We start from the raw sequence: 135623 nt of genomic DNA, 5'->3' as shown, positions 1-135623 counted from the left end.
GGGAGCCTAACCTCTTCTAGAGCCTAGGTGGTCGACCGTACCACGTATATCTAAATAGGTGATTGCACTCATAAAGTAACATAGTATCTGTAGCAACGGTACCGTGCTCTGTAGCTGCAAGTCCAACGGGGTCTGATATCGTATAATATATTTCTATATACATGTCTATCTGATTTATCATGATTCTAAAGTACTGAAATAACCATGATACTGTGTAACGTACTGAAATCTGAATAATCATAACATGGAACTGCATATTCGTAATACTGGAATTCGTATAATCATGGTACTGAGATTCATATAATCATGGTACTAAAATATCGTAAAATCATGATACTGAAGTTCATATAATCATAATACTGAAACTCGTAAAATCATGAAAATAAATTCATAAACATATCCCCGTACCATATACATAATCATAAGCCACACCATACTTAAATACGTAATTTTCGTAATTAAATACAATGTGTAACGTTTAGAAATTTCCTAACATAGCATATTTCCCTTACCTTATCTCTAAAAAGCCCCTAGAGAATACAAGCCTAACACCTGCAGGGCCTCCTACAAAACACCATGAAATCAATATTTGTCAGAACTAAATATCAGTATTTTCCTACATACATTATTTCTTATAACTGTCATGAAGCCAAAAAGTGGCTAAAAGGGCTTACCCTGAATTTGGGATGATTTTCAACTCTGATTTCTCGACGATCCGCTCTAGTAGATGCGTAGAGAACTCCACCAGGAGCGTCGTGGTAGCTTCGGATCGTCAATCTGGCGACTGGTGGGGCCGAAAATGAAGAGAGAAGGGAGAGAGAGTCGTAGGAGAGAGAGAGCGGCAAGAAAAATGAAATTATCCTGGTTTTTCCTCCTTATATACTGCCGGATTCGTCGACGAGACACGTCACCTCGTCGACAAGTCCTTCATAAAATTCGTCGACGAAGCCCTGTATTCGTCGACGAAATTCAGACTGCCCCAGACCCTCTCTTGGTATTTTCTCATCGACGAAGCCCTGTGTTCGTCGACGAAATTATGAAGACCTTCGTCGATGAACCCCTGTGTTTGTCAACGAAGCTTGGCAAATTTCTGAAATTTTATTTTTTAATATTATCTCCAAAATGCAATGTAGTCGACGAAAGCTCTACAAAGTTTACGGCCTCCTTCTGTTTTTGTATCTATTTTCTCTCCCTCTTATTATTAAAAAGCTATTATTCTTCAGGTCGCTACTCAATCTCAGTCATGTAGGGCCTCCATAAGAACTGCACTTAAACATAAGTAAAATGTCAGCGAACTATACGTATCTGGTAGAAAAATACTATTATGTGCTACACTTTAATCGGACTATACCTCATGCTCTCGGTGCATGTCCAACTTGAACCTATATCAAGGCAATGTGTGTTGCGCAACCGACCGCGCCCTCAAGTCGTCTGTAGTAACCCGGCCCAAGAAAAGTAAAGAAATAAATGAATGAATGAATGAATAAAATATAATTAATTAATTAATTAGGAGATGAATTAAATAAGATGATAAAATAAAGAATGTAATGTAATATAAAACAAAAAGATAAAGTAAGATATTTATAAAGCAATAATATAATAATAAAATAAAAATATTATTAATTAATTAATTAATTAATTAGTTAATTGATTAATTAACTAAATTAATAAATTAGATTAATTAATAATAATTAAATAAATAAAAGCATATGTGTGTGTGTGTATACGTGTGCGTGTGTGTGTGTGTGCGGAGGAAATTGAATTTTTCAATTTCAAGAACAACCCCCCCCCCCCCAAGCGCAATCCACTCTTTCTCTCACCATCTCTCTGTCTCTCTCTCTCCACGCTCTCTCTTTTTCTCTCTGTAACGACCTACTTAATGTACTACATAATCAACCATATTAAATACGCTAATACCCTTAACTAATTACATAACAAAGTCAACATGAACCCGTGGGTAGCGGGGACACACCTGTCATACACAACGGACACCTAAGCAACGGTAAATATAAATATCGTTCACCCAACCATAATGTACAATATGCCAGAGTTACTTACATCTCATCATATTACTATATAGATATACAATCCTCAAAACATCAAAAGATAAAAACTAGGATCTTACATCAAAAACCTATTGACCCTAGTTCAAAAAACTCACCCTCCTAGCAAGGTAGTAAGATGGCCTCAACGGTGGGCTTGGTTCACCTGTTTTCTGGGTTCCCTAAAATGGTTTAAGCTGGGGTGAGACACCTCTCGGTAAAGGAAATAAACTTAATACAGTTGTATGACAATATGAATATTTACGTGCTATAATAAATATTCAATATATAATGCATGCTTGAAAACACTGATAATATTGTAACTGAATAAACATACAATTTCATAATTATATTGAATCATATTGTATCTCACTATTCATAAAATCATTTGATATAACTAGTAGTTCTGAAATTTACTCGAGATGAATAGCTAGCTGATGTCATGTATTACCCCCCATGACGAGTTGTGCAGCCTAAAGGCGGGAACCGACAATAGCTGGTTGACGACTATCGAGTCAAAAATATTCATAAGTACAATGGGCCCTTCACACCCTGGTCCGAACTTTCAGGTGGACGCCTATAATTCTACACCGAAAGCTATATCGACTATCCATCTCCCACCCCCTCTGCTAATAGGGGTATTTAGCACAAGTCTGAACTGAACTAACCGTATAGCTACGGTACCGTGCTCCTTATAACTTATCTGAACTATCATCCGGGTTCTGATAACATATAGTACATGATAATATACTGTTTTAACATAAATAGATTGGTAGCATTTTCTAAATTTTGTCATAACATAAATAATTACGCCTTACGCCGGATACATACATAACTGTTGCCTTGCGCCGAATAACATACATAACTGCAGCCTTACGCTGGCTATCAATCACGGTCTTGCGCCAAACATTTCATAAATAATGAACTGAGCATATATATTGTTTATCATAGATTTTGAAATCATAATTTCTTGTTTTATCATATTATTCCTGAAAATAATTGTAAACATACTTTTTCTGTAAATTTGACTTAACATAATATAATATACGTGAAATAATATTCATACCACACAAACTGAATAAAATCATGAATTCTATTCTGAAATCACATTTTCTGACATTTTACACTAAAAGCATATTTATGTGTAACAAAAGTATTTTTCCCATATATATATATATATATATATATATTCCAAATATACTCATGCATAATACATGCTTTCTTAAAATTAATCTACTATTAATTAATAATAATTTTTCATGAAAAATTATTGTTTTAGTTTACTCTCTTACCTGACTACTGGACATGAAAAATTATTGTTTTAGTTTACTCTCTTACCTGACTACTGGAAAGCCCTTATAATGACTAGTCCTGCACTAGTAAGGTTCCCCGCTCAACACCCTGAAAACAACATTGTCCTAAACAAAATTTCAGTATTTTTTCGAGTACTACCTATTCTACAACTGTAGGAAAGTCAAATACTCAACATAAAACCTTACCCTAAACTTGGGATAGAGTCCAAGTTAGCCCCACCAACGATCTACTTGAGCATACTTGAAGAGAACTTTTCCAGGAGTAGTGTGGCGGCTTTGGATCATCGATTCGGAGAAGAATGAACCTAAAATCTTGGAGAGAAGGCAGAGGGGATGAATAGGAGAGAGAGAGTCTAGCTTGTTTAAAAAAAAATCTGCACTGAATCTGAGTTTAGGGCTAGTTATACACCTACCCTCATCGATAAGCCACGTCATTTCATCGATGAGGACATGAAGGGAATTCATCAACGAATGCTTATTCCTCGTCGCTTCAAAACTGAAAATAGTCTCTCAATAACTTCTCGTTGACGAGACGCGCGTCCCCATTGATGATCCTATCAAGCGTGTTCATCGACAAACATGCTGCGTTCGTCGACGAGACCTTGTTTGAATTCCAAATTACAATTCCTTTTCTCTCCTCCTCCTATTATTTAATTAATATAATTCACCGGGTCTCTACACACACTCTTTCTCTCTCTCCTTCTCATTTCATTTTCTCTCTCCTCACCGTTACTCTCTCTCTCTCTAGATTATTTATCCACCTGTAAGCCAAATCGAACAATGAACACCACCATGAGGTCCCGACTTTGATCCTGAGCAAATTGATCGAAGCAGATTTTTGGTTTGGATTTCCTAAGCACCAACCCAAGGCAAAGGTAAGGGGAATAAATTATATCTGTTCTTTTCTAAATTCTACCGGTTAAAAAGAAGTTTATACTTATATGTATATGTTTACAACTTTTGTTTCAAAATCCAACTGTTTAAAAAGGAGTATTTGAACTTAGGGTTAGGTTATGGGTTATTATCTTCAAAACTAGCCAGTTAAGCTTGAATATGAGACCATAGGATTAAAGTAGTGAGTTTTCTGAATGTGTTGAACGAGTTAGAATATTAGCTTGGATTATCTTATAAATTATGTAAATGATCAAAGTAAGTAGGGTTGACCAACTCAGTTTTGTAAAGTACAGTTTAAATCCTTAAATTGTGTGGCATGAGATTGATTTTTATTAATGAAATGGATATTGTGGCTGGGGTGTATTTGTCTGCTTGGTTGATGTGATATGCATATTACTAAGAAATAAGTGGTTGTGATTTGTAATTGTGGGACCCTGTTGTGATACATCTGTGGAACTCTATCATGATGTATCTACTGAGAATGATGGGGAGGGATGCTCAGTACGCTAGGCACCATGCAATGAAAAGTAACTTGGGCACCATGTGTTAAAAAGTAACTAGGAACCATGCATTGAGAAGGAATTTGGGCACCATGTGAAATGAAGTGTTTGTGCATTATCACATGTATGTGTATGCAGATACTGAGGTTTGCTATATGGTAAATATGTGCGTACCATTTGCTTGTATTTGTTCAGTTGTTATTGTTTATCATACGATTATATTTTGGATATATACATTAAAACTCATCTGACACACACTGTTATACTTTATTCACCCTTACTGAGAAGTGTCTCACCCCAGTGGTTGATTAACTTTTCAGGTCCTTCTGGTGATCGAGCTTAGCAACCTCCGGGATATGGTTTAGTTTTTATGGTTGTAAGTTAATGTAAGATATTGGAATATATAGGTTTATGTTTTAAATGCTGGTATGTAATATGGGCAAATGGAAGTATTTTTTTGGTTGTGTAATATGTGTTAGCCTTAGAGACTATGTAAGCTTAATTGTCTTATTTTGATGATAACAACCCATTAGTGGTTCTAAGTAAGATTATCTTTGCACAATAAGCCTTAGTAAGAACAAACACAAATGCAAAGATTAAGTAGATTCTTAATAGGTTAGACATAATCAAAAAGGGGGAGAATATTAGCCCTGTCAGCTACACTATCTTGGTTTATATGTTTTGATGATATTAACCTATTTGTTGTCTTTAGTATTTTCCATCCTTGCAGATCTTATCTAGTATAGGTACAAAGTGTCAGATACATAGAGATACCAAATAAAAAGCAAAGATCAGACCTAGTAGACATCAAATAGAAAAGATCGGAAGGCCACTGACTCAGAAGCACCAAAGCACATCCCAGAGTTTTTATTGTGTATAAATTAATTGTAATAAGGGTTGTGTCAGTGAGTTCGTATTATAACTCTTGTGGTGTGTGTCTTGCATGATTTTTGAGTAAGAGTTGAGCCATTGCATAAGCATACTAGGACACATGAGCATATAGGATCTGCACAAAAGTAACAAACTCACAATTTATAGTTTTCAAAGTAAAAACAAAGAGGTTGTCAAAATAATCCTATACTTAATTAAGTTTTCAAAATGGGACAAGTGTTAAGTAATATATGAGTTATAAACATTTTCAAAACCTGGTCCCGATTTTAAAAAACTAGCTCTACGTCCTAAAGTCCTAAAAGTCAAGCATATTTTTAATAAAGGACTAAGCATATATGATATCGAAACGAGTTTTCAAATATGTTTTCATAAAACAAGATATCTTATATTTATGGGGAAACTCACTTGGACAAGTTTTATCTTCATTAGACTCAATATATTTCATATACTTTTGTCCAAGAATGTTTTAAGTCATTAAAATGCTTTTTGACAAGGAAAAACAAAGCAATCATCACTATCGTAGTGCAGCCTTGAGTCCTGAATACCTTGCGGTATTTTGGGCATAACTTTTTCTAAAAAAATCCAAATGGGACGATCTTGGTGTCCCTGGAAATCTAAGACAAAATTACACAACTTTCAAATTTATGAATTTTTCTGATTCAGGGACCTCATCGACGAACAGAGGGGATTCGTCGACAAGTCCAACGAGCAGAGTGACGCTAACGGGCGGAAAACAGTTAGTTTGCCAAATAAAATATATTTTCTTCCCCCCAACGGCTAGTTAAGGGCTCCTAAGGCTTTTGGACTATAAATACAAGATATTAAACTTGTTTTAACATGGTTTTGAAGGCTTTTGATCATTCTTAGTGAAAAATATTTTTTTACACGAAAACCTAAACACCTAGCACTTTGTATTGTTGTTCTTCATTCACAAGTGCTCATTCTCTCTTACTCTTTAATTGTGTTTGATTCATTACTTGAGAGATAGTGTGAGGTTTTCTTTGTATTTAATATTTGCTCATTTGAGGAGCATCGTATTATATTTCTATCATCTTCTTGTAAAGTTCTTTGTGGACCATTTGGTGAAGGTTCTTTGTGAACCGAAGAGGCTCTTGGTGAGTGGGTAGGAATTTGTTCCCGAGTTGTAAGGCTTCTCCACCTGTGAAGCAAATCGTATAGTGGAATCCTTGAGTTGGTCTCAAGGTGTTAATGTAGGCTTGGTGCCGAACCACGTAAAAATACCGGTGTTGTTCTTTCTCTCCCTTACACTTTTTATTTTATATATTGTGCATGATTTATATTTATATTGCGATATAATTTCTTGTATCTCGCCAAGAATTTTTATTTTGTAGAAGAATACATATTTCACGAAAAGAGTCTATTCACCCCCCCTCTAGACTATATACTCCCGGGCTAAGACTTCTAACTATATGAATTATAGAATACTTCTTTTTGGGATGATATATAGTACTCTGACATTATTGTTGAGGATGTATTATTATTATTTCCGCTGTGTGTATGAATAATATTGTATCAAAGATGGATTTTTGGACACCTAACACTCTGAGCCCCACTTGGCGGGTTTGGGCGTTACAAGTGGTATCAGAGCTTTAGGTTGTTAGGTTCTGCAGACTCTAGGGTTGATTAATACCAGAGTATAGGTTTGAATTAGGATAAGGATAGGAACGGGTAGATTAGGATACTGATAGGAATTTTGAGTTTTGTTACGTAGCTTGGAGGCAAAAATCACTTGACAGTCATATGTGAGTTTCTAAAGCAGGCCAATTTCATAAAATCATGGCAAATCCATCGACGGTGATGTTTCCTAGCAAGGAGATTGGAACTTGAAATTAGAACTTGAGGGGTTTGGTTGATTTGTGATAAGCTGGTTGTTTGATGTTTAAATTGGGAATTTGAATATTAAAATGGTTTCGTTGCTTTATAACTGTACTAATTGTGTTATGATATGAAAATTTTAAACTCGCCTTTGTCTTGTCTTTAGAATGGATTCTAGGGGAAAGGACATCGTTTCTTGAGGGGATAATCATGTGGAGACTTCCAATGAGGATGATGTCGATGCCTTGGCAGTACTACGAAGTATAGCGCAACAAGTTAGGAAGGAAAACTGGAGGGACTCTAGAGAGTACAATCAGCCGCCAGTTGATCGGGGCTGCACTTTTTAGTAGTTTACCTAAACAAGCTCGTCGGTATTTAAGGGAGGAGCGAACACGATCGCAGCTGAAGATTGGGTTCAAGAGATAGAGGAACTGTTGGATATGCTGCAATGTATAGAGGAGTAGAAGGTGTGGTACACCACTTTTAAATTAGTAGGGGAAGCGAAGAGGTGGTGGAGATCGGCAAATCTGGTGGAGGGATAGCGGCCAGAACCGACGGTTATTACCTGGAGCCGTTTTAGGGAGGTTTTCTTCAGCAGGTACTTCCCTATTGCTACCCAAGAGGCTAAGGTGTAGGAGTTCCTCAATCCGACTCAGAGGCAGTTGACCATACAACAATACGCAGCCAAGTTCGTGGAGTTATCCTGCTTCGCTCGATACATGATTACGGAAGAGCCGAAGAAGGCCCGGAGGTTTTAGAGAGGTTTTAGGCAAGGAATACATGCACAAGTGGTGGCATTGTTGATTCAGAGTTTTACTGAGTTGGTGGACAAGACCATGACAGTTGAGGCTAGTATTCAAGAGGATGAAAGAGTGGCAAATTAGAAGAAGAGACCCATGTCTCCCAGTTTTCATACTGACGCCAAAAAGAGTGCATGGGGGAGAGATAGTGATACTGTGGGCCTAAGGTCGAATAGGAATGATCGGGGTTATAAGGGAAATTCATTCCACCCTCACTGTGCTAGATGTAACTAGAGGCATTAGGGAGAATGTCGAAGTGAGGGTATAGTGTAGTAACCCAAACAAAAAAAAATCTTAGAGAAGATATTTTTAGATATTTATATATAAATATCTTGGAGGAGATATTTTTAGATTACTTAAGGGCTAAGTTATGTTTATTATATAACTCTCTCTCTCTCTCTCTCTCTCTCTAAATCGCGAATTCACTCTCTCTCTCTAAGATATTGGGAGGCTCATTGCCTGAATTAACAATCTAATGTTACTACGTGGATCAACGGGTGAATCTTTACAAGTCCTACGGAGTATAATCTCGATTTGATAATTTTTGGGTTTTTACCCGGAAGTTGAGGTCACAGTCGAAAAGAGCCTAGTGACTTGTAAATCTGTACTAAATAGGATGATGTTGATGTATGGTTTTTTGGTTTTAGGATTTAGGAATCCGTGTGGTTGTTTCAAGCCATTTGGAGTCATGTTTCGGTATTCGGGAATAGGTAAGGGGATTTGTTTATATCAATTATTTTTAAAATCTGATCCTGTAGAACTATAGGTTATGTTTATACCAATGTTTTGGTTACTTGTTTGGAAAATTTCACCAAGTGAGATTGCCAATTTTTCTGGTGTACGATTTTTGGGAAAATTAGGGTTTTGGGTATCGTCTCCATTTCTTCTGGAAAGTTGTTTATTTGAATAAAACTAAAGTATAGAGATGACCGTGCCTTTATTTTATGTTAAACTGAATTTCAGATCATTTATCATATGATTGTTTAATTATCCAAATAGGTGTGGCGGGAGAGGATATTTTGTGATGATTGAGTTGTGATGTGTTTGAAATGGTATATAGGAACTGGTGTTGCAAACTGTTTTCAGGAATGGTGATTACTGACATGCCAATTTCATTACCGTGGGGTCAATAATGACATGTCGATTTGATTCCATGGGGTCGTAAGACATGTCAGGTTAATACTGATGGTCGTAAATTGCCGGTTTATGTCAAAGAGTGTGAAAACATTAGATTTGTGCCAATTCAATACCGTGGGTCAATAATGATACCCCGGTTTGCCGAATTATGGTTACTAAAACTATAACGACCCAAAATTTCTCCATTTTTTTTAAACATATATATATATATATATATATATAACCATTCCTACGCAGCAGATACATAAGTCATACAACCATTTATACCATACAATACCAAAACTCAATATATTCAGACCATAGTCATATAAAACAACTCCCTCGAGTATCACCTACCCCAAAAATACAAAACTTTGTCACAAACTCACCCTACAACCAGGGTAACCAAGTAACCTCTCTATCCGCGAGCCTGATTTGCTCACCTAGTTGGCTCACTTGAAAAATGGTAAAATAATGGGGTGAGACGACGCTCAGTAAGTGCAAATATGCTATTACTAGTGTATGGCGACCGAGTAGTATAACTATAGTAATAGTATTTAAAACTGCATGATCTGACAAACCTGTAAAGCATACTTATCACATGTATAGTAGCTTAAAATATTTGTATCATTTGAACTTTCGATCATTCATACTGCTTCCACATGTATATTATTAGTAGTAGCAAGTCTACCTTTTGCACTAAGCCAGAGAATAAAGGAGTGTTTAGGAGTGCAACCATTCATCCATACAACATTAAACCACGGAACCTTACTTCCTTTCCTTCTCCATAAATGATAAACTTTTGAACATGAGATTTTGTCACCAATCACCCATTTCCTTAACTGGTAATCAGCTTCTCGTTGGTCTCTACAATGCAGCAGCATGTTATTCTTAATTTCAATGATCATCTTAAATAAAGGAGAGTCATCATGTTTAGAAGAAGCCTCCCAGATGTTACAGCCTCTCAAATAATTCTGATTTATCCATTTCACCCATAAAGAATCTTTTTTATCATGAATATTCCAGATCTGCATAGAGTTGCTGGACTTCTGGTCTGAGAAGTGAGGGTTAGAATGTAAGATGAAGTGTTGGGGTCTAAGTGAGGTGCTGCCCTTGGATACTTGGTTGAAGGGACTTATTCTCTTCTGGATTGGATTCTGATCTATAGTTGATAGTTAGATCAGCTTTAAAAAAAAATTCCCGATTTCCCCTTTCTATCCTCCCATTTTCATTTCTTTCTTTTTCCTTCTAATCTCTCAATGGGTTTTCGGACTATTATGAGGTGGTTGGAGTTTCTTGAATTCTTGAAATATCCTACTGAAATTCTCTCTGATGGCTTATCCTGGCTTTTGATTGGTTTTCTTCTGGTACATCTACAAGAGATGGAATGATGTAGATTTTATGTTTAGATGGTTTCTCCATCAAGGCTTCATGTTATGATTCTCTTTAGAAGGTGGATTGATCATTTGTTATCGTTTGTGACTTTTTCTTAGAGGTGATCGAGTAGCTAATCTTCAGCTGGTCTTGGTCTTCCTTCTGATTGTGGATTGTGTACCCGGCCTAAGTTGAGGATTGTTGCTTAAGTTTGAGAGCTTTTACTCTCCTTTTTCCTGGAGGGTAGTGTGAAAAAAAATTATTCTCTTTATTTCCTTTTTTTTCCTTTAAGTGGGTATCCGGCCTTTTTTGAGGCAGGAGTCTCTTTGTTTTTGTCTCCTTCTTTTCTCTCAATGGTTTTCGAACTATTTTGTGCTTCAGAGATTCTTGGGTTCTTGAGATATCATCTTGGAGTTCTCTCTGGTGGCTTATCCAGACTTTTGATTGATTTCTTTTGGTGCGCCTTCTGGAGATGGAATGAGATACATTCTGATGCAGCTTTTGTGATGGGATGGTACTCTTCAGCAAGGTTTTGAGTTATTTCTCTATGGAAGGTGGTTAGAACCTATGTTAAGGTTTGTGTTGGTGTTGGTTCGAGTGTCTAGGTGGCAATTTGGTCTTCAAGTATCGGCATGGTTAACCTTATGGAGGTGGTTGTGTGCTATTCTTCAGCTTTGCCTTGGTCTTCTTTCTTGTGGATGGTGTTCCCAGGCTAAGTTGTTGATTATTTGGGAATCCTTCTGCTTTCATCGTATTACGGCTTGCTGTTGGAGGGTGCTACGCCTTGATTCATTCTGGAGTGGATATCCATCATCTCATGACATTCTTTCTGGTGATGACTTGAGTTCTAAGGTATCTTATTTCCTTTTTTATTGAATTATGGTATTTAGTTAATTTTTGGTTTTATTTGATGGTTTACTGCCCTTGGGAATGCCCAAGTTTGATGTAATAGTGACAAACTTTTGATGGAAGTCTAATTTGGCTTTCTTCCTCTCGGCTATGGCCAAAGTTTCTGTACATATTCATTTGATCAATATAATTTATCATTTACTGATAAAAAAAAAAATCATACTATATACAACAAAAGCTGTAAATCTATATACATATACATAACTGTGTTTTTTCTCTAGGACTCTATATATCATGATTTGACCCCTCATGACAGGGTTGTGCGGCCCGTAGGCAGGACTTAACCTGGTCGGCCCTCCAGGTAAGTCACTATACTCTACACTACCTCAGCCCGGCCAAACCGCATCCACTCCTAAGCTCGGGACTGGCTGCTACCTTATCAAACTGGCCCCCTCAACCCAGTGAACTGGGGAGTTGCATCCTCTCCGACCATAGTTTAACGGTACCCACACACTGTCAGAGATATGTGGTTGCGCTCTATTCTGTATATAGCAACAGTACCGTACTTTGTAAACTGTATCTATCTATAATCTTTCCCCAAGGATCTGATACTATATACATATATATACTATACTATTTTACTGTTTTCATTATGTTTCCAAAATAACCATAACATTATTAATCTGTATTGTAAATATTGTAATATCTGTAGCATCTTGATGCTATAACTGTATAATCGGTCTATATACTCAAAGTGTTGTGGCATTTAGGAAAACATAACATTCTGTAAATACTATGTATATTGATCTGAATAAACATTTGTGTATATATATATATATATATATATCCGTCTGTGAAACTATCTGAATAAAACTGTATATGTACATGCATTTGTCTGTATAATATCTATAAATATTTGGCTATATCTATATGTTCTGTATAACATCATATATTGGAAAAACTGTATAAAATTCTACATTAAATAATATCTACTCAGGCCACACATACTTTATAATCTCATAGTCTGTAAGAACTATATAATAATTGGTATACATGCAATTGTAAAATTTCTATTAACATAATCAAATCTCCTAGCATAGCATATTTCCCTTACTTTGTTTCTGAAAAGCTCTCACTGAACTTTGGCCCTACGCTCGTAGGGTTCTCCACTTAACACCCTGAAAACGACATCCCCTAGAACAAAATGTCGGTATTTTCGTGCATATAACATTTCCCATAACTGCAGGGAAAGCATATTCTAAATAAAACATCTTACCTTGAATTTGGGATAAATTTCAAACCAACTCCACCAACGATCAGCTCAAACAGACTTGTAGAGAACTTTGTCAGGAGCGTCGTGGTGGCCTCAGATCTTCAATTCGGCAAGAAACGAACCCGGAATCAAAGAGAGAAGGAGTGGTAGACTTTTTAGAGAGAGAGAGAGAGAGAGTGTGTTTGTTGCGCCAGTTTCTGCAAATTAATTCAGGTTTTTACTATTTATAGAGTTAGATTTGTCACGACCTGCTCATTTTTCCACATATTTTTTTTTTATATATATATTATCAATATCACATATCCCATATTCCAGTTCAGCAAGTCACAATCTACCTGGACCCATGGGCACTAGGGATATATTAGAACATAAAGCAGAAGCCCTAACAGTAGAAAATATACAAACATGTACATCTCAATACCATATACCACAATATACCAGAGTTACTACAATCACTGTATTTTTCAGTATATACATCCCAAAAATAAATCTAGGGACAATTCCCACAAAAATCTAACTGTCCCTACCAAGCAAGACTCGCCCTTCCAACAAGGGTAGATAACTGCTCTATATCAGTGAGGCCTTTCCCGCTCTCCTATCTAGAGCTCCTAAAAAGTTAATGAATTTTAGGGGTGAGACACCTCTCAGTAAGGGAAATAAACTAATACTAGTGTGTGGCAACATGAGTATTCTGTGTTCTACATATACCATACATAACATATTCAATACTGTTTATCAAATTTGGGAAAACATAAGTACATCAAAACATGGCAGAACATACAGCATTTCATAAACATATCTCATCTCATATCATAGTAATAATATCATAAAACAATCCTAATAAGTTAGCTGGCTGTTGTCATGTATTACCCCCACATGACTGGGTTGTGTGGCCCAAAGGCGGGACTTGAGAATGGTTGGCCGACCACTGCCAAGTCAATAGTCAAGTCTGTAGGTCCGATGGGTCTACCCAGACTAGTTCGTACACCAGTGGCGAGAACAGCACACTTCTTGAAAATAACCACATCGACCATCCAATCTCACACCACTCCGTACAGCGGCGTTAACACAGATATCATGATCACGAGGACCACAGACACATAGCAATGGTACTATGCAAGTGCTAACCTAAACCAAGCCAACTAGGTTCTGATATCATATACATATACTAAAACTGTGATACATAAATATCTCATATCATTTATTTTCACATCAATCATATCATTTCACATATATACGTGTATCATGAAAATCATCGCCCCGTATGCCGGTATTACACATTTTAACCTAGCACGGCCCGTACGCCGACAAATCAAATAGCACAGCCCGTACGTTGGCAAATCACATAGCACGGCCCGTACGCTGGCAAATCATATAACACCGCCCATACGCCGGCAAATCACATCCACACATATATATATATATATATAACATCTCGGCTTGTACGCCGGTTTTCCATCATAAAAATCCATATCATTCACATTCCCAAAAAACAACATTTCACAACATTTTTACTCATGCCACACAGTAGATTTTCCACATATTCAACATACGATCATTTTCACAGTATTTTGCAAATATAAAATATATATATTTATAAACATATACATTTTCCATAAATCAAATGATAACTATATATATATATATATATATATATATATATATAAGCATTTTCCAAAACAGTACTAGCTTAATTTATCCCCTTACCTGGTTCCTGAACAGCCCCTAAGAAAATCTTCCCCGCCCCCACAAGGTTCCTAACTCAACGCCCTAAAAATGAAAACTCACAGAATTAAACTTTAGTAGTTCAACGTATATAACATTTCTTTTAACTATCATTAAGTCAAATTCGGCTTAAGAATCTTACCTCAACTCAAGGATGATTTCCTATGTTCCCAATCAACACCCTTGGAAACGAAAACCCCTAACATTAAACTTTAATATTTTAAAGCATAAAACACTTTTCTCAACTGTCACAAATCCAAATATTGAGTAAAAAGCCTTACCATGAATTTGGGATGGTTTCCACCTTACTTTCACCGATGATTTGCTCCAGCAGATTCGGAGAGAACTTCGCCGGGAGCATCGTGGTGACTTCGAATTGTCAATCCGGTGAAGATCTGGCCCGAAATCGACGAAAGAAGGAGAGAGGACCGAAGGGGAGAGAGAGGGAAAAAAAAGTTAGCTTCTTAGAGAAGCTTTTAACTTCTGGATTTTCATGTTTATAGGATAGCGAAATTCATTGACGAGCCCGACCTTCGTCGACGAGTCCTTCATAAATTTCATCGACGAGACCCTGTATTCGTCGACTCTCGTCGACGAAATTTAGGCTGCCTCAGAACCCCTCTCGGTATTTTCTCATCGACGAAGCCCTGTGTTTGTCGATGAATTCTCTTAAGCCTTCATCGACGAAACCCTGTGTTCGTCGACGAAGCTTGGCAGCTTCCCTTCTTTCCCAACTTCCATTTCCCTTTTCTTTTATTATTTAACTACCATTTTATTCGAGTCGTTACATCCTCCCCTCCTTATAAAAATTTCGTCCTCGAAATTTACCGTTCACATAACTCGTCATCCCTTATTAAGGCAAAATGGTCTATTTATTTTATTACCTACCCTCACTTATGATGGAGGAATACCGTGGTTACACTCCAAGTCCTACAAGATTACATATACAAAAGAAAACTTCTCCTAGAACCAAAATACCACGCTGATTAACCATTACATGTACCTGAAAAAGAAAATACTACTTCACTACTTACACTTACCGAATCAAACTTCTAGGAATAGATGCGGATACTTCTGCCTCATCTGCTCCTCGGACTCCCAAGAAGCTTCTTCTACCATATGATTCCTCCACAAAACCTTCACCTAAGGAATTGTTCTATTACGTAGCTCTTACACTTTCCTATCCAGAATCTGAACTGGTACCTCCTCATACCCTAGTGAATCACTAAGCTCCAACTCATCATAACTGATGATATGAGAAAGATCTGGAACGTACTTCCTTAACATAGTAACATGGAATACGTCGTGGATTCTGGACAACACAGGTGGTAAAGCTAGCCTGTAGGCTACTGGCTCCACTTTATCTAAAATCTCAAATTGACCGATAAATCTAGGACTAAGTTTACTCTTCTTCCCAAATCGCATAACCCCTTTCATCGGAGCTATCTTCAAAAACACATGGTCCCCCACGTCAAACTCTAATTTCCTACGGCGATGGTCGGCATAACTCTTTTGTCGGTTCTGAGCTGCACTGATCTTGTCCCTGATGAGCCGAACCTTATCACACGCTTGCTGTACAAGCTCTGACTCCACTAACTCAACGCCCTAAAAATGAAAACTCACAGAATTAAACTTTAGTAGTTCAACGTATATAACATTTCTTTTAACTATCATTAAGTCAAATTCGGCTTAAGAATCTTACCTCAACTCAAGGATGATTTCCTATGTTCCCAATCAACACCCTTGGAAACGAAAACCCCTAACTTAAACTTTTAATATTTTAAAGCATAAACACTTTCTCTCAACTGTCACAAATCCCAAATAATTGAGTAAAAGCCTTACCATGAATTTGGGATGGTTTCCACCTTACTTTCACCGATGATTTGCTCCAGCAGATTCGGAGAGAACTTCGCCGGGAGCATCGTGGTGACTTCGAATTGTCAATCCGGTGAAGATCTGGCCCGAAATCGACGAAAGAAGGAGAGAGGACCGAAGGGGAGAGAGAGGGAAAAAAAAGTTAGCTTCTTAGAGAAGCTTTTAACTTCTGGATTTTCATGTTTATAGGATAGCGAAATTCATTGACGAGCCCGACCTTCGTCAACGAGTCCTTCATAAATTTCATCGACGAGACCCTGTATTCGTCGACTCTCGTCGACGAAATTTAGGCTGCCTCAGAACCCCTCTCGGTATTTTCTCATCGACGAAGCCCTGTGTTTGTCGATGAATTCTCTTAAGCCTTCATCGACGAAACCCTGTGTTCGTCGACGAAGCTTGGCAGCTTCCCTTCTTTCCCAACTTCCATTTCCCTTTTCTTTTATTATTTAACTACCATTTTATTCGAGTCGTTACATCCTCCCCTCCTTATAAAAATTTCGTCCTCGAAATTTACCGTTCACATAACTCGTCATCCCTTATTAAGGCAAAATGGTCTATTTATTTTATTACCTACCCTCACTTATGACGGAGGAATACCGTGGTTACACTCCAAGTCCTACAAGATTACATGTACAAAAGAAAACTTCTCCTAGAACCAAAATACCACGCTAATTAACCATTACATGTACCTGAAAAAGAAAATACTACTTCACTACTTACACTTACCGAATCAAACTTCTAGGAATAGATGCGGATACTTCTGCCTCATCTGCTCCTCGGACTCCCAAGAAGCTTCTTCTACCATATGATTCCTCCACAAAACCTTCACCTAAGGAATTGTTCTATTACGTAGCTCTTACACTTTCCTATCCAGAATCTGAACTGGTACCTCCTCATACCCTAGTGAATCACTAAGCTCCAACTCATCATAACTGATGATATGAGAAGGATCTGGAACGTACTTCCTTAACATAGTAACATGGAATACGTCGTGGATTCTGGACAACACAGGTGGTAAAGCTAGCCTGTAGGCTACTGGCTCCACTTTATCTAAAATCTCAAATTGACCGATAAATCTAGGACTAAGTTTACTCTTCTTCCCAAATCGCATAACCCCTTTCATCGGAGCTATCTTCAAAAACACATGGTCCCCCACGTCAAACTCTAATTTCCTACGGCGATGGTCGGCATAACTCTTTTGTCGGTTCTGAGCTGCACTGATCTTGTCCCTGATGAGCCGAACCTTATCACACGCTTGCTGTACAAGCTCTGACTCCACTACTCGCCGCTCACCCACTTCATCCCAAAACAAAGGAGATCGACATCTCCTACCGTATAGAGCCTCGAACGGTGCCATGCTAATGCTAGACTGATAACTGTTATTATACGCAAACTCTACTAGTGGCATGAATTGAGTCCAACTACCTCCAAAGTCCAATACACGCGCACGGAGCATGTCTTCAAGTATCTATATCGTCCTCTCAGTCTGCCCATCTAACTGAGGATGGAATGTCGTGCTAAACGATAATTGAGACCCCAGAGCCTCCTGCAAGCTCCTCCAAAATCGCGACGTAAATCGTTGGTCTTGATCTGACATAATCGATACTGGAACTTCATGAGAACGAACTATTTCTTGAATATAAATCTCTGCTAAACGGCTAAGGGAATAGCTGATCTTGATAGGAATAAAGTGGGCGATCTTCGTCAATCGATCAACAATCACCCATATGGCATTCTGGCTATGCAACGCCGTTGGCAGTCCTGACACGAAGTCCATGGATATATGATCCCACTTCCACTCTGGGATAAATAACGGCTGCAACTGCCCTACCGACCTCTGGTGCTCAGCCTTTACCTACTGGCACGTCAAACACTGGGCTACATACTCAGCGATCTCTCTCTTCATACCACTCCACCAGTACGACTCTCGCAGATCTCTATATATCTTCGTACTACCAGGATGAATTGTATACAAAGATCTGTGAGCTTCCTCTAGAATGGTCTTCCTGATCTCAGTATTAGTAGGATCACATAATCTGGTACGAAACCGCAAAGCTCCGTCATCTGCAATACTAAATTCCTCCCCCTGACCACTCTGCACTCTGTCTATCACCTCTACCAATTCTGGATCCTTCTTCTAGGCAGCTTTAATTCTTCCCTGCAAAGTAGGCTGTACCACTAGGCTGACAATACAAACCGGGAGATCACTCTCTACCAACTCTATGCCGAGTCTCTCCAGATCCATCATGATTAAATGTTGGATCCCCATAGCCGCCAACACTGGCTCCCTGGATTTCCTGCTCAACGCATCGGCTGCCACGTTTGCTTTCCCTGGGTGATAGCTGATGGTACAGTCAAAATCTTTAATCAGCTCCAACCACCTTCTCTGTCTCATATTTAGTTCCTTCTGCATAAAGAAATACTTTAAACTCTTGTGGTCGGAGAAGATCTCACACTGCTCGCCGTACAGGTAATGCCTACAGATTTTCAATGCGTGTACTATTGCAACCAACTCAAGATCATGGGTAAGGTAGTTCTTTTCATATTCCTTCAACTACCTGGACGCATATGTCACTACCCTACCATGCTGCATCAGTACACAGCCAAGTCCTTTCAAGGACACATCACTGTAAATAACATACCCCTCGTCCCCTGATGGGATAATCAATACTGGTGCTGTGACTAATCTCTGCTTCAACTCCTGAAAACTCCGCTCACAGCTATCGTCCCACTCAAATCTGACATTCTTCCTCGTCAGTCGTATCAAGGGTCCTGACAAAGCTGAGAATCCCTCAATGAAACGACGGTAATAGCCTGCTAGACCCAAGAAACTCCTAATCTCTTGGACATTCCTCAGTCTAGCCCAATTGGCTACCACCTCAATCTTACTAGGATCCACCAAAATACCGTCTCTAGATATAACATGTCACAAGAACACGACCTTCTCCAGCCAAAATTCACATTTACTGAACTTGACGAACAACTTCTTTTCACGAAGTGTTTGCAAAGCTTGCCTAAGGTGCGTCTCATGCTCCTCATAGCTCCTCGAATAGACCAGTACATCATCAATAAAAACAACAACAAACCGGTCTAGGTATTAGTGGAAGACTCTGTTCATCAAGTCCATAAATACCGCAGGAGCATTCATCAATCCAAACAGCATAACAAGAAACTTGTAATGCTCGTACCTAGTCTTGAAGGCTGTCTTCGAGACGTCTTCTGCTTTCATCTTCACCTAATGGTAGCTAGATCTAAGGTCAATCTTCGAATACACCCGTGTACCCTGGAGCTGGTCAAACAAATCATCAATACGGGATAGAGGATATTTGTTCTTGATGGTCACTTTATTAATCTCCCTATAGTCTATATATGTAACGACCTGCTTATTAAATTGATTTTTTTTTAATAGCAAATAACATACTCTGATACCATGATATTAACATGAGCAGCAGGAAGCAGAATCATATAAACATCACCATAACTATTATATACAATATAGAACCAATATCACTCAATACCAGAGTACTACTGTGTTTCCCAAAATATACACATATAACTTTTTTTCAAAAATTCCCTCAACTGTACTGGGATATACAAAAACGCTCCCAAAAATGATACTCACTCTCTGATAGGGCACTGCAGACGCCCCTCTATTTTCGAGCCTGATCTGCTCGCCTACCTGGATCACCTGCAAAATATTTCAACACTGGGATAAGCCAACGGTCAGTAAGAAGAAATATGCTATTACTAGTGTGTGGCAAATGAGCTACTATATATCATGAAATCTGTTTCATATAAACATAAATAACTAAGTACAAAAGTACATCACAAATAATAAAGTACACCACCCCTTTTTCCCTATTGCTTGACATATCAGTTGTAACAACCTCAAAATTCTTATCATTTTTTTTTTATACACAATAAACATTCCTACGCAGCGGAAACATAAAGCATATCACTGTTACAACATAACTGTACAATACCAGAATCCAATGTATACAGATCATATCCATACAAAGTAAACCCCTCTATCCTCATCTTTCCTAAAAATAAAAACTCGTCAAAAACTCACCCAAAACCCAGGGTGATCTAAATACCCTCTATCTGCGAGCCTGATCTGCTCGCCCAGCTGTCCCACTTGAAAAATAGTAATTTAATGGGGTGAGTCGACGCTCAGTTTGTGGAAATATGCTATCACTAGTGTGTGGCAACTAAGTTAAGTATGCTTTTAAAATAATAACTGATCTGTAATGCAATAAACAATCTATAAATCATATCTTTCAAACATATCTTTCTTTCTCAATTTAAAGTACACTGTATCGTCTATATTTTCTACTTTTCATACTAATAATATATCATACTATTCTCATCATATACTATAAAACTGTAAGTATATATATATAAATGTGCTTTTCTCTCTGGGACTCTGTACGTCATGATTTGACCCCTCATGACAGGGTTGTGCGGCCTGTAGACGGGACTCTTTCTGGTCGGCCCTCCAGATAAGTCATCATACTCTACACTACCTCAGTCCGGCCAAACTGCATCCTCTCCTAAGCTCAGGACTGGCTACTACCTCGTCAAATCGGCTCCCTCAACCCAGTATACTGGGAAGCTGCATACTCTCCGAGCACGGCTGACGGTACCCACAAACTATTTGAGATATGTGGTTGCACTCTATCTGTATCTAGCAACGGTACCGTGCTTTGTAATCTGTATCTGTCTGTGTACCTTTCCTCAGGGATCTGTTACTATATACATATATATATATATATATATATATATACATATATACTTTTTTACTATTTTCATCATGTTTCCAAAATTACTGTAACGCTGTCTTTCTGTACTATATATATATACTGTAAAACTGTATACTGCATCTGTTGCATCTTGATGCTACCTCTATATTTCTGTCTGTATATAACGGTAATAGGAAACATGGCATAACAAATTTTGTATAAAGTTGTGGTATAAATACTGATCTGAATAATACTGTATACATGTATATGTATATATGTATATATATATATATATATATATATATATATATCTATTTCCTGAACTATTCATATAAAAACTGTATATGCATGTACATTTCTCTGCGAATATAAATCTATCTCTGTATAATCTCATATGCTGGAAAACCATATCAAATGTATATACTATCTATATCTTTGTATTTAGTATAGTATGATGTTTCATAACAACTGTATAAATTCATTCTTCACATGAAAGTCTACTTAGGCCACACAAACATTTATGCTCATTTTCTATAAAAATTGTATAATAGACTGACATAAAAATATGCTTATAAAATCTCTATGAACTCTATTAAAACTCCTAGCATAGCATATTTCCCTTACCTCAACCCTGAAAAGCCCTTATAAAAATCTGGCTCTATACCCGCAGGATTCCTAGATCAACCTCCTGAAAACACAATATCCCAGAACAAAATATTATTATTTTTTCGCCTACGTCATTTCTTATAACTACCATAAAGCCAAAAACTCAATAAAAGACCTTACCCAGAATTTGGGATGAAATCCAATTTCGTTTTCTCGACGATCCGCTTCGGTAAACTTGTAGGGAATTCCACCAGGAGTGTCGTGGTAGCCTTGGATCATCGATCCGACAACTGGTGGGGCCAAAAACGAAGAGAGAAGGGAGAGAAAGTCGTAGAGAGAGAGAGGAGAGAGAGAGATTTCTTAAAAATGAATTTATTCCCGAATTCTCGTATATATATAACAAGAGATTTCGTCGACGAGACCCTGTATTCATCGACGAGTCCTTCACATATTTCGTCGACGAGACCCTGTATTCGTCGACGAAATTCAGGCTGCCTCAGAACCCCTCTCGGTATTTTCTCGTTGACGAAGTCCTGTGTTCGTCGACAAAATGCTTAAAGCCTTTGTCGACGAAACCCTGTGTTCGTCGACGAAACTTGGCAGCTTCCTTTCTATTTTTGCTTTCATTTCTCTCTCTCTTAATATTTAAATATTATTATTTTTCTGAGTCATTACATCAGTATTATGGTTATAATTCAAAATATTTATAGTGTATATAGTAGGATCCCCATTTCTGATAAATCAATATGTAAGTAATAGTAACTGAAAATGTTTCCTGTGGCTATCTGTGTCATAACATGCCCCTTATGACAAGGTTGTGTGGCCCGTAGGCTGGATTTACCCTGACTGGTCAATTAGGAATAAATCACTGAACTCCGTCAGTCGACCTGCCCACCTCAACCCATATCTGGATGGGGAGCCTAACCTCTTCAAGGGTCTAGGTGGTCGACCGTACCACGTATTATCTGAATAGGTGGTTGCACTCATAAAGTAACATAGTATCTGTAGCAATGGTACCGTGCTCTGTAGCTGCAAGTCCAACAGGGTCTGATATCGTATAATATATTTTTATATACATGTCTATCTGATTTACCATGATTCTGAAGTACTGAAATAACCATGATACTGCATAACGTACTAAAATCTAAATAATCATAACATGGAACTCCATATTTGTAATACTGGAATTCATATAGTCATGGTACTGAGATTCGTATAATCATGGTACTAAAATCCATAAAATCATGGAACTGAAGTTCACATAATCATAGCACGTAAATCCGTAAAATCATGGTACTGAAATTCATAAAAATTATAAGACTAGCATTCGTAAAACATATATCCGTACTACATACATATTCACAAACCACACCATACTTAATACATAATTTTCGTAAATAAATACACTGTATAATATTTAGAAATTTCCTAGCAAAGCATATTTCCCTTACCTGACTAGTGGGAAACCCTTAGGGAATACAAGCCTAATACCCACAGGGCCTCCTACAAAACACTCTGAAACCAATATTTGCCAGAACTAAACATCATTATTTTTCTGTCTATATCATTTCCTATAACTGCCAGGAAGTCAAAAACTGGATAAAAGTCCTTACCCTGAAATTGGGATGAAATCCAACTCTGTTTTCCTAACGATCCGCTCCGGTAGATGCGTAGAGAACTCCGTTAGGAGCGTCGTGGTAGCCTCGGATCATCGATTCGGCGACTGGTGGGCCTGAAATGAAGAGAGAAGGGAGAGAGAGAGCGGCGAGAGAAATGACCAAAAATCCCGGTTTTTCCATTTTTATACTGCTAGATTCGTTGACGAGACACGTCACCTCATTGACGAGTCCTTCAAAAAATTCGTTGACGAAGCCTGTATTCGTCGATGAAATTCAGACCGCCCCAGACCCTCTCTCGGTATCTTCTCGTTGACGAAGCCTTGTGTTCATCGACGAAATTCTGAATATCTTCGTCGATGAAACCCTGTGTTCGTCGACGAAATTCTGAAGATCTTCGTCGACGAAACCCTGTGTTCGTCGAAGAAGCTTGGCAGTTTTCTGAAATTTTTGATTATTTAATATTATTTCCAAAATGCAATGTCGTCGACGAACAACATTAAATATTGGAAAAACTGTATAAAATTCTACATTAAATAATATCTACTCAGGCCACACATACTTTATAATCTCATATTCTGTAAGAACTATATAATAATTGGTATACATGCAACTGTAAAATTTCTATTAACATAATCAAATCTCCTAACATAGCATATTTCCTTTACTTAGTTTTTAAAAAGCTCTCACTGAACTTTGGCCCTACACCCGCAGGGTTCTCCACTTAACACCCTGAAAATGACATCCCCTAGAACAAAATATCGGTATTTTCGTGCATACAACATTTCCCATAATTGCAGGGAAAGCATATTCTAAATAAAACATCTTACCTTGAATTTAGGATAAATTTCAAACCAACTCCACCAACGATCAGCTCAAACAGACTTGCAGAGAATTTCGTCAGGAGCATCGTGGTGGCCTCAGATATTCAATCCAGTGAGAAACGAACCCGGAATCAAAGAGAGGAGTGGGAGATGTTTTAGAGAGAGAGAGTGTGCGTTTGCTGCGCCAGTTTCTGCAAATTAATTCGAGTTTTTACTATTTATAGAGCTGGATTTGTCATGACCTGCTCATTTTTCCATATTTTTTTTTATATGTATTATCAATATCACATATCCCATATTCCGACTCAGCAGGTCACAATCTACCTGAGCCCATGGGCACCAGGGATATATTAGAACATAAAGCAGAAGCCCTAGTAGCAGAAAATACACAAACATGTACATCTCAATACCATATACCACAATATACCAGAGTTACTACAATCACTGTATTTTTCAGTATACACATCCCAAAAATAAATCTAGGGACAATTCCCACAAAAATCTAACTGTCCCTACCAAGACTCATCCTTCCAACAAGGGTAGATAACTGCTCTATATCAGCGGGGCCTTTCCCGCTCTCCTATTTGGGGCTCTTGAAAAGTTAATGAAATTTAGGGGTGAGACACCTCTCAGTAAGGGAAATAAACTCATACTAGTGTGTGGCAACATAAGTATTCTATGTTCTACATATACCATACATAACATATTCAATACTGTTTATCAAATTTGGGAAAACATAAGTACATCAAAACATGGCAGAACATACTGTATTTCATAAACATATCTCATCTCATATCATAGTAATAATATCATAAAACAATCCTAGTAGGTTAGCTGACTGTTGTCATGTATTACCCACATATGACTGAGTTGTGTGGTCCGAAGGTGAGACCTGAGAATGGTTGGCCGACCACTGCCAAGTCAATAGTCTAGTCTGTAGGTCCGATGGGTCTACCCAGACTGGTCCGTACACTAGGGGTGATAACGGCACACTTCTTGAAAATAACCACATCGACCATCCAATCTCACACCACTCCGTACAGTGGTGTTAACACAAATATCATGATCACGAGGACCATGGACACATAGCAACGGTACCCTGTAAGTGCTAGCCTAAACCAAACCAACCAGGTTCTGATATCATATACATATACTAAAACCGTGATACATACATATCTCATATCATTTATTTTCACATCAATCATATCATTTCACATATATACGTGTATCATGAAAATCATCGGCTCGTACTCCAGTATTACACATTTTAACCTAGCACGACCCATACGCCAGCAAATCATATAGCACAGCCCGTATGCTAGCAAATCATATAGCACGACCCGTACGCCAGCAAATCATATAGCATGGCCCGTACGCCGGCAAATCACATCCACACATATATATATATATATATATATATATATGAAAAACATCTCGGCTCGTATATAACATTTCTTTTAACTGTCATTAAGTCAAATTTAGCTTAAGAGCCTGACCTCAACTCAGGGATGATTTCCTACGTTCCCAATCAACACCCTTGGAAATGAAAACCTCCAGTATTAAACTTTAATATTTTAACCCATAAAACACTTTTCTTAACTGTCACAAATCCAAATATTGAGTAAAAAGCCTTACCTTGGATATGGGATGGTTTCCACCTTACTTTCACCGATGATCCGCTCCAGCAGATTCAGAAAGAACTCCGCCAGGAGCGTCGTGGTGACTTCGGATTGTCGATCCGACGAAGATCTGGCCTGAAATTGATGAAAGAAGGAGAGAGGACCGAAGGGGAGAGAGAGGGAAAAAAATTTAGCTTTTTAAAGAAGCCTTAAACTTCTGGATTTCCATATTTATAGGATAACAGAATTCGTCGACAAGCCCAACCTTCGTCGATGAGTCCTTAACAAATTTTGTCGACGAGACCCTATATTCATCTACGAAATTTAGGCTACCTCAGAACCCCTCTCGATATTTTCTCATCGATGAAACCCTATGTTCGTCGACGAATTCTCTTAAACCTTCGTAGATGAAACTCTGTGTTCGTCGACGAAGCTTGGCAGCTTCCCGTCTTTCCCAATTTCCATTTCCCTTTTCTTTTATTATTTAACTACCATTTATTCGGATCGTTACAGAATTCGTCGACGAGACACGTCACCTCGTCAACGAGTCCTGAAGAAGTTTCATCGACGAACCTTCTCTCCTCGTCGACGAATTTCAGACAGTCATATACTCCCTCTCGGTATCTTCTCGTTGACGAAACTTGTCCTCATCGACGAGATCCCCTAGTATCCTCGTTGACGAATCCCCTAAGTTTGTCGAGGAGAACCTTATTAATTTCTTGGGTTGTTATATTCTCCCCTCCTTATAAAATTTGGTCGTAGAAATTTACTATCTGTATTACCTTCTATCATCCCATAAAGGCAAATGGTCTACTTTGTTTTATTACTTACCCTCACTTATGGCGGGGGAATATCATGGTTACAATCTAAGTTCTGGGAGATTACACATATAAAACTAAAAGACCACCTACTAACTAATTCAATACATGTACCTGCAAAGAAACTTTATCTAATTACTTATACTTTACCTGCCATGACTAACCTCTTCGAACAACTACGGATATTTATGTCTGATCTGCTCCTCGAGTTCCCAAGAAGCTTCCTCTATAGCATAATTTTTTCACAAAACCTTTACTAACAAAATTTCTTTTGTGCGCAGTGTCTGTGTCTTTCTATCCAAAATATGTGCCGGTACTTCTTCATAAGCCAACGAATCCTTAAGTTCTATCCCTACATAGCTGATGATGTGAGACGGGTCTGAGACGTATTTCCTCAACATAGTAATATAAAACACGTCATGAATTATAGCCAGAGCTGGCAGCAAAGCTAGCCTATAGGCAATTGGCCCTACTTTCTCCAGTATCTCAAAAGGGTCAATGTACCTAGGGTTCAACTTGCCCTTCTTCCCAAATCTCATAACTCCTTTTAGGGGAGCCACTTTCAAAAATACCCAGTCCCCTACTTTAAATTCCAATTCCCAGCGATGTGTGTCTGCATAACTTTTCTGCCGACTCTGTGCAGTATTAATTCTTTCTCTAATCAGTCAGACTTTATCATAAGTCTGCTACACTATCTCTGGACTCAAAACTTGTCTCTCGCCTACCTCATCCCAGAAAAGAGGAGAACGACATCTCCTACCATATAGTGCCTCGTAAGGTGTCATGCCGATGTTAGCTTGATAGCTTTTATTGTAAGCGAACTCGACTAACGGCATAAAATGAGTCCAGCTCCCCCAAAAGTCAAGCACACAAGCATGAAGCATATCTTCTAGTTTCTGGATCGTCCTTTCAGTTTGACCATCTGTCTAAGGGTGGAAAGCAGTGCTAAATGCTAATTGTGTACCCATAGCCTTTTGAAAACTTTTCCAAAACCGCAAAGTAAACCGAGGGTCTCGGTCAGAGACTATGGATACCACTACCCCATGGATACAAACTGGATATGGGCAATCCGATATATACCATAGAATCCTGCATCGCGTATCCATCAAACGATGTGGTCCTCTGCCTCCAACCAGCACTTAGCAAATTGTGTGCCCCCTCGGCAGAACAAGGGGTCGGCGTGCCCATCAGCCCATGCTCGGCTGGATTGGTGATCATCACCCATCGTCAACACGCTCTGATTAGACGGCCCTAGATCGATCCTGCAAAATGCACAAGCGCAACACAATGAATATAGACCTCTTCTAATAATTTTATTGTAATAATTAATGGGAAAATAATGCCATTTATATTTTTTCTTTGTCCATATCTCAACTTTTGAAAATTAAAATTTAATGTTTAAAAGATACAACATTCATGGTGATTTATTATATAAAAAAATTGGCATGATTCTACGAATCATCTTCATTAATAAAATATTAGAACATGTTAAAAAGAAATGAAAAAAATAAAACAATTAATCTATGGGATATGATAGGATCATCATGTCATTTTACTTCGCGATTAAAATCATATTTTATTAATTGGAGAATTATTATGAAATGGAAAGAAACGAGAATAAAATGTAATTAAAATTAAATGAAAAGCATTTAAAAATTTAAACCCACTTACATAATTACAAATTTAATTACTTTTATTTCTAATTTTTCTTATAGCACGTTAGTTTAGTTTGCTAAAATATATTATATAGATACAATAATCATTTAAAGTTGACAATTATAAAGTAATAATTTTGAAATTTAACTCCTGCATATCACCATATGATTTCGACATCAATAACATAGCAAACAAAAGATTACACATAACACATGAAATGAAATAAAATATTATCAAAAAAAAAAAAAAAAACCTAACCTCAAATTTAGGCGTTTAGAAATTATGCCTTCAATCAGCCCAACTAATTTATCAGTCACACTAACAATCTTATTAATCAAACAATTTCTTCAATCAAAAATATAAATTTGAATTCAAGAACATATGAGAAGTTTTAAAATGAAGTTACCCCATCAGCTCCTTTTATATGTTTCTCCTCAACATTCATGAGCAACGTTTGGCTAGCCAACGTTCACCTGCACTCATCCGGCCACTGCCCTCTCTGCTCTGCAAGTCTCCTTTGTCTCTCTGTTTTGTGCGCAAAAAATTGAAGGAGAAAGGGCGTTTGAAAGGCCGAAGCAAATCTCACAGGCCCAAGTTGCGAGATTTGTCATGTGTCAGCTCACGGTTGATTTTTGCTACAAATCTCGCAACTTCATCCCGCGAGATTAATTAACTATCTTGCCACACGTTAGATACCGGTTCATTTACCCCTACAAATCTCGCAGCTAGGTCCTGCGAGATTTGCTTCCCATCATGTCACGTGTCACAATGAGAAAGCCTAACCTTTTAAATCTCGCAGCACCTAGTTGCGAGATTACGTAAGAATTAAACTAGGAAAATTTTTCTCAAACAAAGTATTATTTAATATTTTATTATAAAATAATAACAAAATGGGAAAAAACTCCCTTCTTCTTAGTTTGGCTGATTTTGTAATTCTTTTAATGTAGATTTGAGAGTATAAAATTTGAATTTTGAATTTAGAATTATTTAAATATGAATAAAATATTTTTAAAAAAATTATATTAAAATTATAATAATACTTAAATTCCATTCAAATTATTCAAGAATTCATAGAATAAAATCCAACAACACCCCATTTATTTTTAAAAACTATCAAAAAAATTTAATGTTTTAATTTTATTAACAAAATGAACTTTCAATTAATTAATGGTTACTCAACCGTAATGTAAACGTTAACAAAATTAATTTTAACTATAATAAAATGATATTTTAAAATGACATTTTAAAATGACACCTATTTAATAAATTAAATTAAAAATATTAATCAACATAATGTCTTAAAAACTAACTAAGCAATTCAAATACCTAATTGATTCTTAAATTAACTAATCTATTTGGTCCAATCACTAGGTTAACCAATTGACATCACTATAACAAAAAAATCTATTAATATTTTAAAATTTTTAAATATATAAGAAAAAATTTATTAATAAATCATAAAAAATATCTAGTAATTATAATACTACAAATTATTTATTAAATGTAATTTTCATCGAAATTTAATGACTAAATACATCATAGAACAAACTAAACATAATTTAATATTTTAAAATTCAAGTAACTTATCAAACATAGTGTTACAAAAAGATAATTTTCAAAATTCAAATTTTTATAAACTAAAATTACAAAATTAAATTTTAATATTTTTTATCTGTAAATATAAATCCAAAAGGAATAAATAAAATTAAAATTTATATTAATTGGTTGATCATTATTTGAGGCAATTTACTAACTTTTTCCTGATTTCTTAATTTTATTAGAGACAAAATTTAATTTTTTCAATAAATTTCATGGTTGACTAATGACTAACTAACAAAAGGTTCATTTTGTCAAAAAAATAAATAAATTTCAGAGAATTTTGCGATAGTTTTTGAAAATTGGGGCAGTGGACTGTTGTATTCTGAAAAGTAAAGAGGTGTTGTTGGATTTTACCCAAATTCATATTACCCAAATTCTGATTTCTTAATTTTTCAAGAATTAAAAATAATTTGATATTTTTGTAATTATAATAAATTTGGAAAGAAAATATAAACTATTATTTTTGAAGCCTGAAGATAATTTTTAAAAAGTAGTTGGTAAAAATTTATTACTTTTAGAATGTCAATTTTTAAAACCTGAAGATAATTTTAAAAATGATAATAATGTAGTTAGAGAATTAAATTATCTTCTAAATAAAACCCGAAGGCTCCAAAAAATTTACCAACTACATTTTGGATCTAATTCGACATTCATCCAGATTCCCAATTTTTAAAACACGATGAAAATATTTCACAAACAGAATGAATTCTCATAAACCCCAAATATCAGCATTGCGTAGCCTAAGCATCAAAGATTATCAAATCACATCGTCAAGAATCTTCAAAAATTACCGTGGCCAAGCCAAAGACTAGCAAAGGGTTCGAGAGCGCCTCACCTCTGACCTCACCATAATCAATCTCACCCTTAATATTTACAAAATTGAAATACAAAACACCACAAAACTTGCATTTAATTGAAAAAAATCACAGGAATTCAAGAGAATCAGAAGCAATGAACATGGTTGTATCACAATTCACAACCTAAAAATATTCCACAATTGTATTGATTCTATTTGAGCAAAGACATCATGTAAAAAATGAAAATATCAATTACTGGAAGTTTTTGTTTCCTTCAAATCATTTTCTTCTTTAAACATTGACGACGAATTTTAGCACAACATGTGAAAAATTTGGAGCAAGCCCTAAAGCAGGAAATGCCATTAGCATGAACTGTCCATGAAATTGACCAATAATTCCTGAACCATAACTCTATCAGGCATCCTCCCTGCAGCGCCATATATCGGAGCAAGCCCTCCATTTATTGGCCCTGGGTTTTTGATAACCTGTAAGGTAAAATATAGTATCGAGTCAACATAAACGAGCTCAGAGTCAGAGCACCGTTTTCCGTGTCCATTACTAACTAACTCATTAGGCACATTAATTCCAGCAATTACAGCAGGGGTAGAAGCGTAGAACCAAACAAATTGTGAGGAGAGTTCAATGCATTTTTTATTTTTTATTATTACCCAAAAAGATAGAGAGGTAAACTAAAAAACTTACGGTTTGCACAGATTCCCTCAAATCCCTGAGGAAGTCCTCAACAACTGGAACATGTTGAAGAGTTATGCAGATATGAATGCTGATTCAAGAACAAAACATTAACAGGATCAGTTTTGTTGAATAAAATCATACTCCATCACTCAAAAGATTTATTTAATATAAAAAAACAAAGAAATTGTAACTTTAAAGGCCAGATCAGTTCAATGCTCATGTCAGTGAGTCAATGGCACTAGTTGCCATTAAAGGAGGCATATAATATCTACCTTGCAGCACACTACCCCTACAATTTAAGTTCATATTTGAAAAAACCAACCTGTTGGGTCTCTGTAATGCATTCAAATGCCAGCCTTTAGAGGACAGTAAGTCGTTCACTTCAAATATGTCTACCACATTAGATCCAAATGCCACAACTGTCATATCAGGCCTTCCAATGATAAATAACTCAGAAATCTCCTTTATTCTGCAAAATAAGATAACAGTAGTCATCAATGTTCTAAAATTTCAGATGAAAAGTGCATGAGGGTGCTGCCAGAGCAACATGTAACCATAACCCCACACGCACCCTCTCTGTATTTTCTTTGATACTTCCATTATCTCTTTCGTGTTCTCCAAGTACCCTATACAATATAATGGAAAAAAGTAAGCACTCCATAGCCCAAAAATTAGTTTACAGCAAGATTTGAGTAACTCATGTAATTTGTCACCTTCTAGTCCTAGAGACATCAATGCTGCCCAAGCTCCAGCAATTAACCCCCCAGGCCTGCTTCCAGCAATGGTTGGGGACACATAAAGCCCACCAGACCACTCAGTAACTGCAGCACATGTATACCAAGTACAAAGAAATCAAAACCAATTCAGCACAATGACAAGAAACTTCATTTCAATGTTTGTCGCAATCACTCATCAGTTGAAATATTCTAACAAAAATAAAAGCTATATTAAGGAAGCTAACATACCAGCAACAAATTGGTGCTGTTGATGACAGGAAGCACAAGCCATATGCCATAGATCACAGAAAATTAGTAATTTCATCATGATCAGAAATAAACACAAGAAAATCTTCAGAGAGAAGCATAACTAATCAATACATAGGATCTACATTTCAAGCAACATATTTGGCATTGATATGATAACAATACTATCATTCTATAACTCCATAAACTCTATCATGCACTGGTAGAATTAAAAGAAGAGGCTTCCTCAATGACAGTCTCCATGCATAATTACCCAAAACAAGCAATGACTTAACTGACTTCAACCCTTTTCTCCAAAAAAACAAAAAGCAAAAACAAAACTGACAAACACTGGAGACTGAAAACGTTCAGCTACCTCCAATCCCCAAAAGGAAACAATGCTTACTCAAGTTGAGCGAAAGTAGTAGATTACCTTTCTAATGTCATGATTTCTGTATAAAACTACACTCGTTCCCTTGGGAGCCAAACCATATTTATGTACATCCACTGATATGGATGTCACTCCTTGGACAGAAAAGTCAAAGGGTGGAACAGGGTACCTGAAAAGAAAATTTTAGATTTTCAGATCTGAAAAGACATAATTGGTTCATGATGAAACTCGAAAAACACAAGACAAGCATTCCTAGGAATTTTTAGGATAGTCAAGTTTGTCATTCAGACAGCCAATAATAAAAAAAATCAAAAAGATGTTCATCATTGAAAAGAATTCCAGTCATAATATCAAATTCGAACTTGTTCTAGAACCAAAAAAAAACAAAAAAAAAAAAAACAAAAAAACAAAAAAAAAACAAAAGAATTGTTTGTCTTTGTGTGTATATGTCTGTTTCTTTCTTTGTGTGTGGACACTTGTATTGATGTCAAAGATAAAAAGGCAAGACATGAAACTGCCCCAGGGAGACTGTCCAAGCAGTTAATGAAGGAACTAATTGCCAGGAAAGCTTTTATTACTGATAGACATATTTTGCTGGGATGTCAAATACTCCATCAAATTAGTTACTATCTGTTAGCAACAGAGGAACAGGCTGCATCATAAAAAATAAAAAATAAAAATCCACAAAATAGGATTTCAACCTTCTGATTTGAATTCCCGTTATCACCAACACAAGAATGTGCCCTGTCAGAATCTACAACTACAGGGTTTAACCTCTCAAAATCACTAATTTTCAAATCCACAGAAAAACTTTATCCTGCCAACCACACGAAGTGTAATATAGGTATAGGCTAATTTCATAGCTTACATCTTAAGTCATGACAAAAATAAGCACTGCAACCATTTGAGAACTGATCCATCAACTCCAAAACGAAGTACATTCACTTGAATCTCACCCTTTGGCCCATTGTTTGACAGAATACAGGACTGCCCATGACAAGATGAATAGCTAAGTAAGTTGTGTGCCCAATTCTAAACAATCAGCAGATTTGATTTGAAAATATAACTCTCAAGGAATGCCCAATTATACACATTTGAAATGTACTTGTAAAGAAACACACGGCAGCCCCAAATGAACAGTGAAATAAGTTGTGTACCCGATTCCAAATAATCAGTTTAAGTTCGAAGACTTGATTTGAAAATATAATTCTCAACGAACATGCAATTATACACATTTCAATGTAACTCTAAAGAGAACACAATGAGAGCGGGCCTTAGATCAGCAGTAAGGTTGCTCCTTTGTAACCAGCTGGTCATGGGTTTGAGTCCAAGGAAACAGCCTCTTAGTATAAAAAGCAGGGGTAAGGCTGCATGCACTGTGATGACCCTCAATCCTCAAAAAGCGGAAGCCTTGTGGCTCAAAGACACCCTTTCTAAAGAGAATACAACCTTGCTGGATGGACCAAAATACTCAAATAGGTAGCTTAGCATATCACATATGATCTGGAATAAAGCTTTCCACAGTTGTGTCCAGAAAGAACAGTCAAGTTCTCAAGAGTATGAAACAAAAAACCTGAAATCATTATGGATGCACGATTTGTGGAAACATTTAAGATAAACTGGCAAAAGAGAAGTATGTGTCTTATAGAAAGGAAAAAGTACTCAAAATTTCAGGCTAATCTTAGAAGCATTAAAATAAGCACAATGACAGGCAATGAATTTGTAAGACACAGGTTTATCAGTTAGTCAGCCATACCCAAGCTTACGAGCAAAAGGCAATACAAAACCACCAAGACAAAGATCAACATGGAGGCAGATTCCGAAACTAAAAGCCAATTCTCCAAGCTCCTACAAGAGAAATCAACAAATTTCTTCATAAGAAGCTGATAATAAATGTTAGATTACCACTTTACTTAAAAGCTTAAGCTATTAGGTTGTAGACCAAAAATGTAAACCAAGCTTTAACACTCCCCCACACGTGCAGCCTGACAGCACGTGGAGAGAAACACACAATAGATAACACCCATTACAGGGAATACAATAATTTTTTAAACACCATACAATAAATGCAAGCAACAAGACTAGAACCTAGGACCTCCTGGGAACCAACTTTGATACCATGTTAGATTACCACTTTCGCTAAAAACTTAAACTGTTACGCTGTGGCCCGACAATGTATATCAAGCTTTAACAAGAACTTAATAGCATCCAATTAAAAAGTCAGGATCTATACCTCAATGGGGTCAATGATGCCATGAGGGAACCCAGGTGCAGATCCAACAATCTGAAGAATCGTGAACTCAGTTAGTTAAATCAGCATAAATCCTAAGTAAGAAAAGGACACCTTAATCTCACAGCAACCAATCAACTGTGGGGGAAAAAAAAAAGTTACAAAGATAGTTCACTCGCACTGAATTGCTTCCTCAGAGTTTCTATGAGAAAAACACATCAACTGCAAAATAAGCTTTGAAAGTATAGTCCATACCAAGATGGTGTTTTTGTTAATATATCGCCTAATTGCCCTCACATCTGCTTGGAATTCTTTATTCACAGGGACACGCCATAGCTTGATGTTGAAGTATTGTGCAGCCTTGTCATATGCTGAGTGTGCGGATTCAGGTATTATCCTGTGCTTGGGAAGCAAATAATTTCATGAATTATTCTAAGATCAATAACAGAATGGAACAAAATTTAAGTAAATAAAGTCAAGCAACATACATTTCTGGTTTTGTGATTCCCTTCTTCGCTTTCATGTACTCACGTGATGACTTCACAGCTAATAAAATACTTTCAGTTCCTCCTGATGTCATATTTCCACAAACTTGTCCTCCCGAAGCTTTTTCTTTACTACCAAGCAGTGCAGCTGTCATTGCAACTACTTCTCCCTCAAATCTTACTACACTCTGGAATACATCAAGATGCAGTGGGTTTGTATGTGCAAACCTGAACGATGATTCAAAGTTTCAAACAACAATGCCATAAGCAAGTAAAATTTTGAAAAAAGAACTGAATTAATGAGATTCAACGGAGTGAAACATAAAACGGCCTCCAACTTCATAGGAAAAGCATTATAAACACACTTCCATTCGGTAACATGTAATCATGATGAAATTGTTATCAATTACCATAAGGTCGAAATTTAAATATTCCATAATGTTCCAATATTTCCCAAGCAAAAAAAAAAAAAATCTCTCCTCTCCAAGTCTGAGCCAATTTGAACTCCTGAAGTTTATCAAAATTCAAGACTCCTGTGTAGGATGTTCTGGGATTCACATGTCTGGCAGTAAAGCAAACACCTGCTATGCCCTTGTGGAAACCAATAACAGTTCCACACAAGCATATGTCCATCAAAGATGTATTTAAGATGCTTTTAAATACCTGGAATAAGCGGGGTTTACACAGAGAAAAAAATACAAAGGGCTTGTACAAAGAGAAAAGTATAAATTACGAAAGTTAGATAATTGCATCTTTTTTCTTTTATTCAAAGAATCAAGTCTGGGTATGAAATCATTGAAATTTTACAGGCTACAAGGTTTCCTCTGTAGCACCTTAATCACAGATACGTCCTACTACAGCAAAATGGCAGACAAAGAGATTCAGAATTCTAAGACAAACTTAATTTAACTAACCCACAGTTCTCTCATTGAAATGTTACAGGCTATAATGTTTCTTCTGTACTAACTTAATCACAGATATGTTCTACTACAACTAAATGGTTGACGAAGAGAATTGAAATGTTACAGGCTGTAAGGTTTCTTCTGTACTACCTTAATTACAGATATGTTCTACTACAGCTAAATGACTGATGAAGAGATTCAAAGTTCTAAGACAATACTTAAATTAATTAAGTCATAGAATAAAAACTGTAGATGTTTCATATCTTACTAACATTGAATATGCGTCATTTATCAATGAAAAATGCGCTCCAGACTCACTCCCTCCAATATAGCTGCACAAAAATCAAAAACATATTGTGACAACAACTTAGATATTTAAAAAATAAAATAAAAATCAGTAACTTCTTATTTACATGAACATTTATGGAATTTCTTATCTAATAATTTCAGAACGTACACTGTACCAGAGCATTTGCCTTGCCAAGCGGCATCATTTGTTTTCTCATCTTTCATTTTCTCTATGACTGCTGCTCCAAAGCCTGCACTCGGGAGCTCAGTCCTCCAACCATCTCGTTTTGATTTACTACCTGACTGCATCTTATCCACAACCTGCACATTCATGAAAACAATAAATCTATAAAAGCAATGCAGCTGCCACTTGCAGCAATTAAAAAAAAATAGTAGAAGGAAATTTGTGAGCAAGTCCTGCAGAAAGGGAGACAACAGAGACTAAGCACCAGTTGTAGTTCTGATCAACCAACATAATTCTTTGAAATACATAGATTAATTTACTACTACGAGGTTTATATATTGTACATTTTCTTGAAGATTAAACATCCAAGAGCCTAAGCAGATCATAACACAAACAAACTTATAAACTAATGTCAGCACTACTAAAGTACTATATGGATCATTATAGAACAGTGATTTTAAGATCACCCATTGCTCACAATTACAAAATGGATAGGCCTTCCTCATTAAGGGTACTAGAAAACCAAATTGGCCCTTCAGCGAATAGGTACAAACTGGAAGGATGAACTTTTAATAAACAAAATTTTTTTTTAAAAAAAAAGGACCTTAAGCAACAAGGCTCCTGGATTTGTGAGGATAAGGGGAGGATGATCACAATGTACGCAGCCTTACCCCTGCTTTTATGTAGAGAGGCTGTTTCCTTCTACCCCAACCCGGAGACCAACTGGTCACAAAATTAGTTTACAGATTTTAGCATGATAACACATTGAAAAGGTGTCTACTGAACAAATAGCAAGCTATCTCACAAAACAAATTATGAGAGTGCAGACAATCCAAGACACAGCCATCAAGTAAAGACGTTTACTGCCAAAAAAACTGGTAAATTGAGGGGCCATTGGGAGTTCATTGGATTTTTTAGAACACTTCTTTAAATATCATTTAGACATCAAACTTGCTTTGATCGCATTTAGATGCCTCCAATTTTTTCTCTTGAACATTGTGGAAAGCTAACACAATTTGGGTATAAAAAAATGACCTCACTGAGAAATGGTGTTGGTATCTTGGTGATATATCCATGTTACATTGTACATTGTCCATTTGCATCCTAAAACTGAATATAAAAACATTAGAAAAAAAATCACTTGAAGTAGGAAGCCATGGTGCCCCTTACTTCTTTCTTCTATTCCAAATAAAAGATATTGACAATCCGCAATTCCAATGACTAATTTCAAAAACTGCATTTGCTTAGTGTCAGGATCCCACACCATGAGTGCATAAGGGAAATATTAATCATATTAAGAGGGACTAGGTCTCAACCTTCTGAAGCACCTTTTTTAAGCCAAATTAAAAGGCCCCAAGTCGGGCCAAGACCATTTTACACCCAAGACCTAGCACAAAAGTACAAAACACTATTATATGGGGAAAAAAAGAAAAAAGAAAATAAAAACAGAGGCAGACAGATACAGGAGCATTTAAAGCACAAAACCCCATTATATGCCCTATTTGATGGTCCAAACTTGTCAAGGCCAAATCAAGTCCAAGGGCAATATATTGAACAGCAAAACTTTCACATAGTAGAGTTCAAGATTTCATCAATTAGATGAGGCCGTTGAAATGAAACTCATCTGCACACTTCTACATAAATTTGTGAAGTCCCACCAATACTGGCGAGATGGTGCCCTAATGTTCACCATGTTGAAGTGTCACGGGGCAAATATTTCACACCTTTGTGAATGGACCGTGTGGCGCTAGCTAAAGCCATCTTGTTTAACTAACTAACCCAACGTTTACCACAATTCACCAATGGAACACTTTCATTGTCATTCAAGCAAATATATGCAAAAGCAATAAGCAACTTATGAAGGCAATGACACTTAGCAGTAAACATTGAAGCAACATAATTCATTATCAACACCTCCGTTAATAATGTGTGTTTAGCGAGGGATGCAAGTAGGCTAAACACGTTTACAATAGCTAGTGAGTTTTTCAATTTGATGAACACACACCCTCCCCTAAAGAGCTTTCTATGCTATTCTCACTTTGGCACTAGGAAACATCAATGACTGAGGAGTCATACTCCCCTTTTTAGCCTTGGGAAAAACTATCTCTGAAAAATAACCCTATTCTAGTATTTACATGATAGAAACTCATCCCAAACACACAAGACAAACGGTCACAGGCAAGCATAATGCCCTGAACAAGCTTGGCTTGTGACGCTCCCCCGCTTAGGCGGTCGACTTCCTCGTAGACTTTGACGCTAGGTACACTTCAACTTTGTCCACAAACTGTTGCATATCTTCTACAAAAACCCAACTGATTTCTTCATCGCCAAGGCCTTTCCACTTCACTGAGAACTCCTACCACTTCTTCCTTGAGGATGTGAACTCTCTGTCTGCAAGGATGTCTTCAACTTCTCGTCTATCGGGTTGCACTATCTTCACTTTTACTTTGGTTGACTGACTTCTGCTTAGATCTTCGGTGTTGGCGTTGAACGGTTTGAGGCAGTTGACGTGAAACATAGGATGCACTTGAATCCAAGCCAAAGGGTCAATTATGTAAGAGGCCTTCAAAACTTTGGCCAATATGGGGACTGGTCCTTCATATTTACAAAGTAGGCTCCTCTCTCGTTCCCGTAGTGACCTGATCTGTTCAGGATTGAGCTTAACAAGAACCAAGTCACAAGCTCAAAAGAACTCTTGTTGGTTGTTGAGCTCTTTTGGGAATTGAAACAAAACTGAGCCACATCAATTAGTTGCACCCAATTCTTTGGCGTTGACAAAATGGCCAAGTACTCTTTCTAGTAACCCGTTAAATCTCTCCGTCCATCTGTGGATGATAGCTTGAAGAGATGTTAAGCTATAAACCGAGGATTCTGAGAAGTTTTGTCCAAAAGATGCCGGTGAATCTTGAGTTTCGGTCACTGACAATATCTTGGAGAACACCCCAATACTTCACAATATTCTTAAAGAATAGTTGTGTCATCTCCTCTGCCGAATAGTAATTTGGTGCGGATATAAACGTACCATACTTCGAAAACCTATCTATAACCACAAATATGGACCCTATATCTCCCATTCTAGGCAAGTTGGTGATGAAGTCCAGTGAGATACATTTTCACGGTCTGGATGGTACTGGTAGGGACTCCAGCAGCCTTGCAATCTTCTTCAGCTCCACCTTCTCTTGTTAGGGGGTGAAACAAGTACAGGTATAATCAACCACATCATCACGCATGTGCGGCCAATAAAACCTCTGCTACAATAATGCCAAAGTGCGCTGCTACCCTAGATGTCCAGCCCACATGGTATCATGATGCTTTCTCAACAGTGTCATCCTCAGATCTCCAGCTTATGGAACAAAGAGCCTACTACCATGGGTCATCAACAATCTGTCTTCCATCTAGAACTAACGTGATGTCCCCTCTTCGGTCAACTTTATGAGGTTCTACGCAATAGGATCTTTGGCTAAATTCTCCTTGATGCGCTCCCGCATCGTTGTCGTAACAGTACTCACTGTCAAGTGTGTTACCACCTGTAAAACCGCCAGCTCAGCCTTTCTGCTTCGTGCATCAGTAACTTGGTTCACCTGCCCCACCTTGTGCTCAAATGAGAAATCAAATTCCACCAAGAATTCTTGCCACCGGCCTTGCTTAGGTGTCAAATTCGGCTGTGTGAAGAAGTGGCTAACACCTGAGTTATCTATTTTCACCACAAACCTTGACCCAAGCAAGTAATGCCGCCACACGCGGAGATAATGTATCACCGCTAGCATCTCTTTCTCTTGAGTTGTGTACTTCCATTCCACTTCACTAAGCTTACGGCTCTCGTACGCAATAGGATTTCCCTCTTGTAACAAGACTCCTCCAAGAGCATAGTCCGATGCATCTGTTTGTACTTAAAGGGTTTCATGACATCTGGAAGAGCAAGTACCAAATCTCTCATTACGGCATCCTTCAAGTCATCAAAAGCTCCCTGGCACTTCTCTCTCCAATTCCACCCTTGACCCTTCTTTAGTAGTTCTATCAAAGGAGCAGTTTTCCTTGAGTACCCCTCTACGAACTTTCGGTAATAGTTGGCAAGATCAAGAAAGGAACGCAACTCCTTCACTATCGTTAGGATCTTCCACTCTTGAATAGCTCTCACCTTCTCCATATCCATCCTCATATGACCTTGCTCAATCACATGATCAAGGAATTTGATGCTACACTAAGCGAAAGAGCACTTCTCTTTCTACCCAGTCAACATAACTTGGATAGTAGTAGGCACCAGCTCTTGGCCTACTTCTTCCTCTACCACCACCGTGGAGAGACATCTGTTCACCCCTTCTCAATCCCTTCTTGAGTTGCATGGCTGAAAGGAACTTCTCATTGTATACTTACCTTGCAACAGCTTGTACCATGCAAAGGTGATTTCTCATTAGACATAAAGAAACCAGTAAAAGGCATCAGCACTGCCTTATCTCCCTCAAGAAGTCCATTCCCTTTTTTCACATGGTTAACCTACCAAAGCGTGCAGCGTTCACCCTGCCTATCCTTTGGTGCTTGGCGTGACACCCTGCCTACCACTCCTGGGCGCTTGGGGTGGCACCCTGCATACCCTCTTGGGCACTTGGCGTAAACATACCCTTTCTCCTCAAGATTAACTTACCAAAGCGTGCAACGTTCACCCTAACTACCCTTTAGCGTTTGGCGTGACACCCTGCCTACCCCTCCTAGGTGCTTAATGTCACAGACTGAATATTTCACACCTTTGTGAATGGACCGTGCGGCGCTAGATAAAGCCCTCTTGTTTAACTAGCCAGCCTAGTGTTTGCCACAATTCACCAACAAAACACTTTCATTGTCATTCAAGAAGATATAAGCGGAAGCAATAAGCAGCTTATGAAAGGAATGACACTTAAGCAATAAACATTGAAGCAACATAATTCATTATCAACACCTCCGTTAATAATATGTGTCTAGCGAGGGAGGCAAGTAGGCTAAACAAATTGACAATAGCTAGTGAGTTTTACAAGTTGATGAATACTCACCCTCCCCTAAAGAGCTTTCCATGCTATTATCACTCTGGCACTAGGAAACATCAATATGATCGAGGAGTCCTACTTCCTTTTTTAGCCTAGGGAAAAACTATCTCTGAAAAATGACCTACACTAGTATTTACATGATGGAAACCCATCCAAAACGCATAAGACAAGCAGTCACAGGCAAGCATAATGCCCTGAACAAGCTCGACTCGTGACGCTCCCCCACTTATGCGGTTGACGTCCTTGTAAACTATGACGCTAGGTACACTTCAACTTTATCCACGAATGGTTGCATATCTTCCACAGAAACTCAGTTGATTTCTTCGTCACCAAAGCCTTTCCACTTCACTAAGAACTCCTGCCGCTTCTTCCTTGAGAATGTGAACTCTCTGTCTGCAAGGATGTATTCAACTTCTCATCTGTCGGGTTGCACTGTCTTCAATGCTGCTCTAGTTGGCTGACTTCTGCTTAGATCTTTGGTGTCTATGTTAAACGGCTTGAGGCAGTTGACATGAAACACAGGATGCACCTTCATCCAAGTCGAGTGGTTAATTCTGTAAGAAGCCTTCTTGACTTTTGCCAAGATGGGGACTGGTCCTTCATATTTACGAAATAGTCTTCTATCTTGTCCCTGTAGTGACTTGACCTGTTCAGGATTAAGCTTAAGAAGCATCAAGACACCTACGTTGAAGTGTTGCGGTCTTCTCCCCTAATCTGCCCACTTCTTCATCCGCTTAGAAGCTTTCTCCAAGTAGGCTTGGGCAATCTTTGCATTCATTCTCCATTCTTTGGTGAAGATGTACGCTCTGGGGCTCTTTCCTCTATACGGGCTCGTCCACTGTGTGAGGTAACAACGGTTGTTAGGCTGTAACAAGCTGAAAAGGGCTCTTGTTAGTTGTTGAGCTCTTTAGGGCATTGAAACAGAACTGAGCCATATCAAATAGTTGCCCTCAATTTTTCTGGTTGGCATTGACGAAATGACGCAAGTACCTTCTAGTAGCTCGTTGAGTCTGTCTGTCTGTCTGTCTGTGGGATGGTAGCTCGAAGAGATGTCAAGTTATGAACAGAGGATTTTGAAAAGTTTTGTCTAAAAGTTGCCGGTGAATCTTGAGTCACGATCATTGATAATATCTTAGGGAACACTCCAATACTGCACAATATTCTTGAAGAATAGTTGTGTTGTCTCCTCTGCTGAACAATACTTTGGTGCAGGTATAAACGTACCATGCTTTTAAAACCTGTCCATAACCACAAGTATAGACCCTGCATCACCCACTCTGGGCAGGTTGGTGATGAAGTTCAGTGAGACATTTTCCCACAGTCTGGATGGTATTGGTAGGGGCTCCAACAGCCTTGCAATATTCTTCTGCTCCACCTTGTCTTGTTGGCAAGTAAGACAAGTTCGGGTATAATCAACCACATCATCACGCATGTGCGGTCAATAATACCTCTGCTTCAGTAATGCCAAAGTGCGCTGACATCCTGGATGTTCGGCCCACATGGTATCATGACACTCTCTTAACAGTGTCTTCCTCACATCTCCAGCTCGTGGTACAAAGAGCCGGCTACCATAGGTAATCAGCAATCCATCTTCCATCCAGAACTAACGTTCTTTCCCCCTCTTTGGTCAGCTTCATGAGGTTCTGTGCAACTGCATCTTTGGCTAAATTCTCTTTGATGCGCTCCTGCATCGTCATGGTAACGGTACTCATTGTCAAGTGTGTTACCATCTACAAGGTCGCCATCTTGGCCTTCCGACTCAGTGCATCAGCAAATTGGTTTAGGCGCCCCACCTTGCGCTCAAATGAGAAATCAAATTCCAACAAGAATTCGTGCCACCGGCCTTGCATGGGTGTCAACTTCAGCTATGTGAAAAAGTGTCTAACACCCGAGTTATCCATTTTCACGACAAAACTTGACCCAAGTAAGTAATGTCTAACACCCGAGTTATCTATTTTCGTGACAAACCTTGACCCAAGTAAGTAATGTCACTACACACAGAGACAATGTATCACCGCTAGCATCTCCTTCTCCTAAGTTGTGTACTTCTGTTCCACTTCACTAAGCTTACGGCTCTCGTACGCAACAGGATGTCCCTCTTGTAACAAGACTTCTCCAAAGACATAGTCCGATGCAGCTGTTTGTACCCTGAAAGATTTCATGATGTCTGGAAAAGCAACTACCAAATCTCTCATCATGGCATCCTTCAAATCAAGGCTCCCTGGCACTTCTCTGTCCAATTCCACCCTTGACCCTTCTTCAGTAGTTCTGTCAAAGGAGTAATTCTCCTTGAGTACCCCTCTACGAACTTCCTGTAATAGTTGGCAAGACCAAGAAAGGAACGCAGCTCCTTCACTGTCGTTGGGATCTTCCATTCTTGAATCGCTCTCACCTTCTCCATTTCCATCTTAATATCACCTTGCTCAATCGCATAACCAAGGAATTTGATGCTCCGCTGAGTGAAAGAGCACTTCTTTTTCTTCATATACAAAGTATTCTCCTTTAGCTTATTGAACACCTTTCGTAGATGCTCTTTATGTTCCTATAGAGTGGAACTGTAGACAACAACATCATCCAGGTACACCACGACAAACTTGTCAAGGTACTCACAAAATACTAGGTTCATCAAGGTACAGAATGTCGCAGGCGCATTCGTTAACCCAAATGGCATCAACAAGAATTCATATGCCCCATATTGCGTCACACAGTTATCTTCGGCTCATTCCCATCAGCAGTTCTCACCTGATAGTAGCCCAACCTCAAGTCGAGTTTAGTGAAGTACTTAGCATGACTCAGCTGATCAAACAGATCGGCAATCAACAAAATAGGATACTTGTTGCACACTGTCACCTTGTTGAGCGCGCGGTAGTCTACACACATCTGCATGCTCCCATCATGTTTCCTCTAAAACAACATCAGTGCTTTGGAAGGGCAAATATATCCTGCTTCCAACAGATCATCAAATTGTTTTCTTAACTTTGCTAGCTTTGGAGGTATTATCCGATATGGCCCTTTAGCAAGTGGTTTCACTCCTGGCAATAACTCGATCTCAAGTTCCACACCCCGTCATTGAGGCAAGTTGTGAGGTAGCTTATCCGGCATCACCTCCTTGCACTCATCCAACACAGCTGGATGGTCATAGGCACTAGCTCTTGGCCTACTTCTTCCTCTACCATCACCGTGGCGAGATATGTTTGTTCACCCCTTCTTAAGTTGCTTGGCTGAAAGGAACTTCTCATCATCTCATTTCTTTACAACAACTTACACCATGCAAGGGTAATATCCCATTAGACACAGGGAACCAACAAAAGGCATGGGCACTGCTTTATTCACCCGCAAGGATTCCATTCCCAAAATGGCTTGGAAGTCATCCAACGGCACCGCTGTTACATTCGCATGACCTGCCCACTGCCCAAGCTTCAAAGTCACTTGCTTGGCTACTCCCAGAGTAGGTTGGGCTGCAGAATTCACCGCTTTCAAGCATCTTGAATCCTTCTCCAAGGATAAGTTGAGTCTCCCTGCTTCCGTATGTGAAAAAAAAATTAAGGGTAGCCTCGGTATCCACCATAGCATGGGTACTCTTCCCATTGATCCTCAAGTCCACAAACATCAATCCTTTTGCTTGTGTAACTTTTAGTGCTTTCGCTTGCTTTTCCAATGCGTTCACCAGCCGCATTGCACCCATCCTCGGGATATCTTCCTCTTCCTCATCACTTTCCAATGCCTACTCCACGGTGCAAGCTTGTAAGGCATTGAGTGATGCCTTATGAGAGCACTCGGCAACTCTATGAAAGCCTAGACATAAGTAGCATGAAATTCTACCCTTCCCGTGGGTGCGTTGAACCCTCAAGACAATGAAGCTTCTTTTGAAGTTGATGTCTTATAGTCGGCTCCCCCACTTTTGGGTTTACCCTTCTAGAAAGACTTTCCGTTGTTTCCACCTACGGCCTCTTTGGACAAAGCGGTATTATCACTAGCGTAGTCAGTTAAGCGTTCCGTGGCAGCTAGTCTTGAACTCTTTGCCTGTGAAGTTTTGTCCTTGCCCACAGTTTTAACCCCTCAAGAAAATAGAACATCTTGTCCTTTTCTGACATGTCCCCGATATCCAATATCAAAGCAGAAAATTGTTTCACGTATTCCCTGATTGACCCAGTATACTTGAGGTCTCTCGAGTTTTTCCTAGCATTGTACTCAACATTCTCAGAAAAGAATTGGGCCTTGAACTCTCTCTTCAAGTCTGCCCAACAATCCACTACACAGCGTCCATTCTCAATTTTATTGTACTTAGTACGCCACCACAGTTTGGCGTCACCAAGTACATAATCGCAATATCCACTTTCACCTGTTCTAAGTCCATCCTCAAAGCAGCGAAAGCACTGCTCTATATCAAACAAGAAGTTCTCCACTCCTTGGCATCACGGACACCCCCATACGTCCTAGGTTCTAGTACCTTGGTCTTGCCAAACCCCAAAGTGTTAAGAGTTTTCCATAGCAAGAACCATCATATTCATCTTTGCAGTCAAATCAGCTATCTGAGCTTGCAAGGTCTCCACAGTGTGGTGAAAGTCCTTTGATATTTCCACCATCGAACTTTATTAATGCTTTTGTGATTCCTCCAATTCATCAACACGTTCCATCAATCAGGCCATCTCTATGGCCACATTGTTGGCTGCCATCTCAACCTATGCTTCCAGCATGTTAATTCTCTCGACATTGGTCAGTATTGTCATTTACCAAAGCTCTACCAATCCCACAACGAAGGCAACTGAATTCACATAGCAACTAACCAAGCTTTGATACCAGGTGTCACAGGGCGAATGTTTCACAACTTTGTAAAATGGACCGTGCGGTGCTAATTAAAGCACTCTTGTTTAACTAGTCAGCCTAATGTTTACCATAATTTACCAACAAAACACTTTCATTGTCATTCAAGAAGATATGAGCGGAAGTAATAAGCAACCTATGAAAGTAATGACACTTAAGTAGTAAACATTGAAGCAACGTAATTCATTATCAACACCTCCGTTAACATTATGTTTCTACTTTCTAGCGAGGAAGACAAGTAGGCTAAACATGCTGACAATAGCTAGTGAGTTTTACAAGTTGATGAACACTTACTCTCCCTTAAAGAGATTTCTATGATATTCTTACTTTGACACTAGGAAACATCAATATAACTGAGGAATCATACTCCCTTTTTTAGCCTAGGAAAAAACTATCTCTGAAAAATAACCCTACACTAGTATTTACATGATGGAAACCCATCCCAAACGCACGAGACAAGCGGTCACAGGCAAACATAATGCCCTAAATAAGCTCAGCTCGTGACAAGCATGACACCCTACACACCCTCTTGGGCGCTTGGTGTAAACAATCACCTTTCACCTTAAGATTAACTTACCAGAACGTGCAGCCTTCACCCTACCTACCCTTTGGCGCTTGGCATGACACCCTGCCTACCCCTCTTGGACGCTTAGCATGACACCATGCATACTCCCCTAGGCGCTTGGCGTAAACCATTAGGTCCATTACCCCTTCTCCTCAATGTTAATTTACCAAAGTGTGCAGCGTTCATCCTGCTTACCTTTTGGCGCTTGGCATGAACCATTACCCTTTCTCTGTAGTGTGGTTGAAGTCCTCCGACAACTCCACCATCGAACTTTGTTGATCTCTTTGGGATCCCTCCAATTAATCAACGCATTCCCTCAGTTGAGCCCTTACTTCAACCACTTTGTTAGCTGACGACTCAGCCTATGTTTCTAGCACATTAATTTTTGGGGCATTGGTCGGCATGGTCACTTACCAAAGCTTTACTAGTCCCACAACGAAGGCAAATGAATTCACATAGCAACTAACCGAGCTCAGATTCCAGGTGTTACGAGTTGAATGTTTTACACCTTTGTAAATGGACTGTACGGCGCTAGCTAAAGCCCTCTTGACCGATAGGTAATGCTCTCCTTTTTAGCCTAGGAAAAAACTAACTCTGAAAAATAATCCCATACTAGTATTTATATGATGAAAACCTATCTCAAACTCACAAGACACGCGGTCACCAAATAAGCATAATGCCTTGAACAAACTCCACTCATGACAAGCTATGGGTATTTAATGTTCATTTTCCATAACACACTTTAAACGAAAATCTCATGCTGAAGAAAGCATTAAGTTCTCCCTCGCTCACTCATTCTAAACTGAAAAAATGCCGAAACCAACTAATTCGTTACGAACACCGACACGAACGGAAACGAGAATAGACGTTTAATTCACGAATCTATTGTTTCAAAAAACAAAACGCAAAATCAAAAAGATGCCTGACCTTCTGCTTCTCATCATCGATGTACTTCCTCACGGAGGGCACCAACCTGCTTTTCCAAAATTAAGATCACGATACGAGAATCAGAAGCTGGTGGAAATAATTAAATAAATGATCAAATGACATCGATGATAATTTCAATACTTGATGGAGTTCATGAAGAACCCAAGGAGGGTGGCTTTGAGTCCTCTGTCATGGACGGTGTTGAGGAACAACTGGAGCGCGCGAGCGAGGAACATGGCGAGGAGAGGAGCGAAGAGCAGAGCCAGAGGCTCGTACTGAGACAAGAACGAATTGGCAGCAGCTCTAAAACGAACCACGAACGACGTCGCAGAAGAGCCCATTGGAGATGGATACAACCGCCGAGACGTTGAGCGATTGAATCCGAGAGAGAGAGAGAGAGAGTGACAGAGAGAGAGATGGGAGCATTGGTTATCGCGTAGGGGATACGTCTGTTGCTTTGGCGGGTCTGCGCTCGCGTCGCTTTAGCTTCTTCGGCTGGTACTGGGGTCTATTGAGTTTAGTTTATCAGTTTACTATTTACTAGCAAATATTTTTAAGATTCTTGTTCATGAAAATTTGTATTCTATTGGAATTATATATTACAAATATTGACATGAGATGAATACTCCGATTAAAATTATGTGCTATTTGAATTTTAATATTTGTACAACATTATAAACAAAAAATAAATAAATACTTATACACATTGTGTTTTTATTTTATAAAAAATCTAAATATATGATTTTTTAATGAAAATATTAATAAATTTATTAAAATTTTAGTTGGTATTTACTAACCAAAAATTTCATAATAATTTTAGATGAGCTTATATTATTATTTATTTAAATAATATTATACCTTTCATAATTATTTTAGAAGGTCTATGAGAGTTTTATTTTTTATGTTCAAACACCGATTATTAAGTATTCTAACAATGTAATTTTATATTCTTTTTTTTTTTTTGAATTTACATTCTACATATAACATAAAAATAGGCTTATTTTAAAAATACTATATCATAATTTTAAAATATAAAGATATTTTAATTATAACTATAAATTGCTATAGAAAACAAACAAGTCTAAACTGTCATTTATGGGGTCAATTATATGAACAATATATTCTTTTACAAATGTTATGTTGGTTGCAAGTCATTTAATGAAACCAATTCTTTGCTCAAACTTACAATGACGGTAAGATATTAAAAGACATTTATTTCGTACATTTTTTTTTACACGAGGATGTGATGTCTTTCTTAAGAACAGAGCATCGTGTGTTCAAGTCTTGGTGACGCCCTCAGTGCAAACAGAGCCAACAGTTGATCAGGTTTAACTGGGTCATGTAACCTATAACCTGACATGGGTCCTAGGCTTGGATTTGACGAACGTCCAATCGGTGCCCGAAAATTGTGATCGCATCTAGATTAACATAAGAGGTGCATCAGGGGGGAAGGTCGCTGCCCCGTGGGTTTGGTGCCGCACCGGAGGGTCCGTAAGGCCCGTCGATGGTAGGAGTTCCCCCGAGAATAATTATAATAATAATAAAGATACTTTTATGCAAGCAAATCTCGGCAATAATTGTTATATATAAATGCAAAATCATAATTTTTTTATCTAGCCTACAAAAACTCGATTTGCATTTATGGTAATTTTAAATTAAAAAATAATAAATTAATGTCCATCATTACGTTTTTTTGTTTAAGTCATGTGAGATATGGTTAGTTCAATTTACATTAATTTAAATTTAAACATCAAAATTCATACGGTATAAATTCTAGTGATTTTATTGCAGTTGTTTGAATAAGAAATATATTGTATTAAAATTTGTCTAAGTCTTCATAAATTTAAACTCAAGTCCTAAATTAAAGATTACTCGTACTAGAGAATTTTACGAGACTGCATATAAATATGATTTTTCTTAATTTAAAATCATAAAAAACAAATTAATGTTTAATATAGAAAAAATATAACAAAATAAATCCGTGTTTTACACGGATTAAAACCTAAAGTTGTGTTTAGAGTACGAGTTTCAATAAGTTTCAAATTTGTATTCATACAAATGTAAATGAAACTAAGCATAATTTTGTTTTGCATCATTTGTATTTCATCTAGGCTTACACAAATCCAAATTAAGATCTGAATTCTAAATTTTCAAATATGGCATGAGATCTAAATTCCAAACTCCCAAACATAGCGATGGGAATTTTTTCTTTTACAATTAAAACTTAAAAATAACTATAATCAACCACTTAGTCCTTTTTTTCTTAATTATCATTGGCTATTTATTTAACTTGTTAAATTAAAACATTAATTTCACATAAACTAACTGGTAAAATCAAGTGATAGAGATTGATCTACAAATCAAAACATGAGTTTGACAGACAATTACACTAAGAAAGAGATACTAAAAATTAAGTTTCACAAAAATAATTTTATGCACTACGATATCCAAATAGATTATGGAGGGAGCATATTTGTAATAATCCAACTCAAGTGGTAAGGGTGATTTGTGACTTTTGTAACCTCAATGTCATGGGTTTGATTCCCTCTTGAAGTATTACGCAGGTGAATTACTAGTGGTGTGTTAATAGACGGACGGCTTTCACCCTTCTAGATTTGGTGTCCAGCATAGTGTTTAAAGTGGTGCGATGGTGGCTAAAATCTCCAGTCATAAAAAAAAAAAAAAAGTAAAATAAAATTTTATATATATATATATATATATATATATACACACACACACCAAAGTACCATACTACGTGCATGTCGGCAAATTTACGTGTCTTGATAGGACCACTCAAATAAATTGCAACTGAAAAGTTTTGGAGTTTGATTTCTGTTGTTTTTCTCTTTTAATTAATATTAAAATATTTGGGACAAAGCATGGCAAGCTTCTATTATTCCCTATTCCTAAAAAGGTCCAAAGACGTTTTGCCTATAGAATTAAAGTGTATTTGGGATACTTAAGAATTAATAATCAAACTAAATATATATATTTTATTTGCAAATCATAAAGTAGCTTACACTTGCTAAAGGCAAAATTAAAAAAAAAATAAATAGAAAGACACGTACATACGTAACGTGCATAAGATGATTATAATCAAAGTAGTATGTGGAATTAGCTATCGTCTAGAATGGTAAAATGTACGTATGCTCAAGTAAAAAATAAAACAACCTAAATATATATATGCACTCTTAAATTATTCAGGGCATTTTATAAAGATTATAAAATAAAATAAAAACATTTTCATTGTTATTTTTAGACATACTTGTATAGAAGTCCTTCATTTAATTTTATTAATGTTGCTATTTTAATGCGAAGGCATAAATGTATTTTAATAAGGACATCTTTTTAATTATTTAGCATCATTATATATATAGTAATAGAATATTTACGTCACTATAAGTCTCTATATATAACACGAAAAATAATTATAATCACGAATATATAGTTATCTCATTAACTTAATTAATTCATGTTAAAGCTCATGCAACAAATTCGGCAAACTTGAATTAGGCAAGAAAATATAAAAATTAAAGGCTTCGTTTGTAACTTGGAAATTAGAAAATATGAGGAAAAGGGCAGGATATTACGAAATTTGTGAGCATCCTCAATGCAAATCCCAAATTGAATGAAATCCTCAAATTATTGCAACACCAAATCCCAAATTGAATGAGATTCTAAAATTAGTGCAACAAGAAAATCTCAAATTGGATAGAATTCTCAAATTATTGCAACAATAAAATTGTCTATAATTATTCACAAACTCCTATAAATAGAAATTGAAAAATTTTGGAGATTTTGATTGTAGATGTAAACATCTCATGCAGAAATTGTATATCTACCTGTATTTTCTTAATGAAATGCGTGCAATTTTCTTTCCCATAAGAAAATAAAAACTTTTTGTTATATTTTTTTCATGGTATTAGAGCCCACCAAATTAATCATGAGTGGAAAACCACCTTATTATCATTTGAGCAATTCAGATAGACCAGGTGACTTGTTGGTATCTCATTCACTGAAGGGGACCAACTATTCAACATGGAGGAGAGCTATCGGCTATCGTCAATGCTCTGTGATCAAAACACAAACTGATATTTGTGAATGGAAAATTACCAAAACCAAAAGAAGGATATTCGGAAAAGGACAACCGGCTAACTTGCAATGCTATGATGGTCGCATAGTTGCTAAACTCACTCAACGAGGAGTTATATAACAGTGTTGCATACCATGACACTGCTAATCATGACATTTGGAGAGATCTAGAAGAAAGATTTTCACAAGAAAGTGGGCCTCGTATTCAATAATTAAAAAGATAAATCGCTAACACTAAACAAAAGAGTTGACGATCTCAACTTACTATACAAAAATGAAGGGACTTTGGGATTAATTTGATAGTTTTTCCAAGTCTTGTAGATAAGGATGTGCAAGTTGTACGTGTGGAATCTTAGTTAGAGAAAAAGAAGAAAAGGAATTGCACCAGCTTCTAATGGGGTTGAGTGATTCTTATGATGTGATAAGATCAAACATTCTTTGTAAAGATCCATTACCACCATCCTTAACAATTGCTTATTCTTTATTAAGTTCAGAAAATATGACGATGATAAGGCCAATTATGGAGGCAACAACTTTCAAAGTTTATGATGGGGAAAAGAATCGAGATCCAAACAAAAGATCAAAGTGTTAACACTGTAAGAATACACATATCACACAAAAAAGAATTGTTTTGAGATTGTCGGGTATCCTCCAAATTAGCAATGGGAGAAAAAGAACTTTCAAGAAAAGACATCCATTAATGTAGTAGTGACAGAAACTAAGGGGAAGGAGGTAGATCCTCAACAATAAGCAAGCCAACAATAGATTATTCTTAACCCATTTGGGTTATCACAAACTCAATTTGGTCAGTTGATAGTCATACTCAGCTTAGAGAAACAATGAAAACTTACCATAAACTTTGTTGGTAAAATTTATTGTTCTCAAAATTGGATTTTGGATAGCGGAGCATCTAATTATGTTGTTTCATATTCAAAGCTATTAAAATTAAAAAATCCAATAAAATCCATTTCACAAGTTACGCTACTTGATGGAAGAAAGTCACAAGTTGATTGTGCTGGAAATATCCAACTAAATCAAAATATTGTGATGAAGGATGCTCTATTCTTACCAAAGTTCACCTGCAATTTAGCATCAATTAGTAGAATTACACAAGATTTAAAGTGTTTTGTAACATTTTTTTTCCAAATGGATGTATTTTGCAGGACCTTACCACTAAGAGGGTGATTGGAGTGGGTAGAATGGAAAGGGGGCTCTACTATTTTGAAGAGGAAAATTATATCTATCTAAATGTCGTGAGATTGAAGAATCAACCAGAATTGTTACACAATAGGTTAGGACATATCCCATTTTCTAGATTAAAAAGTTTATTTGATGTTTTAGTCAAAAATAAAAACATTTCCCCATGCGATGCATGTGATCACAAGGTTAGACAAACTCAATTGTCATTTCCTATTAGTAGAAATAAATCAAGAAACTTATTAGAATTAATCCATGTTGATACTTGGGGTTATGAAACTAGCACACATTTGGGAGCTCACTATTTTTTTACTTTTGTTGATGATTGTTCGGGAGGTACTTGGGTTCACTTAATGAAAAATAAAAGCGAAGCCTCATTTCTATTTGAACAATTTTTGAAAATGGTGGAAACTCAATTAAACGTACAGATGAAATCAGTTCAGTCAGATAATGCCCAAGAGATTGTGTATAGGAATTTCAAGAAACTCATTTTAAACAAATGAATCATACACCAAACTAGCTTTCCACACACACCCCAACAAAATGGAGATGTGGAAAAAAAACACAGGTACCTATTGGAGGTTGCAAAAGCACTCTGATTTCAGGCTAATCTACCCTTAAGATATTGAGGAGAATGTGTAATGATAGTAGCGCATTTAATAAATCTTCTTCTGTAGAGGCCTGGAAAATATAATAATTAAAATAAATAAGGTAAAGAAGGAAATTTGGTTTGGGAAGCCCAAACCATCGACAGTTTGGAGAGGGGCGTAGAAAACCATTGACGGTTTCCTTTTTACCGTGGCAAGGTAATTGTAGTGACCCGGGGAAATTATGGTATTTAAATAATGAAATAAGGGGGAAAATGAAATTATAATTTTAATATTTAAACAGGGTCTCATCGACGAACACAGGGGATTCGTCGATGAGAACACATGAGGGGCTCATCGACGGGGTTGTGTCTCGTCGATGAGGAGATACCGAGAGGATTATCACAGTTCTGAATTTCGTCGACAAGGGTAAGTATTCATCGATGAATTTACTTCTTGACCTCGTCAACGAAGTGACGTGGCTCATCGACGAAAGTCGGTGTATAAATAAGCCAAAACTTCATTTTCGCACAACTTTCTTTTTCTCTCTCCTCTTCGGTTTCCCATCCTTCTCTCTAACTTTCTGGGTCCTTTCTTTGCCGGATTAATGATCTGAAGCCGCCACGATACTCCTGGGGAAATTCTCTACAAGTCTACTGGAGTGAATCGTCAGTGGAGCTAGTTTGGTTTCCATCCCAAGTTTAGGGTAAGGGTTTTTATTCAGTATTTGACTTTCCTGCAATTGTAGAAAATGTAGTAGTCGAAAAAATACTGAATTTTTGTTGTGAGAAATGTTGATTTTAGGGTGTTGAACGGGGAACCCTGCGGGTGCAGGACTGGTATTTTTAGGGGCTCTTCAGGAATCAGGTAAGAGGATAAACTAAGTTAGTTGTTTTCATAAAAATGTATGTATAATTTTACAGCATCTAATTATGGAAAAGTAAATATTTATTAGTGTTAGCCTTAGTGGCTACACCATCATTATTTAATGTGTTTTGATAATATTAACCTATATGTTGTTCCCAGTATTTTCTTATCTTTGCAGATCTTATTTAGTACAGGTACAAAGTGTCGGATACATGGAAGTACTAAATCAGAAGCAAATATCGGACTGAGTAGACGTCAAATAGGATAGATCGAAAGGACGCTGACTCAGAAGCACCAAAGCATATCCTAAAGTTTTCATTGTGTATAAATTAATTGTAAAAAGGGTTGTGTGAGTGAGTGCGTATTGTAATTCTTGCAGTGTGTGTCTTGCGTGATTTTTGAGTAAGAGTTGAGCCATTGCATAAGCATACTAGGACACATGAGCATATAGGATCTGCACAAAAGTAACAAACTCACAATTCATAGTTTTCTAAGTTAAAACAAGAGTTTGTCAAATGAATCCTAAAACTCAAATATGTTTTTAAATGGACAAGTTTTTAACATCCTAGTTTTAAGAACATTTTTATACTTAGTCCCGATTGTGTTAAAACAAGTTTTATGTCCTAAAGGTTCAAAGAAAGTCAAGTATATTTATAAAAGGATATACTAAGCATATAAGATATCAAAATGAGTTTTCAAACATGTTTTATTAATTAAGATATCTTATATTCAAAAGAAAACTCATTTGGACAAGTTTTAATCTTCATTAGACTTAATATATTTTGTATACTTTTGTCCAAAAATGTTTTGAGTCATTAAAACACTTTTTGACAAGGAAAAACAAAACAATCGTCACTACCGTAGTGCAGCCTTGAGTCCTGAACACCTTTTGGTATTTTGGGCATAACTTTTTCTAGAAAAGACCAAATGGGACGATCTTGGTGTCCCTGGAAAGCTAAGACAAAATTCCACAACTTTTATTTCGATCACTTTTTATGATTCAAGGACCTCATCAACAAACACAGGGGATTCGTCGACGAGTGCAGTGTATGGTTAGTCGACGAGTGCAGGGCCTAGTCGACGAATTCAATGGGCAAAACCGCTCCAACGGGTAGAAAACGGCTATTTTACCAAATAAAATAGTTTTTCTTCCCCCTAACAGCTAGTTAATGGCTCCTTTGGCTCTTGGGCTATAAATACAAGCTATTAGACTTGTATTAACATGGTTTTGAACATTATTAATCATATTTGTGAAAAATATCATTTTTCCAAAACCTAAGCACTTGGCACTTTGCATTTTAGTTATTGTTCACAAGTGCTCAATCCTCTCTTGCTCACATATCTTGTAAGATTCATTCCTTGAGAGAATAGAGTGAGGATTTGGTTGTGTTTCATATTGGCTCATTTAAGGAGCATTAAATTGTATTTCCAATCTCTTGTAAGGTTCTTTGTGAACCATTGTTGTAAGGTTCTTTGTGAACCGAAGCGAAGGCTCTTGGTGAGCGTGGTAGGGGTTTGTTCCCAAGTGTAGAGATTTGTTCTCTAGTTGTAAGGCTTCTCTACTGGTGAAGGAGTATCTTTAGTGGATTGTGGAATCCTTGGCTTGGTGCTAAGGCATGGATGTAGGCTTGGTGTCGAACCACGTAAAAATACCGGTGTTGTTTTTTCTCTCCCATACACTCTTTATATTATATCTTGTGCATGATTTATATTTATATTGCGATATAATTTCTTGTATCTTGCCAAGAGTTTTTATTTTGTAGAAAAATACGTATTCCGCAAAAAGAGTCTATTCACCCCCCCCCCCCCCACCTCTAGACTATATACTCCTTGCTGGGACTTCCAACAATTAGTATTATGTTTGAAAAAATACTGCTATAAATGGGAATATGTTTTGAATATGTGTAACACCCATTTTGTGTGGCATAAGTAGAATTTATTATGATTTACTGATTTCTGGGAATATGATAAATGATACAAAGTTTATTATGATATACTAGCATACGGGCTGAGAGTTTTGATATGATATATCAACGTACGAGCCGAGGGTTTATATGATATGCCAGCGTACGGGCCGAGCTTTAAATATGATATGTCGGTGTACGGGCCGATCTTTAAATATGATATGACGGCGTACAGGCTGAGAGTTTTATCTAATCTATAATACGGCGTATAGGCTGTGTATGGTAAATTATGAAATGCCGGCGTACAGGCCGATGACTTTCACGTTATATATGAAAAATGATATGATGATGATGATGATTTGACTATTATTATTATGGAATAGCAATGTATCTGTAACGTCCCTCAATTTCTTAACATAAAATATCACATAATAAATAAAATGGTCAACCCGAACCCGTGGGTAACGGGGACACCTGTCAAACACAGCCGAAAACCTAGCAGCAGTAAACATAAAATCTCAAACATCCAATCATAAAACATAATACCAGAGCTTTCTATAACATCAAAATACTGTTATTATATACAACCTCCAAAAGTCAAAATAACACTAGGATTAAAAACAAAAACTCCCGATCCTAGTTCAATGCTTACCCTTCTAGTAGGGAAGCTCCAATCACTCAATGGCGGCTCTAGCCCGCCAGTCTCGCTGGATTTCCTAAAAATCATTTAATGTTCGGGGGTGAGACACTTCTCAGTAAGGGAAAATAAACTAAATACAGCTGTGTGGCAACGTGAATATTTAATGCATTTATACGTATATAGTACATTTCATAAATCTATAAACATCATCATATCGTACTGGGTAAACATATATTTTCACATCTATTAATAAATCACAACATATATAAAATCAACTATTATAACTGTAGTACTGAAAACAAACACAGGATGAATAGCTAGCTGGTGTCATGTATTACCCCCCATGACGGGTTGTGCAGCCCGAAGGCGGGACTCGACAATGGCTAGCCGACCACTGCCGAATCAAGTATGTCTGTAAGTACGATGAGCCTGCCACACCTTGGTCCGGACTGCCAGGTGGACGTCCACACTCTACTGAAAGCCACATCGACTATCCATCTCTCATCCCCTCGTGGGACGGTAGCACTAATAAGGCCTCGTGCCAAAATTAACCCATAGCTACGGTACCGAGCTCCTGGTCTGAACTAAACTAACATCCTGGTTATGAAAACATATAATACATGATCATACATAACATTATTACGGCTCGTTCCGAAAACATAGATACGGCCTCGCGCCGAAATCATACATATGGCCTCGCGCCAAAATCATAGTAAATATGACCTCGCGCCAATAATATAAATACGACCTCGTGTCGATAGCATAAATTCAGCCTCGTGCCGATAACATAAATACATAGCCTCGTGCCAAAATTGTTTCAGGTATATATATACTGAAAATACATCATTTATCACATAATCGTCAAAACCATCACAACATAACTCATATTTTCATAATACCTGAAATCATGCTTTGTTCGTAAAATCTTTCACATCATAATACATTTCACATAAAATAATATTCATGCCACACATATGCTGTTAAAAGTCATACTTCATATTCTAAAATCGTGAATTTCTTACATCTCATACATACATATACATTTTAATCATCATAGCAGTATTTTCTCAATCGTACATTTCATTCGTAATACACAATATAACATATGCTTTTCTGAAAATAAATTTACTCATAATCAATAATAATTTGTATGAAAAATTACTGCTTTAGTTTATTCCCTTACCTGACTATTAAGAAATTCCTTAGGACCCAAAATTTCACGCCCTTGGCGCCCGAAATCTAATTCCTGCAATTTACATTTTCCCCAGATTAATTAATCTATTTCTCCAAAATAATACTCATCTAGTCTTCCTTAGGCTCCATATACCTCAAATTAATATTTAAACTATTATTTAATATCCATACTTAATTTTCCAAATTTTGCCTGCGGGTCCCAAAATTACACCTGCGGCACTCACCTGAGCCCTAAATTTTAGAAATCCTACTTCAATCCTAGATGCTTAATATTTTAGCATTTCTAAATTAATGCTAATTAATTAAAAATAAGCCCTTTAATAATCGCCGCACCCCAAATTTGGGGTTTTGGCTCGACACCCCCATGAGAATTCCGTCCCACTAGACTTGTAGAGAATCATCCCTAGATTCTCGTGGTGGTGTCAGTTCGTCAATTGGGCTTATATTTTGCAAGAAATTAAAGAAAAATGGGGAAATGACTTACCCCAGGGAATATGCTTACGCCGCTCCTACCACCGATCCGCTTCGGTAAAAATGACGGCAGCAGCGAATGGAGTCCAGTGGTATCTTCGGATTTTCGATCGGGCGAAAATCCGTCACAAAATCGAGGAGAGAGGGAGAGAGAATGAGGAGAGAGAATGAGAGTTCACGTTGCAGGAGAAATAAAAAAAAAAAGAAAAGAAAAGACAAGAAAGAAGAAGAAGAAAGATGGGGGTCCTGACGTAGATGCTGCACAAAGGAAAGAAAGAAAAGTTTCTTTCCTTCCTTCAGGAATGATTCTGAAGGGAGGATATAATAATAATAATAATAACATATATATTTAATTAATATTAATAATAATATATTTTATTAATAAAATAAAAATAAATTTTAATTAATTAATTTCTTTTTCTTTTTCTTTTAAATCCGATAATTAATTAGTTAATTAATTAAAATTTTAATTAATTATTTATTTATTTATTTTTTAATTTTTTTAATTTTTTTAATTTTTTTAATTTTTTTAATTTTTTTAATTTTTTTAATTTTTTTAATTTTTTTAATTTTTTTAATTTTTTTTTTGAAATTAATCCACTAATTTTTTTATATCTCTGTTTTTTTTTTGGAGTTTTTAAATTATCACAATTTGAAATATGTTATATGTTATATGTTATGTGTTATCAGAACCTGGTTGGCTTGGTTTAGGCTTACACGAGCTCGGTACCGTGGCTATGTGATCATGATCATTATGATATTAGTGTTATCGCTGTCGTACGAGGCAGCGTGAGGATGGATAGTTGATGTGGTTTATTGAAGTGTTGGCGCCCCTTGTCACGCCCCGAACTCGGAAATGGGACCTAGGGGTGAATTTAAGTAACCTAACCTGTCTCTGTATCAATTAAAACATACCTGATACAACATACAAAGAGGGTCCGACCCCGTGGGGTGAACGGATGCCCTATATACATACATACATACGTTTATACTCATCAAAATACGTAGCGGAATACTGTCCTTCTATACATAAAACTGTACCATACCAGAGTCTATACCATACAAGGTTATTCATCCCTACAAATACCATACATACTACGGGCGTCTACAAAATCCATCACGATCGCCCAATTACAAAACTCGTACCTATCAGGTACTAGTAGTAGCTAAACCACACCCCGCTTTCGGATGCTAGGATGCTAGTTTTGGCTACCCGAAGGACCTGAAAAACATTTGTATATAGTCGAGGTGAGACACCTCTCAATAAGGGAGAAAGCAGGTTATATCAGTATATGGCATACCAGTGTTATTTTACATACGTCATAACACTATACATACGATACAGTTTGAAACAATTCGTATAGTTTCAATACATTTCCATACAGTTCCAGTATTTTCACAAAAACCATTCCAGTTCATACGATACCCAACATACATACGTACATACATACATACGGTCAGTGTCGTCACACTAGTTCGCAACTACACCAGGTCACCTCGTCTCGCAGCGATTACATTGCTACATACGCAACTACGCTGCGACGATCAAGGCCCAATGGTGAATCCATTGCATCATACGCAACTACACAAGGTCACCTAGTCTCACAGCGGTTACGTTCCAACACATGTAACTACGAAGATCTACGACTCAGGCCCAATAGTGAATCCATTGCTACATACGCAACTACACAAGGTCACCTAGTCTAACCCCGATTACATTACCATGTGACAACTACGCTGCGACGACCTAGGCTCACTGTGAATCCATTGCTACAAACGGTATAGATCACACCTTCGGTGACCAGCCGAACCATACTGGTGATATTTCACACCATGGATATAGAGCAGCCACTCTCGGCGTACTGTAATTAGCCGCCACTAGCCGATTTCACAAAACCTGGAATCATTTTGGGAACTCACGTCCCTATACATTTCAGCATACAGTAATAAACCGCCACATAGTTGTTTCACAAATATCTGGAACAACATACATACATTCATACGTACCACACTTATTTGGTTTACGGCAAATCATATCGTTTACAATTCCAAATATACAGTTTATGTAAATATGGATTATGGTCACTTCAATAATACAGTTTAAACAAGACAAACGGTTTTCCAAATAAAATAAAGATGATACCCGAAATCCCCAATTTTCTCGAAAAACTGTAACCCGAAAAATCCCGCCGCATTTTTACCCGATAGATTTCCCCAAATAAGTAGTCAAAACATACATACGATCGTAGCCTACAAGCTTACTGATCCTGATTTCAAAAATGGACTAATATAAACAGATTCCCCTTACCTTAACTCGAAATCCAACTACGAACTCTACGGTCCTCAAACTACAAACCGAGACTTCGAAACCTACAAACCACAGTACTAAACATACTTACAATCCGTACTACTATACATATACCGAATCAGAATTGAAAATCGAGCCTTACCTCGATTTTGGGCTGAAACCCGTAAACGCTCGAAACGAGATTCCGATCCAGTAGAAACGTAGAGAATCCTTCGCTAATCCTCGCTGTCACTTTGGATTTGTGAATCCAGTGATAAACGGTGAAGGAATCGAAGAGAGAGAGTGGAGGGAGAGTTCTAGAGAGAGAGAGAGAGAGAGAGCTTTTCCAAAACTTAACTATGAAGCAAACTGAAAATATCCCTTTTATAGACCTTTGACCCGAGCGATTTCATCAACGAAAAGGTGTCTTCGTCGATGAAAAATCCAGCTTTTCGTCGAGCAGGTCGGTAGCCTCGTCGACGAAGTCTGATATTTCCTATTTTACCGCCTCTCAGCTTTTTTCTCGTCGACGAGGCTCTGAATTTCGTCAATGAGAAATCCACTACCTTCGTCGACGAATTATTGCCTCGTCAACGAAGTCTGCAAAATTCCCTTTTTCAACACTCTTCACATACTTAACCCGTACAATACAAATTCGGGTTCTTACACCCCTGGTGTACGGACTAGGTCTGGCAGATCCATCGTACTTACAGACTTTGCTTTTGACTTAACAGTGGTCGGCCAACCATTATCAGGTCTCGCCTTCGGGTCACACAACCCAGTCATGTGGGGGTAAGACATGACACCAGCCAGATAACCTTCTAGGGTTGTTTTTGTATTACTACCATATGATATGAATGATGTTTATGGAAATCCAGTATGTTCTATCTTGTTATGATTATATATGTTTTCCCAGATATGATACAGACAGTTTTACCAAATATGTTGATGTATGGTTTTATGTATAACACGAAAAAACTCATGTTGTCACACACTGATATTAGTTTATTTTCCCTTACTAAGAGATGTCTCTCCCCGAATTATATGAACATTTTAGGAGCTCCAGATAGGAGAGCGGATGTTCTACCCTTTCTAAAAGGTAAGTGTTTTGATAGGGTCGGATGGATTTTTGTGGGAGGTGACCGTAGGACTCTTTTGGGTTGTATATATATTTTACAGTGGATGTAGTAACTCTGGTATTGTATTGAATGGTAATATGAGATGTATATGATTTTATGTTTACTACTACTTAGGCTTCTGTGTTGTATTTCTGATGCATCCCTAGTACCCACGAGTCTAGATTGATTCTGATCTGCTGGGTTATTATATCAGTTTTATTATCATTAAAAAAAATATGCTAAAGTAAGCAGGTCGTTACAATTTGGTATTAGAGCCTAGGTTGCTAAGTTCTGTAGACTTTAGAGTGTAGCGTAAACAATACCAGAGTATAGGTAAAGGATTTAAGGTGTTGTTCTGTAATCTAGAGGCAGGAATTCCGTGGTGGTTTCTGTGTTTTTCCTATGGTGACGATTTCAGGAAAACTATAGTAAACTATCGTCGGGTTGTGTTCCTAAAATGTGGGACTGGGATTAGAAATAATTTGAGAATGTTGAGATAAGAGGTTAGGTTAGGCAGGTAAATTATAAGGATAGGATTTCTGAGTTACGTTTATTATGTTTCAAGATGGATCCAGGAGGAGATAGTGCCCATGCGAGTGGCAGTGATGGAGCAAGGCCCTCGAGTGCAGGCGGGACTGATTATGACGCAGTACTACATAGCGTGGTTCAGTAGGTTATGACTAAGATCGTTAGGAGCTCTAAGGAGCAGGGTGGTCCGTCTGCAGGCCATGGGTGCACGATAGAGAAGTTTATGAAAATGAATCCTCCAGCGTTTTCGGTGGAGTAGATCCTGCAACCGCCGAGAACTGGATACAAGAGATAAAGAAAATCATGGTTGTATTGTAGTGTACGGAGGAACAGAGGGTCCTCTTCGCCACCTATAAACTGACAAGGGGGGCCGAGAGGTGGTGGAATGCTATGAGACTTTTGGAGAAATAGTGGGCGGGGCCGATAGTCATTACATGGGACCAGTTTAGAAATCATGTTATTCTGAAAATGCTATAAATCTTACTTTCTACTAATATACTTGTATAGCTGGAGATCTGTAAAATTTCATAATCAACATATTAAACTATAATAAACTCAGGCCACACAACTATGTAATTAAAATCTCATGCTTCGTATTTATAATTTCATTAAAATAATAATACTCATGATATTCTGGAAAAAAATAAACTGATCAACATGCTTGTAAATATACATACATAATCTTCTGTTATACATTCTAAAAAAACTCCCTAGCATAGCATATTTCCTTTACCTAATTTCTGAAAAATCCTTACTGTATTCTGGCCTTACACCTGCAGGGTTCCCCGCTCAATACCCTGAAAACAACATCTCTCATAACAAAATATCAATATTTCTTCGTATACTACATTTCTTATAACTGTGAAAAAGACAAATATTAAAGAAAATGTCTTACCCTGAGATTGGGATGAATTTCAAACCAGCCCCACCAACGATCCGCTCTAGAAGACTTGAAGAGAAATTTCCTAGGAGCGTCATAGTGGCCTCGGATAGTCGAACCGGTGAGAATTCGGCCCGAAAACTTATAGAGAAGGGGAAGAAGACGAAAGAGAAAGTCTTTTTTGAGCACAAATCCTAATTTCTCCAAACATATAGTATTGCAAATCTTTGTTGGAGAAAATTTTTATGGCACTTAGATCTTCAAGGGTCTTATTGTATAGTTCACCTCACATCAAAGATCATTTTTGCAAAACCCACTAGAAAAGCAAAAACCCTAGGTTTTCCTACTTTGTATTGAAAATATTTTTGGAGAAGTATTTTATTTGGGTTCAAATCTTTGAAACATATTATCATATTTATTATATTCAAAGATTGCAAAAATTGTTTTTGGGAAAACATCCTTACTCTACTGAGCTTATATTTCATATCATTAGAGAGTGCATTAGAGTTATAATGTTGTACGTCTTTACTTGTATTTAGAAGCATTTTTTATGTACAAAAATGTTTTAATGTATCAGTTGGGTTCAGCCCATGAATTAAACTGGAGAGTCTCTGCTCCGTAAGGGAGACCATTTTAGTTTAGCCTGGTAAATTGAACTAGGGTGTCTCCATCCCGTTAGGGAGACCTATGATACCCCATAGATGAAAGCACGCTTAACTATGAAGTTCTTATGGGAAGGCTCCCAAAAAGAAAGGTGCACCTTGTTGATATGGGTAGTAACATCTAATCTTTTTAAGTCTTTCATTTATAAGTTACCACAAAACCAGTTTGGCTCAGCCTAGTAATTGAGTTGGGGTACTTCTCGCCCCATAAGGAGAGGTGTGTAAGTTGGGGTCAGCATGCATTATAAAAAAATTATTCAGCATGCATTATAAAAAAATTCATAAAGTTCAACCCAATGATCATCTAACATGCAAAGACTTATAATTACCAATGAATCTTCATGCAAATAATCTTTTTTATCATGCATCATTTATAAATATTCATTAATGACAATGTACATGAACTAGTCTGAGTGACCACTTAAGGTTAAAACATTAAGTTCAACTTGGTTACCATACTAATACTGCATAAGACTTTCAAAAGTATTTAGAATTTAAAAAATAAGTCTTATGAAGTCATAATTTCAGTTGACTAACTAATATGTATGTCTAAAATAGATCAATAAATTCAACATGCTAGACCCTAGTCAACTATCAGCATGCAATGCACAAATCTGCATCGACCAAGTAGATTATGTTCAAATTAAGCATGCAGTTGAATATATTCAAACAATATAAACTATTAAATAATGTAATATTTAGAAAGTAATGGATAGTAAGCGTTCAGTTCACATGAAGCATCCAAATATATATATATCCAAAATAAGCACAATACACTAAAGTATTTATTGGATGAACTTTAAATTTGTTACTTCCCTTCAATTATACAACCCAAGAACAAAAATTTTATAATCTTTTTGAATATATTAATCATTTAAGCTTCAAGATGAGTTTAGGGTTATATGTGCAAAGTCTATAATTAATTCGCAAAAGCTCAATTTTGTATGATGGACAAAATATACTATATTTTAAGATATTCATACAAAAACATATATATATATATATATATATATATATAGCATTTAAAAAATTATTTAACTAGTTAAGATCCTTTGTCCATTTAGGGAGTTTACTTAAGTATGTAATAACCAATACTATCATATAATAACCAATCATAATGATATATATATATTAAGCGAAATAGATTGGATGTTTCACTAAAGTTCTCATATTGGCTTGATTTTCCTAAGGTTCTTAGTATAATAATATATACTAAAATTTAAAATTTTACGCACAAAACACTATTTAAGTTTTTAAAGCATTATTACCCTTTCTAACCTAACAAGAATCTTATGAGTAAAAAAAAAATTTCTTTTAAGATATTACGCAAATATAACCCATGATTTGTTAATGAATTTAACACAAGATGTAAATCATGAATCATGACATGAGATAAAGTAAAATGAGGAAAATATACATTTTAATTAACTTGGTTTTATTTGACAATGCTCTTAGAAAATATGAGACATGTTCTCCTAATTTGCCACTAATGGGAAGGTATTCCTCAAACATATGATATCACAAATAAATGCTTCATTTTAGAATGTCACTTGTTGTTATGATTATTTTTACTCAATTCATGAATGCTATGTTTAGATATTCTACTATGTATTCAAACAAGAGCATATATATCATCAAAACGGATTTGTGACTAAGAAATACATCTCTTTTCCATAAGAGATGGATTTACCTATCATAGCATGCCTTTGAGCTTAAATTCAAAACCTTAGTAACTTATATGAGAAAACACAAGGTATTTCCATTTAATAAGCTTGGAGCACATGCTATTTATCTCATAAACAATAGCCAACATTTTCAAAAAGAAACCAATTGATAATGACATATACAATTAAAGCATCACACTGGTTTTATAATTTGAACTCATCAATATTGACATGATGGACAAAAGTTCCCAACGATGTAATTTAAACAATTCAAAATTTGGGATTTTTCACTTTGAGCTCATTAAATACTTTTACCTAGGTGGGGTTTAAATCTACCTAAACCTAATTTCTAATCCTAGGTCCTAAGGAAACAATTCAAAGAGCTCATGTGTTTCCTTTTGGTACCCATTTCTCCTTGGGTCCCAATGGATTTTTCTTCACAACCCATTTCATTTTTCTTTCTTTGCCTCTAACTCCTCTAAATGGACAAAAATATCTAACATGACCATTTCTTTCACAATATAGACAAATCTTATTTTCATGTGAGGGTCTTGACTTATTTGTATTATTTTTACTTGTTGAGGCATGACCATGTGGTGTAAAATTATTTTTGTAAAAATTATTTTTCTTAACTCTCAAAAATGCTTTGGAGTTTTCTTTTCCTTTAATGGTTTTGCTATGATCTTCCTTTAACTTTTTCAAGAGAGTCTTTTCTTTCATAATATTTTCAATTTGATTTTTCAAATTTTCAACTTGCTCTTGAAAAATTTTATGGTCTTTTTGTACTTTTTCATTAAGCTCCTCATTTTCTTTTTTAAGGGAAGCATTTTCATCTTTCAAGGAGGAACAAAGACAAGATTCTTTTCCTTTGTATTTTGACAATTGTTCCTCCAAGTTTTCTATCTTTACTTGCTACTTTTGAGAATTTAAAACAATCTCCTCATTCTTCTTTTTAAAAAAATTATTTTCTTCTATCAATGAGGATTCCCTATGTTTTGACAAAGCAAGTTTTCTTTCCATATTTTTGTTCATTCTTTTTACTAAAACTAATTCATCATATAATTTAGCACAATTTTCTATTACTTCATCATAAGAAGGTGCATAATCCTCCTCATCCGAACTTACTTCATCTTCTTGTTCGTTAGTCATTAAGCATGGATGCGCTTTTTCCTCATTTTTGCTTATTTCTTCTTTCCTAAAGTGTTGTATTTCTTCAAGGAATTTTCTAAAGTCTTTTATGAGTGATTCCACATCATCCTTACTATCCTCATCATTTTCTAACATTTCTTTGAATTTTGGACTAGATGATTTAAGAGCAACACATTTATCCTTCCTAGGCTTTTGAGGATCCAAAGTCGTATTTTTCTTAAGTTCATAAGTCATAAGTGATCCAATAAGCTCATCAAGTGTGACTTTGGTTAAATCCTTTGCCTCCTCAATGGCGGTGGATTTAGCATGCCATGACTCGGGTAAAGATCGTAAAACTTTTTGAACATTATTCTCCATAGAATAAGTTCTACCAAATGCTTTTAATTCATTTATGATGTGTGTGAACCGAGTGAACATGGATGTGATAGATTCTCCCTCATCCATTTTAAACATTTCATATTCATTTACGAACATGTAAATTTTGGACTTCTTAACTTGTGAAGTACCTTCATATGTGACATCAAGTTTTTCCCATATTTCTTTACCGATATCACAACCACAAACACGATTGTATTCATTATCACTTAAAGTACAATAAAAAAAAATTTTGGTTTGAAAGTTAAGCTCAACTAACCTTATTTCAGTGTCCGACATCTCCTCTAGTTTTTTTGGTTCACCCTCAGTATTTTTGAATTCGTAATTTCCCTCTAAGATGACACGCCACATTTTGAGATTGTGTGCTTGGATGAAGATGGTCATTCGGTTTTTCCAAGGCGGGTAGTTTGAACTGTTGAACAATGGTGGTCTTGCCACGGACTATCCTTGGGAGGAGGTACTCGCTAAATACTCCATTTGATTTTGACGCTTTGGATTTTACACCGTCAAATGCAAGCGTCTGGCTCTGATATCACTTGTTGGGAGTCCTAGCTCGGAGTATATAGTCTAGAGGGGGGGTGAATAGACTCTTTTTGCAGAAACGTATTTTTCTACAAAATAAAAACTCTTGGCAAAATACAAGAAATTATATCGCAATATAAATATAAATCATGCACAAGATATAAAATAAAGAGTCTAAGGGAGAGAAAGAACTATACCGGTATTTTTACATGGTTCGGCACAAAGCCTACATCCAAGCCTTAGCACCAAGCCAAGGATTTCACAATCCACTAAAGATACTCCTTCACAGGCTGAGAAGCCTTACAACTTGAGAACAAATCCCTACACTTGGGAACAAACCCCTACCGTGCTCACCAAGAGCCTTCGCTTCGATTCACAAAGAACCTTACAACAATGGTTCATAAAGAACCTTACAAGAGATTGGAAATACAATCTAATGCTCCTTAAATGAGCCAATATGAAACAAAACCAAATCCTCACTCTATTCTCTCAAGGAATGAATCTTACAAGATAAGTGAGCAAGAGAGGATTGATGTGAAGAATAACTAAAATGCAAAGTGCAAAGTGCTTAGGTTTTGGATAAAATGATATTTTTCACAAATATGATCAACAATGCTCAAAACCATGTTAATACAAGTCTAAAAGCTTGTATTAATAGACCAAGAACCTTAGGAGCCGTTAACTAGCCATTGGAGGGAAGAAAAAATACTTTATTTGGCAAACTAGCCGTTTTCTGCCCGTTGGGGCGCTTCTGCCCAGAATTTGTCGACAAAATTCAGATTTTGTCGACAAGGTCCCTGAATCTGAAAAAGTCACCAAAATGAAAGTTGTGTAATTTTGTCTTATATTTCCAAGGACACCAAGATCGTCTCATTTGAACTTTTCTAGAAAAATTTATGCCCAAAATACTATAAGATGTTCAGGACTCAAGACTGCATTACAGCAGTGACGATTACTTTGTTTTTCCTTGTCAAAAAGTGTTTTAATGACTCAAATCATTCTTGGACAAAATTATATGAAATATATTAAGTCTAATGAAGATTAAAACTTGTCCAAATGAGTTTCCTTTTGAATATAAGATATTTTAATTAATAGAACACGTTTGAAAATCCATTTTGATATCTTATATGCTTAGTATGTCCTTGTAAATATACTCGACTTTCTTTGAACCTTTAGGATGTTAAACTTGTTTTAACACAATCGGGACTAAGTATAAAAATGTTCTTAAAATTAGGATGTTAAAAACTTGTCCCTTTGAAAACATATTTGAGTTTTAGGATTCATTTGACAAACTCTTGTTTTAACTTAGAAAGCTATGAAAGGTGAGTTTGTGTTTATGTCTTTAGTGCAATCCTATAAACTCATGTGTCCTAGTATGCTTATGCAATGGCTTAACTCTTACTCAAAAATCATGCAAGATACACATCGCAAGAGTTATAATACGCACTCACTCACACAACCCTTATTACAATTAATTTATACACTTAAGCTTTCTTTGGTTGTGCTTGGGTCATTCCGAGTACGTGTCCATTTGATCTTTCCTTCTTGACATCTACTTGGTCTGATCTTTGCCTTCGATCCAATAATTCATGTAAGAGTACCTGTACTAAACATGATTTGCAAAGATAGGAAAACACTATGAACAACATGTAGGTTAATATCATCAAAACACATTAAACAATGATGGTGTAGCCACTAAGGCTAGCATCTTCAATTCGGAGTAGTCTACTGTGTTTCCTGTCCATACCTCTTCTGCCACTTTACCCTCTAGTGATGCCCTTGGTGATCGGTTTATTAGAAAACAAGTCATACTAACTGTGTCGGCCCATAAGTTCTTCGGTAACCCTACATTAAGCTTGAAACACCGAACTCTTTCAGTTAGAGTTTGATTCGTCTTTTCAGCCACACCATTTTGTTAAGGTGTCCGGCGTACAGTAAAGTGTCTTTTAATGCCCTGTTTCTCACAAAAATCCATGAACCTCAAATCAACGTACTCAGTCCCATTGCCTGACCTTGGACATTTGATTCTCCTCCCCGTATGGTTTTCCACTTCAGCTTTCCACAACTTAAAACTGACAAACGTATCAGACTTGTGCCGCACGAAGTATACCCAGACTTTCCGTGAGTAGGCCAACAAAACTCACATAGTAAACATGTCTACCTCTTGATGCTACTCTAACTGGACCTTAAACATCGGAATGTATATAATCAAAAATGTTTTTCGTTTTGTGAACAACTGGTTTTAATTTTGCCCTATTTTTTTTTTACCAAGAACACAAATCTTACAAAAATTCAGCTTACATGTTTTCATACCTTTCAAGATTTTCCTCTTGTGAGGTTCCTTCATACCAGCCACAAGACCATTTCATCAGATTCAGCATCTACAACTGTAGCTCTACCTACAACAGTAGTTTCCTGCAATGTATAAATATTCCCATCTATCTTTTGCCTTTTCATAACCTTTAGATTACCTTTCCATATTTTCATAACCCCACCTTCGGACTTGTAATTGAAACCATTACAATCTAAGGTGTCAAGTGAAATCAGACTCTTCCTTAACTCCGGTATGTGTCTTACATTACTAAAGGTTCTCACAACACCATTAAACATTTTTATTTTAACATTTCCTATGCCAATTATCTTACAAGAAACATCATTACCCATAAGAACTGAACCTGAATTTACCAACTTGTAGGTGCTGAACCATTCCTTGGTTGGAGTCATATGGTAAAAACATGCCGAATCAAGTATCCACAAGTCTGTAAGGTGTTCCAACCCTGACGAAACTGAAAGAATATCACCATCACTGCAAACTGAATTTCCTTCTTGAACCACATTCACTGATTTTGAAGTCTCTTCATACTTTATAGCATTTCCTTTCTTCCAATCCAGACACTCCAGTTTCACATGCCCCTTTTTACCACATTTATAATACTAGATATCCTTTTTCTTCTTGGATTGTGTGCGGGATTTTTGACTTAGTCCACTTTTGAACTTTCCTTTGCCACGCTCATTGTTACCTTTCACCACAAGTCCTTCTCTTTCATCACATATATTCAACCTTTGATGAAAATTCAGCAAGACACTTGTCACCTCTTCTAAATTAAGCGTTTTTTTTTTCCTCCATGTAAAGGTGGTAACTAATTTTCATAAGTATGAGTTGCTGGCAAATAGTTTAGTAACATCCGAGTCTTATCATCTTCATCAAACTTAACATCAACCCGCATCAAATCATTTATGATTTGATTAAAGGCATTGATATGTTGATTTAAGTTCAAACCATCAACCATATTAAGCCAATAAATACGCTGCTTAAGAAATAGTTTATTAGAAAGTGATTTGGACAAGTACCAACTTTCTAACTTTCGCCACACAACCGCTGGAGAATCCTCTTCCATCACATGATAGAGAACTCCATCAACCAAACACAAGCGTATTGTAGAAACGACATTTACCTCCAATTCTCTCAAATTCGCCTCATCCATTTCATTTGGTTGAATACCATGTAGAGCCTTCACCATCCCTTGTTGCACAAGTATATCCTTAACTCTCCTCTACCACAAACTGAAATTTTCGGTTCCATCGAATTTGACGACATCAAATCTTGCAGAAGAAGATCCCAACACCATGGCAACAATGCTCTGATACCAATTTGTTGTAAAATCGAGTATGGGTAGCACAGCGAAAAATATGTCAATTGCAACAAAAGATGAAGCACCAAGACATAATTTATGCACAACCAGTATATATGAAAGAAAATAACACGAAAATATACATGATTCGACAAAACCTACATCCACAGGAGCAATTGGCACAAGAATTTCACTATGAAAATGAAAGTACACAGTACACTTGATACAATGATCTCTCTACTGTCAAAATATGTTCAGAAGAACATATATGACAATCTCTCAGAGACTTCCCTCCAAATACCCAACCGTCCCAACGTTCCAATTCAAAATTTTGAATTCTTTCTTGTAGCCCAGAGCGCACTCGTCAACGAGTGAGAGAAGTCCACTTGTTGACTATAGTAGGGCACTCGTCAACGAGTCTTTAAATTTTTTATTTTCCTACTTTCGATATCTCAAAACTTCTGCATTTTTCTGACTCTCAGAATCTACTCGTCAATGAGTAAGGCACACCAGTCGACGAGTCCCTGTTGCACAACACCAATGAATTCATCCATATGTTTTTCTTCCTTTGTTCATGAGCCCCACCAACCATAAGAACCACACATAAATACAACATCCTGTAAATAGAATTTGAAAATTTTATAGGGATTTTGATTGTAGATGTAAACATCACATGATGTGGAAATTGTACATATACGTGTATTTCTTAATGAAAAGTGCGTAGTTTTCTTTCCCATAAGAAAAAATAAATAATTTTTTCGTCATATTTTGTTCACAGGAAAACATAAAGGAACCTAAATTCTCATATTTGTTTATATAAAAATAAAAAAAAATAAAAATATTTGTCAAATAAATGAATTAAAAAAATTATATATGGTTAACATTTAATTTTTCTTAATTTTTAATCATATCAAAATAAACTTTTTTAGTAGTATTTGATATAAAGAGAAAAATACAATGAAAAATAAATTTCCTTCTCATTTTCTTTTTGATTTATTTCTCAATTAAAATCATTAATTCAAACAGATCCTATTAATTATACTGGCTCACGGTAGGTAACTCAAAAGTTTTATCATCATTATCAAGCAGACTTCAAATTCAGATACACGTAACATATATAAAAAATATATCAAAATTTTCAATTCAAAGCATGTGATCGTTGAACTAAACTCATAATTTTTTTTTTGTCTCTTAGATTTCATGAAAAGAATTGAACGACTTTATATTATGCACCTTCACTAAGATTAACTTTTTCAATTCATAAAGTAAAAAATATGCACGTGAAGTGAATGTGATCATAACTTGTTCATTCCATCGACTCGGAAGATAGAACCGTATTCATACGTAGATCTAGTCACCACCAAATGAGAAAAATATTCCATCAAGGTATACCATCGCCCCGTCCCCATTAAGGACTTTGGCTGCCCCGTCTGTCTCCCTCTCTCTGTATTTGTGTGGGTAGGAATATTTGGTCCAGCAGAATGGACTATGAATAGTGCTAAATTTTGCACTTTCCACATCCATTGAATTCTCTGTATTTGGGTCTTCTAGAAAAGTAAGGAGGGTTTGATCAATAAAGTATATAATACATATATAAACTGATCATGCGCGTTGAAAATTAAGTAATTGAACAGACTCCTGGCTTGACCCGTGGAAATTACTCAGGCGGCTATTGCTTGATTTCCTGGTTTCAAATATGTACATATTCTATGACCAACCAACCTTCTACATCCTTCTGACCTTATTTTCGAATTAACTTTCTTATATAAATAATTATATATTACCATAATTTATATGGATGTAAGATATCAATTAATTCAGCCTTAATTTATATCTTTGGTATTAATACTAATTTATTAATAATTAATTAGAGATTGCAATTGAAAAATACTAAGGTTATATTTGGGAGCATAAATTTTAGATCTATCCAAAATTTGGGTCTCTGTGGATTTGAACAAATTCTAATACAAAAATTTACATTATACCTTATTCAAATCTAATACAAACCTAAATCTAATGCTGCGTTTGGGAGCATAGATTTCGGACTTTGAATTTGAATTTAGATGTATTTGGACAAATTTCAATACAATTTTATATTATATCTTATCCAAATCTAAATACTATCCAAACATAGGATAAGGGCTATCGAAACATAGTATAGGAGAACTTTTTTGAAATGTCATTATAATTTTTTGGATAAATGTCATTATAATTTTATATTACATCTTATTTAAATCCAAAACAAATCTAAATTAAAGGGCTCTCAAAACAAAAGGTAAGTTTGTTATCAAATATCCACAATTTCTAAAAACACATATGCCTTTTAATTGTCAAACCAAGCACATTATGTATCAGTGGTAATCACAAATTCGGATAAAATGGATTGAGTTATTAAATACCAACATTCTCGAAATTTATGAAGTTACTTTATTATGTCAATGATTTTTGCAGATATGATTGGATTCATAGGTCTTGTGACAACATAAACATGTAAAATAAAAGCAAAAAAAAAAAAACTATAAATTGAAGAAAGAGTTTTGACAATAAATTTTTTGTCTTTAAGTAAATATATGAATAATAGGACCAATTTTACTAACAACAAACAACAAATTAAAAAATTATTATGTGTTCTCATACATAATATTATCACCTTTAATCATTTCACTCTATAAATTTACTCTTAGTTTTCGACTCGTGTAACTCTAAATGATGAACTAATGTTTTATGTTTGAAACTTTTTCTATAAATTTATTTTACAAGCAAGAGATAAATACAGTTAATTATAAATAAATTAATTTTTCACTCTTATGACCAACTTCTTACTTATTTACCTTTAATTAACTAATTTATAATATTTAATTATATATATTATTAAAATTTGATGTACATTATTATCCCAACCTAATAGCTTAAGTGTTTAGGTAAACTGATAATGGAATATAGTATTAGAACTCTAATTACCAAAAGTTCATGGGCTGTAGTTTATTCGCCCTCTTATATTTAAAAAACTAATTATCCAACATTAATTATACGAGGAATTGGGAAGGAGGACAATTTGGAATTGTGTAATATATGACCAACGAACGATCAAAAGCGTAGATCTGTAGGCAGACATACAGCGCTGTCGCATGCACTCTAGTCAATGTCGTCTTACTGACCACATGCACTTTTGTTAAAAAAATTATTATAGTCGTTTGAAAATTGAAAAATTATATATATATATATATATATATATATATATAAATATAATAGAGCGTCAATTTTGAGTTTGAATGGATGTTTTCCAAACCTAATCATGCAGCCCCCGGAATTCCTGCATCTGGTAGTCTTTTTTCCACAAGATTTGTGTGCAGCCATCATGATTAACCTTTGTCATTAAAAATAGTCATTAGTGTTTTGTCGAAAGATCTCAGAGTGAGCTCAGGTTAACGACAAATATACTAACTATAAATGACCCTATTATTTTTCATGCATTAAAGTTAAATAATCATATAAAAATTTTAATTATTCTGTGTTTTCTTCTATATTGTGGGGGGGGGGGGGGGATAATAGATATTTTCGTATGAAAAAATTATTATAAATGAGGGTAAAAGATATTGACCTCCCTTAAAATTCAACAAGAAAAAGATATTAGCATTTCTTAAAATTTCAAAAATTTTAAGAATTTTAAAAATCTTTTTTGAAGTTTTAAAAATTTTAAAAGTATCTCCTGAAATTTATTAGACAAAAAGAGACAAACTTTCTTACAAATATAAATGGAGATTTGTGTCTTTTTGACATATTTAATGAAAGGTTTTTGACAGTTTTAAAAAGTCAATAAAAATTAATGAAATTTTTGAAGTTTTAGGAAATATCATATTTTCTTAATAATCCTCAAAACAAGTGAGTGTCTTGTGTGTGTGTGTGTGTATATATATATACACTTTCCAAACTTAATTATATTCCAAAACCATTTTATTCAAGCAGAACTTTTCACTTATAACAAAAAAATTAATGCTATGTATAATGGGTCAATGAACATAAAACACGTGGCTCGTATATTTGACCTATGATTTGCATCTTTTCAGTAATAACACCATATATGATGTTTTCCATAATAAGTATTAATCTTTTCACGAAATAAAAATTTTTAACTTGTGCTTTATCGTGCCTCTCTATAGATAACTTTCAAGAGTTTTTTCCCGTTTTATTATTAAATATAAATAAAATATAAAATAACACTCTGATTGGGAAAAATTTTCCCAAAGTAATGCTCACGTAATCTCACAACTTCATACTGTGAGATTTAAACTCATGGGCCGCTCTGCCTTCGACGCGTGGCAACGAGAGAACCAGTGGGAAGGTGACGCGTGGCGACGCTGGACCAAATCTCGTAGCTTGGAGCTGTGAGATTTGAAGAGAGCAGCCAACGGGAAGGTGGCGCGTGGCGCAAATCTCGCAGGACCAAGCTGTGAGATTTGCGCCTAAAATCCATTCGTGTTGTGACACGTGGTAAATCTCGCAGGACTATCCAGCGAGATTTGCTTTGTCTGCTCAAAATCTTCCCGAGCTCTTAGAAGATTATCGTAGAGGAGAAAAGCTTGCAGAGACGACCGTTCGAGCTGAGCTTGCAGAGAGGACCATTAGAGGTGGCAGGTTACCGTTCGAGGTGGCAGGTAACCATTCGAGCGAAGGCGAGACTATTTAAGGGAGAAGATGGGGTAGGTTTTTTTTTTATTTAGCAAAAACGTGAATTTATTATTTTACTTACTGAGAAATTTTCTGTTTTGAGTTGAATTCGTTTCACATTTTCGTTCCGATTATTTGAGTTCGTTGCTGCATCTAGAGGAAGGTTAGTTTTCTAAATTAACAATTTCATTAACATGCAGTTTTAGTGAAAGCAATGAAGTATCATAAGATCCATGAATATATCTATATTTATAAACTTAAGTTTTCTTCACAAATCAGTTACCCATGCCATGTATGTTTGTGTCTCTGTTAGTATGTGTATATACTTTGTGTGCATAATGAATTGTAGAACTTGGTATTGCTGTACACTTAGGTTCTGTTTAGTTCTTGAAAATAAATTTTTTTTCCATTTCCACGTTTCTAAATAATTACAGAAATGGCACCTTGTTTTCCAGTTTTCTAATTTGTGCAGATATTGCTATTTAATTGTATGTCTGTACGGGATCCTCATTTGCTTCTTCTGAAACGGATGAATACATAAAATAAAGTAATATATTTATATTTACTTGTTGAATTTAATTGTTTAATTTTGATGTTGCAGTAAATTACATAAAATAACATTTATTTTAACTATTTAATATTAGGGCAAAGGGCACTGATGTCTAGATTTGGTAAAAAAAGGTATTGATTTTTCTTGAAATTTCAAAAATTTCAAAAATGTGCTTGAGTTTTTAAATCATAAATCTCCCTTGAAATTTGATAAAATATAAATAAAAAAAATTGTGTGTTTTTTTTTTTTTTTGACAAATTTTAGGGATGATCTTTGAAATTTTAGAAGAGGTTGATAAAACTTTTGAAATATCTAAGAAATTTTATTTTTATTTTTTATTAAATCTTCAATGAGTTGAATGTCTTTTACATTTAATATTATCATTTACCTGGTTTATTTCCAATGTGAAAATAGAATGATTTCATAGTGAAATAAATGAAAAAAATATATGACCAATGATATCATTTTTTGTCATTTTGATAGTAGGGTCAATGTAATAGTAAGTGTATCATGCATAATTATGATTACAAAAGAGTACAAAGTCAACATTTTCATTCTTTATTGATATTTTTATTTGATTGATTTCGTTCTTATCTTGCACTTGAAGCACAAATTTTAAGTATTAAATTTAAATTTATGTAAATTTGAATAATATTTATTATATCTGTATAATTCTAAATTCAAGTTCAAAGAATCTTCCGAACACAAGATTAGAAAAAAATAAATAGAACTATTTTAGAGAAAATCACTATAAGTACATATTTTCACTTTCAACTTTTCAAATATTTATCTAAAAATTCAATATTTTTTACATTTTGAAGTACAAAATAAAATTGTGCCTGAACGGGGAATACAAATACACATCTTTTGTAACTCTCAAGAATTATGAATAATTTCTTTAGTAATTTTGGATATTATATATTATATCTAGGAAGTCTTTTTTTTTTTCTAAGCGCAAATTTAAATGCCTCCTGTATGGCTGATGCAGTAATGTGAATTGCATGCTGGTAGATATCATAGGTTCTCGCATGCTTAAACTATATTATTATATTGTCTGCAAAAGCTTAAGGGTCATTGTAAAAATGGGTAAATGTTCAAATTACACTCGGCATGTTGTCGAAATTTTGATACGACTTTTCGTAGAAAAGTCAGAATTGCATGCAAGAATATTTTCAAAGTGACAAGTGAAACATTTAGAGAATATTGCATGCACATGAACGTAGTGAAAATAATTGTTGTTTACTATTCACTTAGCATATCACTTATACATAAAATTGTTGTTTTGCGTAGGTCTTTTATATTCCCGGGCGTCAATCTAAATGGCAGGAAGTTCAAGCAGTATTCCAGTTCTGATATTGTTGTACATGGGGGGTAACATTATAACCGGACAAACCGGTGTTAGTTATAGTCTTCCGTCAGTTTAACTTATTAGAATTGGTCATAGGTGTAAATTAACTAAATTGTATACGAAGATATACAAGTACTTGCATATTGATCCAAATCAATATGCATTGCGGGTAACCACAAGATACCCGATTAAGGGGCATCATGATACAATCTTCTATGAGGTTGTTCCCGTAACTAGTGATTACGGTTTGAGCATGGTGTTGGATGCACACTGCGTAGGGATGACATATTTGACTGTGCAATTGTATGTCGAAAACATTCCTCAGATGGGTGCCGCCGCAGATGGGCAGCCGGGAACGTCTATTGAGCACGTGGTTGAAGCAGAGGAAGAAGATCCAGATGTTGGTGGGATGCCTGTTGTGGATATGAACGAATGTCCACAATCGTCATTCGAGCCGCAGACGTACGAAGGACCTACTATTGATACGAATTATCATAGTGTTTGCGAAGAAGTTTCAGCAGAACAACCAGGATCGTTGTTCGCAATAGCGAACAACGCATTAGACGAGGGGATGAACATCACGAATGATGTTCATTTACAAGATGACACGTACGAGGAGGAAATTGGTGAAGGGACGAACGAGTTCCCCAATGATGTCGACCCACCCCCCCGTGAATCGAATGATGCAACATATACGGCAGATTTCATGGACGAATCTCCTATGTATGGTGTAATTGATGTAGATGCTGCAGATTTGTCCCATGGTGACGAGCTTCTTATACGGGTAACTCGTTGGGATGAATCATCAGAACTGAGTAAAGGGACGCTATTCGGGTCGAAAGATCAATTGATAGCTGCTGTACGAATATACCACGCTTGAACGCACCATGACTTCCACGTCCTGCAGTCGACCCCACTATTATGGGTTGTTAGGTGTAAGAACTCTGAATGCTGTTGGAGACTGCGTGCGATGTATCGTCAGAAACATCAATTTTTCGAAATCACTCAATATGGTGGTCCACACACATACTTGAATTAACTCCTCTCGCAAGACCATAGCCAAATCACGTCGTCCCTTATTGTTAGGGAGATTGTGAATATGATAAGGGGTGATACGTCGACCTCAATCGCTACATTGAAAGAATTCATAGATCGTCGTTTTGGCTATTCCATCTCATATAAGAAGATTTGGTTGGGCAAACAGAAGGCAATTGCCCAAGTATTCGGTGATTGGGAGAAGTCTTATCAAACTTTGCCTAGGTGGATGGAAGCAATGTGCGCTTATAATCCTGGTACTGTCATCAAGTGGAGGTTGAACCCTATACCAGACAGCGATCAGACAGTAACATTTGTATCAATCTTTTGGGCATTTGCAGCATCTATTCAGGGTTTTCCCCACTGTCCTTCTGCGATATGTATAGATGGGACACACTTGTACTGTAAGTACAAGGGAAAACTCCTTGTTATGACGTGCCCGGATACAAACAGGTAAATATTTCTCCTTGCATTCGCTATTGTGCAAGAGGAAAGTTTGGACACATGGAATTGGTTTCTATGTTGTCTTCGTTCCATTATCGACAAGGGCAACATTTGCCTTATATCAGATAGGCATCCAGGGATCATCGCTGCAGTGTCTCACAATCCTGATTGGCAGCCACCGCGTGCGCACCACCGATTCTGCCCTTGACACGTGGTAAGCAACTTCAGCACGAAAGTGCACAGTGTCAATCTTAAGCGAATGGCTGAGCGAGCAGGAAGGGAGCATCAGGTCAGGAAAGTTTAACATGTGAATGGAAAGGATCTTCAATAAGGGTGGGGAACCCGCAAAGACGTTCTTTGATCAGATCTCTCCTCATATGTGGACTCAGTGCCACGACAGTGGCAGAAGGTATGGGAACATGACGACAAACCTCGTCGAATGTTTCAATGTCGTCCTTAAGGGCGCTCATAGCCTCTCAATCACTGTCCTTGTGCAACTGACATTTTAGCGCGTTGCACATTATTTCAACAGCCGACGGGAGGCTACTCGTAATGCAATATTAGGAGGAAATGCATTAACTCCTCATATATTACTTGCGATGGAAAGAAGGAATTTGAAGGAGACTGGACATCGCATGACGACGTTCAACCGGTCTAGAGGTACTTTAAGCATCATGACTGCGCAGTTGGGACCTCATAAAGAAAACAATGTGCAAACCCTGTGCATTCAGGATTTGCACGTCTGCTCGTGTGGGAAGTGGCAAGCGTTGCACTTTCCACGCTCCCACCTTCTCGCTGCATGTGCGGAGACACAACTGAACGCCATGCAGTACGTTGAGCCTTGTTGGAGCACCGCCGAACATTATGCGACATATGCGGTGGATTTTCAGTCGATTATGCACGAGGCGTACTGGCTAGCATCATCGTTGCCGACTATACAGGCAAATCCAGTGTATGCTCGACATAAAGGTCGTCCTAGGAGCTCCCGTATACACAATGAGATGGACGCTAGGGAAGGTAGGAAGAGGAGCACGTGCAGTATATGTCATCAAGAAGGACATAATCGCACAAGGTGTCCGAGAAGGACCCACTTGGGCGATGCAGCTGGACCGTCGCATTGATGTCGTGTGCAGTTTGAGACTCATTCACACCCTTCTTTTTTTGTGTATAACTATTCTGATGCGACAATGCATTTTACAGGATTGATCTAGGGCCGTCTAATCTGAGCGTCTTGACAATGGGCGATCATCACAGGGCTAGCCGAGCGTGGGCTGATGGGCATGCGGAGCCCCTGTTCTGCCGAGGGGGCACATAGTTTGCGGAGCGTTGGTTAGAGGCAGACCCCCGCATCGTCCAACTAATACGCGATGTGAGGTTTTATGGCATATATCGGATTGCTCATATCTAGCTTGATTGACATCTCGTCACAGCATTGGTGGAGCGATGGAGACCCGAGACGCACACATTCCACCTACCTCATGGCGAGGCCACCGTCACATTACAAGACGTAGCTGTTTTGTTTGGGTTGCCGATTTATGGGCGAGCCGTCACTAGTCGCACTACCGGACCAGTGGAGGGACCTACAGACCGTCAAGGTCGACTCGCCCTGCGTACTATGTGCGAGCGTTTGTTAGGCGTCGTTTCTCCTAACAGCGAGTTGCTTGGTGCACCCATCCGTATGCGGTTCCTCGAGGGGAATGCATCTTGTGAGCTCCCGACAGATGCAGATTTTCAGACGATAGCATGCCACGCATGAGCCCACTTGTTGCGTTTGATTTATGGGGTGATCTTCTCTAATGTTTCCGGCAATTATGCGCATCTGATGTTCCTTCCACTCCTTGAGGACTTCGGAGCGTGTCACTCGTACAGTTGGGGGTCCGCCACTTTGGCGTGGTTGTACAGGGAGATGTGTCGCGCTACGCACCACTCGAAGACACAGATTGCGGGCCCCCTTCGCTTACTCCAGGTTTGGGGTTATGAGAGATTTCCTTCATTCTCGCCTATGCGGCAAGGTTTCCTGCAGATTGAGAGGGGTCAGGACGGTCGTCCGGTTGATCCTCTCCTACTCGCATACTGGTTAGTACAAATTTTATCTATCCCTCCTCATTCACTCTATAACTATTACGAATACTAATTCGTAATACATAATAGTCTTGCATTTGGGAACTTACGTTTCATCTTATATAGATGGAGGGACGACTTAAGGGCATCGATGGTTGCGCTTCACACATTGTCTTGGTATAGGTTCGAGTTGGACATGCACCGTTAGCATGCACCGGGAGCGCTTCACATATTCTTTCTTTCTTTCAGTTGTTTATAGTCCGCTTATCTTTTGGTTTTGTCTAAGTGCAGTTTTTATGGATGCCCTACACGGAAGAGATTTTAGCCGACCTGCCGCCTGACTATGTAGACGGGAGGGACTTGTGGGTAGCTCGAGTGCCACTCATATGCTTTCATATTATTGAGTGGTATCTCCCCGATCGAGTCATGCGACAATTCGGGTTTGGACAGGTCATTCTCGCCCCATTTATGACTTCGTAGGTAGATATTGTTGGGGACGATCTCCACGGCATGGATGGGCACGATCGAGGGGTCACAGATTGGTCCAGTACGCACGCGATATTTGTCACTGCATGGGAGCATCGACGAGACTATATCATACGAGGAGTGGCGGAGCATGGTCCGATGCATCTAGATGACCCATACTTCACTTGATATAGGTCTATCACATGCCGCTTCGTCAACAGGAGCGCTGCTGTATATTTGAGCCTCGTAAGAAGACTAATGCCACAACTCATTTTATAATATATACGTTCCGATTTGAATGCGTTAATAAAATATGTTTATATCCTGTAGGCTGACATAGTCATTGAGGCAGACCAGATCTCGTCGGATCCTACGATCCACCGATTGATGAGTGCTGCACTAGACCTCGTCCACGAGGACGGTCGACGGATTCCAGAACGAGGAGGTCGACCTGATGTACCAATACGAGGAGGTTGAGCAGCTCCAGTACGAGGAGGACGACATGCCTCCTCTAGTAGTCTAGGGACTCCCATGTCCTCCCCACCGGTCGTACAGGCCGAGTACTTTTTCGGCCCGTCAGCGCCTTATGCGCCTTCCATTGCAGCTGATATTGCCGAACCGTCGAGCAGACCGACTGATGCCACATCTAACTCTGCTGCTACCCCATCGATGTCATTTTTATTAGACGATCTTTTCGATGGGGTTAAGGTCGATGCACCCCCTATGTTGCCTCGTTCTCGTCCTGAGACATCGTATCATTTCTCAACGCGTGTGCTCCACATGGATGATGATGATTATGCAGCACCTCTTGGGGGAGAGGATCCACATCCAGGACGACGGGACAGGACACCTGATGATGCTGACCAGCAGGGAGAGGGTAAACGCAGACGGCAGCCACCACAACCCCGGAGACGACCTCGCTGCTGCACGGAGTAGTTTAGCATTATTTTAATTGCATTTTATTTGTATGTATATCATTGATTGTTTTGATTTCATTTGTATATAATTGATTATTATTTTTATTCTTTTGTATATATCATTTAATAATTCGTATCTCTAAAGAATTCAATATTGCCAAATATAAAAAATGACACATAATTCGTATCGCTAAAATTTGCATACCTAGTTAAGTTAATTTCTTAAATTGAATTGTCTTTTACTACAAAATTCGTATCGCTAAAATTTGTATGGTATTGGGTTAATGGATTTTACTCTTCGTGGTGTATTTAGTGTCGTAGGCAGTCAAAGTAAGATTACTTGTGTATTAAAAAAAAATAGCTTGAATTTTTTTTAAACTAATTTTCGTATAATTTTCCAAGACTATGAAAACAAATTAGACATTTAAGTGTGCGTGGAAACTAGTGTCATAGGTGTTTAAGACTATTTATTGTATTTAACTGTAATCGAGTTTTAATATATAACTTTTTAATGAAACAATTTTATTCCTTATCTCAAAATAATAAATTAAATAAGAATAATCTACCTACCCATATGATAGTACCCTAAGGTAATTTTCGTATAATTTTAATCATTTCTCAGTTAAATTCCAATAGATTAGTACTTTGTTTTGTTGGGTCTCATAATAATGTTCTCTTCCCCTCCATCGTTAAAAAATTTCTTACTTGATTTACCACTACATGCAAGAAATTATTATGTCACGCTTTAATTATATTTAAAATCGATTTTCAAATATTTTTTAACAGTCCCATTCTTGATGACTCGGGGGTTATAAATTGAATTTCTATTAAAATTGTTTTTACACAATAGTCCACATGCATATAATAATTGATTATTTTTTATCAATCCCAATATAATTCCCTAATAAAATAATTTTTGAACTTGACTTAATTAGGTAACATTTTTTAATTAATTATAAATCAGTACAACAGTGGTACAATGTTGTTCCATTTGAACATAGTCTAGAAGAGCTTGCTTATTCATTTCACACATGACACAAGTTTTATGTCCTTGAAAATTGAAAAATTTTAAATAGAAATAATAAATAAGAAAAATGTTTTGACTACTACACTTTAAACAGGAAAATAGTCCAATAACTTAAACTCTTAATCTTAAATTGATTAGGCACCATTAATTTTTAAAGAATACCTTAAAATAATTCATATATTATATTGAGAAATTAATATATATATATATATATATTATATAGTATTCCTTAAAAAAATTGTATCATTATTATTGACAAAACTCGGGTTAAGTTTTTGTATATATTACTTTAGCGTTTATTTTTTATTATGAGCAGGCTTTATTTTTTATTATGAGCAGGCTGAGCAAATCTCGCAGCTTAGTCCTGTGAGATTTACCACGTGTCACAACGCGAATGGATTTCAAGGGTAAATCTCGCAGCTTAATTCTGTGAGATTTCCACCACGCGTCACGTTCCAGTTGGATGCTCTCATGAAATCTCGCAGCTCCAAGCTACAAGATTTGATCCAGCGTCGCCACGCGTCACCTGCTCGCTGTTTCTCTCGTTACCACGCGTTGAAAGCAGAGCGGCTCATGAGTTTAAATCTCGCAGCATAAAACTGCGAGATTACGTGAGCATTATTTTGAGAAAATTTTTTCCAATCAGAGTATTATTTTATATAAAACTGGAAAAAACTCTAGCTTTCAAGATACCATTTTTGACTTGACCTATACGTCCCAAGCTTCCATCACGTGAACTGATAATTGCTACCCCACAGCAGCCAACATACAATTTATATATCCTAGCAGTAGTTTACGTGCCGTTCACGACTTTAATTAAGGAAAGCATATTTAGGATGGATTAAGAGAAAAGAGCCTCTCGCCTCAGCGCCGCCGCCCGCCGCTACTGTTCAACTTGCATTTCCAAATTAACCCCTTTATTTATTTAATCACTGCCTTTAGTTTCTACATATAATAATTAATAATTAATGCGCCTTCTCAGTCTTATATAGCCGGAGTTGATGAATTAATTCAACCGTATCCATCTCCCCCTTTTTCTCTCGATCTAGAAATTAAGCATAGCCATCATGGAGATGATAAACTACCCAATTCTCTTTCCGTGTTCTTCTTCTGCTTCGACATCGCCGTCGCCGGGGACGCCGGCGGCGGGGGATCCGTCGGCGATTTTGTCGCTGAACACGGTGGGAAGTTACGGTACTTCGCACGCCTTTTCCGACGGCGACGATCAGTTTCGCCACGGGAGCGGCGAGAAAACAAATGGGTTCAGCTTGTTGGGGCTCTCGAGTGGGGCGGATCAGGTGGAGGCGCCTGCCGCTGAAGCCAGAGCTGGTTCGGAGGAGGAGATGAGATCAAGCGGCTGTAATAAGATGAAGAAGGCTGGGGATCAGAGTGGGAAGAAGATCAGACAGCCCAGATATGCGTTTCAGACGAGGAGCCAAGTGGACATTCTGGATGATGGGTACAGATGGAGGAAATATGGCCAAAAGGCTGTGAAGAACAACAAATTTGCTAGGTATTTTTTTACTTAATTACATATAATTTATAGTTATTTGCTTAATTTAATTAAATTAAAAAACTGCATATTTACATAGAACTGAACATCTCCACTCAACTCGATTATACCTTACTTATGTTATATCTGATTTAGGTTTATTCTCTTCATTCTCCTAATTAAAATGAATTTTGCAATTAATTAATATATTTTAGGAAGAATGACTATTCTCTTGAAAAAAAATTGTGATCTTAATTTGGTGACAACTTTTGAAATTAATTAGTTATTTCTTTTTTCAACCAATTAATTACAGTGATATATATATATATATATATATAGCTTATCAAATATCATTATATATAGCTTATTAATGTAATTAAAAAATATTAAAGTACGAGAAATGTGTGCATAATTCACAAAAATTATTATAGCTATTATATACATTGCCATTTTAAATACAAGTTATATAATTAATGAAATGAATGCTTTTATACAACATCATCAACTAGTATACAATTTTTCAAAAGCAAATTAAAGATCAATATAAATAGTTTATTATAATTAAAAAGTAGAAAAGTATAATTTATGAAAATTATTATAATTATTAATATATATTATCATTTTAAATATAGATATGAGAGAGAGAGAGAGAGAGAGAGAGAGAGAGAGAGAGATGTAAAATGACTAACATGATGGTCATGCACATTGAGATGATCTAATGCATGATATCATAATAAGCGCGCATGTGTGAATTATAACCTACTGAAGTACGTGAAGGAATCCATTACTATAAAATGATTGCTCTGTAAATAGTTCATTATTATATATATATATATATATATATATATATACATTTATTTATTTATATATTAATTGCTTTATTCATTTTCAAAGCCCACAAAAGTGTTAATTTATTCTGAAAATCGACAAAATAAATGACATACTGATATCTAACTCCTCTTCTAGAATTTGTTTGGAATTCAACCATGGATTAAACAACTATTTTTTCAATGTACTGGTCAAATTTTGCAATTATTTTATTTTATTTGTGTTGGCGTAAAAATCTAACTCGTCTCTTTCTTGTGTAATGCAATCAATATGCAGAAGCTATTACAGGTGTACACACCAAGGGTGCAATGTGAAGAAGCAAGTTCAGCGTTTATCGAAAGACGAAGGAGTTGTGGTGACGACTTATGAAGGCATGCACTCGCACCCCATTGAGCAATCCACCGATAACTTCGAGCACATCCTCAGCCAAATGCAAATTTACCCTTCTTTTTGATTCTTAACTTTAGTTTTACCCTTAATTAGTCATAAATTATTTATCGAGGCATTAGTGATTCAACCAAATTCATATATTTTGTACATTTGACATTAAGGGTTGCACAGTTTAGTAGTAAAACCAACTTCTAGTTATCGTGACTAAGGTCCGGTATCTTTTCGAACTTTATTTCAATTTCCTCCTTGTTTCATATGTACTAAAAGGAACATGTTTCGTAAATTTTTATTGTTTAAATTACACTCAAAACCTAGCTATTATGAAATAAATTGTCGTAAGGGTTAGCTATTGAGAAATCCCTTATTGATTATCAAATCCCGTGTGATTCATGTTTCAGTTGGCGGTTTATTTTTAGTACTGTATGCATATTCGTTTGTGTTGTTTGTCAATATTTGATGAAGCTTGTTATATATAGTATGTAGAATATATTGCAAGTGTGTTGCCAATCGTGGCTTGTAATCCAAAAAAACAAATATATATATATATATATATATATATATATATGTTCATTCTTAATTAAGCATTTATGTTTAGTGCTCTAACTCCTGTAATACTAGAGGATTAAAGGACCTAATAGATCAAAAGGTGAGTAAGTACGTTTGAAAATATTAACCTTATATTTGGGAGAGGTTTTGGATTTAAATTTATGTGAATTTGAATAAAATGTATGAAACAGAAAGCAAACTAAAGAAAAGCATTAAAACTGCATTCTTCAATATATCGACTACAAATGAATGTTTTGTATTTATACAGAGTTGAATGTAACTAATACTAACTAACTCTGTTATAAACCAATGAAAAATATCCACATGTTTAATCTATATTATATCAATTTGTAATAGTCCAGGGGGATAACCATGAATTCTATAACATTTATCCACCATATGATTATTCATGCCACAGTGAGTGCAATACAATTTTTCTCTTCTTGTTTGCTGTTTTCCAGAATTGAATTTCTTTATATCTGAGTTTGTATCTTGCCTTTTGCTCATGAATGCAACAGTTTCAACCGTATTGTTCTTGCTAATTTCCCTTTGTTTTTCTTCTTGCATCATCAAAGAAAAAACTTTATTTATGTCTGGCAACAGATCTAGCATTAGAATTTGTCCTCTGATATGAGAAAAATAGTCATTTATAAACCCATCAAAAACTGTATTACATGTTGTCGATCTTGATAACTCAAAAATACATTTATTGCACCGCAATTGCACTTTTGTAAGGCTCCACATGAACATGTAGGAATCTTATTATAATCTAACAATTCATCCCTCAAAGACTTGGATCTTGTATAGTATTCTCGCATAGACAAATCTGCTTGAACCAAATCTGATAAATCTTCTTGCAATTGATAGATTCTTGGACCATTACCTTAAGTAAATCGATTCTTTAAATCCAGCCACATATCTCTCGCTGTTTTTGCACATATTATGCTACACCCAATCTCTTTCGAAACAGAGTTGATCAGCCAAGAAGACACCATATTGTTGCATCTTTCCCAGGATATTCATACGATTCATCTGAAAAGCTCGATTGAAAAATCGATCCATTCACGAAACCAATTTTGTTCTTTGCTTTGAACGCAATAATCATGGACCTGCTCCATGTATGATCATTGTCCCCAGTGAGGATGTTTGACACCAGAATTGTTCTTGGCGAATCACCATTTTGAAGGTGATAACAGCTTGGAATATTATCCATGCTGGATGTAGAAACAGAAGCATGAAACAGAGTATCAAGAATTTGCTCTAATACCATGAAACAGAAAGCAGACTAAAGAAAAGAATTAAAACTGCATTCTTCAATATATTGATTACAAATAAATGCTCTGTATTTATACAGAGTTTGAATGTAACTAATACTAAGTAACTCTGTTATAAACCAATGAAAAATATTCACATGTTTAATCTATATTATATCAATCTGTACTAATGTAATGTAAAATTGTGTTTAGTTTTATCCAAATCCGACCAAATTTAAATTTGAAGCTCAAAATCTAATGATTCCAAATAAAGTGTGATATCGAGTTCGAATACTAAATCAACTTTTTTGACTTGTGTGCTTGATTCGCAAATTGACTTAAACGACACAACCATCTCCTCCTTTAATAATCCACTGCAATTAATGCATGAATGTAGCACAATAATAATAATAATAATAATGCAATCTTTGCCGAGTAGGGGAATTATGTTTCACGACTAGCAAAGTGTCGCATACAAGTAATTGGATGGAGTAGTGGGAGCGTATATAGAGAAAATATAACTGGACAATCTTAACGAGCTTGACTATCTAAGGTTGTAGGCACATAGAAAGAATATGAAAAAAATAAAAAACAAATAATAAATGTTTTTAGATGATCTAAAGAGTATTTGCATGATAATGTTAAAAAAATGGCGGTCGTTTATGGTTCGTTTGGATCAAGGATTTTACTTGAAAAAATAAAAGGAAAGGAAAAATGAGAGGAAACTCATTTTTTATTGTATTTTTCTTCTATATTAATTTATTTAAAATGAAAGTTTTTTTTTTATATGATTAAAAATTTTAAAAAATTATATATTGATAATGTGTAAAATAAAAATCTTATGTATGAATTTGATATATTTTTCATTTATTGATAATGTGTAAAATACAAATTTTATGTACAAATTTTATGTCAAAAGTACTTGAAAATATTAACCCAAAACTTTATTACTAGATGGACTAAAGAAGGGGCATTTTGTGATGCTAAAATGACATTTTATGATTGCTGCATGTGATGCAAATCTTATATGAAAAAACCGTTCTTTGCAAGTTGTTGCAGCCAAAAATTGAACCACCTTCACGATCCCTGATCACGACCACCTGAAAAGAGATAAATAAGTAAGGCTTGGAGGACCCGGGGTGTACTCCGGGGGATCGCTCCGATGCCTAAGTCAGGGATTGACTTGAGAGGTTTTTTATGCAACAGTAAAGTAGAGTTTAGAATGAGATACCTTAGCCTCTTCTCTGAATCCCCATTTATAGTGATGGAGTTTGACCCAAGGGTGATGTGTCATATATTAGTGAATTATGGCACAAACATGAATCGCTTCAATTGTTATAACGTTGGCGTAGATTGCTCTAGTCATCATGGAGCTGGCGTCAATTGCTCTGCCTGAGCAGTTGACTTAGGTGGTAATTGCCCTCATTAATGCTGGGCTCTAGTCTCCTTTGGATTTATGGTAAGTGATATATTTGAGGTATATCAGTTGTCCCCTCATCAGTTTCGAATTTTTGAAGCTAGCTTCCAAAGTTCGAAAATTGTTTTTTTTTTTTTTATTTTTTTTTTTGTCGAGCAGCTCTTCTTGAGGCATTTTGGGCTGCTTGTGGTTTCATGAGTCGTGCTCTTCTTTTTTGTCATTTCTGGCCTAATGAGCTATGCTCATATTTTGGGCTGTTTTTAGGCCTCACAAGCGTTGCTCGTCAGTTGGGCCGATTCTTCTTTACCTAATGAGTTGTGTTCATTTTTTGGGCAGTCTTCTGGCCTCATGAGCGTTGCTCGTCAGTTGGGCCGATTCTTCTTTGCCTAATGAGATGTGCTCATTTTTTGGGCAGTCTTCTAGCCTCACGAGCGTTGCTCGTCAGTTGGGCTGATTGTTCTTTGCCTAATGAGTCGTGCTCATTTTTTGGGCAGTCTTCTAGCCTCACGAGCGTTGCTCGTCAGTTGGGCTGATTGTTCTTTGCCTAATGAGTCGTGCTCATTTTTTGGACAGTCTTCTGGTCTCACGAACGTTGCTCGTTAGTTAGGCTGATTCTTCTTTGCCTAATGAGTCATGCTCATTTTTTGGGCAGTCTTCTAGCCTCACGAGCGTTGCTCGTCAGTTGGGCTGATTGTTCTTTGCCTAATGAGTCGTGCTCATTTTTTGGGCAGTCTTCTGGCCTCACGAGCGTTGCTCGTCAGTTGGGCTGATTCTTCTTTGCCTAATGAGTCGTGCTCATTTTTTGGGCAGTCTTCTGGCCTCACGAGCATTGCTCATCAGTTGAGCCGATTCTTCCTTGCCTAATGAGCTGTGCTCATTTTTTGGGTTATATTTTCAGTAACATTTTGATAATTTATGATGCTGGGATGGTTGTTCAATTCGACAGGTTCTTGCAGTTTTGATTTCATTGGGGTTAAAGATGTGAGTTATGGTATTTTCAATATCAGTTAGGATTCTTAATCGGTTCGAGATGGATTTGTTTCAAAGGGTTTGGATGTGTATGCACCAAGTGTTTGATCATTTATGGCAAAGGGAACTGCAAGTAAGCATGCAATGTTATAGATTTCGCAGACTATTTTTGTGTTGTCTGTGTCATATGTAGGGTCTATAAACTCAGATTGATCAATTGTATCCCAGTTGATTTGTGAGTCCCATGTTGGATGGGGTTGTGAGTGCAATGGTAGATTGAAGTTTGAGATTGAGATCTGCGAGATGTCTACCATTGACGACGATGATTTTGTTACTGTTTGTTTTGATTATGGTGTGGATTGTTCAGCTGATTGGGCTCCAGGTGCTCGATCAAATGTCACTAAGGAGCTTGATTTTTCTGTTTGAGGTTTTTCCAATTGCAGTTGCTACAATTATGCAATTTCAGTGTGCATTACAATTTCAACTCAAATTTTCAATTGTAATTTCAAATTCACTATTTAGAGCACTATTCAGTGCACATGAATGTGTAAGAGTCATTATTGTTGACCCCATGGTACATTCGGCTAACCCATTCGAATTTTAAAGTTTGGCTTTGTTTATTTGACTGGCAGTGTAGCTGTCATGACCCCACTATGCATTTAGTACATAGGTCACTGTTCAATCAATTAAATATCTTGAACATCCTATTATTATTAGTCATTAAGGCAGAGATCTTCGAGCATTGAAACTATGACATCTATTTATTTTATTTTTTTTTAAATTATTATTATATGATGGAGAAAAAATCATACCTTGAGAATAGGCACGTTGGCTACATAAATCTTGTGCATAGAAACATCAATTGTAGTCGGATTCGTATTAGATCCGGAATTTCCCAATATCGCAAGCTGGGTTCCGGTTATTCGTCCGTCAATTTTATTACTTGGCTTTTTCAATGCGAGTATAGCATCATTGATGTGCTTGAACGAATTAAACCCGTACCCTTTACTTTTCCCGGTGACCTTGCCAAGGATCGCGATGGCTTCTTCGAGGTCACCATAGGTGGAGAAGAGATTGTGGAGGTTCTTGATGGTAGTGTCCGATCCAATTCCGTGAATGAAGAGTTTGCACTAGGTAGGATCCCAATTGGCGATGGATCAGACGGCATCGAGTACGTCTAGGTGTCGGACGGTGGTATTTTGGACGATCTTAATTGAGCCAATGCATCGACCTTTAATTATCTGATGTAGTCATGATCAAGGATTGAAAGAGAAAACCTCTCAAGAAGTTCCCACAGACGGCGCCAACTGTTGCAGCCAAAAATTGAACCACCTTCACGATCCCTGATCACGACCACCTGAAAAGAGATAAATAAGTAAGGCTTGGAGGACCCGGGGTGTACTCCGGGGGATCGCTCCGATGCCTAAGTCAGGGATTGACTTAAGAGGTTTTTTATGCAACAGTAAAGTAGAGTTTAGAATGAGATACCTTAGCCTCTTCTCTGAATCCCCATTTATAGTGATGGAGTTTGACCCAAGGGTGATGTGTCATATATTAGTGAATTATGGCACAAACGTGAATCACTCCAATTGTTATAACGTTGGCGTAGATTGCTCTAGTCATCATGGAGCTGGCGTCAATTGCTCTGCCTGAGCAGTTGACTTAGGTGGTAATTGCCCTCATTAATGCTGGGCTCTAGTCTCATTTGGATTTATGGTAAATGATATATTTGAGGTATATTATTGTATTTTTCTTCTATATTAATTTATTTAAAATGAAAGTTTTTTTTTTATATGATTAAAAATTTTTAAAAATTATATATTGATAATGTGTAAAATAAAAATCTTATGTATGAATTTGATATATTTTTCATTTATTGATAATGTGTAAAATACAAATTTTATGTACAAATTTTATGTCAAAAGTACCTGAAAATATTAACCCAAAACTTTATTACTAGATGGACTAAAGAAGGGGCATTTTGTGATGCTAAAATGACATTTTATGATTGCTGCATGTGATGCAAATCTTATATGAAAAAACCGTTCTTTGCAAGTATTTCTTAAAATAAAAGTATCGATATGCTCTCTCTCTCTCTCTCTCTCTCTCTCTCTTCCCATGTATATATATATCTTTTGAATTAAATTAATCCCTAATTCTAAGTACCATAAAAACAATTTTTTTATAATTTTTAACCACGTCGCGTTTGATTTGAGAAATGAAATGGATAAGAATATAATCTAATAAAAATTTAAATGAAGAATAAAAAAAAAATGATTCTTTTGAATTAAATTAATCCCTGGTTTTAAATACCACAAAAAATATTTTTTTAAAATAATTTTTAACTATTTGATTTGAGAAATTAAGCGGATAAGGATATAATCTAGTAAAAATTTAAACCAAGAATAGTAAAAATTGAAGTGACAAATTTAATGTCATTTCGCACGACTTATTGCATGCGTATGTACCAAATATAAACACGTAGTGTAAATCTCCATCCATCATCAAGTCTGTGGAGGAGAAATGTCAATTGTACTGGAAGGATTAAGCCTTGACTATTGTTGGGCTCCATTTAGGGTTCTCCTTGGGTTTTTTCATTTTGGCCCATTTAGACAATTTAGAATTTTGGGCCTGCCGTTATTGGTGGGCTTCATTCTGGGGTGGTCCGTCCATGCTTTCCATCTCTGGGCCTTCTAGACAATTTGCTACACAGTTATTGAAGTTGATTTTTACATAACAAAACAAAATCAGTGAAACCTGATATTTATTAAATATTATAAAATTTAAATGCCAACCAAAAGCTCTGTCATACTTAATTATTATGATAAAGAATCCTAATTAAAAACGCACTATAAATTAAACAATGAATATGGCCAAAAGTGGTGTGAGAAAAAAAAAAAAAAAAAACCTTATTGCGTACTTTTTATATGAAAAACAAAAACAACTCACTTACCATATCCTTATTGCTTTTTTTTATATGACAAGGAAAAATATTATTGAAACAATTATCTATAAAAAATACCAAATTTATTAGGTTGGAATCCCTATAAATAACACACAAAAGAAAAATATTGGGAATATGCCTTAAACCTAACCTCCAAAAAGAAAAAAATAATCATGACATTTAATAATGACATTAACGTGTTATTAGTTGCAAAAGCTTCGCGAATCTAACATATAGCATGAATATGAAGCCCTTGTTGATATAAACTCGTAACCATTAAAAAGAAAATTCAAAAAAAATATCAAAGTCACGAAATTTAATGAATCGACACATAAAATGTGTTTGTGTAGTAAATATTTTTTTACAGGAGATTGTAAATTGATACAACAATGCCAATAACAAAACCAAACCTTAAGTCACACTAGATAAGGTCGGTTAAATGAATCATTTTCCGTCAACTTATGTGATCATTGACAATTTCTTTTGATAAATTATAAACTTTCAAATCCTTACTCATCATCTTATTCCAAGTTATTTTAAGTCTACGCCTACCATACTGTATGTAACACCCCAACTCCGAGGGGCCTGGGATATTAACTTTTTACCATTGATTTATAGCGGAAGCAAATAAACTCAATTATTATTAAACGAGAGCACTAATTATCCATATTACAATCATTTATTTCAAAAGAAAAAAAATTACATAAGCATAAATATCTGGCATTATATTAATATTTCTAAACAATCTTTATTTTTCTATCCCCACCCGCATGCTTGCTAAGCCTGATTTCCAACATGCTCTTCAGAGTTATCTGAAATAAAAATATGATTGGAGTGAGATGACGCTCAGTAAGTAAATAAGATTATTATTAATGTGCGGCAAAAATGAGTTTTTTAAAAATTTCGTAAAACAATATTTAACATTATAACTTCAAAACTGTCTGTAGAATAAATATAAATTTAAAAATTTTTACATAAAACTTTTACCATCAACTATAACAGTAAAATTTTATAATCATATACTATAACTGTTAAATTAAACTTTTAACTTTAAAACTGTATAAATATTTAATGATAAATATACATATACTTTTCTTTATACGTTTTCTTTAGATCGTTATTTAAGCACTAAAATGATCATTTTCATGTAAACTTGTACTTTTTTTTCAAATCATCAATAACTTTGTACACGTAATTAAATATGTATAAACATATATTGTAAAAATCACCCTTAGGCCTGTTTGCCGTAAGTCATGTTTACCCCCATGACTGGGTTGTGCGGTCCGAAGACTGGACTTAACTGGCTGGCCGACCAAACTAAATCAACGTACGTAAACTTTAAGTGAGATTTTCCTTATTAAGTCCTGGTCCGGAACCAAGTGTGCACTCAGGAGAAATCCACTAACATAAATAACCACTCTGTAAACAGTGTAGGTGCACTCTGATCCGTATAAATTTTAAGCTGCGGTACCGAGCATCTGTAACTTTGAACTTTCGTTGCCATAAGGGGTTTTAAAATCATCTTATTATAATTTATGTAATTTAAAATAATATCGTGAAAATCTCATCTTTACTCATATTTTCATAAAAAATGTAACGTAAAAATAAACTCATGCGACACAATTTTTGTATTAAAAATATATATAATTTTATTTTTAAATAGAAATAAATGCTGAAAATTTAACCGAGGGGATTAGAACATTTCTTAACCCAAAAATAGATGCAAGTATATTAAAGATAGAACTAGTATAATTAAATACGCGTAAAAATAAACTCATGAAAATTTTGTGCAACTAATTAACATAATTGAAATTTACTTATAAAATAAACTCAGGTATGAATTTTATATAAAAAAAACTAACATAATCAAAATTTACTTACCTTCTAACATAATCAAAATTTACTTACCTTCTTCCTTACAAACACTGTAACTATCTCTAAGAAATGAGATCGAAAAGAGTAGGTGATTGAGAACTTACTCAAAAATTCTCTCTCCACCACAATTTCTTTCACTCACTAATTCTTCTCTTTCTTGGAAAATTGTTGTGAAAAATAAAGGTTAAGAGCTTCCTATTTATAAGAAAATTTTGGAGAAGAAATGAAATTTATAAAAGTGTGGGGAGATGGGTGAAATTATACTTTTTAAAAATTAAAAAATGTGCAAGGGATAGGCAAGGTATGGGTTAAGTATGGGATGGGGATCGAGGCTATGTGGGAGTGCTTGCCACCATTCCCATTAAATAAATTTTTAATTAATCACTTACCTAAATAATTAATTAATTAGTTAATTAATTATTTTATTATTTTTCTTAATCATTATTATTATTATTAATGTTATTAATTTTGAACCATTTTTAGTATTTATTTATTTTATTATTTATTTTTGAATAAAAATTAAATTTAAATTTTGAAAACTCATGTGGGCCCCACATGATCTTGTTGGCCCCACACCACTTCGAGACCCAAACGGATCTTACGTAATTTCAATAATTCTCATATGATTTTATGAGCCCTACACAGTTTCGAAACTCGTGTAAACCTCAACACGGCTTCCGGACTCATGTGGGCCCGACACAATCTTGTGGGGCCCGCATAGGATACCTATATTATTATTATTTTATCATATATTTTTACAAATTATATCAGTCAAAACATTATTTTATGTACTTATTTATGTATATAAATAGTGTCTTGTGGCTCCGGGACTCATGTGGACCCCACATATGATACCTATATTATTATTATCTTATTATGTATTTCTACAAATTATGTATGTCAAAACACTATTTTATGTATATATACTTATTTACGTGTACAAACAGTGTCTATCCTGTTTATCCTATGAAATTTCATTTTGATCAGACCGACCTCCAGGGAGCGACTGAGCCGCAATGGTCTCTGAGCACTCGCTTTGACAAGGTCTTTCTTAGACATCAGACATGGAATCAAGGATCCTACAGAAAAAAAAAAAAAACTTCTGTATTGATATTAACTTAATGACCTTTTTGTTATTTTATTATTATTGTGCTTTAATCGTATGTATATTTTTGGATCATCACACTGTACACCCCTGGTAATACTAAAATGTATGGGGATCTTCGAGAGTCTTTTTGGTGGAGCAGTATGAAAAGAGAGATCTTTGAGTTTGTAGTGCAATGTTTGACATGCTAGGAGGTGAAAGCTGAGCATCAGAGACCGATGGGATCATTACAGCCACTCTACATCCCTGCGTGGAAATGGGAACATATAATGATGGATTTTGTCACAGGATTATCGCCGGCACGGCATGGACAGAACGCCATTTGGGTAGTCATAGATCGACTGACAAAGACTGCCCATTTCCTTCCTATCGGAGTTAACTACTCCATGATTAGACTGGCAAAGTTGTATATATAGGAGATAGTTAGACCGCATGGCGTGCCAGTGTCCATAATATTGGACCGAGACCCACAATTTACGTCTCAGTTTTAGAGGAGTTTGTAAAAGGCCATGGGTTCTCAATTTATGTTCGGCACGAAATTTTATCCTCGGATAGATGGGCAAACAGAGAGTATGATACAAATATTAAAGGATATGTTAGAAACTTGTGTGTTGGATTTCGGAGGCAATTGGATACAGTTTGTGTCACTGGTCGAGTTTGCTTATAATAACAGCTACCAGGCCAGCATTGGGATGACACCATATGAAGTGTTGTATGGTAGGAGGTGCTGATCTCCGTTATATTAGGATGAGATTGGGGAAAGATAGATTTTGGGGCCAGAACTGATACAGTAGATTCAAGACAAAGTCAGACTCATCAGAGACAGAATCAGAATAGCACAGAATCGGCATAAGAGTTATACAGATACTCGCTGGTGAGAGTTGGAGTTTGACGCGAGAGAATATGTATTTCTAAAAGTGGCGCCAATGAAAGGAGCTATGATATTTTGGAGGAAGGGTAAACTGAGCCATAAGTATATTGGACCATTCAAAATTCTTGAAAAAGTGGGTCCAGAGTCTTACAAATTGGCGTTACTACCAGTTTTTTCTAGAATCCACGATGCATTTCACGTCTCCATAGTAAGAAAATATGTTTCAGATCTCTCCCATGTGATTTTTTATGAGGCACTAGAGCTTGATGATGCCTTATCTTATAAAGAGATGCCAGTGCAGATATTAGACTAGAAAGAACAAGAGTTGCATACAAAGAGGATTCCACTGGTAAAAGTGTTATGGTACAGTTATGCAGTAGAAGAAGATTCATGGGAACTAGAGGAACACATGTGCCAGAAATACCCATACTTGTTCAGTGGGACCCAGCGTTGAACTGGGAAAAATAAAGTAAATAACAAGGTATGTATGTTGATTTGTATAGTGTAGTATAGGATAGATAGTGTTTTTGGTTTTAGGATAAGAATGGTTTTGAGAGAGTTTTTTTGGGTTATTGTAATCTCCCAGGACCGTAAATGTAACCACGATATTCCTCCACCATAAGTGAGGGTAATTAATAAAATTGTGATGTTTTTCTTTAAGGATGTAAATGTAATAAATAATAATTTTAAGGACGAATTTTTATAAGGAGGGGAAAATGTAGAAACCCGGAAAATTTAATTAATGAAAGTAATAAAAGAAACAAAATGAAAGAGAAGGAAACGGAAAAGGAAAAGGAAATAGGGGGATTAGTAGGGGTTCATCGACAAATCAATGGTCTTCGTCGACGAATGTCCCTATAAGTCTCGTTGACGAAGTACATGTGTCTCATCAACGAGAAGATACCGAGAGTCAGGGAATTTCAGGTTTATCGACGAACCAGCCTCCTCATCGATGAAGTGTCTTTATGAGCTTGTCGACGAAACACTTTAACTCGTTAACGAATAGTGGCCTATAAATAGACCTAGGGTCCTTTTCAGCGTAATTTCTATCATTCTCTCTCTCTTTCTTTCTCTCTCTCTCTCTCTCTCTTTCTCTCTCTCTCTCTCTCATGAAAGTTTCATTCCTCCTTCATTCTCTCTTCGATTTCTGCTCTGTTTTAGGTCGAAACAACGATCAGAAGATACCACGAGGTTCATGGGAAGATTTTCTACAACTTAATTATAACAGATTTTCAATTTAGAGTTCCGAGGCACCATCCCAAAATCAAGGTAAGTGAATTATTTTAGGGTTTAATGGGCTATTTAAAGTATTCAGAACATATGGAGTGCTAAATGAGAATTGTTCTCAGAATTAAGTTGATTAAATTGGGGAAATATAAATTTCAGACTTTTGAGCTACAAATGCCGTGGAGCGTAGGATCTAGGGTGTTAGTGGACTTCTTAGTAAGTCAGGTAATGGGAATAAATTATAACAGTTATTTTGAGAAATACTGGTTGAATTAATACGTGAAAAAGAGAATATGATATTTTGCCTAAATTTATTATGATACGAATATCAAATAAAATTGTGTGGCATATGAGCAATACTGAATTGTGATGTTTTGGAATATCAAATATGATTATAGAAATGTTTTCTATGATAAATGGGGAAATATGAAAATATGATATATTTTATTGAGAAATATGGAAATTCGCGAAATAAGATATATATACTATTATGAGAATAGAATGAGTATTGAAAATATGAGAAAGAAATATAAAATGATGAGAATATTGAAATGTGATATATACCATTATGGGATGAGATATGAATACTAAAATGGGAATATGAAAATGTGAATACTGCAATGAGAATGTTGAAATGTGAATACTAAAATGTGAATATTACAATGTGAATACTGTAATGTGAATATTGGAATGTGAATATTGGAATTGTGAATATGGGAATGTGAATATTGCAATGAGAACACTGCAATATGAATACTGTAATATGAATACAAAATGTGAATGATGAAATGTGGAAATGAGAACCCCGATGGATGGTTGTTGATAAAGAGCACGGTATCGTTGCTAGTGAAGCGTTAGTGCAATCACACTGCAACAACCCGAGTAATTTTTAAATAATTTAAGATAGTAAACAAGATAGAAAGCGAAGGGCGAACAAATTCGAAAAGGTGGCAGCAATCGTTCATCGACGAACGGATTGGTCTCGTCGACGAGGAAATACCGAGAGGGCGTTTTTCACGAACTGAAATTCGTCAACGAGTTCACTATCTCGTCGCCAAATTTTGTATAGTACTCGTCGATGAATCGAAGTGTCTCGTCGACAAATCCTTGCGTATAAATAGTGGATTTCTTTCATTTTTGCGGGAATTCTCTGCATGTTTTCTCTCTCTCTCTCTCTCTCTCACTAAAATTCGGCACTACCACCTTCTCTTTTCGATTTCAGGCCAGATTTTCACCGATTCAACAATCTGAGACCACCACGACACTCCTAGAAGAGTTCTCTACAAATCTGTTGGAGTGGATCATCAGTAGGACTAGTTAAGAATTCATCCCAAATTTAAGGTAAGACTTTTAATGAAAAATTTGGCTTTACCCTAGTTGTAGGAAGTATTATATGTGAAGAAATACTGAAGTTTAGTTATGGGAGGCGTGGTTGTCAAGGTGTTGAACGGGAAACCCTGCGGGTGCAGGACTAGTTATTTTAAGAGGCTTTTCAGGAATTAGGTAAGGGAAAATATTTTATAATAGGTTTTAGTAATTGTTAAAATGACTAATTTTGGGTAAAAATCCTACATATACAGGTATAATTTTCTGGACCAAGCTGATATTGAAAATACTATTTTAATTATATAAGTATTAAATTGGGAAAAATTGTGTGGTTGAAACCATTTTAATTATTAAATGATTGTTGAACTTATTGGAATGAGGAAATTGTTGAAATTGTGAATGTCATTTGACTAAAATTCTTGTCTAGCCGAATACACTGATTGGATTGTGAACATTGTTTGGTTGAAAATACTGGATGGCTGAGTATACTGTGGTATTTGCGTGGACATGGTTGATTGGTCAGGTTTGTGATTGATATGTGGTGTGGTTCATGTAAATGACGATATAACGTTGGCAGTGGTATGAGGAGGTCGTTATATCGTACTTGGTATAACCGTCATATAACGTTGGTAGTGGTACGAGGAGGTTGTTATATGGACGTTTATATTGGGAGGTAAACATTGGCAATGGTTTGAGGAGGTTGTTTACCTATTTATCACGAACGGGGTGTTTGTTTTGTAATCTGTGTGGTTTGAGCAATCTTGTGTAGACATTTATACTGTGTTTGATTAGTCCTGTGTGGACATTGATGCGGTGTGATTTGATTAGTCCTGTGTGGACATTGATGATGTATGCTTTGATTAGTTATGCGTGGACCAGTCCTGTGTGGACATTGATGTTGTGTGGTTTGATCCTGTGTGGATTGATTATGATATGGGCGTATGCGTGAAATTCTGTGAAGCGATTGTGTTGGCTGTGTACGAATGTTAATTAATTAAGTATTTTGGATAAAGTAGATTACTCCACCCGAGGGCTTGATGAGAAAGGCGAGTACGCTGGTAATTAATTGTGGGTACCAGATTAGAGGAAAGCCACTTGTATGGGCGGGTGATCTTCCCTATTCTCGGTGACTTTAAGTGAATACACAACCCGAGGCTTACTGAGAAAGGTGAATGCCTTGGTGTTAGCACTAAAGCAGAGGAAACCCACTTGTATGGGCGGGGTGGATTTCCCTATTCGCGAAAACTAACATTAAAATACTGATTGGTTATGGGTATGTGATTTGATGATAAGGACGTTGATCTTGTGCGATTATGGGCATGTTATCTGGCTTCTTATAAACTGTGTGTACACCTGAGATGGATATTTTAAATTGTACTATAAACACTTCAGCCACACACTATTATAAATTATTTCTTCCTTACTGAGAGGTGTCTCACCCCGTCATATGTTAAATCTTTTAAGGTTACCCAGGTGATCGAGCTTAGATAGCTCCAGGGCTGGGTAGTTTTGTGAGTTAAATATAGCTCATCGAATATGTATTTAGTTTATGTTCAATATATATTAATTATGGGTTTATAATATGAAGGATTAGGTTGTAATTTTTATGGATAAATGTATGTAAATATAGTACTTTGGTATTTTCTGTTGAAGACATTTATTATTTCTGCTGTGTGAATGGTATCAGAGACGCGTGGCGGGTTCGGGGCGTTACACACACGGTCTCGTGGAGAGTGTGGTGTGACATTTGATTGGGCATTCAGAGACATGTTGATTCCCCTTGGGTCCGGACCAAATTGCGGTAAGTCAATCGCACTACAAACGGACAGGTAGAGTTCTTGTTTTGATCTAATTGGGTCGGCTAATCGCGGTTTAGATCCAGCCCTCGGCCCGGACAACCTTGACCATCGGGGAAAGCATGGCGTGGAGAATATCCTTAGGGCAGCCATAAGTTACAGATGACACATGGATTGGTTACCGAGGACACTCATGAGCTAGATGTGAAATGGAAATAAGAAATGAAAAAGCGTGAGTTTAATAACATAAATAATTAAAGTGAAGTAAAACTTTCTGTCTAAGAGCTTATTGAGTAAGGTGAATGCCCTGATAAGTATCAGTTGTAGTATCACTCGAGTTAATCGGGCAAGATTACAAACGATATCAGAGTAGAGGTGAGTTACATGTATGGGCGTGTAATCTCCTCTATCCTAGGGAACTTTCGCTGATAAATATGGGTTGCATGTGAATGAGTTGAAAAATTGAATTAAAACTTAGAAAAGCTTGCGTTTTATATCTATATGATTATGAGTATAAATGGTATATTTTTCTCAGATGGTATTATCACTGAAATGAAAATATTATCAAATAACGAAACTCTTACTGCCACACGTTATAAATAATTTATTCCTCTTACTGAGATGTGTTTCACCCAAATATGTAAATATTTCAAGGAACCGTGATAGACCAGGAAATAGAGCTTCGAGATAGAGGAGAGTTGTTATCGTGATAGACATGGCGAGTGTTTTGAGTTAGGGATGTATGATTCCCCTAAAGTTTTTGGTTGATTTTTGGGGATGTGTTGGATATGTATATATATGGATGTTTAGTACTTTGGTTGTTTATATTCTAGATGGTATGTATATATGAACTTTCGCTATTAGGTATATATTTATATGATGGATTGATTACCCGGTACCCCACTTTGGGTTGGATTATGTTTAAATGGTATAAGAGTTTTTGATGTGGCTGATGTTTGATTAATATTTATTATTTATTAAAAAAAATGGTATGAAAATCAGGGCATCACACATATAGTGGTTGAAGTTTCTACTATATTTTATAATTTAATTATGAATTCCTAAAAATGTAGGAAGAGACATGAAATGGAAGATACACTATTTCTTCTTGTGTAATCCATATGTAACGTGATTTTCTAATTGATTGAAAATAAAAAAGAAAAACTATAGAATAATCAAAAAATTAGGTATGCTTTTTTTTTTAAAATAAGTTTGCTACCTTGGTTGCATGTATAATATATACACATTTTATATTTGATTTAATCAAATGATTGATGTAATTATTAATGTTTTATTTTTTTCTCAAGCTACAACTAAAGTAATTTCAAAACAATAATCAAACTGTCACGTACTATTTACGCTAAAGTTAATTTAACATCTCAATGGTATTTAATTCAATTTTATTTCAAATATTTGGAGTCCGTTTCAATAATTCCCCTTCCCAAAAGTGTAATTATTTACATGCTATTTTTAAATTGGTCTTTTTAGTTAGTTAAAATTTTAAAAATTATTTAAACTGTTTCAATCTTCATTAAAGAAAGTATTCTTAAAAAAATTTGAACATTCATATTTTAGTGAGATTTCAATATTAAAAATTTACACGTAAATATTTTGTCATTCTGAATAAAAAATGGCTCATGATTAAAATGGAGTATAGGCAACATAACATAAAATTATAATTAAGAAACAAATTTTCAAAGTCTTGTAACTTTAGCACGTAAAAGAAAAATGAATTATATATATATATATATGTGTGTGTGTGTGTGCGCGCGCGTGCGTGTGTGTTGTGTCATTATATCAAAAGGTATAAAATATTAGAAAAAATAAAATTTTATTTTATATTTTTGTTTAACCTAAATTTTGACTTCCGTGGTAAATATTTGTCCCATGTGAAAGGATTATTTTGCTAGGTCCATCGTATATTTTATTTATTTATTTATTTATTTATTTATACTCCTAAATAGGGGTGATAAAATGGGTTCACAAGTCAAGTCCGGGCGAGTCATAAACATATCGGATCATAAACGGGTCAAATCATAAACAAGTTGGAGTTAAACGGGTAATAACCCTATAAATCCTACCCGTCCGTTTAATAAACGAATGCATCACGGGTTACCTATTTAAAAAAATAATTTAATTATTTTAAAATTTTAAAACAAATAAATTTATCAAATTAACAACACGTATCTCTCAAGTTCTCGATCAGTCTCTCTCGGTTGAAGAAGACGAAGAATAAAAAAAGAAGAAGAAGCCACAGTCCTGTCCCTCCGGCCTCCATCTCAGCACCTACCCTCTCTCTCTCTCTCTCTCTCTCTCTCTCTCTCTCTCTCTCTCTCTCTCTCTCTCTTTTCGGGAACGAAGAAAAAAGAGCATAACAGAAGAAGATTGTGGCCTAGTACCGAAAAATCGTCAATGACTGCAGCCATGGTGAATCTCCTCAACTACAACATTTACGATTTGGAGTTGACGGCGGTTCCCAGAAAATGTTAGATGAATGGAGAAAAAACACTTTAATACCTATATACAAAAATAAATGAGATATTCAAAATTGTAATAATTGTTGTGGAATTAAACTTATGAGTCATACGATGAAATTATGGGAAAGGGCAGTTGAACAAAGATTAAGGTTAGAAACAAAAATCTTAGAAAATCAATTTGGTTTTATGCCTGAGAGATCTACCACAAAAGTTATTTATCTTTTAATAAGATTAATGGAAAAGTTTAGGGAAACGAAAAGGGATTTGCATATGATATTTATTGACCTTGAGAAAACATATGATAAGATACTTAGGGAAGTTCTATGGTGGGTTTTAGAAAAAAAAACGTGTATGTTGTACGTACACTGATGTCATTAAGGATATGAACGATGGAGCAATGACTAGTGTAAGGACTATAAATGGAGAAATTAGAGAATTTCCAATTACCACATGTAACGACCTGCTAAATTCTATAAATATTTTATAATTTTTCAATAATAAATACTATGAAATTCCACTAATCTGATACATTCTCATATATATATAACTATCAACCTATGCAGCGGAAAGCTGAGTTTATGTATCAAAAAACGCAATTACATAATATCAGAGTATTAAAATGCTTCCAAAATATACATATACTACTGTTCCCAAAATACCCTCAGCTGAAACAAGGCTATACAAAGGTGACCTCCCAAAAATACTCACACTATTAACAGAGTAGCACTATAACCCCTCTATTTGCGAGCCTAATATGCTCGCCTAGTTGGAGCACCTGAAAAATGTCAATTTAATGGGATGAGACGACGCTCAGTAAGACGAAATATGCTATTGTTAGTGTGTGGTAAGTGAATTGCATTTCTATAAAAATCTAATTCCATAAAATCATGAATAACTGAATCTGTGAATACATGTATAAATAATATATAATACCACCTTGTTCACATTGCTTAACATAACTGTCTTTATAAGTTTTCTATTCATAATATTTCTAATATACATTAGGACATCCTCTGTTTATGTAAACTATATATACATATAAATATTGAAAAACTTCCCTGTGGATAATTGTATGTCATAATTTAACCCCTCATGATAGGGTTGTGCGGCCCGTAGGCGAGATCTATCACTGGTTGGCCTATCAGGATAAATCACTATACTCCATTAGTCAGATCAGCCCCCTCAACCCGTATCTAATGGGGAGTCTGTCCACAACATAGGCACGATCGACTATGTATACCACATATTATCTAAATATGTGGTTGCATTCTGAACTGTATATAGCTACGATACCGTGCTCTGTAAATTGTATTTGTAATGGTCGATCAGGGTCTGATACTATATATTATGTTTCTATATACAACTATCTGTTTCACCATGATTCTGTAATAACTGTATTAACCATGACGTTGTAATAAATTGTATCTATATTAACTGTGTTTTTGAAATTAATTGTAAATCTGTATTTGTAAATTGTACTGTAAAACTAAATAATCATGGTATTTTGAAAAATACTGTAAAACATGTTATATGTCTGTATATTTTGTAAAACATAATCTTGAAAATACTATAAAACATATTTTTGTACTATATCCATATTTTCACGCCACACAGTAATTAAAACATCTTAAACATAACTGATAACTGTATAATTCTTGTTGTGAATAATAATCTGGTAAAAATATATATTTTATACTGAAAATCATACTAGAATTGCCTAGCATAGCATATTTTCCTTACCTGATTCATGCTAAATCCCCTACTGTGATAGGCCCTACACTCACAGGGTTCCCCATTCAACACCCTGAACGCACATTTCCCATAACAAAATATCATTATTTTTACGTCAACTACATTTTCTACAATTGCTGGAAAGTCTAGTATTGCTTAAAAGACTTTACCTTGAGGTTAGGATGAAATTCAATTTCGTCTCCCCAACGATCCGCTCTGGCAGACTATGAGAGAACTTCTCCAAGAGCGTCGTGGTGGCCTCAGATCGCTGATCCGGCGACTAGTGGAGCCAAAATCAAAAAGAGAAGGGAGAGAAACCAAAGAGGAGGGAGAAAGTAAAGTTTTTGCTGAAAATTCTACTTAAAATATGAGTTTAAGGCTACTTATACTGTGAACTTCATCGACGAGGTCGCGAAGGAGGTTCGTCAACGAACAACGTCTTCTCGTCAACGAATAGCGTCTTCTCGTCGATGAAATTCATAACTTGAAACATAGTCTCTTGATATCTTCTCGTTGACGAGACTCTCTTGTACCCTCATCGACGAATGCCCTGTGCTCGTCGACGAGGACCTGATATTTTTCTTGGGTCATTACACCATAGATGTACATCAAGGATCTACTTTAAGTCCTTATTTTTTTGCTTTAGTGATGAACCAATTGACTAAGAGTATTCAAAATGAGGTTTCACGGTGTATGTTTTTTGCAGATGATATTGTATTAATTGACGAAACTAAGGATGTAGTAGAGGCTGAGTTAGAATTATGGAGAGAAGTTTTAGAATTGAGACTTTATGATAAGTAGAAATAAAATAAAAATATGAAATGTAATTTTAGTAATGATAGGAGGAATATTTGAGACAAGGTTAAACTTGATGATGAAAAACATTAAAAACACTTGTAGATTTTGATACCTTGGATCTATTATGCAAACTGAATGAGAAATTGAAGATGATGTAATGCATAGAGTTAAAGCAGGTTGGGTAAAATGGAGAAGTGCCTCAAGTGTGCTATGTGATCGTAGAATACCCTTAAAATTGAAAGAGAAGTTTTATAAGACAGCTATAAGACCAGTTATGCTATATGGATTAGAATGTTGGGCGACGAAGAAACATAATATCCAAAAAGTAAAAGTTGTCGAGATGAGAATGCTTAGATGAATGAGTGGTGTAACATTAAAAGATAAATTAAGAAATGAACATATTTGTGGTAAGTTAGGTATAGTTCCTATAGAAGATAAGATAAGGGAGGGAAGACTCAGGCGGTATGGACAGTTGTAATGTAGGCCACATAGTGCACCTGTGAGGAAAAGTGACTTAATTACTGTGGGGGGCAGTAGAAGGGGTAATGGTAGATCTAAAATAACTTGAGAGGAGATAGCAAGTCAGAATTTAATATCATTGAATCTATCAAAAGAAATGGTCAATGATTGCATAAATTGGCGAAAAATGATTCATAGAGCCGACCCCACTTAGTGGGACTAAGGTTTGGTTTTGTTGTTGTTGTAGTTGATGGCGGTTTCAGACAATACTGAATTTAAGACGCTCTTGATAGAGATGTCGAGCAAGTCCATTATAGTGATTGAAGATATTGACTGAAGAAGCTCTTGAATTTTGATATTGACTGTTCGTTGGATTTGATAGGGCAAAGGGCTGGAGGTGATGGGATGTGGAGTTATCGAAGACGAGGAGCTGGAGCAGTAAGAGTAGGCAGCCGCAACGAGGAAGCATTTTTCTCATTCTGGGTTATTGAACATAAGCCAAATAAACGGGTCACCCGACGGGTAATCCAATCCAAATCTGGATTGACTCGTTTGTAAACGGACAGATCACAAGTTAATCTATTTATAAACGAATTGATTTGTTTAAATCCGGACCTGTTTTAAACGGACGAATCACGAGTCACCCGACCCGACCCGTTTTGCCACGCCTACTCCCAAAAGCCGTATAATCAAATTTATACGGCCGCTAACTTGGGAATAGGGTAGGTTTAAGCATTGCTCGTTGGTCAATTGCCAGTTCTTGAGTCCCGGGCGGGGGCGAGGGAGCGCCACCGAAACCGAAGACTGCGAAACAGCGTCGTCGCTCTTTCTTGCTCTTCAATCTACCGTTCCCAGCTCTTCCCGAACCTTCAAATTCGATTCGCAAGAACACCTTCATGTAATCATCGCCGAGTACTATCTCCTCGGGATCACGTCACCGGCGATGGCCCTCCCTCTCGGGAAGCTCACCATCCTCGTAGGCGCAGGTCCATACCTCTATCTCTCTCTCAGTGATTTATCTTGAAATTCTTCAACTTATTGGAACCAATTTTAATATTGAAGTTTTTGACCAGTGTGATGTGTATTGGCGTATGCTGTACTTTGAATGGCATAATTTGTTGAATTTAGGTTTGTTTAGTCGCAGTAGTGCGCGAAATACTGGTAGAAGAGAGTTAAGGGTTTTTAATGAGCCCTCTAGTCGGTTAGGATCAAGGTAGTGGTTCAATTGTTCAAATGTGCTCGTCCTCTTTGATGAAGATTGTTCGAATCTTACACGCTGGCAGTGACAAATAATTAGTTCAAACTGTCACCAATATGCTTCGGTTTTGGCAGGTGGTTAACTGTTTTAAGTATCATGTATTCTTATGGACGAGGTTCATACTACACTGGTTTAATTTATTTATTTTTGGGCGTGGGAGATGACCCAAAATAGGTTGCTTTTTTATTGATTCTTCTACTAGTTATTTGTTGTTAGCACGAAAAATTAGTTCAATTATCAAGAATATGCATTAGTTTTAACTGGTAGCGTTATTACAGTATAGGGTTGTTATCCTGACAACGGTTAAGCTGAGCTTGGATGGTTTTTTCATCTAAATTTGTTGGCAGTTAATGACTAAGAAGTTTCTATGGATGTTTGACAAGAAACAATGGTATTTTGGTACATGGGTACAGTGGCTAGCAGCAAGTAGCCTTAACCAATCTTATTACTTTGCTGACTCTATAAATGTTCTAGGGTGAATGAGGGAGGGATTTTGTTTATTTTTTTTGAATTCATTTATGAAAAGTCTCACACCATAAATAATTTAGAGCAGATCTTTTCTTTTATGTAGTTTTTTTGTTTTAAAGTATTTTGATGAATGAACAAATTGCTGGTACCAACTACCAATTAGTAGCTCACTGAGTTCATGTAACCTTCTATACAGACCCACATGTTTACACCATTCATCACATTCTTTGGATGCAGTATGGTGGGTTGGGCTTTTTTAGATTGATTGACCAAGCTTTTTTTCTTAAAAAAAAAAAAATAATGAAATGGAAAAGTAGGAGTTGGGTAGAATTTAAATTAGAACTTTGGAGAATATTGTTAAAGTCTAAAAGTTTTAGGATAAGTGGAAACAAGGAAGAATATATGAAATGTAATTTTAGCCATGTAGGGAGGAATATTGAAGATGAGAATAAACTTGATAATAAGAATTCAACACTAGTAGATTTTGTTATCTTGGATCTGTTATGCAAATGGAGGAAGAAATTTAAGAGGATGTAGTACATAGAGTTAAAGCAGGTTAGGTAAAATGGAGGAGTGCTTTAAGTGTGCTATGGGATCATAGAATACCACTAAATTTAAAAGGAAAGTTTCAAAGGCCGGCTATAAGACCAACCATGTTATATGAATTAGAATGTTGAACAACTAACAAACAACATATTAAAATTGTAAAAGAGGCTGGAATGCGCATGCTAAGGTGGATGAGTATTGAGTGGTATATCATTAAAGAATAAATTTAAAGGAACAAACAAATTCACAATAAGTTACACATAGTACCGGTAGAAGATAAAGATATGGGGTGGCAGCTTAGATGGTTTGAACACTTGAAACATAGGCCAAGTAATGCACCAATGAGGAGGAGTGAGCTAATTATTGTTAATTGTACTAGAAGAGGGAGGGGCAAGCCTAAAATAACCTGGAAGTTGGAATGAGGCAGCTAGAAAAGATTTAATGACTCTTAAGTTAGTTGAAGAAATGCCCTTGATTAAGTGAATTGGTAGAAAATGATTTATATAGCTGACCACATTTAGTGGGGCTTAAGTCTTGTTATTGTTGTTGTTGTATATTGAAATGGGATTGTGTCAAACCAGTTTCAACTCAAAGATTGGTTTGTTTTAACTGCTAGAAGGATATTAATAGAACGTTGTCCTTATAGGAATTGTTTATCTATTGGTTTTAATATTCCTTCTTTAGTTATTTTTAATGCACATGTTTACAACCAAGATGAATTTTCTTGATACCTAAAATGGTCACGACACTATTACTGAGTGTCTGAGTCATACTTTAGATCATGGTTTTAACTTGCAAATCTATAAGGTGCCTGCCTACCTTAATTACAATCATCAAATTTAGACTTGAAGGGCAAAGAGAGCTCTGAATTGTTTTAGATTATAAATATTTATTAAAAGTTTTTTATGTTTGAGAAAATGGTATATTGAAACATCCATTTTCAAATATTTTGTTCAAAATAGCATTAGAGTTTTGCTAAAAGTCTAAGACCAGGAATTTGTTAAATTTATTTCTTATGATGCTTGTTTTATTTTTTATTTTTTAAATATGAAGACTTATCTTCAAATTCATGAAGGATCCAATATAAAATTTAGAGTATTGAAAAAGATTTTGCTTATTGCTGCACGATTTTAGTTGTTAGGAGACATCTATCTTGGACATTTTTAAAGGTGCAAGGTGCATGCTCTGTGATTGTGTTATAATTTGTCGTCTTTTCATAAAGTAACCTCAATGCATATTCTTGAGATGACTCTCTTATGATACTGAGAAACCATGTTTTGATTGAAATGAATCTTAATATTCTTTTCCTTGGTTTATTTTCTTCTTTCAAGATGTTCCTAGTTGTTGACTTTTCTAGCATACAATTTGCATCGAGAGTTGTTAGCTTGGCTTTCGAGTAGAAAATATTGCCTTGCTAACAAAATAAATGATAATATGTGATTAGGTATTGTTGGGTCTGTTCTCGCAAAAGAAGGTCGCATGTCAAATGTCTTTGACCTTTTCTCAGGTGCTTTCAAGGTATCAATTTTGGCCAGAAACTGAAATAGATGTGCATGCCTGGTATGAATTTAAGTTCAAATATAGTTGATTCTTTCTAATTTGTAAAGTGGAATTTTATATTTCATATATATATATTTATTTATTTATTAAAGATTGTAGTAATTGAACTGGAGCAACTGTGTCTCAAATGTGTTATATTCAAATTATTTTGCCTGTCCTGCATTGCTTTTGGCCTTGGAATTAAAATGAATTCTTCAAATTTTCTACCTGTCTAGGGTATGGTCAAGATGTTTTCTTTTTTGGTTTTTCTTTTCCTTTTTCTTTTTCTTTTTCTTTTTTTGACATTTTCTAACCTAATGATTTCCCATGGTTCTGGAGTTTTGTTTGGATTTAATTTAAAATTGGGCTTGATGATTGTGATCCATGAACCAGATTATGGTTTCTATTAGCACAAGAACTGTTTATTGATTCGATTGATCAATCCATCTGCAGGAAATGAGAGCATTATACCATGCCTGTATTCTATCATTTTTACCATCCACCATGTTGCTTTCTAAATTCCCACTATTATTTCCCATTTTACTCCAGATTGTTTTCAAGCAAATTCGAAGAGATGATTCTACTCCCTTAAGTTCCAAGCCACAAAATGACTCTTTATTGGCCCAGGTTTGCACGTTTCCCTGGTTTAACTTGGTCATTTTTTTTTCCTACTAATATGTTGGACTGTTTTATTTATGCACATTGGATATTTTTGAACAGATTTGATTTGATTTAATCATATACTTTTCTCATGTTAAGTTGATTCATTTTAGGTGTATTGTCAATGTGCTATAAGGGAAGATTGATGTGGGTAGCATGGGTTTAGAAGGCAAATACGTTGGAATAAGATGTTATTTATGGATTAATTAAAATGTGCAAGAGCTGCAGTTGCCTTTGCCCATCTGTGAGTCTTATTAGATGTGTAATCAAGCTCCTGTAGTACTCGAATGAGATGCTGTGAATGATACTTGGATGCTGAAGGAAAACATACTCATGAGGGTTTTTTTGGGTCCAAATTTTGTTATTCTCTTCAAATTGGATTGACATTGAGTCCATGACTTTGTTATTTGTTTAAGTTAACAAAGGTTTTCTTATTATTTTTGAATTGTCTAGTTACTTTTTTATGAACCTTGAACTGTTGTACATGTTTTTTATTAGATTTAGAGGTAAATAATTAGAGTCATTATGGTTTGTTTTGTTATAGTTTCTGATTTTTATTTGGATTTGGACAAAGGCCGGAGCATCGATGTAATGGAGGATATTGCATTTTTGAGAATTATTTATGATTTTCTTCTATCTATTCACTTTTGGATATGTGTTTGAAGACAACCTCGTTTAAACCTTTACACAATCCTTCATGGTCTTAATGTAATAACGTTCCACAAAATTGTCAAACTTCCCTTTGAAATTTCTGCTTCCACGACCCTCAAAAGAAAGTTAGTGGCCAATTTCCATTCTACACAATTTTTATCGAAATTTCCATGAACCATTTGAAATTTATTGAAATTTCGTAACTTATGTGTTTTTTTTGGTTGTTGTTGTTGTCTTTGGAATAAATTCCTTTAAATTGGGATTTGAGATTCAAAACCTAATGTTGAAATTTCTCCTTAATAAATAATCTATTTTATTAAAACGAGATGGCTATGAATGATAGCTTTTTATAATTTTTAAATTGATGCAAAATTGAGCTTATAGATTAGCTACGACATTGTATTCAACCGTTTATGTCAAAATAATTGTTTGAATAATAATAATTAACATTGAACTAATTTTTGAGTTTTATTATATTATATGAATGTGTTTATATGGTTATTGTGTTAATGATATTGCACCTTATACACTGTCTATTCGTCATTGGTGGATTTGTTTACAAAATTTTAATTCTAAATCTTTTATTGTTGTGTCTACTGACTGCTTCGAAAGATCCATAAAAACATCTCATGTTTTACTGCTATTTTCCACCATTTTTTAGAATCAGTATCGAAATTGACATTGGCATCGAAATGCCCATGCTTTTGAAGCTTAGAAAGTTTGGCCAAAATCAAAATTTAGAACTTTGCAACCTATCTATTGTTGATGGGTTAGGGCTTGTTATGTGTGCTAATCATTTCAGTAAATTGAATTATACCTCATGTTTGTTTGGGGATTATTAGAAATCTGAATTTCGGAGTGATTAAATGTTTTGGCTTTTTCCCCAAAATTTTGAAGCCTTTTATGGGTGTGCCATGGGCACATTCTGTGGTTTGATGGTTCTTTTAGAAGTTATTGTTAATTCTCAAAGCCCGAGTAAGGGTTTGATGCTTTAGTGTTTTTCAAATATGGTAATCATTTCAATAGAACTACTTTCCAATCATTTTACTTGCAACTTGTTTTAGGAATTCAAATTCCAGATAGTAATCGAGTATCTATTTTTGCAGGTTAATACTTTACGGCAAGAGCTGCAACTGTTGGCGTCAAATGGATCAGTTACAATTGTAACTGCTGGTGGAACAGGTTGGGCTTATGATACCTTGCCTGTGGGAGGAGATAATTTGTGATCAACCATATTGTTCTATACTTTACAACACATATACTAACAAAACATTTTTAGGTTGTTGATGTCTCTGTGCCCCCATTTTTGCAAAGTAATTCTTCTTTTTAGTAGTAACATCCATGTTCGGGGCATTTGGAAAAAAAAGTTTAAAATGCTGAATTATGGATATTTTGTGAAAGCTGGAAAATTGAAGCTTTTAGAAGACAAAAATGGGCTTTTTAAAAAAATGATTTTTTTGTATCCCTTGTGCCCATAGCTTTTTAATAAGTATTACAAAGTTGCCTATCTATATATTAGTGCAAAGTTACAAACTTTCCAGAAATTTCCATTTTGGTAATTTTAGACATTCGAGCTGGTTTTAGCTTTATTTTCCAAACACAGGGCAACTAAATCTATGTTTCAATATCCCCTTTCCATGAATGCCCAATCGCTTTTTGCAATAACCTTCATCTGCTCCTTTTCTTCAGCTTATTTCCTTCTGCCATGAGGGGTAGGACAAATGGAAGCCTTGGTGAATTTATGCCATTCTTTTCTACCAATTATTGGCATGCAAATTGCATTTTACAAACATGAATGCATGCCTGAAAAGGATTCTATTTAAACCAACAATGACTTTATTCATTGATTTTCTTGTTTTAGTGCTGTCTGTTTGTCTTATTATTCAATTTCTCAAAGATCTTGGCAAAGAATATGGATTAGCTATATTTGGGTCTGCTGTGAGTGAAGCTTGCTCATCTCAACCAATAGATGTTTTTTCTTTTTGGTGGGGGGGGGGGAGATAGAAAATAGAAAAATAAGATACCTTAAGAGGAGAAATACAAAATGGGATGAAGAGTTATCCTCCTAAAAATAACAGGCTGGCAAAAACCTGCTGTGGAAACAGAAAAGAACAAATAAAAATTACATCAATGGTGCCTCAAATCATGTTTTTGCAAATCACTCAAAGAAAACCTCCAAAAATATGGAAGATATAAGCCCATCATGAGGCTAAGCACAACTTTCTTATTTTAATCAAGAGTAATGTGCAACATTGATTGTGCTTGGTTCCTCATGTTCTGGGTGCTGTATTACTATTGATATCTTGAGAAATTTTGTCTCATGTATCCTTTCTAACATCAATTGGTAGTTGGTATCCTCTAGCCTTGAGATTGTGCTATCTTTATTTTATTTTAGTGGCTAAAAATTCCTTATCTTTTATCTGTGAGATCTTTTCAAGTCCGTTATTTTTTTCCCCTATATAGCTCCTAAACATTTGTCAACTTGTTTTCATTATGTGTGTGTGCAGGTGCTAGCAGATATGGTATAATTGTTGTTGTTGTTGTAGCAGGATATGGTTATATTTGGTGGAAGGTATGATCTTTTATCCTTAATGTAAGATTTCTGTGCCGTAAGTGAGAAATTCCATAAGTATTTTCACATGTATTGCATCAAACATGATAACATGCTGAGCTTTTTGTCCCGTTGTTATTGTCCATATATGCCTAGTAGTTATGTTTGGAGCTTGACAGAATGAAAATTTTTCTGGGCTGAGTTTTGCTTATCGGATTTTATTTGGGTGAAAATCATAGCAACAGGCTTTTTGTTCTTATTTAGGAAATTTATTTTTTTCTTGGGTTTATTCAATATCCTAGTTCCTGTAGGTAGCAGACCAAAAGATTATTCCTTTCAACAAATTGTGAGTAATTTGAGATAGGAATTTGTGTACGCCCTTTCTTTCCTCATGTGGTATTATACTAATATGTTGATCTTGGATGCTGTCTCATTATTATGCTTTTTCTCTCTTGCTATTTTTTTTAGCTTATGGATGTAGCAATCGTGCTTTTTTTCAGGGTTGGAAACTTCCTGAGATGATGTTTGCAACAAGGCGTAGTTTAGCTGATGCTTCTTCCAAGATTGCTAGACAGCTTGAGACTGTTTACTCATCAATCTCGGTAAGTTTTTCATTTTACGGCATTTATTCATTGTTTAGAGTACTGTATGAATGAATGCTTGCATTGTTTAAGGGAAAGAGTACGAACTTTAAGTGGGAGGTTCAGAGTCATTTTAGTTTACCACATAGCATGTTTTTTCTTGAGCTTGGTAAACACCCTTTTCCCTATTCTGGATGTGCAAGATTTTCCAATTGTACATGCATGTGCTGCAAGATGTTAGGAGGTTTATCAAAGGGCTATCTGTTTAATTGATAGTTTTTTTAGTTGAATTCATTATCTTTATGTTTTGAATGATGTATTCATTATTCATTCCTATGTATTTCTACCCATTATTTTATTTTGTTCTTACATTGTTCTGTTTTGTCTTCTTTTCTATCATAACAGAAAATAAAAAAATTATAAATGTGCCACAGTTTCGTAAGTTGAAAGAATTTAATTTGTACACACGAGCATTCTTGAATATATAACAGCAAAAAGAAATAGAATCAGTAACTGTTCCATCTGTTGTTGGTGAGAGTATGAAAACCTGAGGCCCATTTTTTGTTGTCTACTGTAACAACAACAACAAAACCAAGCCGTAAGTCTCATTAGGTGGGGTCAGCTATATGGATCATTTTCTGTCAATTTATGCGATCATGAACCATTTCTTTTGACAAATTCAGGTCTATTAAATCCGTACTATCTCATTCCAAGTTATTTTAGGTCTATCCCTATCCCTTCTACTATTCTCCACAATAACTAACTAACTCTTCCTCACCAGCACACTATGTGGCCTACGTTGCAATTGTCCAAACTATCTGAGTCGTCCATTTCTTATCTTATTTTCTATAGTAGCTACACCTAATTTACCGCAAATATGTTCATTCCTTAATTTATCTTTAATGTTATACCACTCGTCCATCTAAGCATTCTAATCTCTACAACTTTTACTTTTTGGATATTCTGTTTCTTCATTGCCCAACATTCTGATTTTAAGGGTATTCTACAATCACAAAGCACACTTGAAGCACTTCTCCATTTTACCCAACTTGCTTTAACTCTATGCATTACATCATCTTCAATTTCTCGTTCATCTTGCATAATAAATCCAAGGTATCGAAATCTACAAGCGCTATTTATTTCTTCATCATCAAGTTAACTTTGTCTCCAATATTCCTCCTACCATTACTGAAATTACATTTTATATATTTTGTCTTATTTCTACTTATCCTAAAGCCTCTGGATTCCAAAACTTCTCTCCATAATTCTAATTTAGCCTCGACTCTACCCCTAATTTCATCAATCAATATAATATCATCTGCAAATAACATACACCATGAAACTTCATTTTGAATGCTCTTAAAAGTTGGTCCATCACTAAAGCAAAAAGATAAGTGTTCAAAGCAGATCCTCGATGCATACCTATGATGATTGAAAATTCTCTAGTTTCTCCATTTATAGTCCTTACACTAGTCATTATTCCATCGTACATATCCTTAATAACTTCAGTATATTTACTACGTACTCCCTTTTTTTCTAAAACTCACTGTAGAACTTCCCTAGGTATCCTATCATATGCTTTCTCAAAGTCAATAAATACCATATGCAAGCCACTCTTATTTTCCCTAAACTTTTTTATTAATCTTCATAAAATTATATAGCTTCTGTGGTAGATCTTCAAGGCATAAAATCAAATTGATTTTCGGAGACCTTCGTTTCTGGCCTTCATCTTTGTTCAACTACCTTTTTCCATAGTTTCATCGTATGACTCATAAGTTAATTCCACAATAGTTATTACAAATTTGAATATCTCCTTTATTTTTGTATATAGGTGTTAAGGTGCTTTTCCTCCATTCATTTGACATTTTCTTAGTTTTTAATTTTTATAATTGTGTTAAATAATTTAGTTAACCATATAATTTTGTTATCACCTAAGCATTTCCAAACTTCAGTTGGGATGTTATCCGGTCCCATAGTTTTTCCTTTTCTCATCTTTTTAGTGCAAACTTAACTTCGTTAACTCTAATTTTGCAAATAAATTTCATATTTTTAGTTTTTTCCTCATTTATCAATTCTAAGTTTATGCCTTCTATTTGGTTTTCATTAAACAACTTATTAAAGTAATTTCACCATCTTGTTTTCATTAAACAACTTATTAAAGTAATTTCACCATCTTTCTTTTATGTCTTCTTCCTTAACTAAGACAAAATCATCCTCACTTTTTATACATTTTACATTTTCTAAGTCCTTGCTCTTCCTTTCTCTTACTTTAGAAAGTTTAAATATATCTCTTTCCCCTTACTTTGTGTCTAATCTATTATACAAACTTTTAAATGATCTATGTTTAGCTTCACTAACGGTCTTTTTTACATCTTTTCTTGCCTCATTATACTTTTCAAAGTTAACCATGTTTCTACATTTTTGCCACGTTTTCTACCATTTTTTTTTTTTGTCTTTACAGCTTTTTGGACATCTTTATCCCACCACCAACTTTCTTTGCTATTCAAAAATCTTATCCTTGATTCACCTTCTCCAAAGAGTATTTGTGTCTATTCCATCCTCTATAGTCCAATCCTCATCTTTGATAATTTTATCTTTAAATTTTATTATATTTTCGCCCTTTAGGTTCCACCACCTAATTCTCTTACACTGGTTTATTTCATCATTTTTTTTTCCATTTTTTAATACATATATCTAACACTAAGACTTTATGTTGTGTGGTTAGGCTTTCACCTGGATTGACCATGATGAACGATCTACCCTCCTAGTTAAAAAAAAATCTATTTGACTTCTATTTTGTCCACTTTTAAAGGTTATTTAGTGTTCTTTTCTCTTATTGAAACAAGTATTCATTATAATAAAATCATATAGCATAGCGAAGTCTAAGATCATATCCCCAGGCTTTTATCTCCATATCAATATCCTCTATGTATCCTTTCATAATCTTTATTATCTCTTTCAACATGTTCATTCAGATCTCCTCCTATGAATATCAGTCCCTGGTATGCGTTAATACTACTCATATCTTCCCAAAATTGTCTCTTAAGATTTTATGCTAAGCTTACTTGAGGAGCATAAGCACTAATGATGTTTATTATCTCTTGACCTAATACCATCTTGATTTTTATAATTTTTATTTCTTATTTTGTTTACATCAACAATGCTATCTTTTAAGTTTTTGTCTACAATAATTCCTACTCCATTCTTATGTTTTTCTTTTCTAGTGTACCAAAGTTTAAATCCTGATTTATCAATTTCTCTAACTTTCTTCCCCACCCACTTAGTTTCTTGAAGGCAAATTATATTAATTTTTCTTCTAATCATTGTGTCCACAATTTCCATACTTTTACTTGTAAGTGTTCCTATATTACAAGTTGCTAATCTATTTCTAGTTTCCTGAACTAGCTTATTTACCTACGCACGTCCAAAAAGATGCAGGAACCTTCGCATATATGACATCGTACCCGGGCACCGACACAGTGCGATGCTTCGGTTTGTTCAATATGTTTAACCAGCATGTAAATTTAACATTGGATGGATGGAGTGATGTCCTAAATTTATTCTGCAGATATTGTAATATAAACGATGGTAAACATCTCAATTTGTAGCCATTAAGTTTTGTTGGAAAAAGCATTCGTGGTGACTGTTGAGTCTGTGCCATGCTATGCTGGTATAATAGAACTAAAAAAAGAAGAAAATTCCTTTCTTTTGTTTGGTTTGTTTGTTTTTTTTGTTTGTGGGCATGAGAATCTTCCGTACTTTAGTTGGAACAAGTTTGTTGTCCATAGCAGCAGTGGAACACTATTGCAATGAAACTTGTGACATGTTCAAGAAATGGAGAGTAATAACAGTTCCATTCAGCTAGTGGTGATACGTGGGAATGGAATCAATTTGCTTCAGAATGGAATAAAAAATTGTATGAAAAATATGTAAAAACAGAATTATCGATTCTGTTCCACTCTATTTAATTCTTATATACCAAACATTGTGTCATAAGAAGGATCTGAGTTGGAGTATCTAAATGTTGCTAATTTGACAATTACTGTAGGAGGCATCTTACTCCCCCCCACCATAGTTTTCTTTTTATGGTTTGTTATTTTCCATGAAATGGGTCATTCATTAGCTCCCCACCTCCAAAAAAGAAAAAAGGGAAAAGAAAAACTTTAAAAAAGCCACTTGCAAAGACTCACCCTTGAATCATCCACTTGGATACTACTGGTACACTGGATATGTGCCTGTGGTGAAGTTGACATAGTATTTGAGGAAGCTAAAATCTGATGATATCTGATGTATGTTGTGGCATAATATTCACAGGAACTAAAATATGATAGTTTCTGATTATATTGACTACTATTGTTACATTAACAAGAAAACTTGTTGCAGTGTAGTATCATTACTATCATCATCATCATCATCATCATGATTATTATTATTGAGAAGAAACAGTGATTTAATTAATGTTAGAGGCTATCATCATCATCGTCTGAGCCTCATTTGAGTTTTTGTTGTTTTCCAGGCAGCTAAGCGGCATTTATCGTCGAGAATTGATCGTGTGGATCATAATTTGGACGAGCGTGCAGAACTTGATGCTGCTACAAGGGAGGAGGTGGGACCAATTCTGATTTAAATTATAATTAATTTTCTACCTTGTTGAGATTTTAAAAGCCAATTGATAGGGTATTTACTATGCCATTTAGGTTTCTGAAATACGAGGGGAGATGAATACGATTGGCGTGAAATTCCAATCTGTTCACCACGCAGTTCAAACTCTGGTAATTCATCTTCAAATGCCTTTCTATTAATTTCTGCTTCCTGGATGTGGAATTTGAAACTGAATTGAAAATTTTGCATCTGCCAGGGAACTAAAATTGGTGGATTAGAAGGGAAACAGGTATGAGTTCTGCAACTGTACATATAACTTTTTTTTTTTCTTAATTTTAAAAGAAAAATTAAACAGAAACTTTTTTTTTTTTTTTGCTATTTATGACGATTGTCATGGTTTATGATTGCCTTGATAGGATCTCAGAAATGAAGGAGTAAAGAGACTCTGTGAATATGCCTGGAGCTTGGAAAATAGCAGAACCATAGAGCGTATTCAGGCATAAACCAATCCTTTTTCTCTTATGTGATGTTGTTGGTTTGATCTGGTTTCACTGTCAGTCTTTGTTAGGACTTTTGTTGTTTATTTGTAACTTTCATCGGTAAAAAGTAGACAAGCTCTGATCGGATAATGTTTTGACATTTTTCTATTTAAATTCTATTTATTTACTAGATTAGTTTCAGTCAGAGCTTTATGTTATTGGATTCATTTTCCAATTCATATGAATTTTTATTACTGTCCCATTTTTTCCTTTAACCATGTTTTATGATTCTGTAGGCATCTCCATCCACTACCCCTAGGGCAGCTCTTGAGCCACCACAAATCACACCACTGTCTAGGGTAAGGTTACTCTTCAGCTTTTATTAGTCTGTCAGTGTTGTTGCTTCTGTTTTTCTGTTTGTAATGGTGAAATAAAATAGCATGTGATTTTTTTTTTTTTGCAAAAAAATGCATGTGTAATCAGGAAACTTAAAGAGTTAATGTTAATTTATTTTAGGCTCTTGATATAAGTTAAATTGGATCATACTGCCTCAAGGATACACAGTAATGCTTCCCTATCTAACATTCCTACTTCCTGTCTGTTTTTAGAGTGCCTGTTAAAAATAGCATTTGATTTTTTTTAAAAATAAAAAAAAGCATGTGTAATCAGGGAACTTAATGTTAAAATTGCCAAGACTTTAGAAAGGGTGATGCACGACTTTCTTTGGGCTGGCCATGGGGAGGGCAAGAGAGAGCGCTCAGTTGGGATGTGGTTAGTAGACCTAAATCTGAATGGGGACTGGGGCTTGGCAAGACACCTCCTTAATAGATAAATTGTTGTGGAGATTTCCACTAGAAGGAAATTCTCTACAGCATAAGGTGATTAAAAGAAAATATGGGCTCCATGGAAATGGGTGGACGACCTCATATGCTTTCCTGTGGAAGTTTTTGTCCCAGGTGGCAAATTATTACTTCCCTCTTTCCCGCTTCATTGTTGTTATTGGCAATAGTCTAATAGATGTTTTTGGGAGGGTGTATGGCTGGGTGAGGGCCTTTGGATTTGAAATGCCCTGTTTGTTTAAGATTTCTTCTCTCCATAATTCCCTTATCAGCTCTTTTCTTTCTTCTGAGGGAGGCCCCCTTTTGTGGCATTTCCATTTTTTTAGGTACTGCAAATGAAAGAGGGCGATGAGCTTACCGCCTTGCTTTCTGTGTTGGACTATTTTGTTCCTACCAACATTTGAGGATGAGCTAGTGTGGGAGGGTGATTCTCAATGGATGTTCTCTTCTAAATTGTTCCTCTCATAGCTTTTTTTAAAAATCCCTTCTCCCATTGTTTTTCCTTGGAGCCACATCATTTGGAGCAGTTTTCGCTACCTTATGGACCTTTCAGATAGAGTGGAACATGAGAATCATTAAGGGCCGCTAATCTTGCCCAAATTTGTTATGGGATAGAATGATGTTTCGGACTTCGTTAGGGGCCCACTCGTTGGTGTTTTTTGGGGTTTATCTCTGTCAGATATTCAAAGGGATTGGATGGCAGCTGTCTTGTAACTTTTCATGTTGTTGCCTTTTGGTATATTGAGGATATATCTTGTCATCTTAAATTGTGCATTTTTTATTTTTTATTTTTATTCTTAATGCAATTTTCCCTTATCTAAAACAAAAATCCTCAAGGATACAACCTTGCGTCGTGGCAGGGAATGTAGATGTCTTGAGAAGCGTAGGTCCTTGGTTAAAGTTCCACTGGTTTGAAATGACTTCTTTGGGCCACCCTAGGGTTTGTGAGGCCTGCTTTAACCAGTCCCCTTTGTGGGGGTTAATGCGGTGCCCAGAGTGGCTGGCTGATTTACAGCCACACCTCATTAATAATAATAATAATAATAATAATAATAATAATAATATGAGGATATGCTTTCTAAGTTGGAGGATGATATTTTTCTTATCAAGACTGGCCACACACAGCGTACATGTATGGGCATGTCTTAGATGTTCATGTCAGATTATACAGTTGGGACCCTGCTCAGGAAAAATAGTGCACAGATGCACGCTCTCACACACACACACACACACACACACACACACACACACATATATAGGGGGTGTGGGAGCAGTGTTTTGAATTTGAAACCTGTATCAGCCTGTCTGGTACACTGGTTGGATTTGGGAACCAGACCCTTGTCCACTCCAGTTTCACCATGTTTTATAAATTTGACTAAACTAAAAATAAGTCCGTGGAAAAGGAGAATTGAAGAACCAATGTGATGTCAGGCAGTAAGAGAAACAGGACAAACAGAAAGAGTTAAGGGAGAGAAATGGAAATCATAATTGTCAAATTGGATTTTAAATTGGGTTTTGAAAAAGCTTATGACATGTCAATTGTGGGTTTTTGGAGAAAGTTACGTAAAAAAGGGGTTTTGGTAATCTTTGGCTCAAGTGTAGAAGAGCGTGTCTTTAGCTATGCTAATATGTTAGTGATTGGTAATGGGCAGCCCAGGGATTGGTCTGGTGTTAGACGAGGGTTAAGGCAGGCAAGGAAAATCTTTATCCTCCACCTTGTTTATTCTGGTTGTAGACGTTCCTAGTTGAATGATTTCTCGTGCCTAGGACCTTAGGGTTATTAATGGCTTGTTAATTGGAGGGTAGGGGGTGGAGGTGTCTTATCTTCAGTTTGTGGATGATACTATCTTGTTCCTTGTGAATAATGCTGTGAAATTCTGGAAGGTTCTAACTTTTCTTAGAATCTGAGAAAGAATATTGGGGCTGAAGATAAATTTGTTTGGTACGGTGGGTATTATATCTGAGTAGTGGGGAGCTTGAGATTTTTATATCACTAGCAGGCTGTGAATCTTTGGCTTGGCCTTTATATTATTATGGTCTTCCTTTGGGGGCTAACCATTTTTTGAATGTTTTTTGGGACCCGGTGATTGAGAGAAGGGGTTAAAGGGGGGCTTGTCTTTCTCTAGGGGGTAGAATCACTCTCATTAGTGCCTCTTTTAGCTAATATTCCTATTTATTTTCTATTCCTTATCACAGTTCCCTCTAGAGCGGCTGGGAAGTGGAGATTGTGAGATATTTCCTATGGTTGGGTATTGGTCAGAATAAGGGGGACCATTTAGTTTGTTGGGATGTCGTTGAGATCCTGTTTGGGAGTACTTAGAAAATAAGTGTTTATGAAACTTATCGCTTATAATTAGTTTTTTTTTTAATAAAAAATTAAAATGGTGTTTGGTTGACATTGTAATAATTGCTTAGTACAAAAAGTACCATATAACAACATTTTTTAGTGAAATTTAAGAAGCAATCCAAGATTGATTTTTGCCCACTTATAAGTGTGCGTTGTAGAGAGGCGTGGGAATTTTATAGTTATAATGAGTCCAGGAAATTTTGTAAATTTCTAAAAGTGCTCCTCTCCTCTCTTTACCCCTCTCTGTGTCTATGTAGCTCCATCTTGCCATTTCTCTCCCTCCCTCCACCTTCTGAAGCTCTCTCTATTTCTGCAGTAGTTTGGTGGTGCTCCTTGACTCTTCTGGCCACATCTGGAGGAACATCGCTGCTTCTCTTCCCCCAAACCCTCTCCTCTACAGATCTCGTAGAATGCTATTGCCCCCACCGCCTACTCTTCCTCCTCCCCCATTGCTAGCTGTCGGCGCCACTGCCACCACTGCTCTTCCTATGCTTGCCATTGATGCAGCCTTAATTAAATTAAAGATATTAATTTAATTAATATAAATTAATAAGATAATTGCATGTTATAAATACACTAATAATAATATTATTGTTGTAAATGAAATAAAAGAGGAATACAAAACATTTGGAGTTATAAAAATTCAACAGTCTAGTTCTTCAGGATCTAGATGTTGCTAATCATCTTATATCATTTTATTGTAAAGCATGTCCTTATATAGGCAAATACATTGGCATCCCAAAGGTTAGCCACATAATGAACCATTATGTGGGCATGCCAAAAGTTGTAACCTATAATCTAGATAGTCATCCACATTAATATACATGTTTTACAACACTTCCCCTTGGATGACTATACACTATGAATATGCCTCGTTAAAACCTTTGTTAAGGAAAATCTTGTGGGACAAAACCTTGACGAAGGAAAAAGAGTACAATATTCATACTTCCTCTAAAAAATACAATCTATTAAGAAATGTCCTTAAGTTGTCGCAATCCAATGTTATGTACATGCTTCTTGAAAATTGAAGTTGGCAATGCTTTTGTGATTAGATCTGCTGAGTTGTCACTTGAATGAATTTTGCAAATGTCAACATCTTCTTTCTTTAGAAGTTCATGAGTGTAAAAGAGTTTTGGTGAAATATGTTTAATTCTATCACATTTTATGTACCCATCTTTGATTTGTGCAATACATGCTGCAGTGTCCTCGCACAATATTGTTGGCGTGTCATTCTCCAATGATAATCTACTTGTCCCTTTAATGTGTTGGATTATAGTTCTTAACCATACACATTCACGACTTGCTCCGTGAACTGCCAATATTTCTGAATGGTTTGAAGAGGTAGCGGTGATCGTTTGCTTTACAGATCGCCATGAGATAGCAGTATCACCACATGTAAAGATATAGCTTGTTTGTGATCGAGCTTTATGAGGATCAGAAAGATATCTAGCATCGGCATATCCTTTCAACACAAACTTTACTCCCATTGGGTAAAACAAATGGATATCAGATGTGCCGCAGAGATAACGAAGAACATGTTTTATTCCATTCCAATGTCTCTAAGTTGGTGTAGAACTAAACCTTGCCATCAAATTTACCGCAAAAGCTATATCTAGTCTAGTGCAATTTGCCAGATACAAGAGTGCTCCAATTACACTAAGATAGGGTACTTCAAGACCAAGGATTTTTTCATCATCTTCTTGAGGATGAAAAAGATCCTTTTTCACATCGAGTGAATGAACGACCATCGGGGAGCTTAATGGGTAAGATTTATCCATATAAAATTGTTTCAAGATTTTTTCTATATAAGATGATTGATGAATAAGAATTCCACTTGTTAAATGTTCAACTTGAAAACTAAGGCAAAATTTTGTCTTCCCAAGATCCTTCACCTCAAATTCTTTCATTAAGTAGTCAGCAATCGTTGAGATCTCTTCTGGAGTTCCTACTATGTTTATGTCATCAACATAAACTGCGACTATAGCAAATCTAGAATTTATCTTCTTGATAAAAACACAATGACATATAAGATTATTTTCATATCCAATTTTCAACAAATATTCACTTAGACGATTGTATCACATTCGTCTAGATTGCTTCAATCTATACAAGGATCTTTGTAATTTAACAGAATACATTTGCCGTTGTTTTGGGTTATATGCTTGAGGCATTTTAAATCCTTTAGGGATTTTCATATATATGTCATTATCCAATGAGCCATACAAGTAAGCTATTACTACGTCCATGAGGCATATGTCTAGTCTTTCAGAAACCATTAAACTAATCAAAAATCTGAAAGTAACTGCATCCATAACAGGGGAATAGGTCTCATTATAATCTATACCAGGCCTTTGGAAGAAATCTTGTGTTACAAGACGTGCCTTGTATCTCACAATTTCATTCATTTCATTTCTTTTACGTACAAAAACTTATTTATACCCAACAGGTCTGACATTCTCAAGTGTTTGGACTACTAGTCCAAATGCCTTATGTTTGGCTAATGAGTCTAGCTCAACCTGTATTACTTCTTTCCATTTTGGCCATTCATTTCGATATCGACATTCTTCTACAGTTTGAGGCTCAGGTTCATTATCATTAATAATTTCTGAAGCAATCGCATATGCAAACACATTGTCAACAACAACTTCATTTCTTCTTCGCATATTTCCAAATTTTAATGAGATCTCATAATTTTCCGGTACCGGAAACACTTATGGTGTTGCTTCTGTGGAAATATGAGATTGTTGATTTATATTTCTTTTAACCTCTTCTTGAGTGTTAAGGACCTCTTTTGGAGTGTCACTTTTATTCATTTCCTTTTTCTTTCGAGGAATAGTATTCTTTGCACCAATTGGTCTACCACGCTTCTGGCGCACTTTAGATTCATTAGCTGCTATTCCCATTGGGTGTTCTTCAGGAACAATCAATCTAGCAGGAATATTTGCAGCCAGAACATGTGATTGAGTAACCCTTTTTGGCGTCTGTAAAAACATCTGACAATTGATTTGCAGCAATCTGCAAATGAATTATTCTTTGAACTTCAAGTTCACATTGATTTGTGCGTGTATCAAGATTAGAGACAAAGTTGGTGTGTCCCAAAAAATTTCATGTGTTTTTAATCCTTTACCTTTTCCTTCTCCTAATGACGGAAAAAACTGATTTATCAAATTGACAATCTAGAAATCTTGCTCTAAAAAGATCACCTGTTAGTGGTTCAAGATATCTAATGATAGAAGGAGAATCTAAACCAACATAAATACCAAGACGACATTGTGGCCCCATCTTACTTCGTTGTGCAGGTGCAATAGGAACATATACAGCGCAACCAAAAATTCTAAGATGAGATATATTAGGTTGGTGGTTAAATACAAGTTGTGAAGGTGAAAACTTATGATACACAGTTGGTCTAATTCTAATCAAAGACGCAGCATGCGCTATAGTATGACCTCAAGCAGATGCAGGAAGGATTGATCGCATAAGCATACATCTAGCAATAAATTGTAAACGCCTAATGAAGGATTTCGCTAAACCATTTTGTGTATGAACATGTGCAATAGAATGTTCAACACTTATTCCTATTGACATGCAATAGTCATAAAATGCTTTTGAAGAAAATTCACCTGCATTATCTAAATGATCAATTTTGAATGGAAGTATCAATTAAAACCATGAAATATCAAAATGGTTCGCAAGATGGATGGATTGGGCCGTAAATATCTCCTTGTATTCTTTGCAGAAAAGATGGAGACTCTAAAGATAATTTAGATGGAGAAGGTCTAACAAGTAGTTTTCTTTGAGCACAAGAAGTACAAAAATAATCACCAGGTAAAAGAACCTTTCTGATTCTTTAATGGATGTCCATGTTTATTTTCAATGATTCGTCGCATCATAGTTGAACCAGGATAGCCAAGACGATCATGCCAAAGTATAAAACTTCTAGGCTTAGAGCACTTCCGGTGCATAAAATTTGATTCAACTATCCTTATTTTTGTGAAATATAGGTCAGATGAAAAACTTGAAAATTTTTCCAATATGATCTTCTGGTTTGAAACTATAGATGTAATTAAAAGATATTCCATATCTCCTTCATTTTTGGTTTCAACATGATATTCATTGCGACGTATATCTTTAAAACTTAGTAGATTTCTTCGGGATCTACTAGAATATAAGGCATCATCAATATACAATTTTGTCCCATTTGGAAACATAATGTGAACTCTTCCAGAGCCCTCTTTTACATTTGCAGAGTCAGATATTGTATTAACATTAATTTCAGTTAATGTTAACTACAAGATATATTTTTTAACACGAAGAATTGTGTGAGTTGTGACATTGTCCACCAAACATGTGTCATCCGTCATTTTATCAATTTTATTTTGTATGATCTAGTAAATGAAAAGTAAAATTTAAAAATAACAAAATATTACCAAGCATATTATATGTAAAACTTTTAATAAAAAAAAAACACATTCACTTCAGGGAATGGTGTTGAGCCAGTTGGACGAAATTGATGATTTTCAACAAAAGCTCATTATTTTGTTTAGCTACAAGTAAACAAGAAATTAGCTCAGAATATTTTGTAAATCTACGCTCTCGATATTGCTACTGCAGGAGCACATTCAAGGCATGAAAAGTTGAATATGTTTTTCTAACATATCATCATAGGTAATTTTTCCTCACATAACTTCAATTGAGAGCTAATTTTAAACAAGGCTGAATTATATTCACTTACAGTTTTAAAATCTTCCAGTCGCAAGTGTATCCAATCATATCGAGCTTTTTGGAAGAATTACCGTTTTTTGGTGTTCATATCTCTCTTTTAACTTGTTCCAAAGGACTAATGTATCCTTAATAGTAAGGTACTCAATTTTCAATTTTTTGTGTAAATGGTGTCGAAGAAAAATCATTGCCTTTGCGTGATCCTGCAGGGATGCTTAATTTCCTTCTTCAATTGTATTACCAAGATTCATAGCATTAAGGTGAATTTCAGCATCAAGTACCCATGGAAACGTTAGGTAAAATCACTTTGAGAACAAATAAAAATTCAAAGTTAGGTAAATATTAAATGGAAACGTTATTCTCACATATATTCCAACATAAAAATATTTAAGGATACGTACTCTAGATAAGAGATATAGTTAACATATAAATATAGTTTGACAAAAAACTAAAGTTATATAGATAACAAATGTTAAAGGAAATGAGATTCTTACCTTAGAAAAATACCAATGAAACTTGCTATACCATTAGAGACTTGATTGTACTGGTAACGTGTTGTAAACGAAATAAAAGAGGAATACAAAAAATTTGGAGTTATAAAGATTAAACGGTCTAGTTCTTCAAGAACTAGATGTTACTAATCATCTTATATCATTTTGTTGTAAAACATGTCCTTATATAGGCAAATACATTGACATCCCAAAGGTTAACCACATAATGAACCATTATGTGAGCATACCAAAGGTTGTAACCTATTATCTAGATAGTCATCTACATAAATATACATGTTTTAAAACAATTATTGTAATTAAATAATAATCATATATTGTTTTACTTAATAGAATACATTTATATGTTAATTAAATTATTATTGAAATTAAAATATTAATTAAATTGTTAATTATAAAATATTGATAATTTAAATTTTATATTATTTAGGAAATAATAATATATTATTTTATTATGTATTATAACAAAATAATTATTTATGTAATATAGCAAATTTAAATTCATACAACATTTGTGACAAAAGGGAGTATCCAAACATTACTTATTTAATCAACACTTATAAATTATAATCAATAAGTAGCACTTATAAATTATAATCAGTATATACTTTTAGATAAAACTGAACTACACTTTTGGATTTCACCACTTTTTCAGTTTAGCACTTATTATCAGCACTTTTCGAATTCAGCACTTCTTTAAAAAAACACTTTTTATATAAGTGGTTCCAAATAATCCCAAAAGGCCCAAATCAGAGGGGGTTTGTGTCTTGGTAATGTGGTTTCTAATAACATATCCTTATTAAAGAAATGGTTATGGCGGTTTCCCTTAGAATCTAATTTCATGTGCTCAAGGTAATAAAGAGTAAATACAGAATACATACAAATAGATGGGATTGCTAAGGGAGTGTTAAAAGCAACTCATGCAAGTTCCTGGAAGTTTGTGTCTTAGTTTGCTAGTCTTTTCTTTTGTTTCACTCGTTTTAAAGCACATAATGGGGATAGATTCAATTTTGGGGGGACATTTGGGCTGGTGAGTCTTTGTTGGAGCTGTTGGTGCTGTGTTTGTTCAGATTTTCCACCATTCACGATGCACAAATTTCAGCTTTTTGTTCTTTTGAGGAGTTGCTTTCTTTCTTGGAATTTTCATTTTTTAAAAAGTCTCAACGGAAGAGAGGTTGGCGAGTTAACTTTGTTACTGAGTGGTCTGCATTCTTTTGTGCCAAATTCGCAGGGGGACACAAGGCTTTGGATTGGGGATGCTTCAGGGCCTCTCTCCTCAAAATCTTTCATTTCCAATCTCATAAAATCAACAAATCCCAGCCCTTTTTTCTTACACAAAGCTGTTTGGAAAGCAACAATTCCTTTTAAAATCAGTGCCTTCATTTGGACTTGAATTCTTAACTAGATCAACACAAATGATATGCTGCAGCTAAGGAGACCTTACAAAGTCCTTAGTCCAGGCATTTGCATGCTGTGCAATGAGCCTAATGAGACCATTAGTCATTTGTTCATTTTTTGTGAGGTAGCAAGGCTGCAAGATGCATGTGGAACAATTTGTTTTAGTACTCTGGTGCTGTTTGGGTGGCTGCAGCTACAATTCTTGTATGAAGATGAGGGTTTATAAAACTTGAAGCTCTGCTCTGCTAGTCAGAGACTTAAGAGTGGCACCAGCCTGCTTGAACTATAACCAAGGTATTGGGTATTCACAAAGGTACAAAATTAGATTGATGTTGGGCTGTTGGCATGGTGCTGGTCCAACCGTACTGGTTAACTGGTTGACCCGCTCCCTGAGCTTGGACAGCTCTCTGTTTCACACACCTGTCTAGGTTTAAAATTATTGGGTGGGAGGTTGTTTAAAGAGGATTGTGCTACTTCTCTGATCATGACCAAAGGTCCAAAAATAGATTTATTATATTCGTGAAAAAATAATTTGTTATTGATTGGTAATGATTAATTATCCTTTTTACTGACTTCTTGTTATACATGCTTTGGCAGACTGGATCTCTGCCTTCGACTGTTTTGCCATTGGAATCATCCCCTTCATCGTCCAATGGATCTCACAAGGTTTGTAAGCTTTTTTCTTTTTGATACTGTTATTATTATTATATTTTTAAATAATGATATCAATATGCAAATGCTCCCAGCCTAGTGAAGAGTTGAGGCCAATAACAGCCATTTTAGGCCCACGCAACTAGGTTGGGCCAGATCTTACAGTCCCATTTACTTTGTGTTTAGGTTTGACCCTGACAGTTTAGGCCCAACCCAGTCCAACGACAATTAGAATTAGTTTTATAATTGTTTTTAAGATTAATTTTAATTTTAACTTATATAAATGTGATGTATTTATTTAGCATTGATTTTAGTTAGTACATTTGTAGTTTTTATGTTTTAGGGCAGGGCCTAAACTTGACAATGTTTCTAGGACTCTACTTTGGCCGGTAATGTCAGAACAAGGCCATGGTGGCATGGGCTGGTATAGACACAGGCCTTTTTGGGTTGAGTGGGCCAAAGTGCAAGTTAGGAAGAAAAAATAAATCTCTATTTTTTTCCCCTATCATTCATTTTTTTTTTTATAATTTAGTTCTGTTTGGGGATCGTGCCAGACATGAGCATAATCTTTGATAGCGTGACCTACAGATGTTTACTAAAATTGTTTTTGAATGCAATGTATAAAACTAAAGCAAGTTAACAATGTTTTGAGGCTCTATGTTCCTTTCATGAGATTATTATGTTATTATATATATGTATATGTGTATATATGTATATGCACATGGATACAGTTCATTTCTGAAGTTTGTTGTGTATAGAATGGATTATCTGCCTTCTCTCTTGGCCCAAGACATTGGCATCAGTGATCAGGAATGGACTGTATCCATTTTCAAAATCAACTTATTTTCATTTTCCTGATTTAAAATCCATTCAGGTATATCGACCCCTGCAAAAGTCTGCCTTTACCTCTGGACTGAAGGTAAAATTCCTCCTCTTTTTTCCCCATTTACGCCCTTATTTAACTCTTGGTCGACGTCGGATCTGAACTGTGGTCGATCTGTTTCAGGAGCTGCAGGGGATTTCAGAAGTGGTTGAGACGCCAGGCATTTCAGAGGTTTCAACCGAGATTCTTGGTTCCGATGAAAGAAACCGCGAGAATTTGAGTTCTGGTATTTTTGGATGGAAGCGGCCTAGCATTAGCAGTTTTCTTACAAGGACACGCAGTGCAACGAATTCCTTCAAGTAGATTGCATTGCCCTTGCCCAGAAATAATCGGTTGGTCACAATTGGACATTTTAATATTATGTCCTTGTATAATGACTCATGTGAGGGTAGGAGGAAAACAGGAGGGGCAGGGAAAATGCCTTTGGAAATAGTTTTGGTTGTTCAGAGCCCCTCCCTCCCTCGGTTTATAGGAAGTCACCAGCCAGTTGAATACTTGGCTGGGGACTGGATTTTGTAGAGCTTTTGTTATTTATGTTTTGAAATTAAATAGGATATTCTTGATATGTGGACTTGGTCGGAAGAATTTTTGTCTATGCAAGTAGAAGGAAAATGGTGCAAGTGGAGGGAGACTGGGAGAGGGATCATTCCGCTTTGGTGTTATGATGGATATAGTTGCATTTGCAACTGCTTGGTAAGTTACTATGCAAGTGCAAGTGGTTATTTTGGTCGTTTATTGTATCATACTTAAAAACTATATTTTGTATATCACTACCATCACATTTGGTTCAGAGAGTAGAATGAGTGGGATGGAATTGAATGAAAATTTGATTGAATTCGCTCCATTCTAATGTTTTGGTAGAGAGTAAATTGTGCAGGTTTATTTGAAATAAATATTTTGATGCTATGGTATAGATTTATTGTGATATACGAAATTAGGCCAGGGAGAGTAAAGATGGCCAGACTTGAGAATATGAGTTGAAGGAATACATAGAAGGTTCGAAAGCAATAAACACTTTCAATATCCTTTTTCTCCATTTAGCTCTACTAAAGATATTTCTTCACTCAGAATCTATCTTAATCTTCTTTTTACATAGTCAAGCCTAAACCATCAAGTTCTAGGTTATTTATTAAGGCCCAATGAAGGGTTATTATTTTGAGTTGAAGGTGCTTTTATAAAAACAAAAAAACAAAAAAAGAAAAAGAAAAAGGAAGAGATGATAAGGAATGGGGCAGTTAATAATGGGTTAGAATTTAGTTAAATTATTATTATTTTTTAAAATGACTTTACATTTGAGAGTGCGGATTTTGAGTCTTAAATTTAAATTTTTATAGATTTGAATAAAATTACAAAAAAATTATATTAAATTTGTTTTAAATTCACAAAATTTAAAATCAAGACATACAAATTCATGCTTACAAGAAGAGGACAACATTATGCATGTTATCGCTTATCAAATTCTTCCAACGAACATACTACTTATTATTTCTTGAATTTTAGTTTTTGGATAAAAATCTTTTTCATGAATTGGATTTTTGTAGGCCATAGACGATGTCTGTGATACTAAAGTCGACTGGGCCTGGGTCCACTTCAACTCAGGGAAACTTGGCCCGACTCAGAAATTCTCTTTTACCAAAGCGACTCGGCCCAATTCTCGATCAATTTTCATAAAGTTGGTCAATTCTCGATAGTAATGTATGTGTTTTAGGTATTTATACGTAAAAAGGAAGTTGGTAACTTTAAAATGTTATAGCGTGAGATAGTATTCGTCCTACGAAGTAATGATTTTTGGCTACGAATTAAATTAGGCCACTACGGTTAATCATGATTACTTGAATTTTGTTATATATGTGCCACGTGTAAGGGTGGGTCCCACTCGTTTGCACATGTGATGCACATGGCTGGTTAATTATGATTATGTTACTTTAATTATTATTATTTTTTCATTTTATTTTACTATTAAAGAGAGACAAGTTTTAAAATAATCCTATTATTATAGAAGTTGCTATGCATCTTCATATAAATGCTAAATTGTCAAATCAGAGTGACGAATGTAAATTTTTTTATTTTGTCACATAAAATTTAATTTAGCTTAATTAACTATTCTAAGGAAACAACAGTATTTTTGAACATTTTTATTATATATAAAATCTATAAATAATGTTCATAAGTAAATAAAATATCCAAAAACTCTTAAATTATTGCACTATGTTGAATTAAAAATTTAAAACTTACAAATCTCTAAAATTTAAAGATGATTTTCAATTTTCCATCTCTATTTTTCATAAATTCCTTAACAATACTTGGATTTTTGGTTTATTTCTAAAATTAGAAAATTAAAATTTGAAAGATAAAAAAAAGTTAAAAATAAAATTAATTAAATTTCAAAACTGCACATATCAATCCTCGACTCAACTTCTAATTGATAAAAAATGCGTATACGAATAAATACAAAAAACAACAAAGAAAAATCAAATTCAACACATCACATTTAAAATTTTGTAATAAAATTAATAAAATTCTAAAATTACGCATAATCATATTTCTCTATACCCTTTTCAATTAATTTTCTCTTGAACCCCCAAATTGGCTCTCTCCCTGTATATTTTTCCCCTTTATTCTAAAAAAAAAAAAAAGCTTTTGTAATTTTTCGAATGCACATGCAAAAGTGTATTATTTTCTTCTCTCTTCTCCTAAATATTTTTTTATCAAAATAGTAAAAGACTTACATTTAAGGGGAGCAAAATAAACATATAAGCATGAAGAAGATTTATGTATGAGTATACAAGCATATAGATATATAATTCAATAAATTACTCTAATTGAAAATTTAATTTTAGACTTTATGATTTCAATGTTGACTTAACTTCACTATTGATATAAACAGTTTGAGAAATACTAAAGTTTTTATTGATAAATT

General features: G+C 35.7%; 3 protein-coding genes across 3 annotated transcripts; 2 read left to right on the top strand and 1 right to left on the bottom strand.

The window, feature by feature from the left end:
* Positions 1-30913: 30913 nt before the first annotated feature.
* On the bottom strand, positions 30914-48707 carry LOC131144780 (sphingosine-1-phosphate lyase). The gene is made up of 15 exons (XM_058093636.1): positions 48376-48707; positions 48235-48280; positions 36886-37037; positions 36701-36760; positions 35530-35754; positions 35297-35438; positions 35045-35095; positions 34568-34659; positions 32854-32980; positions 32424-32439; positions 32172-32279; positions 32030-32084; positions 31781-31927; positions 31468-31546; positions 30914-31250 (listed from the first exon to the last, which is right to left on the bottom strand). The coding sequence occupies exons 1-15, from the start codon at positions 48573-48575 to the stop codon at positions 31128-31130; spliced, it is 1623 nt and encodes a 540-aa protein (XP_057949619.1). The 5' UTR covers positions 48576-48707; the 3' UTR covers positions 30914-31127.
* Positions 48708-85320: 36613 nt separating this feature from the next.
* Positions 85321-87604, top strand: LOC131144779 (probable WRKY transcription factor 75). Its single transcript, XM_058093635.1, has 2 exons — positions 85321-86031; positions 87115-87604. Exons 1-2 carry the CDS (start codon positions 85586-85588, stop codon positions 87290-87292), a joined length of 624 nt encoding a protein of 207 aa, XP_057949618.1. The 5' UTR covers positions 85321-85585; the 3' UTR covers positions 87293-87604.
* Positions 87605-108732: 21128 nt separating this feature from the next.
* Positions 108733-133547, top strand: LOC131144778 (uncharacterized). The gene is made up of 14 exons (XM_058093634.1): positions 108733-109008; positions 111739-111812; positions 112383-112460; positions 114251-114326; positions 115652-115716; positions 116196-116297; positions 120793-120882; positions 120974-121048; positions 121135-121167; positions 121295-121375; positions 121654-121716; positions 131767-131835; positions 132695-132739; positions 132827-133547. Exons 1-14 carry the CDS (start codon positions 108966-108968, stop codon positions 133004-133006), a joined length of 1074 nt encoding a protein of 357 aa, XP_057949617.1. The 5' UTR covers positions 108733-108965; the 3' UTR covers positions 133007-133547.
* Positions 133548-135623: the final 2076 nt, after the last annotated feature.

This window comes from Malania oleifera, chromosome 12 (assembly GCF_029873635.1).
Source record: "Malania oleifera isolate guangnan ecotype guangnan chromosome 12, ASM2987363v1, whole genome shotgun sequence".
NCBI lineage: Eukaryota > Viridiplantae > Streptophyta > Magnoliopsida > Santalales > Ximeniaceae > Malania > Malania oleifera.
Note: the sequence above shows the minus strand (reverse complement) of the source record. Positions and strands in the feature narration are given on the sequence as shown.

What these genes read in the sequence shown, in the direction of transcription:
- LOC131144780 (XM_058093636.1), bottom strand. Translation starts at nt 48,575, where the DNA reads ATGGGCTCTTCTGCGACGTCGTTCGTGGTTCGTTTTAGAGCTGCTGCC. An exon ending in ATAAATGACGCATATTCAAT is followed by an intron (nt 35,755 to 36,700) that starts GTTAGTAAGATA and finishes ATCATCGTTCAG; the next exon opens with GTTTGCACATACAAACCCAC. An exon ending in GCATCATTGACCCCATTGAG is followed by an intron (nt 34,660 to 35,044) that starts GTATAGATCCTG and finishes TTTCTCTTGTAG; the next exon opens with GAGCTTGGAGAATTGGCTTT.
- LOC131144779 (XM_058093635.1), top strand. Translation starts at nt 85,586, where the DNA reads ATGGAGATGATAAACTACCCAATTCTCTTTCCGTGTTCTTCTTCTGCT. An exon ending in AAGAACAACAAATTTGCTAG is followed by an intron (nt 86,032 to 87,114) that starts GTATTTTTTTAC and finishes ATCAATATGCAG; the next exon opens with AAGCTATTACAGGTGTACAC.
- LOC131144778 (XM_058093634.1), top strand. Translation starts at nt 108,966, where the DNA reads ATGGCCCTCCCTCTCGGGAAGCTCACCATCCTCGTAGGCGCAG. An exon ending in AAATCACACCACTGTCTAGG is followed by an intron (nt 121,717 to 131,766) that starts GTAAGGTTACTC and finishes ATGCTTTGGCAG; the next exon opens with ACTGGATCTCTGCCTTCGAC. An exon ending in CGTCCAATGGATCTCACAAG is followed by an intron (nt 131,836 to 132,694) that starts GTTTGTAAGCTT and finishes AAATCCATTCAG; the next exon opens with GTATATCGACCCCTGCAAAA.